Source organism: Pituophis catenifer, unplaced genomic scaffold (assembly GCF_029215685.1).
Source record: "Pituophis catenifer annectens isolate HBS135680 unplaced genomic scaffold, rPitCat1.0.hap2 SCAF_1, whole genome shotgun sequence".
NCBI lineage: Eukaryota > Metazoa > Chordata > Lepidosauria > Squamata > Colubridae > Pituophis > Pituophis catenifer.
This window is the reverse complement of record NW_027256881.1, coordinates 269,611,944-269,756,122: the sequence shown is the minus strand read 5'-3', so window position 1 is coordinate 269,756,122 and position 144,179 is coordinate 269,611,944.

Here is a 144,179-nt window from a genome sequence, read left to right as displayed (position 1 = left end):
AATAATATGGCAAGCAACAAAAGAAGAATCAGTAAAGGTTCTAACCAAACTACGCTAACAAATCTGGAGAACGACACAATAACCAACACATCAGAAGAGGTTAATCTATATACCAATACCAAAGAAAGGAGATTGAACAGAGTACAGATAGTCCTTCAAAATAAAAGCCTCTGAAAGAAGCTTCAGAAAAAAAGCCTCCAAACAGAGCTTCAGAAAAAAAGCCTTTGTTTTCTGAAGCTCTGTTTCGGAGGCTTTCAGAGGCAAAAAAAAAAAAAAAAAAAAAACAAGGCAGAGAGCTCATAACCAATAAACCTGTTGTTAAAATTCACTTCTGGGAACAGCTGATTGGAGGTATTCTGGGAGGCCGATCCACCCACCAATCAGCTTTTTTCTTATTTTCCTCCCCAAAAACTAAGGTATGTCTTATACTCCAAAAAATATGGTATATATAATGTTACATTCTATGTTGCTTATATTGTTTCATGTCAATTCAGATTTCTACGTCTCTGACAAGTGTTGATTCCCAAAAAACCCTCCCTGCAGAAAACCATGCTTTAAAAAAAAAAAATTCTAGGGAGATTATTAAGACAGTAGGAAGCAAGTAGAAACCTAGCACAACTATCCTGAAGAGAGCCAGCATGTGATCTCCCTTTCCAGTTTCAAATTGACACTGTGAGCAGAACTCCACTGTTATATTCACTATAAATCACCCTGGCTCTAAAAGATGACAAAGAGTCAAAATTAGCAATAGATTGATATGCCTGAATCTGGAATATGTTAAGACCGAGTTGCATAAAATAGATTTTAAAAAGCAATAAACTTTTATAGTGACTATTAGATTACTCAGGGAAACATTTAGAATAGCAAGATTAAATTAAATTTAGAATAACTAAATTATTCTACAATTTGTAGTCTTCTAAGCCATTGTGCTCCAGGTTATTACCTCTCTGGATTTAACCCATAGACTTGAGTTTTAATTCCTTGTATCATAAGGGTTAATATATCTAGATTTAATGGATCATATCTGTTAAATCTCTAATGAACTTTGGCATATGTGTAAAAATTTTGTACCATGCACCAGACCTCATTCTTTCAAGCCATTGTGAATTTGTGCATTGTCATTGTCAGTAGAATCTAAGAAGAAAAAAAAAAGATGTGTGTGTGTGTGTGTGTGTGTGTGTGTGTGTGTGTGTGTGTGTGTGTGTGTAGTGAAGCAACAGGAAAAAACATCAAGAGTACCTTGTCCTATTACTAAACTGCTTCCACTACTTGTGAGAATGGTTAGATTCTCAGGGACTCCCTTTCCTGCAGCTATGCAAAGCAAAGGCACTAATACGATTTCTTTGCTGCTTCCTAGCCTTGTAATAAAAACTCAGTAAGTAGGAGTTATCAGTGGAGATGGCTACAGAAACCCTGCTTCTTTCCTTCTTCACTGAATCTCAGTTTTCTTGCCACTGCTATCAACAAGCTCATAGCACAGCATATCCTACCAGTCCATTCACTTTTGATCTTCCCAGTTGTTTTCTATTGAACTTCTTTTTGGTCAATCCACCCTCCATCTTTCTACACCTTCCTAGAAATATCAACAAAATTTTGTCCATAACTTGGGGTAAGATCAATTGGACTAGGAAATTTAAATATATAAGCACATGAAAAATCTTAATTTACTTTGTCCATTATTTGAGGGAAGATATCCAAGTCATTTACCCATTTCATGTGAAATCCCTTAAATTGTAACCATCTACAGCTCAATTTAACTTGAGATTTTTGCTCTTCTGAAACCTCTAGGATAAACGTAAGTGGTTAAGTAGTGTCACAATCACCTTCCCCTGATCAGGACTGAGAAAATAAATTGAAAATCTTCCTTCCTTCCTAATTTCCCAGTGGTTACTAAAAAAGCAACCTGATACTGCATCAGTCCATTAGCAGAACACAAGAAAGATGGAATTACTATTTCTGCTAAAAAATAAAAAGAAGAAGAATTGCTTCTAGCTTGTTGTATCACCCAAGTGGGAGAAAGAGGCACAAGAGTTTAAAGTTTAATCTCACTATTAATAGAATTTGCATTTGATACACAGCAACCCCTATAATTCACTTGCAATGGTTTCATTAACTTTGCCACAATAAACTCTGCTTAGAATTTCAGTATCATTGGTAATCAATTCTTGCAGATTCTTCCTTGCCAAGGAAAACCTTCTTCTCTTCTCTTCTCTTCTCTTCTCTTCTCTTCTCTTCTCTTCTCTTCTCTTCTCTTCTCTTCTCTTCTCTTCTCTTCTCTTCTCTTCTCTTCTCTTCTCTTCTCCTCTCCCCTACTCTACTCTACTCTACTCTACTCTACTCTACTCTACTCTACTCTACTCTTCTACCTCTTCATCTTCTTTTCCTGAAAAGAAAGATTAAGGGAGACATGATAACAGTTCATTTGTCAGGTTTCAATGTCATCTCAAATAAATTGCACTCCCAAACAATTAATCTTTGCTGAAATATTCTATTTATTGAGTATGACAGATCTGGCCCAGACTTTGTCGTAGCCGATACTAACCCTCTGACCCCAAAATCCTTCCCTTTCCATTCCCAAATTCTCATCTTCTCATTGGCCATCTTCCAAGACAGTCTCCCCAGCTTCTGACCTCAGCCCACAGGCATGTCCCCCCTCCCATCCCATCTCCTAGGGGATATTATCTACAGAGAGAATAAGCAGGTGAAAAGTCAAGCCTCGTCTCCTCCTTTTTATGGCAGCATCAGAATGCTGATATCATTTTCTTTTACTTCATCTTCTTTTACTGGAAAAGACTAGGAGAGACATGATAGCAATGTTCCAATATTTGAGGGATTCCAAAAAGATGAGGGGATCAAATGGTTTGTCAAAGCACCAAAAGGCAAGACAAGAAACAATGTATGGAAAATAACCAAGGAAAGAAGCAATATAGAACTAAGGAGAAAGCTTCTAATGGTGAGAGTAATCAACCAATGGAATAGCTTGCCTTCAGAAGTTGTGGGTCCTCTATCACTGGAGGGTTTCAAAAAGAGACTGGACAACCATTTGTCTGAAATGGTATAGGGTCTCCTGCTTGAGCAGGAAGTTGGATTAGAAGACCTCCAAGGTCCCTTCCAACTCTATTATTCTATGTTCCATGTTCTGTTTTCCCTTGAATGATGTGTGTATAAGAATTCCTGTGTGAGAGAATAGTTTGTATGTGTCAGACAAAATAGTCAATTTATGCAGTTAGGTTATCAATTAGTTCATAAACAGGGTATCACATTTTATAGGCAATATATTTTAATGAGTTAATTGAGTTGTTCCACCATTAGCTGTTTTACTTCTCTTCCTGGTTTTGTTATTTCATTGAGAATGACTTCTAATATGTGTTTGTGCTCTGTGTATCTTTGTACATGTACAAATACACTCATTCATATATATTGTTAGGATTGATTTCAGCTGAAAATTGACAAAACTAAAATGTGAGCAGTGCCTAGGATTTTTGTCTGTATTTATAATTTTGAGAGTGGCTCATCTTAAATTTAGGGGAATTTTATTTTCAAGTAAATACTGTAGTGGTTTTAGAACTGAAAAAATGTGAAATCAAAAACTGATATTTTAATAGCTCATAGGGCATTGCAAATTCAAAGTTACAAATTGATACTGATTAGGTTGAGAAAACAAATAATTCAACAGAGGAAATTTATTTGCTTGTTTGTTTGACTTCTTCTATGCCTGCCGATCTCAACATATGACTCTGGGCAGCTAATGCCTATATAAACACCTACAAGAACATTAAATAAAATAACCATAAGAACTATTAACCAAGTCCAAAAGCACCCAAAGGGACCCAAAGATAGAAATCATACACATCCAAGATCAAAGCTTGAAAAAGATTTGTAAGACTTTACAGAAGGCCAACAGATCATTATTTTGTGGATCCTGGGCAAAGATCTGAGATGGAATGAGTTACAGCAAGAAGTACCATTTAATCCAAAACAGGAAAGTCTCTGTCTCTGTCTGTCTGTCTATCTGTCTGTCTGTCTGTCTGTCTGTGTGTGTGTGTGTGTGTGTGTGTTCCATATCAGAGGGGAGCAGTAACGTTGAAGGTTCAAGGAAGTTCTGAGATACAGGAGCACAGCAGAAAAGCATAAAATCAGAAGAGGGTCATGTGCAACATTGTTGAATGGCCACATTGTGATTCTGAACTCATTCTATAATAATCTGATTGCTCGGTTCTCAAGATACTATCATAAAAGTTTAGAAACTCTAGACTCTATAAGAAAAAGCTCAAGCACCCTGTTCAGGGTGACCCGCTCCCTGCTCCATCAGGAAGCGCGGGAGGACCCCTTGGAGGGTAGAGCCGAGGATTTTGTTCAATATCTGTATGACAAAATCACTCAGATTCGGGAAGATCTGGACTCCGACTGGGTAGTCTCAGGAGGAGGGACAGGGGCAGGTCTTGAGAATGTTATCTGGGATGAGTTTGATCCTGTGACCCCTGAGGATGTGGACAGGATTCTGGGTAGACTGAACGCGACCACCTGTTTATTGGACCCGTGTCCCTCCTGGTTAGTGCTGGCTTCTCGGGAGGTGACACGAGGCTGGTTCCAGGGGATTATAAATGCTTCGTTGGGTGAGGGTGTCTTTCCTGCCGCCTTGAAAGAGGCGGTGGTGAGGCCTCTCCTCAAGAAGCCATCCCTGGACCCGGCAATGTTGGTAAATTATCGTCCGGTCTCCAACCTTCGTTTTGTGGCGAAGGTTGTTGAGAGTGTGGTCGCGAAACAGTTCCCCCAGCACCTGGATGAAACAACGTATCTGGATCCGTTCCAGTCGGGCTTCAGGCCCGGGTACAGCACGGAAACGGCATTGGTCGCGTTGGTTGATGATCTCTGGAGGGCTCGGGACAGGGGGTGCTCCTCTGTCCTGGTCCTGTTAGATCTCTCAGCGGCTTTTGATACCATCGACCATGGTATCATGCTGCACCGGTTGGAAGAGTTAGGAGTGGGAGGCACTGTGTTGCGGTGGTTCTCCTCCTTTCTCTCTGACCGGTTGCAGTCTGTGTTGACAGGGGGACAGAGGTCGACCCCGAGGCCCCTCATATGTGGGGTGCCGCAAGGGTCGGTCCTCTCGCCTCTCCTGTTCAACATTTATGTGAAGCCGCTGGGCGAGATCATCCGTGGTTTCGGGGTGGAATACCATCAGTACGCTGACGATACCCAGCTGTACATCTCCACCCCGGATCACCCCAACGATGCCCTTGAAGTGATGTCCCGGTGCCTGGAGGCCGTACGGATCTGGATGGGGAGGAACAGGCTCAGGCTCAACCCATCCAAGACCGAGTGGCTGTGGTTTCCGACGTCCCGATATAGTCAGTTGACGCCATCTCTGACTATTGGGGGCGAATCACTGGCCCCCACGGAGAGGGCTCGCAACTTGGGCGTTCTCCTGGATTCACGGCTGTCTTTAGAAGAGCACTTGACGGCCGTGACCGGGAGGATTTTCTATCAGGTTCGCCTGATTCGCCAGTTGCGTCCCTTTCTGGATCGGGACTCGTTACGCACAGTCACTCATGCCCTCGTCACCTCCCGCCTGGACTATTGTAATGCTCTCTACATGGGGCTCCCCTTGAGGAGCACCCGGAGGCTCCAACTGGCGCAGAGTGCGGCCGCGCGGGTGGTAATGGGAGCGTCATGGCGCTCCCATGTGACACCTCTCCTGCGCGAGCTGCACTGGCTCCCGGTGGTCTTCCGGGTGCGCTTCAAGGTTTTGGTTACCACCTTTAAAGCGCTCCATGGCTTAGGACCTGGTTATTTACGGGACCGCCTACTACCACCAATAGCCTCCCACCGGCCAGTACGCTCTCATAGAGAGGGACTCCTCCGGGTGCCGTCAGCCAAACAATGTCGGCTGGCGACCCCTAGGGGGAGAGCCTTCTCTGTGGGGGCACCTACCGTCTGGAATGAGCTCCCCCCAGAGATACGGAGGATCCCGGATCTGCGCACCTTCCGCCGCGCTGTGAAGACTCTTTTATTCCATCAAGCAGGCTTGGCCTAATCTCCTCCCTCTTTTAATATATAAATTTTAAATCTGTTCTTAAATTATTGGGGTGTTTTAATTTGTCTGGGCCAAAAAATGATTTAATTCGATTTTAACTGGTTTTTTAAATTTTTGTATTTATGTATCTTATTGCTTGGCTGTTCACCGCCCTGAGTCCTTCGGGAGTAGGGCGGTATACAAATCAAATAAATAAATAAATAAATAAATAAATAAGCACTGACCTCCTAGAAAAAATATATATGGAAATTTCTCTTAAATTATTGATGAAAGATATACAAGGAGAAGGATCATGTGAAAAGTAAATATGAGAGTCATTAACACTGAAAACAGTTGAGAAAAAAAATCTGAAGCTTATCTTTGTGCCTAGTAACACTATCTTCTCTTCCTTAAGAAATATGGCCTGTTGTTTAGATTATGCAGTACTTTGAGTGTGAAGAAGATGAAATATTTAAGGAAAAAGGGTATCTTATTTAAAGCAGACATCTGGAAGTTATTGTGGTGTTTTCAAGCCTAGGTAATCAAATGTTATGATTAGCAGAAACACAAATGAAGCCTCTAACAAATGAACCCACACTTCTTTCCTGAGTTAATTAAAACACACAAATTATATTTTGCTTGTGTAAACTTTTTTCAGATGAGTGTTGAACTGATTACTTCATTACAAAACATGGAACATAATATGAAGAATGACTGTACTCCTCGTTATTTATTATTGCAGAAAAGAGTATTTAAATCAGACAATATGAATTGTCTGAATATATATATATATATATATATATATATATATATATATATATATATATATATATATATATATATATATATATATATATATAAATTTTCTTACTTCTTCGTAGGGTCTATGTGTGTTTTTCTTCTAGCCAGGTTTTCCCTACGTAGCCAAGGTTTTTTTGTAGCTCCAGCTCAGTAGAATCTCATCTACTTGGTTCTGGGCTTTTTTCTTATTAGAAAAGAAAAAAGCCCAGAACCGAGTAGATGAGATTCTACTGAGCTGGAGCTACAAAAAAACCTTGGCTACGTAGGGAAAACCTGGCTAGAAGAAAAACATATATATATATATATATATATATATATATATATATATATATATATATATATATATGTGTGTGTGTGTGTGTGTGTGTGTGTGTGTGTGTGTGTGTGTGTGTGTGTGTGTCATATTTGCCTATACTTCTTATATCTTTATAACAGTTATCTTTCCAATAATTTCAAATGAGATCTTTACCCATGAATCCATGACTGAATTAATAGACACATTAAATATTACTTTAAAATATAGATAAAAAATACCCCTATCGCTTATTTTCATCCCAGGATCTTAAAATCAACAAAGTAAAATGGATTTCCAATGCCTTTGAAAGATTCTGGTGCCATGTCTTTCATAAATATGAACGTTATCCCAAAGCAGTATGCACTGAACATTAGAATCAATCTTAACAGTATCCCACTTATATTTCCTTATCTCCTGAGAACACGAATGCAATATTCCTTTACAGAATTAATGACAAAATGAGGCACCACCAGTCTCCAAAGGAATACAAGGTACTAGAAGGAGAAACAGTCCCTCTTTGGAATTCATGGACTGAAGCAATGACACGTTAAAGTAAATGTAGGTAGGTGATATGAAAGAGGTTAATATCTAGCAAGATTTATTATCAATTTTGTGATTAATAAAACTGGGAATGTTGAACGCTGACCTCTATGAATCGTAGCTCAAAGAACCCTGCAAATTCCCATTTCAATCTATCCTTAGTCAGTAGGCAATAAATACAATTTGTCCCTCAAAGAAATGCACTCCAACCATATTATCTTCTGCTGATAAGAAGCCAGTGGGTTTTAGCAGAGGGTTAAGCAATGTACTGGAAACTATTGAATTCCACCCAACCTGGGATTGCAAAGCCATTTTCAACAAAAGACTGAGTTTTGTACATTTGCCAGCTATGCACATGGGATAGTGTTTGACTTAATAAAAAAAATGGAGTTCCTGAAGTCATTTTAAATTCTATACTACATCAAAATAGGCACAGAAGTAAATGTTGTAACTTTCTACATGCTAGGTTTAATTTGTAAGTGCCTGGTGTTTGCACTTTGGTTGTCAGTTTTTAGTCTGTTAGGTCTACATTGCAGTCATAGGACAGACATAGGATTCTGAGAAAACTAAATAAGGTGTTCCTTTCCTCCATCCTACCATTTTTTAAAAAAACTTGTAAACATCTTTGTAAAATGTTCAGGGATTGAGTTCATATTTTCAGGTATATCCCTGTGTTTTTCCTTTGCTAATTCCTTTTTTCAAACACTTTGAGCAAGGAAAGTCAGGATTTATGTCATTAAACCACTGAACAGCCATGAAGGCTTGCCTCAGAAGATTAAAATCTGGTATTTGGTCAAAAAATATCTTCTACCTTTTTTTTTTAAACAATTCTGGTTCAATGCTATTGAAAATGGAAGGATTTACTGAACTTCTCATAATTGGATGATAATGTTTTTCCCCTGATTTACCTATGTGTTAGAAAACCACTATGAATGTATGTCCAATCTTTCATTATACAATTGTGTTAAGGTTATATTACACAATTTCCTCAGTGGTCAGCACTTTAATTAGATTCCAAGGAAAGCTATCAAGACAAACTCTTCTTCATGAGCATACCCTCATCAAGAAGATGTATATGGCCAGGGAGGTTGCAGAGTGATGGTTAGATCTGTAGGAGAAAGATCCCTGTCCCCCAAGAACAATAAATTAATCCTGGAAAGTAATTCAGTGGGCCTTTCTGGGCAATGCCTTTCTTGTGGAGGAGATTATGCAGATTTTTGAATGGGTTCTTCACTTAAAAAAAGTTTGTTCAATATACATCATTTAAAGCATCCCCAAGAAGCAGAGTAGTAGCCTATTTTCTGACTAGCGGAGTAGATCAGAGGCTTCTTTTCATTTGTTCAAAGTGGCTTCTATGACAGCAATCAATGTAAATTGCCCAAAGTCTATTTTTCTCCCCACTTCACTTCAACTATTTCCTTAATTTATTTATAGAAATAAAAATAATAGAAACTGGCTACATTAATTAAGTTCCATTGGGTTCACTGTATAATATTTGACCCATTGTTATTTCATTTTTTTAATATGTCTATGAGGAAAAAGCCTCATGAATCTGCCATTACATTATCAACAGGTGCTTAAAGTCTTGGTATAGCAACATTTATTGTCATCAAGCATATTCAGGGCCTGGGAAAGACTCTGCTAACCTCCTTTTTGTCTCTCTGAACCTTTAAATACATTTACATCATTAATGACACCTAAGGTCAGGTAATTCTCTGCAGGCTATTCCTTGACAGTCTTTCAAACAGTTCTGACAGCTGAGAGTACAGCAGAGAGACTCACACCTAGAAGCGTAATTTGAAATGTTAATTGAGAAACACCTCATTGACCTTGGCAGCTTTCATCTTCTACTAGTGACAGAAGAAACCTGAAGATGAGCCGATAGAAGAAGGCAAAGGATGAATGTGATGAACCTGGATGCATTTTTTTTGAAAGAAAATGTATTTAAATGGTCTGGAATCTGGATTTATCAATTTCTTAAAATATGAGGAAGCTAGATTAACATCAGAGGAACCAAGTGCTCCAAGATATCAAAACCTGGAATCTTAAAAGTAGTTATATAATAATTAATCAAAATTTATCTATTTTTAATTGCCTGATTCTTACTTATTTTTTTTAATATTTTATTGTTTTGTATGATATTTTAATTGCATCACAGTAAGCTACCTAGAGTTGTCTTGGTGAGAAGGGCAATATAGAAGTCTAATTACCAACCAACCAAACAAAATAAAAAATTTTCATCAATCAGAATTTGTTCATTCTGACTCTCCACAAAGTTCCATTACTATACTGTTTCTTCAGAGTTCAGGAAAATTATATTGGACAGTGCTTGGCAGAAGGATGAGAAGAAGAAATAAAACAGTATTTAGCAAGAGTAATACTAGAGACTTAATTTAGTCTAGTGGTTAAGGCACCAGGCTACCAACTAAGAGAGTGAGTTCTAATCCCACTTTAGCCATGAAATCCAGCTGGGTGACTTTAAGCAGTTATTCTTTCTCAACTCACTTCATAGGACTGTGGTGGGGAGAATAAGAGGAAAAATAGTATTAGACATTTCATCATCTTGAGTTGTTTACTAAAAAAAAATAACGTTGGGATATAAGTAAATAAAAATAAAGCTGGTAGCAATTGTTGTTTTGCATATTTGGTGAGAAATAGGAGGAAAATATTGTCTTGTGTGACTGACACATCTGCCCCAAATCATCAAGATCCTGGTGAAATATTGGTTACATCAGTCATAGCATCTTAGATCTTAGTGAGATCTGGAGGTTAAATGGCACTCTTACCTGATTAAGCAACAGATTTTTTTTAAAAGTTTTTTATTTTAAACAAACACATTAAAAACAAAACATAGACATACAACATTTATAGAAAAATAAAAAAGACAAAAAAAATAATAAAAGAAAAATAATAATAATAATAAAAAAGAGAGAGATCTGGAGGTTAAATGGCACTCTTACCTGATTAAGCAACAGAATTATTTTATGGAAAAAATAAGTGAATAATTCCTTTGAAATAATAGAAAATACTTGTAGCTCAGGTTTTAGATTTTGGCAGTGGTTTGCTCTCCAAGCTTGCTCTCCAAATGTCAAATCCTGACATTTAGCTCCGTGTCATCCAGATGTTATGATGATGATGATGATTCACTATCACTTCATGGCCATTCTGTAAGAAATTTCTTATGATTTTTTCCACATATGGATTTTACAATCAAACATTTCATTACATTTGGCCCAAATCAGTGCAATTATGAGCATATATAAACAATAAATAAAAGAGTATAATTCAAAATGCCCGGTATGGATTTGTATGGGTTTTTTTTCCCTGATGTACTTACTCAAAGGTCTAATCAGCACATTTTATAACTAATCCTCACTTACTGCCTGCTCATTCATGAATGTTTAGAGTTACAACAGGACTGGAAAAGAAGATTTAACCCTATCCTCAAAATTGTAGCTATTGTAGAATCCCCATGATCATTCAATCATAATTTGGGTGTTTGGCAACCTGTACATATTTACAACAGTCTCATCATCCTGCAGTCCCATGATTGCTATTTCTAATCCTCACAGCCAGTTTCTAACAAGCAAAGTCAATGGGCAAGTCAGCAGGAAATCACATATTGCAGTCAGATGATGTTGTACTTAATGATCTGCAATGATTTGTTCAATATGCACAGATAGAACTGACATTGTAATGTGATGCAGTTATATACTATTTCACTGTACAACTGCATCAGTTAGCAACAGTTTCCATCCCACCTGTAGCTGGTAAGCGAGAACTACTTGTATATATTTTATATAATTCTTGTATAAAAGAATTTTGTATTTTTCTATGCTTTATTATGGTATAAGAAAACCACGCTTTTCTGATTCTTACTCCAGATTAGAGAACCATCGTGATATGCAATTGATGTCTCTGTGCCATTAATTAATGCAGTTTTTCAACCTACGTGAGTTGCATGGGGCAAAGAGCAATCCCTAGCATACCTAACAGATTGACTCTTAATTTTTGTGCAGCAAAAATTGTAGCCTTATTTTATACTATTTCTGTCTCGGTAATGTTTTTCCCATGCACCATGATTTTCAATATATTTGTGTTGTTGATAGTCAGGATACATTTGAAGTTCCAGATTAGAAAAGATCAGATAATTTCTACACACACACACAAACACCTCCACCCCCACACACATCTGCATACATATTACTCTCATTCCCATACAAATCACAAAAAAAAACTTTTTTCATCATTCTCTCGCTTCAATGCCATGCCAAATCATTTTATCCCCTTTTATTCTTGTTTCTATTCCCTCTGCTAAAGGCCCCTTATTTAGCCTTCTTTATCCACTTCCATTTTTTTTTTGCCCAATCAAAATTGGTCTGCCATTTTCATTTTTGCAACAATCAATCTCTTAAATACATTTTACCTTACCCACAGCTCTTTTCATTTCCTAATTCCACCAACTATTTGTTTTCATACTGTCTATTAGCATAACTCCACATACTTCTGTGGCACTCTGTAACGTAATACTTTTCAGATTTTGCTCTAAGCAGTTTCCACATTCTCCTTCCTTATGCTCACTTTCCAGTCATTGGTTTGAGAGAGTAATCTATCTTTTAATACTTTTTTCATACAGGACTCATATTTTCTCTTTCTGCATTCAATCAGTTTTCATTCTGATTTCTTTCACTTCATGTTTTCCAATGTCCACACTGTGTAAGGTATACTCTTAACACAACCAAAAGTTTGGTTGGTCTCACATTCAGAACCTCATTTTCCTCTTGTATTCTTTACTAGTTGTCACAGTCTGACTGTGTGTAGTATGAATAAACCTATGTTTAAACTAATCTTTGAAACCAAGAGACCTTTTAAAGCAGATACTTACCAAACTATTATAGCTCTCGTTCATTATTTATTTATCCATATCTGTCTGTCTATCTGTCTGTCCATCCATCCATCCATCCATCCATCCATCCATCCATCCATCTAGCTATATAGCTATATAGCTAGCTAGCTGTCTAATCTCATTTATCTTTTTCCTGCATTCTTGCATCTCAATCTCATCTAGCCACTTATGTCACTTAGCGGAGCCTATATTTTTCCTTTGGGGTTCATTCATTCATAGTGCTGGGTATTTTTCTTCTAAATCTAGCACTGTTGTTACCATTCTCAAGAACATACAGTTATCATCAACCTATATGTTTCTGGTTCCTTATACACCCATAGCAATTTGTAATTTCTAGTGTACATTTTAGACTTTTCATTTATAATTAAATCTATAAATCAGTAATATTATTCAGTCAAAAAGCATCAAAGTTTAGATTGAATAAAAACAGAATAAATAATTAGATACAATAGTATAAATGTGTATAGAGATTCTCTCGAGATCATCTAGGTCATGGTTGTCCCAAAGATGCTTTTTCAAGAGGCAACTGGACTTTCTTTATTTTTCCTTGAAGAAATTTTGATTCTCATCCAAGAACTGAAGAAACTTTTTGAATGAGAAGTAAAACATCTTCAAGAAAAGCAAAGCCTAGTTGCCTCTTGAAAAAGCACATTTGGTCCAGTGGTGGATTGCCCCCAGATCGGACCGGTTCTACAGAACTGGTAGTAAAACTGGCAGGAGGCTCCGCCCACCAACTCCAATGTCATCAGGAAGCTTCTGCACATGTGCAGAAGTGTGCGCACGTGGCCCCATTGCGAACCAGTAGTAAAGATAAATAGAACCATACAATAGTATACTGAAAACTAGCAAAATCTTATCTCAAGTGTTAACTGGGCATTTGAGGCTCCATTTTGTGCAGCTAGAAATGATTGCAGGAATTTTCTTTAAATTCTCTAAAAGAGACTCTAAAAGAGTCTTTTTTATTACTCTTTTTTTTCCACATAAATCCCTGTCCATTTCTCATAAACAATTTGAGCCAATGTTTGGCTCAATCTTTGGTTTTAGACAAAAAGTCAAAAACTTTTTGAAGCCATTGTCGTCCAGTAATGTAAAAGAGCCATTGTCGTCCACCAATGTAAAAGAAACATTTGATAGCATTCATTGACCTAAGGGTTGATTGCACTACATAATTCTGGCATGTGTTCCTAGTACCGTTTGAGTAAAAACCCACCCTGAGGTATTGAAATGTGTTAGACTGCTCTAATTTATGCCTTTCTACTCTCCAGAAATATTGTTTAATTTTTCTTAGCAAAGTCCAAAATTTTTGATGTATAAATACAAAAGCTGAAAACAGGGTATAAAACTCTATCCACTGAAACTACTGTACCATCAGGGTTTCATAAAGCTTGATCAGATTTTGTTTCCTAAGGAGCAAAAAAAATAAAAGAAACAGAATATATTTAGGTTCATCAGGGAGTGGACCATAACTGAGGAAAATAAATCCAGTAATATCCAACAAGATATACATCATAATGCCTGAATAGAACTAAACACTGTGTTTGCATGGGCTTTTTTATGATGTAGAACAAGTACAAAATACTTGTCCTGAATTTGTTCTGCCTATCACAAATGATGTACACTCAAAAGAGATTTGCAAGCAGGCACTTCTTCTGCAAACGATCATAGAAGAGAGAAAAGGACATCTATCTATCTATCTATCTATCTATCTATCTATCTATCTATCTATCTATCTATCTATCTACCTATCTATTTAAAAGCAATTTCTGATAATAAATGAGATAGGATTATTTATGACATGTGCATCTACAAAATAAAAACCAACAAGGAACTAATTTGGAAAGTTAGACATCTGCAAACTAAAAACCAAGAAGGAATCAATTTGGAAATGTGGAGAGAGATGACATATTGAATGAGTAAATTAATTGAGTACTTTTTGCCATTTTTTCTAAAATTTGTATTGGAAAATCATTTTCTGGAAAATATTAGTAGAGTGATGGTGAGTATACAGTATGTTGCTTCCATTATAATGTTTAGTATTTTTATTTGATATGCACATAGTGGTTGGAATAATCTAGAATCCCCTTAAACTAGAACTTTGTTCTGCCTATGTCAAGCACAACTACTGATCCCTCAAAAATATCTATAAGGAAAGCTTCAGAGAGTTCATAGAAAGCATGGAGCTATGGGATAAGGGGAAAGCCCTATCTTCTCAATAACCAATCAAACTGCAGGAATTATCTAGAACAAAGCAAACTCAGCAGGAAGGCTGTACAGCAACACTTGAGCTGACACAAATGAGAAATCATTACTTGCAACTTGGAATAGGAAAATATGGGCAGGATTTCTTATTCCTGGTGGGCTGCAGTGAATAGAAGATAATGTCCTCTGTTACTGGCTCCATGAATTGTTCAGAGCAGAGTTCATGAGGAGAATAAATATATGAATAGAGGGGTGTGAATCTGCCCTAAGGCAGAATTTAAATAGAATTGTTACTTCTATATATTTGAAAAGTGTACTATTAGCTCTTCTATGTTCAGGCTAAACAGTGATGGTACTCAGAAGCTAATATTAGATATCTTATGAAACATATTATAACTGGCATATTCTACTTCTTCCAGTTACATAAGTCAGTTAAATGGAATGAATTTGAAAACAGATTCAGAACAAGATGTAGTTAATATTTCTTATAAGTTATTTTGACTACAATGGAACAATTACTCTTTCTGAAATAAGTTTATGCTTTTAGCATTCCCTAAGCTGTCAGAATGAAATGATGAGCATAGCAGAAGAATATAATGTTCAATAATACATTGTCCAGCCTGCAGATATTTAGTGGGCCTGGAGCAGCAGTCAGTGGCCTGAAACATAAATTAAGGTGTTACAAAGGGTGGTATACAGAAACTATATGACCACGGGAATATCTAAATTTTTAAAATCTTTTCCTCCCTCCCTCTCTTTCTTCATATCTTTGTGTTTTTGTATGTCTGTGTATGCACATTAACATACTGAGCTAAATGTCTATGGAGATTCTCAATTATCCAGGTCATGGCTGTCCTAAAGGTGCTTTTTCAAGAGGCAACTGGACTTTCTGGGGTTTTTTTTAAGACATTTTGTTTCTCATACAAGAAGCTTCTTCAGCTCTGAATGGATAGTGGGGAATGGAAGGATAAGAAACAAGAAAGTCCACTTGCCTCTTGAAAAAGTACTTTTGTGATATGAACATACTTGTTCCATTTTTCTGTTTACTTCTCAAACTTGGCAGAATTTGGTCTAACTGTGAGAAGTACAAAAAAATTTACAGCCGTACGCAAGAACCCAAATGTTTGTCCAACTCCAGTTGTATGCATTTTCATCTGATTTGTTTTAAATTGTGCAACAAGCAAATGATTTGGTTTAGCACAGCTGGTGACTTTGCTGCTTATCGTTACACTTCAAGTTAAAGACTTCATTTTTTTCTGTGCTAAGCTGTTGAAAGCTGGAGTTTATAAAACAAATTAAGTAAATTTTGCAGACAGAAGAGGTTTTCAAACACCCATTACCATTCAGCAAAAATGAATCTCAGGTTTGGTAAAATCCCTCCCAGACCAATCATGGTTTACATTCTCTTTCTTTCTTTCTTTCTCTCTCCTATCCACTCCCATCCCATAACTTTTTAGTACATGTTTGCATTTAAATTATTGAAGTTGCACCCACAACTTCATCCTCTGTTTTTTTATAAATAGTTGTACAAAATTGATTATTCTATTTCTTTTGTAGTTAAGAACTGTGATTTATGTCCCAGTTGAGGAGTTGAGGAGTAGGTCTCCTCCTCCTCCTCCTCCTCCTCCTTTTCATTATGGAAAATGATGAAGTCCTTCCAAGCATCTTCTGCAGTAAAGCAGCAGAGAGAACGTAAACTTGACTTTCTTTCCAAATTTCTTCTAAAAATGAAAGTATGTGGTGTTGAGAGTTTTATTTATCTCTACTTCCAACCATCTTTTTTATTCTGTTTTTATTTTTAATTGCTGTGGCAGTTTGTTCACTCTATCACTTATCATCCTTTATTTTATATTTTACATTAAAACTGCAATTTTGGGCATCCCTTTGCTCTATGTTTAATGTTTTGTTTTCTATTTCCTCTATTTTACTGCATTTGAATAAAAATATGGTTGCATTTTTGAATAGGTTCTTCCTTTTTTATCTTATAAATTGCCCAAATAATTTATCTTAAAGAACTTAAGAGAAATAGTATATTTATTAATACATATATTACATGTTGCACAAAAAATGAAACACTGTTTTCAGAAGAGAATACAAAGGCATCAAGAAGTATTTTCCATTAGGAAAATGTTAGAGAAACAGGAGGGTTACAGCTATGGCTACTTTAAAATGTAGATGTCTATTTGACTTGTAAGATGGAACTGAAGAGGTGATTGCGCGCAAAGTGCACGCACAAAGAGAACCGGTAGTAAAGCCGGTTAGAATCCACCCCTGAATGGAATGGAGAAAGAGTTGGAAAGTGATGATTCATATGGTCTTTCATTGTCCACTATAGTCACTGATGCCATTCCACTTAGAATGTTGAGGACTCTCTTCTTCTGGGGCAGTAAGTATGCACAGCTGCCAAAATAACAATCACATCTTCACCAAAGGTGGGCTTCACATATTTAGCAACCAGTTCACACAGCACCGGAAATGTGAGAGCGCGTGCATGTGTGTGGCATCACAAAACATGGCAATTTGCTCGCACACACCGTCCATGCATACATGTGATGTCAAACAACATGGCAATTCGCTTGTGCACGCCGTCCACAAATGCATGTGGCATCAAAACACAGTGATACGCCCAGGTGGGTGGGCGGGCCACTACCAGTTCACCCAAACCAGTCTGAACTGGCTAAAGACCACCTTTGACTTTCACAAATGAACAGGCTCTTTCATTATCAATAACTGCATTGCTGACAACACAACTTCTTCTCCTTTAATAATCCAGCCAAACTCTTTCCTGTTCCAAGCTCAATGCTAAGTCTTTCCGCATTTTGTCTGACTGACCCTTAAGGAACCTCAACATTCTAAATAGGAAGTATTTATAGACTTGCAAAATTTTATTACTATAGCTGTTCTAATAAAAGTAAGATTAAGTCTGCCTTGATCTACCTGATAGGGCTGATATCAGTCTTAAATAGTCTCATTGTCTCATTCTTTTATCTTCAGGAAAATGGGAGTTGGGCATCATTTGACTCATTTTTGCAAGTTACTTTCTTGGCTTTGACTCAAGTCAAATTCATTTATTTGATTGTTGCCTTATAGGCTGACCTTTAAGGACAGAAAAAAGATCCACTATTTATTCTGTTTAGAGAAAGTGATAAACTATGGTGTTAAAACTGAAGGAAAGTGTTAAAGTTGAGAAGAAGTTTCTAAGAAGAGATAAAGAAAATATAAGTAATTAATTTGTGGAATATTATTTGAGGGGATTAAATTTCAGTATGGAAATGGAATCTTTTGTGATTAACTTTGAATTGATGCTGTCACGAGTGTTTCCAGGTTTGCTGTGGCTATCTGCCTACTCACAAACAGTATGGTTTTAATCAAGCCATCTGCTGTTGGCAATTACCTGCAAGCCTTCCCCGCCCTGGATAATTGCAGGTTAACTCCCTATATAAGCAAGGACCTTTTGCTTGCTACTCGGGCCTAGTCTACTAGGCCTAAAAGCACAGCTCCTGCAGGAAGCTTGGTGCCATGCCGCAGATGGGAGAAGAATGCAGATAAGGACTCCAGATGTTACAGAGAGACTCCCACGGATGCTTGCCTTTTGCTGTTTTATAGCATGCAAGCTATCATCGGGACTGCTGTTGCTGGATCTTCTTCCTCCCACAAGCTTCAAGCAATGTTTGCTGTTTGAACTGATTTTATTTCAGGTGACTTTCAGCTGTGAAGCTCGTGCTGCTCCCACCATGATGGCCTTGATGATGTATCAACGCCGAAACTGCTTACCTTCATGCTAGCTTTATTCTTTTGTGAACTGTTTCAGTATTGTGGAGAGGGATCTAGGGAGATAGCCTTGCTTCACATACCCAGATAAGACTTTGTTTTTAATGTGTTTTCTTAAAGACATAGTGCTTTTTAAATGTTTTAAAGTAAATTATATTTTTACACAAGACGCCTCTGTCAGAATTATTTCAGTCTCAGTATGTTTACTCATGAGCTGGTTCACGGTCCGGGGTACCCCTCAACCCCATTTCGTCACAGATGCATGATTTGTTTATAGATATGAAATAAGATAAGGAAAAAATATTTTATTTTGTATATTTAGAGAAATTGATGTCACTGTGTACAGTAAACGAAAGAATGTGAAATTGACTTGTTCAAGATATATAAGTGCACCTATATATCTCTATCTATATATATCTCTATAGCTTTTAATTGACTTTGCTGATTAAGATTAAATGATGATGTTTTGTTATTTACTAATAGATAAAAGATGAGATATGAGATTATGAGATTTTAACATGAAATGTTAGAGAAAGTGGTACTGTAAGTCACTGAAATTGTTTGTACTTGTCTTGATGAAGGGGAAGTCTCTCTCTCTCTCTCTCTCTCTCTCTCTCTCTCTCTCTCTCTCTCTCTCCTTTTTTCCTTTTGTTTTTCTTCTTTTTCCCCTTTTCTCTTCTAATTTACTTTTTGTAGTTTTTTGTGGTTTATATTAGTTCTCTCTCTATATCTATCTATCTATCTATCTATCTATCTATCTATCTATCTATCTATAATGTTTTTCTTTCTTTTTCATAGGTTTTATGTGTATTTCTCTCTAGCCAGGTTCCACCTACGTAAACCAAGATATTATGCAGCCCTAGTTCAGTGAAATCACAATTCACTGGTGTATATATATACGTATGTGTGTGTGTATATATATGTAAATATATATATATATATATATATATATATATATATATATATATATATATATATATATGTCTTTTTCTTTTTCGTAGGCTTTTATGTGCATATTCTTTCTAGCCAGGTTTTACCAACTTAGTTTACGTAGGTAAAACCTGGCTAGAAAGAATATGCATATATATATATATATGATCAATAAAATCATTAGTATTGTTTAAAACACAACCCAACTACGGTAGAACTTCTGGTCATGACCATAATTCGTTCCAGGTTGGTTACAACCTGATTTGGTCATGACCCAAAATTTGGCGCTTGCCCAAAAAATGGGGTAGAAGGGGAAAATGGTCGTGGCTGTGTTTGCTCACCACCCGAGTATGTGTTCATGACCAGATTCAAAAATTTTGTGAATTTTTTGGTCAGAACCCGATTTGGTCATGGTCAGAAGAGTTTGTGACCAGAGGTTCTACTGTATTATCTTAGTTTTAATTGTAAGAGTTGTAGACCCTCCTTAGTAAGCAGCCATGCTTTACTTACATTTCCCCATGATAATGCTGGCTTTTTTTTTAAAAAAAAAATCTTTCTATCCATCACTAAAACTAAATTTTAAGCCATCATTGTTGTCGTCAGTCATTCAGTCACACAAAAAAGGAAAAACCTCTTCAAAAACATATAAAGTGATCTTTACTTGGTATCCTGGAGATTGCAAATTACTATTTTAAAGTACATGATGATGTTTTCAAACAAAGATTATATTATATAAAAATGCTGGTGGGATTTAGCTGAGGACCAAAGAGCTTTAGATAAATCTTTGGATAATTAATGCAAAGGACTGCAATGTACCATTACACACAGTTACATATTCATTATTCTGAAAATAAACATAGTTTAATATCACTAAAATAGACTCCTTCGTCTTGGATTTGTTATTCATTTAATAAACTTGAACCCATCAACTCAATTCAATTGGAATGTTACTGGAAAGTAGTTTTTTTTTTTTTTTAATTTGATTTATATGCCGCCCTTCTCCGGAGACTCAGTGCGGCTCACAATGTGCTCAGCAATAGCCTTCATCCTTTTGTATATTTATACAAAGTCAGCTTATTGCCCCCACAACTGGGTCCTCAATTTACCTACCTTAGAAAGGATGGAGGGCTGAGTCAACCTTGAGCCTTGGCAAGATTCGAACCTGCAGTAATTGCAGGCAGCTGGTCTTAATAACCAGCTTAATAACAGGGTGCCTTAGACCACTGTACTACCAAGGCTTTTGGTAGGAGTTTGTTCATATTATAGACCCCTTTCAAGGGGTCTAAATAAATAAGTTGCTAATAGAATTCAGCCAAATATCTGGATCTATGTCCATTGAAGAGAAAACAAAACCAAAAGCCATAATGATTTTATTAGCATTCTGACATAGAATTGAAGACAACCAGCTTGAAATCTTTATTCATTTGTTGGTTGTTGCCTTCCAATAATCTTGATTCATGCCATAATACTCAGATAAAGCTGGCTTTTATAAGTCTGCCTAGTGTCACTGTGGAATGTTCTTCTCAGGAAGTTTATTTATTTATTTATTTATTTATTTAATTATTTATTTATTTATTCATTTATTGTTTCGATTTATATGCCGCCCTTCTCCGGAGACTCAGGGCGGCTTACAATGCTTTAAGCAATAGCCTTCATACTTTTGTATATACCTGCTTAGTAGAGCTTTCGCCCCCCCCTAAGCGGTGTTCTCTTTTATACAAAGTCACCTTATTGCCCCCACAATCCAGGTCCTCATTTTACCTACCTTGGAAGGATGGAAGGCTGAGTCAACCTTGAGCCTGGTGAGAATTGAACTCACAGTAATTGCAGACAGCTGGCAGCTAAGTGCTACTTAACAGCACTTTAATCCGCTGCACCACCAAGGCTCATGAGATCTCTTCCCTCATCTTCTACCAAAAAAAAAAAAAAAAAACCCAAAGCAAGTGACTGTAGAAAGAGGATGGGCAGAACTGCAGGTAAAGTCAAGAGAGGAATCAGCCTGGAGTCATTATGTTCTCACAAATGATCTAGGTCCAGTCTCTTTTGAATAAATCCATTAATGCTTATCATATTTAGTTCTGACTGTTAGTTGGCTAGATTCTTGTGTATAGGTATAAACCAGGGGTGGGTTCTAATTTTTTTTTACTACCGGTTCTGTGGGCGTGGCTTATTTTGTGGGCATGGCTTGGTAGGGGGTAATGTGACTGGGTGGGCGTGGCCAACTTTATTATTTTTTTTACTTTTAAAAGCATTTTTTCTACAACCTTAAGAGGTTGGAGGAAAAAATGCTTTTAGAAGCCTCTGATGATCAGGAAACTCAGCTGGGATCGCCAGAGGCTTTTAAAGGCATTTTTTTTCCTACAGCCTCTTTGGCCAAAGAGGTTGCAGAAAAAAATGCTTTTAGAAACCTCTGATGATCAGGCAACTAAGCTGGGATCGCCAGAGGGTTTTAAAGGCATTTTTTTTTCCTACAGCCTCTTAGGTCGAAGAGGTTATAGAAAAAAATTCTTTTAGAAGCCTCTGACGATTAGGCAACTCAGCTGCGATTGCCAGAGGCTTTTAAAGGCTGAAGAGGTTGTAGAAAAAAATGTCTTTAAAAGCCTATGACAATCCCAGCTGAGCCACACAATCATCAGAGGCTTTTTTTTTTTTTTTTACTTTTAAAAGCATTTTTTCGGCTGAAGAGGTTGTAGAAAAAATGCTTTTAAAAGTAAAAAAAAAAAGGCTCTGATGAGGTAGGCGGGGTAAGCGAGCAGCAACCGGCCGAGGGACAGGTTCAGGGGCATGGCCAGCCAATGTTATTACTGGTTGTCCGAACTACTACAAATTTTTACTACCGATTCTTGCAAACTGGTACGAATCGGGAGCAACCCACCACTGGTATAAGCAATAACTCTTCTTGACTAGAACTGAATCTGTACTCCTGATTATTTGTGCCGTACAGTGACTGGATGTCATGCTATCTGTTCTAGGTTTATTTCTCATTGTTGGGTTCCACTGTATAGTTTATTACCCTTCAAATTATTTGTTGATTTTAAATTATTTTATCATGATATGACCCATTTTGTTCATTGTTAATATCTGATATGTGGGTGTAACTCCTCCTTATGGAAGGTAAATACAGAGTCACTGGAACAAATTGGATTGCCTTGATTATAAATAGTGTAATAGTTGAAGTAGCATAAACAGCAGAGAATGGGGTAGACCTAGCAAAAGCCTCCCGAGAAATCAGGGGCACCTTCCATCAGCAAGACTTTTTCAAACCAGTGAAGCTTTTCTGTTGACTGAAAAGAAGGAGGAACATTTTTTTTTTCCTTTCATATGCCCACGAAGTATGATCTCTAAAACATAGGGGAAAGTAGAAACAGGACTTCCCAGCACAGACTGAACATGTCATGTCCCTGCTGGAGTTGTCTTCTGATGATGAGGAGGATAAAGAACAGCCAGGGGCTTCTAGGGATAATTGTCCTGGAGACAGTGATTCCATCCATACTAAAACCAGTAAGCCCACTCTGGCTGAGGGATACAGCAAACTCTGAAATTCACTCAGTCAGTTCCTAGTAGAAGTATGCAGTAAAGACAAAACTACAGAGGCCAGACAGATCAGCCAAAAAGTCAACTGAAAGAAGGGAAGATTCCAATGAGTAATGAGCTTCAGTTCTACATTTGGTAGAAGCTCAGCATGGCTTTAGTTCCTGAAAGGAAACTGTGAGAACAATTTTTCATGCCTTAACTCTCTACCTTGTTTAACTTGCTGTGCTGTGCTTTGAATTCCGCCTCACTTTATCTTAGCTTATGCCAAGCCTGTGACTACACTTAGATTTACCACCTAAAGATACTGGTAAAAAGACTTTTTTTTTTTGCTTCTAAAAAATCTGCCAGGGTGTACATATCTCTGGACTATAGCTGGCATCCAGCTTGCTAGCTCGTTGACTGGCAACCAGCAGTGCCAACATAGAACAGAAGAGACCCACCTATCCCTCTCAGCCTGAGAAAGCATTCAGAATGGAATTTCACTTGAAGAACATATATCCATCATCTGAAGCACAGCAGATGTTCTTTTGGAAAAATCATGGGAAATTATATTGGTAAACTCCTTGCCAAACTTTCTGCTGTTAAGGCATGTTAAAAGCTTATATATCTGAACATATGGCAGCAAATAGAACAATATTTATATTTATGGAATAGTATATGGCACTGTGTTTTGCAATCAACGGGCTCATGATCCAGTAGGTAAGGTAATAAAGTAAAAAAAAAAAAGTTTAAGTTGAACAGGGAGAAAGAAGATAGAAAACAAAAGAATATTCAGAATAGATTAGATCAGCTGGCTCTATTCAGAGCTAAAATTACAAAGAGAAAGAAAGAAAAGTTAAATTCTTTTCAATAATTGTTATTGGCAATTTTTTTACCTTAATGACCAAATAAGACAAAATGACTTTTTCTTTAAAAGGTGTTCAAGTTCTTTTTTTTCCTCAAACAATTAACTAGTTACTATAAAGGTAATTGCATTGAGAATCTTTTCTTTCTCTTTAGTGACAACCAGAAAAAAAAAAACTCAACTAACTTGTCAGAAACTTGTTCCTATCATTTGGATCAGTAAAAATAGGAAATGGCAATGATAGATCAATAAAAATAGGAAATGGCAATGAAAAGGAAAATGTTAAGAGCATAAAATGACTGTGTGTGTATTTAGCTAATCTGAGCTAATGGCATTTGTTGTAAAAGAAGACATTTCATGGATGTTACAAAGTAACATAACTAGGTAACATTATTGTAAGTAATTAAAGATATTCAGCATAAGGATGTTTCATTCTTCAGCAACAAAAATGGTCATACCTAAACTTACCTGATCATAAATTTATGACAAACTTAACTAACTAAGCAAGTTGATTAAAACATTATAAAAGGAAAATGAAAAATAATATCTCAGCTTCTGAAAAGGAAAGCTCAGGTTCCTACTGTGCCTCATATAGCTTTGCAAGCAATCTGTTCATGATTCTTGATATAAAAAATGCCTATGAACATGGGCAGAAGTCAAAATCTGGTATCACAAGCAAATGTCTTTTCCTTTTGTGTGATGTCAATGTATATACAACAGGAGTTTGGCTTCAATTACTGTATGCTATGCCTGTCATGTTGCAGATTTTGACAAACAAATCTTTCAAATGCCATTATCTCGGTGTGAACACAATGTCAGTCAATAGTTGCATATCACTTATTACCTTTTTGGCCTTTTTAAAATCTAAAATAGGTATTTATTTTGAGAGAAAAAAAGAAAAAATGCATTTCAACAGAAGAAATAAATCTCAAGATTTGCCATTAGTATAATGACTTAATTGAAACAAAGACTTATGAAGAAATTCTTTGAATGTAGGGCAATCTTTTATTGTTCCTTGTTCCTTGCTTCTTTTCAGGAATGCTTTGAAGCTGTTCTTGAAGGAAAAACAACTGGAAGTTTTATACTGTAAATGTCCAAATATATTTCCAGAGGGAGAGTTGCACAACTTTTATTTTAATTCCAGTGTCATCTCCTGCAAGTAGTCATATTATAATGCTGTGGTAGTTTTTTTTGGTTTTATTATATACCACCCAGAGTCACCATGATTGAGATGGGTGGCCATGTAAATTTGATAGATAAATAAATAAAATTTGGTTCCATCACTCCTTAGTAAAAAGAACTCAAAATGCCATCCAGAATTGCCTTGAACAATGAGATGGGTGGTATATATATTCAAGGAAGGAAGGAAGGAAGGAAGGAAGAAAGGAAGGAAGGAAGGAAGGAAGGAAGGAAGGAAGGAAGGAAGGAAGGAAGGAAGGAAGGAAGGGACAAATGAATGAACGAACGAACTGCATTGTCCAAAGATGTAGATTCATAGGTTGGATAAAGAAAGCAGATGGCAGAGTCTACCTAAAATTGAAATAACTTAAGCAGAGCCAGGCTGAGTTAATAATAGCAGAATTTCATAGGCAGCTGAACATCCACTTATCTTCAATTTGGAAAAGATGAAGGGAGAGAGTGAAATCAAATGAGCCCTCCATCAAGAAAATAGCAAGCTGGATTCAGTACTGTATCAAATCCTTTTAATGCAGAACTGTTACAAAGTTATGTCATTCTAATCCCTACCCACCAAAAAAAGACCCCTACAATGTAGGAAAGATCTAGAAGTTGTTGTTGCTGTTGTTTTAAAAAAGGTTAATATAATAACTGTCATTTTTCCTTCACTAACTGATACCTCACTTCTGTATTCTTTGCAATTTACAAAATTGCCTCCACAAAGGATATGCAATGTAATATGGACTGTGCAGAGAGTTGGATTCAAAGGGGAAAATGTGATTTGGAGGACCCACGGGCTGAGACCATCTTAAAGTATCTGCCTCCTTTCCTGGAATCATGATGCTGTCCTTCCAATTCCCCAAAATGATGTTTGGTTTCAGTGATGAATACACATTTATTCATGCTTCAATCTCTTTGTACTCTTCAGAGCTTTGTGTAGCCAATAAATTAGGCACTTCACATATCTTCCCAACACTCAGATGATTATTTATTTTTAAAAAAATACTTTTCTTGTCCTCTCTCTATATGTATTAACTCAAATAAATAAATAATCTCATGTGTTCAGCACTTATTGAGCTGAGCTGACCTGATTAGTAATTGTTGTTCGAGTAAACTATAGTGGAAGGCAGGGAAACATTTCAGAAGGTAGAATATAACAGAATAACAGAGTTGGAAGTTGGGACCTTAGAGGTTTTCTAGTCCAATTCCCTATTCTGGCAAGAAACCCTATACTATTTCAGAGAGAGCCGAGGTGGCACAGTGGTTAGAGTGCAGCACTGCAGGCTACTGACTGCTAGCTTCAGCTCGACAGTTCAAATCACTAGCTCAAGGTTGACTCAGCCTTCCATCCCTCCAAGGTCAGTAAAATGAGGACCCAGATTGTTGGGGGCAATATGTTTACTCTGTAAACCATGTAGAGAGGGCTGTAAAAGCATTATGAAGCAGTATATAAGTCTAAGTGCTATTGCTATTGCTAAGTGGCTGTTAGTCTCTTCTTAAAAACATGCCATTCTATTTCATTTCATTCCATTCCACTATTTTATTATTTAAATTTATTATAGCCTTCCATTCTCATAGACTCTGGGAGGCTTGTAAATGCAAATTTACATTTCTGGCTAGGGAAACTCTAAAAATATGTCCATAAAATAATCAGGAATCAAGCTGGACTTGAAAAAGGCTATTTCTTCACCCAGCTCTCATTTGGGGATTTTGAGCTTCTTCTAGAAAATCTGTATTATGTCTAATGTTTACTGCATCTGGCAGAAGAAAAATAGTTCATCAGCTCCTTATGTAACAGTGCATTAATCTGAATTTGCTGTAGTAAGTAACAAGGAAAGCAATTGAGGAATGGTATTTCACAGTTAATCTCTGATAGATTTTAACATCTAGAATGTTGAAAGTAACAGTACCGCCGATGCTTATACAGTGTACAAAAATGTCTAGACTGAAGTACGACTGATTAGACTGATTGCTCCAGACCCACATAATTATTTATTTATGATTTATGTACTTATGATTATATAATTATACTTTATATAATTATGATTAACTCATGCATATTCAAACCATAAATTGGCTGAAGGGGAAATGAGGATTTGGGAAAAGAGGAGGTAAACAGGATTAATTACTGTCAAGTCACTGACTGAAGCCTTTGTGCAAATAAATGAAACCAGCACATTTTGCCTCTAAAATGCTTTGAGAGAGAGAGCATAGGATGAATAAATTCTACTCTGGCCAAGCACTCAGTGTCAGCATTCTGATGCTGCCATAAAAAGATGAGGCTTGACTTTTCATCTACTTATTTTCTCTGTAGATAATATCCCCTAGGAGATGGGATGGGGGGGGAACATTCCTGTGGGGTGAGGTCAGAAGCTGGGGAGACTGACTTGGAAGATGGTCAATGAGAAGATGAGAATTGGGGAATGGAAAGGGAAGGGTTTGGGGGTCAGAGGGTTAGTATCGGCTACGACAAAGTCGGGGCCAGATCTGTCGTACTCAATAAATGGAATATTTCAGCAAGGATTAATTGTTTGGGAGTGCAATTTATTTGAGATGACATCAAAACCTGACACTCAGTTGGATTGTACATTTGAATGTGTACTGTTATGTCACTCAGGAAATTTTTGAAGATCTGATTGTTCTCTCAGCCTTTTGGAAAAAGTGATTGTAGAACACACTCTCTCCAATATTTATTTATTTATTGGTTTGTTTGTTTTATGTTTTTGATCTTAAAATGGTTTGATTTGTTTTGATTTTGGTTTGTTTGTTTGTTTGCTTTGCAATTTGCTCTTCCAGTCTATTGTACTTATCTTTTAATAATAGATTTTTTAGTTGTAAGCTTCCCAGAACAGCTTGGGAATTGGAGAGGCTATAAGTAAAATAACATAAATAAATAATGCTTAAACCACTTGCTTTTAGGCTCATTAGGGTAAATATGAGTCAGGCTCTTGATAGGCTGATTATCGTTCTATTATTAGGGCAGATCTAAAACAGTTTGGACCCTATTTTTGCCTTTATCATATAAATGAGATTAGGGAGGATTTTTTGGATATACTGTGTGTTTTATTATGCACAGTTTTTCATATTTATATACGTTGGTAAGCAGGGTTTTAATATCTTTTTAAAGAGGCATAACTGCATATGCAAACATGCATATTAAGCACTCTGAACACAAAATGTCAAGATTAGAACAAATATAGTGGACTTGTGCATTGTAGCTGCAATTATTAGAGGAATGAATGAACTATATTCTTCAGACCAAGCTTGTTTTAAGCGAAATAATGACACTATGGTTAAATAACTCTGATGCTTGTTCTTTGACTTCAGTGCTTTTGCTATCCATCTGTGAGAAGGTTTTGCAAAGCAATTCTAAGAAAATTGACATAATAGGACTTTTGTCCTCTGTACATTCAATTGACCTTGCACATAGAGGTGAATTTTAAAATTGCTTGAAAGTTTCTTATGATCGGAGTATGGACTTAGGGCCAGTCTATGTTGATTAATGTATTGTTATAGAGAACAAATCATATCACTGAAAGAAAAACTTTCAACAGTTCTCAAAGAGGCAAAAGTAAATGTATTATGTATCATTGTGTTGTTTCTAATAGAGTTTATGTTACAACCTATGCTTGCTTTGTTGTATAGATAAAAGGAGGCAATAAATAAAAGTATAAACTGCACTTCTTGCTACCGTGTTTCCCTGAAAATAAGCCCTCCCCTGAAAATAAGTCCTCCCTGAACACCTTCCCCCCGAAAATAAGCCCTCCCCTGAAAATAAGCCCTCCCTGAAAATAAGCCCTCCCCGAAAATAAGCCCTGCCCGAAAATATTTAAATGCATGCGTAGCTGGTCCCCACCATTTCCTCTGCTTAGGGTTAGGGAGAAAGAGCTGGAAATCAGGTAAGACAGCAAGAGGATCTCCGTCTTACTCCACGCACTCCCCTCAAAATAAGACAGGGTCTTATTTTCAGGGAAACACGGTATGTCAATTGAATATCAGCCAATATATTAATAACTTTTAATATACTTTTAGTATTTGAAATACCGTGGGACAGTGACACATGAATTCAGTTTCTGTTACTGTACAGTTTGATGATTTCTGCAGCAATTTTCATTGACTATATATTTATGATTCAGAGGTACTGTGAAAAAATAATAATAGTTGCCAATCAGGAAAAATGCAACAATCATAGTTCACATGCACATTAAATACAATATGTCTGCAGGTGGAGTTACCTGTTCCTGAAGCCATTCAGGGATCTTTCATTTTATCAAGCTTCCTTCCCAATAAAGAGAAGATGCTACGAAAAAAAGAAAAAGAAAGAAAGGTTATATTCTGTTTATCACCATAAGTGTCAGGTTTCGTTGCTATGTTAAAATAAACTTCATTCTCAAACGCAAGGTCTCTAATGAATCTTTTTTTATTTAAGAATAGGAGAATGACATCCCTGAACTCTTTGTGCAGCCAAAACTGGCCCCTCCTTCCAAACCCCTCCCTTTCCGTTCTTCAACCCCAATGTCTCATTGGCCATCGTGCAGATCCATCTCTTCGTCCCAAGCACTTTCTTTTCACAGGAATTTCCGCCCTCCCTCTGTCACCCAGGTAACGCTATCTACTGAAGAGCAGGGAACTAGGTAAAAGTTCATCTCAGCATTAAAGCAAAGCTTCTCCCTCTTTCATTCATGTCAGCGCTGGAGGAGAACATAATTTGGAACGCTGACAATAAGAATATAAAAAAATTATTTCAGACTTTATTTCTTTTACATAGAAATGATTAGCAAAAACTAAATTAGTAGGTTTCTTTCCTCCAAAAACTGAAGATTAATTTGTGAATTTGGGCTTCCCTGATTTCATGGAGGAAATCCAATAGTAACATAATTTATCAGTGCCATTCAAATCCTAATCACGTCAGCATGTCTGTTTATTTAGTCTTCTCAATTTTGGTTTCCTGTCTGGTATTCTGTGTCTCCTTTGTTGACTAAAATTGCATGAAAGGGAAATAAAGAGCATGTGTTGAAATTTGGATTGGAGTTTGTGTTCACGACTCTTCTAATAAGTACTTTCTTCACATAGGATTTCATGCAACATGGATGTTATAAGGCAGTGTTTCTCAAAGTGTAATTTAAGGATCCCTGGGGTTCCCCAAAACTTATTCAGGAGTTCACGAAATCACAATTATTTTCCAGATATTGAAAATATTTCCAAAAATTTAAAATATTATTCTCATTATTTTTTATTTGTTTAAAAAGGGGAGATTTTCATGAAAAATGTTTTATCTTAATATCTAAAGAGCTTAGCACTGTAGTTATATGAATTCATCAATTTTAAATTTTAATATGGTAAATATTGATGATTCAGACAGACAAAAGCTTTTGTGGAGTTTTCCATAATTTTTAAAAATGGGAAGAGACCCTATGAGCACACAGTTTAAGAAACATGGTTCTAAGCAATATAGGAAGTGTACATTTATTAAGTAAGATTTCCAGTTGATATGATTAATTTCCCATATAATTGGAGAATATTTTTACTAACTTTACATAAGGGCTAGAAAACATGAACAGCTATTAATGTCTAACTGAATATTTGCTGATTTTTTTTTACTGCATCTTTTGGCTGGATCTGCTCATTTCTACCACAAACTTTCTTTTTCTGTGTCAGTTTTCAGAAAGTTATTTTGCTGGTGGGCAAAAGTTCCCAAATCCTTTCCATGATTTCATTTCAACTTCTTGTTGGATGGTACAAAATAAAAAGTCATCATGAGAACAACAATTTTCTCCTTGCCTTGATTCTGTCAAACTTGTCAACATTTTCTTTTGATTAATAGACTGTGACAGCCTTGGTTTAATGATAACTGAATCCTTTAACAACCCATTTATGGATGTTGGTAGTTTCATAGTATGCTTTTTTATATTGCATTACAAATAAATATGGATAAAGAGCAGCCCAGTATTGCTGAAAGCTAGGCTAATGTTCAAGAAATTAACATTCTGTCCTCATTTTAAGGGTCCTATAAAATAGTTTTATTTTATGCAAACTGGATCCAGGAAACCCTAATAATGGAATGTAACATCTGAGAGATTGGTAAAGGAGTAGCTGCAATCTCAAATTAACTGTTTTAAATTCTACTTATTTCTGAGTTAATCTAATCTTTAAAACTGTTCCTAAAATGACAGCAGCTCCAGTTCTGTTGATGTTAGTTTAATATCCCCCCTGACAGTTATGAATGGATTTGGGCAATGGGCTATGTCACTTGCCTGTGAATTAGATAAATCTTAGATTTTATTTCACCTCTCTGTACTTAGCTTTTGCAGTTACCCCTTAGCCATTAATCTATCAAAAAGGAGAAGATATCATCTTTCAGGAGGAATGTGTCATAAATATTTTGATAAAATATTTTTAATCCTTGGAAACAGATGGCTGTTCCATAAAGGTTGTCAGCTGAGCACGTTTTGGTGACAAAAACATACTAAACAACTGTAGTTGAAGGAGGTTTTCCCCCCATCATTATTAGATGGATTCCACTATTAATCAATCACAGCTGGTTAGCTTTTGACAGCTAGAATGTCCTGAGCCTAATTTGATTGTCTTGCACTATTTCTAACTAAAAAATCTTGTATAAGGTATGATTTGATCAAAAAGAAATCGGTTCACTAAGCAGGAAATAGGGAGAGATAATCTGAGTATTTCTTGCTCACATACGAATGTGCACAACACCATTTGTGTGGTATTCCGCTTACCAGTTTTTTTCAGTAGAGCAATACTATCAAAGGATTTACAAATCCATTTACAAGAGAGAATTGATGCCTCAGCTTATATTGCTCCCTTTTTGTCCAGATGGTCAATGGGGGCAAGTATGGGCTATGTAATGATAACCTAGAGATTTCTAATTATGTATGAAAGTTGCAAGCCATTCTGAGAGAAGCTGCCATCTGGAAAGACCTAACTTTTAATGTCAACATTTCATTACCTTGGAACAGATAAAAGAGTAGGAAAAATTGACTTTGATAATGTCATTCAAAATAAGAGAAAACTAACTTCCCCAACAGCTGGGAAATTCCAGAGTACTTATTAATAGATCACATTTTCTTTAGTAACTATGGAAACTATATAATGTATTTATTATATATTATATCTATTTCTGGTTGAAGCATCTATTCTAGCTTGCTTAATCTCAAAAGAAACTTGGCAGGCACTGACTTGGCTAGTATTTGGGTGGAAGACTATTAAGATGTTTCAGAGCTGAAAACTAGTTCAGAAAATAATTCAGAAGACAAAGCTCCTCTATAGTGCTACCGAGAAAAATAATATGGTTTCATCCATGCAGTCACCAGAAGTTAAGCTTGAATAATGGATGACTTTATTCTTTCAATGGGGTAGACCAGGGGTGAAATCCAGCAGGTTCTGACAGGTTCTCAACAGGAGAACCAGTAGTGGAAATTTTGAGTAGTTTGGTGAACTGGTAGCGGAAATTTTGAGTAGTTCGGAGAACCAGCAAATGCCACCTCTGGCTGGCCCCAGAGTGGGGTGGGAATGAAGATTTTGCAATATCCTTCCCCCAGAGTAGGGAGGGAATGGCAATTTTGCAGTATCCTTTCCCTGCCATGCCTACCAAGCCACGTCCACAGAACCAGTAGTAAAAAATTTTGAATTTCACCACTGGGGTAGACCACACATGTTTAGAAAGCTGAGGTGTGATGGAAATTTGCTTACATTTTATAAGAAATGGTTGCAAAAGCTTCAATGTCTTATTATTCTCCTTTTACAGGCAAAGAGTGTCTTTCTTCCTATTTTTTAGTAAAGCACAAGTTTGTTAGTGGCTTTAACAGGTTGCAATGGCATCAGATAATAACAAAAACTTAATTAAATCACTAACATAGTTCTACATCAAAGTTTAAGTCATTGCTTACTAAATCTGTCACAGTCACAAACAAGAGACAATAAATCCCAAAGGTGTTTTTTCAAGAGGCAACTGGACTTTCTGGTTTTTCTTTGAAGATGTCTCGCTTCTCAGAGCTCAAGAAGCTTCTTGGATGAGAAGTGAAACGTCTTCAAAGAAAAACCAGAAAGTCCAGTTGCCTCTTGAAAAAGTATGTTTGGGACCTGGATGACTAAGAATCTCTATAGACAAGAGATGATGAGGTTTCTTTTCTAGACTTTCTAGACTCCAGAATTTGGGGGTAAAAAACTCAAGTTTTTAAAAATTGTCTGAACAATTTGCAGGATCAAGTCCAAAGTTCCAGAAGTATTTTATTCCAAGGGTAGGTACCCTAATAGAGAAGTCTTCCTAAGTCCCTTTGCATGATCTTGATATTGCTTTAAATTATGGAGAAAAAAACCCTCCCCATTGTGAACCAGCTCAGAATGGGGAAACACATTTCAATTCAGAACCAAAGATGGAAGATCATCATATCAAAAGAAGATGCCAGAGTTAAATTTCAGTTGATTCTTTCCCATCCAAACTCAACCAACTTTCAGTTTCTGAGACATGACCTTGACAGCATCACAAGATCAATTGGAGATAACCAGTCAACTGTACAGAATATGCTAATCATACTTAACTGGATACAGGTGAGTATCCTTTGCATACTGACTCTGTATTGCTTGATGATCTTAGCCTATAGATATTAAAAAGGAGTGGTCATAAGATTTATCCAGAGGCAGTCTAAGAGCTTTGGGATGAATCCTTCCCCATCTACCAACGCTAACTGGAACTGGCCACAGAAAAACCACTGTAACACCATACCTCTCACACCCAGAGTCCCATAGCCAATCTAGAAGGATATCATGATCAATAGGATAAAAAACCTTGGAATAGAATAGAATAGAATAGAATAGAATAGAATAGAATAGAATAGAATAGAATAGAATAGAATTCTTTATTGACCAAGTGTGATTGGACACACAAGGAATTTGTCTTTGGTGCATATGCTCTCAGTGTACATAAAGAAAAATAAAATGCATTCATCAAGAATCATAAAATACAATACAGTGATAGTCATAGGTTACTAATAAGCAATCAAATAATACTAGGAAACAAATAAAACAATATAAATTGTAAAGATACAAGCAACATGGTTATAGTCATAAGTGGGAAGAGATAGGTACTAGGAAAGATGAGAAGAATAATAGTAATACAGTCTTAGTAAATAATTTGACAGTATTGTGGGAATTACTTGTTTAGCTGAGTGATGGCATTCAGGAAAAACCTGTCCTTGTGTCTAGTTGTTCTGGTGAGGATCCTACCATCCCAGCTCTGCTAGTAATTACCAGCAAGAACATTGTAACAACTGCACTAGATCCCAGCATGTAACTGATTATAACACAATCCACTTTGTCCAGGGCCCTTTGAAGCTCTAGTTCATTTACTTTCTCAACAATTTAACCTAAAACAGGAAGGGTGGAAATTGTCCAGAGCAGTTGAGTTCAACAATGGCTTCCTGAGAAAAAAATGCACATCAATTCCTTCTTCAAAACTCCCTCTCTCAAATATGAATTTACTACTGCATGGATGATAAGGTCACAAGAGACCTTAACCAGCTAGGAGGAACATAGATTTGAAACCCATATGGCTGGACTAACAGACCCAAAGATCCTGTCCACTTCCCAGATAAAAAGCTCAGACTATGCCTTCAATATAAGCCTTCCATTTATTTATTTATTTATTTATTTATTTATTTATTTATTTATTTATTTATTTAAATACGTATTAGATAATATATATATAGTTATAAGCATGAATTGAATACATAAAATGAATACAATTAAAGAAAACATTAGGACAGGGACGGTAGGCAGGCTGGTGCTCTTATGCATGTCCCTTACAGACCTCTTAGGAAAGGGGTGAGATCAACAGTAGCCAGTCTAAAGTTAAAATTTGGGGGGGGGGGGGTTGGGGATGAAACCACAGAGTCAGGTAGTGCATTCGAGACATTGACCACTCTGTTGCTGATGTCATATTTTCTGCAATCGAGTTTGGAGCAGTTCACTTTAAGTTTGTATCTATTGTGTGTATTGTTGTGGTTGAAGCTGAAGTAGTCATTGACAGGTAGGACATTATAGCAGATGATTTTATGAGCTATGCTTAAGTCATACTGAAGGCAGCGTATTTTCTAAGCCCAAATTTTCAAGTCTGGTGGCATAAGGTATTTTGTTGTGAGCAGAGGAATGGAGGACTCTTCTTGTGAAATATTTCTGGACACGTTCAATTGTATTAATGTCTGATATGCAGTGCAGGTTCCAGACAGATAAGATGTATTTGAGAATGGGTCTAGCAAATGTTTTGTATGCTCTGGTTAGTAGTATAAGACTACCAGAGAAGAAGTTATGCAAGATTAGGTTTACAACCCTTAATGCCTTTTTGGCAATGTTGTTACAGTGGGTTTGGCACTTAGATCATTTGATATGAGTACTCCAAGGTCCTTGACAGAGTGAAGGTCATCTACAAGATCATATCCACTCAGCTTGTATTTTGTGTTCTGATTCTTTTTGCCAATACTGAAATTCTTTTTTCTATACTGAAAGCTGTAAGTTTTTTTCCCTATCTACTAGTTTTCTGGATTCTTGTAGCTTGGATCTTAAAGCCTTACATATTCAAAAATAGAGACTTGACTGCATAGATTGGACTGCATGTAGGCATAGCAAGTAAGTTGCATTTCAAATTCTTTTGAGTTTATGCATCTAAGACTAGAACATCATTTTGAGCATTTCCCAAACCAAGTTGCACAAAATTACTTAGTGCAGAAAGTAGGCAATTTAGGAACAATCTTTCACCTTTTAAAATGAAACATCCCTAAATAGAAATGTTAAGAGAACATTTACATTTCTAAGTAGAAATGTAAACTCATCCCTAAAGGAAAAATCTTGGTCTACCATCTTTGGTTCTTATCATGATGGTTCTTTCAATTCTTGGAAAGAAAAAAATAATTGCAAGCCCAGGTTCAAAAAGTTATTGTTCTCTGCTTTAGGGGAGTCATTTGTATATAGAATTATTTCATTTCATATATCTTATTTTTCAGACCATCCTGCTGGGATATTTACCCCAAACATATGCGTGTTAGTTTAATGTTAATAATTCTGTTTCTTTAGCATTCAGCTCAGGATAGCATTGTGCGTGTACCACCCATGGGATATATTAATAAGATTGAGTCTACTTACTGCTGTTAGTTCACTTGGTGATATGCTTTCTTAATTTAATTTCCAACTATGTTAATTTGTGTCTCATATGGTGGTGTTGCACCGATATCCAAATGAAGGAGGATGCTTCATAAAAATATGTTTTATCAGTCTCTCAACTGAAACCAACTCCCTACTATACAAGCAGTGGATAGCCCAATCATTTGCAGTTTGTAATACAACATGAATGTGAATAACAAAATTATATGGAATGTTTTTCAGAATGGTAAAAGCAGCTGTACTACAAGCTGATTAGGAAAGAAATAGAACCCTATTTATTTACTACTTTTTAATCCTGCCTTCATTGTTTTATAAATCATCAAGATGACATGCATACATAATACTTTTTCCAGGAGGCAATTGGACTTTCTTGTTTTTCCTTTTGAAGATGTTTTGCTTCTCATCCAAGAAGCTTCTTCAGCTCTGACAGGATAGTGGGAAATGGAAGGATTTTTATTCCTTGCAGTCAGCTGGTCATTTGCATCCTTTTAGAGGATCGTTGAATAATACTTTTTCCTTCTATTTTACTCACAACAGCAATCCTGTGAAGTGGATTGGACTGACAGAGGATGACTGGCCAAGGTTACCCACTTGGCTTTCATGCCTAAGGCAGGACTAGAACTCACAGTCCCCTGGTTTTTAGCCTAACACTAGACAAAACTATACTTCAGATAAATTTATTGTGTAATAAATCTTCCTATACTTTTGCAGAAATACAAGAAATTTGCAATTTTTGTACTAGTTGACTCTTAATTATAATTTAGCTTAACCAGGAACTTTCAAGTGTTTTATTAGTTAGTTAGTTTAGTTAGTTAGTTTATTGAATTTATATACCGCCCTACTCCCGAAGGATTCAGGCCGGTGAACAGCCAAAAGATAAAATACATGTAATACAAATGTTAAAAAACCATTAAAATACGATTAAATAATTAAACATCTGAATTCAGCATACACAATTCAGTGAGCTGTGCAACCTTTGCCACATCAGTCTGTGCTCTACTCTTTGTCTTACCATGAATTTTATGTGAGCCCTATGCAGCTAGGGATAATATAAGGGCTATACCCATACATGTAAATTGCTATCTGCTCATCCCTAAATCGGTCAAAAACCGCAGTGGTATGAAATTTGTGATCTTGCAGCTGATCCCAATCTTGTTTATGTTACCCTGTCCCAGGGGTGAAATTCAGCAGGTTCTGACAGGTTCTGGAGAACTGGTAGCAGAAATTTTGAGTAGTTCAGAGAACTGGCAAATACCACCTCTGGCTGGCCCCAGAGTGGGGTAGGAATGGAGATTTTGCAATATCCTTCCCCCAGGAGTAGGGAGGGAATGGAGATTTTGCAGTATCCTTCCCCAGGAGTGGGGAGGGAATGGGGATTTCATGGTATCCTTCCCCTGGAGTGGGGTGGGAATGGAGATTTTGCAGTATCTTTCCTCTGCCACGCCCACCAAGCCATGCCCACAGAACCGGTAGGGAAAAATTTTGAATTTCACCCCTGCCCTGTCCTGAATCACTGTCAAATGGTGAAGTACCTATAAAATATTAAAGCTTAAATAAAATGTTTCTCTCTCCTTCCTTTTCCTTATTTACATTAACACCAAAGGTCAGCTTTCAAATTTACCAATACCCTTTTGGGAGGCAACAGACCAAGATCCCAGGCTAGAGCTGGAAGTGTAACCATTTTCATCTGAGATACTTGGTGGTGGTGGTGGGTGGGCTTCAGAAGCATAGCTCCAGAGATCAACATGTATAAAACCTTATTTGTTAAATTGAGGTCTAAGGTTCAGTTGGATACTATACCTTTCAGTGCTTGAAATAGTATACTACGTAGTCAAGTGGTAAAAGTGTGGAACAGAGCAATCTCAAAATGACATGCTATCCCCAGCCAAAATAACATCATACTAGTCTGATGGGAGCAACCTATGGAACTAGATGCTAAATTTATAGCCTTTCTCACATACCTCAAGTTGGATTCCAGAAAATATATTTTCCTCTTTTGAATCCCCTTATAAACTATAACATAAATTTGAAACTGTCTGTCTTATCTCTTTATGGCAGAGACAAGCACTATATTGTAGAATGTCTGGAGCATATATTTTTCTCCTTTGTTTATCTAAGTTACTGACTGGTAAGTGTAAATATGTGTGTTCGCCCCCCCCCCCCCCCGCCATGCACTGAGAATGAGAATCACTAGTAAGACCACAAAGAAGGTGAGACCCCTTTTTTCTTCCTGGAGTGGGAGCCAAGCACCTGCCTAGTAGTTAGGTTGAAGCAGTAACCCTGAAACAGAAGGCAGGGTAGGATGTGAAGATCCAGAAGGCTCATGGAAGGTTTAAAGGAAGGTTTAAAAATCCAGCTTTGTATATTGAGTTTAGCCATGTTCCATGGCAGTGTTTTTCAGCCATGGCAACTTTAAGATGTACAGGCTTTAATTCTCAGAATTCCCCAGCCATCCTTTCTACCTGGGGAATTCTGGGAATTGAAGTCCACATTTCTTACAATTGCCAAGGTTGAGCATACTGTTCTGTAGGGAGGGAGGGAAAACTAATGCTCTAAAGATGTTCCACATGCTCCTTTAATATATGGGAGAAGGTTTCAAAGTATTTCTAGCAGGACTACCAGATGCTGTAAGATTTGTTTTTCTCCCCATGTACATGTATACATCCAAAATAAACTATGTTGTTTCTCTGTGTCATATAATAAATACGGGTATAGGCATAGTTTTGTCTCTTTCTTTCTTTCTTTCTTTCTTTCTTTCTTTCTTTCTTTCTTTCTCTTTCTTTCTTTCTTTCTTTCTTTTTCTTTCTTTCTTTCTTTCTTTCTTTCTTTCTTTCTTTTCTCTTTCTCACTCTCTATTTATTTATTTGTTTATTTTATCATGTTTATGTAGTGTATATTGGAGGTGGTGACCCTTTGAGAGCTGTATGCAACAAATTTTCATTTTAATGTATGCCGATTAGTATACATTCAAAGTGACAATAAAGTTATTCTAAGTCTAAATTCTAAACATATGCTAGTTGTTCATGTAAAAAAGAGGTTTTACTTTAATTTAGTGCAAATATGATAAATTTCTCTAGTTCCTGAGGTAAAGATGAGTAGTCTCCAGTGGTGGGATTCAAATAAATTAACAACCGGTTCTCTGCCTTAATGATTTCCTCCAACAACCAGTTCACCAAACTGTTCAGAGAGTTAACAACCGGTTCTCCCAAAGTGGTGCGACCTGGCTGAATCCCACCACTGGTAGTCTCCAATTGAGAGTTATAGAAGGGCATTTGTCATTTTATTGGGCAATAAAATGTTTTAGTAAATTAGAAGTAGATATATTGTTTTGCATTAGTTGATTATGGTCATTCTTTTGTGTGTTCCCTAGTCACATGGGCAGCTATAAGCAGCCACTCTTCATTTAGCAGTCTCATTTCCTGAGTGTTTGCAAATATGATGGTAATAAATACAAAGAAACATTCTTTTTTCTTACCAATGATCCATTTTGTTGTCTGACCTGACAACAAAAGTCTTCAATATGAAACTGATTTAAGGTCAGGCCAGTTTCCAGCAGCAGCAATGAGGTTTCTAATCAACTAATTAAACTGAAGGAGTTGAGCTTGTTAACTTGCAGTTAGCACTTGGCACTTGTGGCAAGTACTGCATTGTGGAGAACAAGGAGATAACTTATTCAAGCAATCCCTTTGCCCTGGAAGCAGGCAAAGGGGGTGGGGATGGGTCAGGCACAGGACACTGTACAAAAGATGTTTGAGAGGCAGTAACCAGTGATTTTTGCAGCATTTCTTCCCTCTGCTTATCATATGTTCACTTAGCAATCATTTTGCTCAATGACAATGATTTTAGTTCTGATTTAAGGAATGGATTGCAGTCAGTAAATAAGAAGAGGGTGTAAATGCTTACTGCTTAAGTAGATAAATAATCCATAGGTTAGTTCATAAAGTAAGGATAAAATTGGTTCTTATGGGCACTTAAGGAGTACATGAATAGTCAGCATCAGCCTTTTCCATGTGCACCCCTATTTTGAGGACACCGCTTTCAAGACAGATGAAGTGAGTTTCAGATAGTGCTGAAGGACTACTTCAGTTCAGTGAAACTTCATTCAAATTGATTTAAGATTCAAAGTGGGGAATCTGCTTTGAAGAACAAATTGGATCAGATAGCTTCAAAGTGTTTCATATCTTTTCAAAATGCTTCTCAGTTTGAAGCCTTTTCTACTGCTTTTGGGGTTGTTACTGATGATATAAAATGTTGTGACTTCAATTCAATATGCAGAAAATGCTGTTGGGCTTTAATGGTGTGATGGGGTCTCTAATATTGACATAAGTAGGTATCCAATAATTTCAGTATGGGATTAAACTCTTTGCCTGTCATATTTTTGAGCTAGGAAGTCTGTTTTTGTTCATTCACTTCCTTAGTTCACATGTTCTCCAACATAGGCAATCTCAAACTTTAATTTTTATTTCACTTGTGCTAATTGATAGTTCACTTCTGTGCTGGTTCTGCCAGACTGACTTGGAGAAAAACCTAGTTCTTGCCAACCATTTATGACAATCTTCCTGGCACTCCAAAAATCTCAGTAATTGGCAGCAGCAAAACTACTCAACCTTAGAGTGGAAGTCAGCAGGCTGTGGTTTTTTTTTTTTTTTTCTATCCCAGAACATTTTATCCAGATTTACCATATGTTTCGGACTATAAGACACACTTCCCCCCAAAAAATAAAAAAAGTGGTTGGAACTGTCAGTGCATCTTATAGACAGAATATGACCCAGTTTTTGGCCTCCTGAAACCCTCCCCCTGTGTGTCCCGTTTTTGCCAAAAACTGGACACACAGAGGGGTTGGGAGGCCTGCAGAGTGCTCCTGGGGACTGGGGAGGCCAAAAACTAATTTTTTATTTGTTGCATCTTCGAAATCTAGGTGCATCTTATACTCCAGTGTGTCTTATAGTCTGAAAAATATGGTACTTCTCATACATGACCAGGCCATCAACAGCTCTATCTATCTCATTTCCAACCTGGCGACTAGTCTGAGACTTGTCATTAGATTACATTTTCTTCATATGCTATATTTTAGTCTTTCTGTGACTTCCACCTTCCAAATCTTGTCTTCCTTTCCATTTCTCTTCTCTCTTCCAACTTCCATGTTGTTCCAGCTTCTATTATCACTCCATTCCTGCTCATACTTACCTTCTCTACCCCCATTATCTATTTCCACCTGTCTTCTCTTTCTTCTCATAACACTTATAAAGCTTTCCATTTCACCTCTTCCTAATTCCACTTCTTCTTTTATCTATTCTGTTCCATGCTCTCCACTACAGAAACAAAATACACTATTTCACAGCTGTCCTTCCTGGACCACTTTCTGTTTTGTTTTGTGAGCTTACTATTCCTTTATTTTTTTCTGTAATAGGATCCAAGTGTCCATACACTACAAGCTTTTCTTTAATCTTGCAGAAAAACAAAGGATACTAAACTGTCAAGTCCAAAAAGAGCTTAAAGATGGCTATTTATTTCACCAACATGATAGAGAAAAAAATCCAGTGAACATAGCAAGGTAAATTTGGCTTTTTTCTCTCATTATTGAGGGTCTCTATTTTTGAAACTTCATTTCCTGGGAATTCTTTGTGAGGCAAACTTGTCCATTGACTAATATGAAAATTGCAGCCATTTTGTGTGGTTACTTTGTATAGTCTCTTAAGTTTGGGAGGGACATTTTGTGATTAAAATAACATGCAATGTGGGGGGGGATCATTATATTACTATCAAATAAAATTGTCATGTAACCATATAGGGCAAATTCAATATATAAAAAAAGCTAGGCACAGCATGATGAGAACTGCATTGTAACTGCCCAAAGAAAATGAAATTTACTATTATATACTAACACAAACTTGATCAAATAGCCCACAGATTTAAATCCTGATACTTGAAAGCTTCTGTGTGAATATTAAACATGTTCATATTGTTTCTCTTGCCATCAAATTATTTCAGTTTTAAATATTTTTCTTCTTTAAGAATCAATTTTGCATATACTGGAAACTTCTTATTAAAATATGATCTGAAGGGCATTATTTTCCCTAGCCTCTATAGTATCCTTACAGAAGAAACACAAATTAGCTTATATTTTCTTCTTGGGTACTTAACTGACCATTTTTGGGGGAAAGCGTCATTGTACTGTTCTACAACTCATTTTCAAAATCTAAATGTATGTTCTGTATGTTTTTCCCAAACATAAACAATCATTTATATTAAACATTTAGATATTTAAAGGTATAAAGTTAGGCATTTATTTTTAATAAACAGCTATTGTTGGCACCATATGCAAATAATGTTGTTGGAATTTAAAGAGCAAGGGAATGTTTAAAAAGGAAAGAACACCAGAAGACAACTGCACATATATATATAAAGATAGATCTGACTTTTCTATCTGAAATATGCATAATTCATATCCTAAACACACATTCAGATGTACTGTATACTTTGTGCTGTTCCGGTCTACTGCAGGCTATAATTAACATACAATTTCTTTGCTGAATGACTTTTAGTGCCTTCAGAGGATAATGGAAAAAAAACTCTCTAACTCTGTAACCTTAACCCAAATTTTTGACACAACTCTTTTAGCTAAATGATTGGTCCTAAGATGACAATGAAAGATCCAGTGCAACAACAGATGAAGCCTTTTTTCAATCTTTGGACTCTGGATGATGTTCCTCTACAAGCCCTGTTGTTATCATTATTAACTAATTGGTAATTCTGCCAGTTTTGTTTTCCCTGTATTTTTATTCTCGCCTATTTATAAATTTTCAAGTATGAATTTACTTAAATATTTTAAATATACATTTTTTGAATATTTATCATAATGAGTGCATGGTTATGTATACTTTTCTCTGGACACACATTTGCAATTTTTCATAAATAGAGACTTTTGCATATTTTACAACATACTTTAAAACTTTCCTATTGTGTACATAGTGGTGTATTTTTCTTTATTAGGAGAAAACCATATCACACAATTCTCAAAATAGATATTTTTGCCAAAATTTGTATACCCTGGGATTATATAGGATCATTTCAAGGTTAGTAAATATTCAGATGAAAGGTATTTTTCATCCATCCCTAATAACTACCCGATATAGCTAGAGATCAGAGATCATAAGAGCTATAATCCAAAAAGTGACATCTTGGGATAACTATCTTAAAAATGGATTTCAGGTTTTGCATTTTTCATTTTGACTCTTTCTAGATTATAAGTAAATCATTCTGGAAATTTCCTGACCCCCCAAATAATCCTAGGTATTCTATCCCTCTGCCTCTCATTCATCTATAAATGAATGTAAATCTTACTGTGCATCTGATGAATTGAATATGATCCACGAAGTCTTATGTAAAAAGCAATTTGTTAAGTTCTAGGGTGCCAGAAGCACTACTGTTTTTAATATAAACTGACATAGCAACTCCTTTTAGGACACATTCTTGTTGCTTTCTTCATCTCAAACAATACTGAGTAATGATTCTCTCTTTCTCTCTCCCTCCCTCCCTCCCTCCCTCTCTCCCTCCCTCCCTCTCTGTCTCTCATTGAAGTTGGATTCTGAATATTTGTTGGGAAAGAAAGTCTGCCAAGCATGATCCTTAGAATTTCCTATGAAACTTTGCCCCTCAGGAGATTGAGGAAGGCACCAGAAAGAACAACTATCCTTGACTTGATATCAAGTATAATAATGTAGGAAAGGAAGAAAAAATAACAGAAAAAATGGTGAAAATCATGTTGCTATATTAAAATTTCTAAACTTAAGGAAACTAGAATCCAATACATTTTATGTTTCAATAAATAAATAAAAGATAAAGGAATAGGAATTCAAGACGTGTGGGAGTTCCTGGAAAAGAAAATATTAAAAACTAAGAGAAGAGTACAAGAAGACCATATTATTGCACAAGTGACAAGACAAAACAATTATGCCTATCCAATCAGATCACCCCCCCAAAAAAATGTGTATGTTGTGTGGAATCCTACAGAAAGGATTAGAAAGGCTAAACATCAGGCTACATAGAGGTTGGGATAGGTGGTTCCTAACAGCTAAAAAAAAAAAACTACTTTGGTTTCTTCAAAAAAGAGAAAAGAACACCTCCTCACTACCATCACACCATTACAGATAGTCCTCGATTTATGACCATAATTGAGCCCAAACTTTAGATTGCTAACTGAGAAATTTGTTAAGTGAGTTTTGCTCCATTTTAGGGCTGTTATTGCCACATTTGTAAAGTGAATCACTGCAGTTGTTAAGATAATACGATTGTCAAGTGAATCTGGCTTCCCCATTGACTTTGCTTGTCAGAAAGTTGCAAAAGGGGATTTTATGACCCTGGGACACTGCAACTGTCATAAATATGAACCAGTTGTCAAGCACCCGAATGTAAATCATATGACCATGGGTATGCTGCAATGGTCGTAAGTGTGAAAAATGGTTTTAAGTCACTTTTTCCAGTGCTGTTGTAACTTCAAACGGTCAGTAAACAAACTGTTGTAAGTCATGATTACCTATATGATCAATGAAAAAAACGAAAGATCAATTTCTTTTGCTTCTCTCATTTATCTGGAATTCTGAAGCATTGGGGTGCTATGGCAATAGAGGGGATATCTAGAAAAAATGTCTAAAAATATTGGAGAGAACCTGGATAGTTTTAAGGCCAGTGAATTTTCTTTGGAAATGTCCAGATTTCAAATGAGGATAGGCAAATATTCAATTAGCAGACTTAATTTTAAGATTCAACTGATCTTCAAACTAGGTCAGTTCGAGGGATCAAAATATTGAAATATGATACAGTTACACATACATACTATAATTATTGTTGTTTGCAATTGTCATTCAATTTTTATATATAGTAAGTGCGTAGTAACATAAATTCTCTGGCTACTCCAAAAGACATATCTTGAAGCTGTTGAAATAAGTGCTTCAATGGGATGTGGAAAATTAACTAGTTTGAGGGAACAGGGAAAAATGCCTCAAAGATGGCTTCAAGGAAAACCAAACAGATTATTCCCATGTTGCGGGGGAGGTCATTATCAAAAAGACTATCTTCTTCGTAGTTATCTGATTCACTTTATTTAGAAGATTTACTGTTTTGCAGCACATAAGAGGATATGCCTTAGATTTCTTGAGAACATTTGAAAAGTCCAGCAGGTAATATGTGGAAAATCCTCTGGGCTGTGACTTGCAAGATGAGTGAAGATGATATTTGAGGTTATAAAGATATCATCAAGCTCAGATAGCAATTCCTCTACAAAAAGCAGTTTCGTGACTTCACCCTTTGATTCACTCTAGAGAGAATTTTGTATACTTTTACTGCATACCACAACTGGGGCTGTTGAAATATCACAAGCTGAAACTTTGATGCAAGATCTCAGCGTGTCAAAGAAAAATAATTTGTGGCAGAAACATATTGAAAGAGACCATTTGTTTGTTTCTTCAAACAGGAAGAGGCAAAATTCACCTACTTGGAGTACTTCTGGAACCGAATCTTATGTACATTTGTTTGACAATCCTTTTATCTCCTGCATAGACCATAATTGCAGAATTTAAGAGTTTCAACCAGATTGGCCTGTGGCTGTATTCATCAAAAATTATAGCTTTCTGTGTGATGAAAAAATAGTCACTGAATAATGTCTCCCCATGCTGAACTACTAATTAAAGCAAGGGCTCTATACCCCCTGGCGAATTCAAAAAGATTTATGTTCATTATATTCCTCGTGACTCTTTAACATCAAAATTCATTTCAAACTGTTTAGAACATTAGAATGCCAGCATGGACTCTGTTTTTTCAATCTTATACATTTAAAAACATCAACCTCCTGTTTGCAATACTGTAACACACTCCATATGGGGCTGGCATGGAAGAACATTCAGGAGTTATACTGGTGCAGAACGGGGCAGCCCAGATAGTGATGGGCATATCCCAATATACTTAGGTATATGACATTTTAGGAGTTGCTTCAGTTACCAGCTGAATCATTATCTGGGTATAATTATTTGGGTATAATTCAAGATGCTGTTTTTCACCTTTCACCTTTTTCACCTGTATATGGCTCTGGATCGGTTTATATGAAGGACCAACTCCTCTTACCTGAATCTGCCTCTCCAACTGGATCAAATACAATTAACCTCCTCCATTCCTCCCTTATAGGGGGCAAGAGTTAGACATTTTTGGCAATTGCCCCTACCCTTTGGAACTCCCTCCCAGCAAAAATTTATTTATTTATTTATTTATTGGTTCAATTTATATGCCGCCCTTCTCCGGAGACTCAGGGCGGCTTACAATGCGCTAAGCAATAGCCTTCATACTTTTGTACATACCTGCTTAGTAGGGCTTTCGCCCCCCCACCCCCCAAGCAGTGTTCTTTTTTATACAAAGTCAGCTTATTGCCCCCACAAACTGGGTCCTCATTTTACCTACCTCAAAAGGATGGAAGGCTGAGTCAACCTTGAGCCTGGTGAGATTTGAACTTGCAGTAATTGCAGGCAGCTGGTGTTACTTAACAGCACTTTAGACTGCTGTGCCACCAAGGCTCTTAAATACCGTATTTCCCCAAAAATAAGACCCTGTCTTATTTTATTTTATTTTTTTTGAACCCTGAAATAAGTGCCTAGCCTTATTGCCATGCGCTCAAAAGCCCGATTGGGCTTATTATCAGGGGATGTCTTATTTTGGGGAAAACCTCTCCATCCTATACTTCAGGAAAATCATGTAGACCTGTTCCCCCTTGAATAGGAGAAGAGGGTTTTGTGATTTGAAGGTGGGTTTGTGGACACGTATACTTGTTGATGAGTTTTTTTTTTTTTAATGATGCTTATACAAATTTGGGGCTTTCTGAAACATTGTAATGCTTTCATTGTTTGTGCTTAAAGCCTGGGAGAATGGATGGCTAAATCAATCAATAAACTGTGGAGCCCCTGAGAAATGATATTATATATGGCTATTCAGAGGTAAGCCTCATTATGTCAACCTTTCACTTATCCAGTTCAATATATTTTATTCCCAGTGAGGATATAGATTATAGCAGGCAGACCTTACTATCACATGCTAATAAATCCTACATCAAGTAGGAAAGAAAAGTGTACCCTTTCTCCATGTGTCCCTACCTTTATTTTCCTTACCCCTTCTGTTATCTCACCACTCAAGAATTCTGAAAATTCTCAGGGCAGAAATGCTTCTGCACTGCAAAACTGCTGTGCACCCTCAACAATTTGTTATTACCATTAATCTTTGTTGCCTCAATGAAAACCTCTGTCATGTAAGAACAAGTTGAAAAGATATTAGTGAAAATAGAGTAGAGTTCCCTGAGGGAATCTATTATTTATATTTTCCATTGCTAGAATTGTGCATTTATTCTTCATCTTTGGAAAAACAAATGGGTCACTGAATGCCCATTTATAGGAATACACTTAAATGACTCCACAAAAAAGATGCTAGGCTTTGCACCATGTCAGCAATGGCAATCCTGAATAGGATTTGCACCTCACATGGCATCTGCTAGGACTCTCTGTATAATGAGGCATAGTATCCTCCCCTCAGTGTGGCTGCAGGGTCCCATGTCAAACTGTAGATCATGGCATGACCAGCTGTAAGATGAGGACATATACTGGTCCAGTATCTGATTTTTTAAAAAAATATAAACAATGCTTTGCTTTAGATAGCCTAGAGTCTAGACAATGATATTTGAACATAGTTCTTTTTGACATTTATATTTTGTTGTGTTCTATTAATCTAGTTGAAATGTTAACTTATATTGCTAGCCCATATATGATGATAAATCTTCATCTCTAATTTTCAGGGTTTTTTGGGGGGGAGGATTTGTCTTCTTATTCTATGATCAATTTGTTCAACTTTCAATTTTAGGCAATGGGCAGAAATTTTAAGATGAATATTAAGATATTAATATCTACATACCGTAGATATTTCCCCAAAAATAAGACTGGGTCTTATATTAATTTTTGTTACAAAGATGCATTAGGGCTTATTTTCTGGTTAGGTCTCATTTTTGGGGAAATACGATACTAAATTCATTCATCTGTCTGACAATCTTAACTGGGACTTATTTGGGGGTAGGGCTTATATTACAAGCATCCTGAAAAATCCTACTAGGACTTATTTTCCAGTTGGATCTTATTTTCGGGAAAACAGGGTAGACTCTAGAGGTTGTTTCTAAGGAACATCTATAGTGCAGTTTTATTCCATATACAGAGATTTGTTCTTTTTACATGTTAGAAATTCAAGTTCCTTTGAGTGAATGCAGACAACAAATTATCATCTTTAGTACAGAATCTTTAGAAAGCTTTCATATTAATTTCCTTATTTATATAACTTTTTTTCTCATATGAGTGGCTCACAGAATTGTCCACAATATCATGTTCTGATTCCTTAAGGCAAGTGAAGCAGAAAAGCATGAGAAAGAAATATGTTCTGCCTGTCAAATGGCAAATGACTGCCTGCCCCTTGTACTGTAAATGTTCTCTGATTGTAACCAAACTTTAAATGGTTCGTTCAGAGGAATATTTCATCTGAATGGCATGCAAATTATATTTGGGATGTTACTCAGTCACTTACATTGTCACTTTTAGATGCTAGAATTAAGTAGCAATTGCAATTTCAGATGCCACATATCTACAACACAGATGGTGTGGATTTGTGATGATTAATCTTATTTTTATTTCTATGATTTTTTTCCAGTCTAGCCCATCTTGAGAGGGCTGTACAAGCATTTACAGATGGCACAGAGATATGTAAAATAGCTAAATAAATAACATACTATTAGAAAGACTATCAACAATGATTGAGTTTGACGGTTGTTATTGCTGTTATTGTTGCTGCTGTTGTTATATATCTTCTTTTTATGATGATACTGAAGTTAAAAACAGTCAATCTGCATGCCTTAATTCCTACACATTAGCCACAAAGCCTGCTGGGTAAGACCTAATAATAGAAGATGAGATTATGGTTTTGTTCAATGTCACAGCATTCTTTATATCCATAGACCCAGAACTAATGAAAGAATCCATGACAACAATACTAAACAACACAACCAACCAACCAAGCCAAATACATTAAGATCAAAACACCCAGAATCATGGACCTTATCAACCTCTGCCTCACCACCTACTTTCAGTTTGATGGACAAATATAACAAACCCTAACCCTAATTTATTCTTCAGTCTCAAGTGAAATGGCAGCATATAGCTTTGAAATATATTTAACATGTTTTTCCCTATTTTTCTGCCTGCATCCCGATTGGCAGATGGGGTTGAAACCATCCATTCTCCATTCTTAAAATAGTTTCTTTTTTCCCCTCTTTATCTTCTCCTTTCCTCTTCTCTCTCTCTCTCTCTCTGATAATTTCTTCTTCTTCTTTATTTTTTTGCTTTCTCTTCTAGTACAACAAACATGGAAAGACATATCAATTTTGTTTAAAATCTACACACACACACACACACACACACACACACACATACACGCACACATAAATATATTCATTTGAAATTAAATACCACAACATCCTTTGAGAATATAATGGAAGAGGGCACCCCCAGAGATGTTGTTCAAATTTACTGGGTAAATAAGTTTTCATGTGCTACTGCTACATCTATCCCCTGATAATTTCCTTGACATGTATTCCTTTCATGTGTCTAAAAAAAGAAAAGGATATGCCAGTCTCCTATACAAATACTTCTCCCCTGACAGTTGCCTATTTCTTATCTCTAATGAAAGATAAGATTTGGAGAAAGTATTTATTATATAACTCATTAGCTTTTATATTGGTTTAACAATATTACTAACAATATGTTTGGAGAGCAGAAACAATATGGGTGGAGAGCAGAAAGAATTTACTGAAATTGCTAGTCTCTTCTATATGTGCACCTTGTCAGTTTCACTGTAATTCATTGAAAAAGCTGGTAGGAATAAAGAGATTTGCTACACTGTAGGTGACAATGGCTATGAAAAATTCAAAGAAAGGTGATAAAGATCTACATTGCATAAAATGATATAGAAAATATAAGATACTTCAGAAGGAGCACAATATATAGGATTTCTTTCACACTTGGTCAGGCTTGAAACTGGCTTATGAGTGTCCAATAAAAATGTATACTTTGTCACACTACGTTCCATAGCTGTAATAAAGCATAGGAACTGAGTAGTTATTTGTAAGATTCTTAGTTGTACTTCATTGATGTTCTTTGATGTCATTTTCTAGGCTCTATTTCATTTGATATCTTCATTTGACCAAGAAAAAAAAAAGGCAGGATATTATAATCTAAATAATTATGCAGATGAAAATCATGTGTGTTTATCAGCAGTGTTCTGAAGTTCTACTCACAAAATAATTCTCTTTGCTTTCTTTTAGTATATTTTTTTAAAAAAATAAACTTCTATTTATTTTAATTAAATTCAGCCGACTCTTCCTAAATTATGAAGTGTGCTGTTAAAGACATGCATCTTTCTCCTTTCAGTCCTGAAAAAAGCAGTGTATAACGTTTTGTTCAACTATATGTCCAACTTATTAAGGCTTCAGCCTTGGCTGCTACTATCTTCTAACAACACAAATCATTTGGTTAGTGAAAGAAAGAATAGCTTTAATATCAATCAGCCTTGCTGTCTGGTGATTAGATAATCTCCAAGGAGTTACTATTTTATGTATAGCTCCCTTTGAGAATTGTATGCAACAAATTTTCATTTTAATGTATGCCGATTAGTGTACATTCAAAGTGACAATAATGTTATTCTATTCTATTCTATTCTATTCTATTCTATTCTATTCTATTCTATTCTATTCTATTCTATTCTATTCTATTCAATTCTACTCTACTCTACTCTACTCTACTCTACTCTACTCTACTCTACTCTACTCTAGTCCACTCCACTCCACTCCACTCCACTCCACTCCACTCCACTCATTATTTTATAAGGAAATCCTATGTGCAAATATGTTTTTATAAACTTCTGAGCATTTTCTTAAATAGTAGAAAATATCCTCTTAGCTTTCCAGAGGTAATTGGCACCATCCTACGACATATTAGCGAGAAAAGAAATATATTCTCCTTATACAGCTCCAACAAAAATGTGTAGGTACTGAATTCAATTGCTCATCATAATTATATCATGCTTTACAAGATAGATAAAAGGAAAAGTACACAATAGAATCCCTCACAAGTAAATGAAATTGCTGCATGCAACATCACACAAGTTGACTTTTACTAATGTTAAGAAGGCAATTCTTTGTACACTTGTTCAATTTGCTCTAGTGCATCTCTCACCTATCTAAGGGAAACCAGCAAGGTGCATAGTCAAAGCCTGAGAAAAAATGCCAATGATGTCCATTTTGCTGACCAATACCGGAACAATATTGATTGTACTATCAAAAGCTAGCATTATGAAAAATCAGTAGATGACCAAAAAAAAAAAAAAACAAACCAATAAACCTTTGCATTTTTACTTTAATAAAACATCAATTAAGAATAACATCTATAAATAATATATTAAGCAAGGCAATAACAAAAAGTTGCTAGCTTTTTGGCACTTCAGCTCATTTCTACATTTATGCTGAAATAACAAAAAAAGCAATTAATTTACAGATGAATATGTGTTTATTCATACTGAATAAATGCAATTCAAGGCAAACATTTATATTACAACTCTGTTTTTAAAAATGCAGATCAGTTCAATGTTTTTGAATTGAACACAGGCAAAACTCTGTATACTTAAATTAAGTATGTGTTTCCCAGATAGACTTCCAAATTTTTGTTAACTCAATATATTTAGCAATGTTTATTTCCAGTTCGAAAACCTGGTACAGTAAGAATATCTGCAACCTTAATCAGATATAATTTGCATGCATTCATAGTTTTTATTTAGATTTTTATTTTTTTATGTTTTGGAGTGGGTACCAGGAGAGAGACAGAGAGGTTGGGGGGTAAGGGAGAGAGAGACACAGAGAGAGAGAGATCATGACCCTCAAGTTATCAGAAAGTTGGCCCAGTAGTCTTGTTTAGTTCTTCTTACAAAATTCAAATTAAATTTGTCTTTTAATATAGCAAGCTCCATGCAACTTCAAATACCTGAAAGCATTCTCCATTAACTATCTTGTCCTAATTTTTTTCAAATTCTATTTAAATCTCTATTGTATGTTGTTGCAGGGCCACAATGATCAAACAGCAGGAGCAGCAGCAGCAACAATTACAAATCACTGAAACTAAACTCTCTGCAAAGTGATTTCATTTTATTGGGGGAAGGATGTTCTAAAGACATTTGTTATGGCACTGAAGGCAATAGAAACATATTCAGGATTAATTATAATAAAATACCATCTGGTTTCTGATTAACTATGGCAGCCAATGGAAACATATTTATTTCTTAGTGTGGTATCACAGCTGGGTGTTGTTGACTTATAGTTGCTAACTGGGAAAAGCAGGTCCAAAGAAAAAGCTTCTAACAAAACAATACTGGTACTGCTACTGGTCATACAGTTATCTATGTAAGGGAATGGAATGCTATAACTTTGAATCACAATAACATTCAATTTCATATAGCTCAGTACAGAATCTATATGGCTGAATGCAAGTGGAGAATAACAGATTATGGCTAATGAAAGAGAGTATACCTCCTCCCAAAACAGTTGTTCCTTTCTTAATGATAATGAAAATCTGCTTCTCTAAATATCTATGACTGGTGCTAGACCTCCTTTATGGAGCAATAATCTTGTCTAAATATCACTTTAGGTAATTAATGACTGCCACTAAAACTTTCATTTATTTATTTATTTTTGCTTCTTTGGGTTGAATATACATAGCTATTTCAACCAATCCTCATAGGACTTGCTATACTATCTGTTGTTTCTCTTTTAGCACACTCAATTCACTGATCTTTGGAACTTGATGCAGAACTCCAGATGTACGTAGTTTGAGTAGCAGTATCTGTGCGGTTGTAGAAAGGAGGAGAAAATAGTGACAACATCCCTGCACTGATACAACACAAGTCTATTCCCTTTTGTACAAGCCCCATGATTACATATGTACCAAATAGGCAAAGCTTGCTTCACAATGGTAAGATGTTCAGCTTCATCCTCTTGGTTAGATTATAACAGTTGATAACACTTTAGATCCTGATTCTGTTTTTTATGCTAATTTGTCTTTTCAGCTTCATTCCCTCTGCAATTTTAAAAGCAGCCACTGGATAATCACATTGCAGCATTTCACTATAGCTGTGTAACCCTGGTCTCTTTACTTCCCAGCAATTAGGCAATGCAATCCAATGTAATACAGTTAGTTTTCAGCGACATACTACCTCCTTCCACCAAAATAATATGTACATAACATTGATTTACACTGACAAAATAATGTTAGAATAATGTTCACAGCCTTGTAATTTCTGCTTCAGTGCTGGGGATTCAGTGTAATACTAATTCTTAAGCGCTGTTATCCCCCCACCCCACCCCCACTGTGTGACTCTGGTTTGGGAGAATAAACCAAAACTTGGGTGCAAAATAACTCTGGAAGCACTTCTGTGGGTTAAATACAGTACTTTACATTTAGTTTAGTTTAGTTTAGTTTAGTTTAGTTTAGTTTAGTTTAGTTTAGTTTAGTTTAGTTTAGTTTAGTTTAGTTTAGTTTAGTTTAGTTTAGTTTAGTTTATTAAACTTCTATACTGCCCTTCTCCCAAAGGACTCAAGGCAGTGTACAGCCATATTAAAACAAACACATACTCACAAAATTTAAAAAACAATTTAAAATAAATATATAAATTTGGCCCTTATGTTAAAAGCTACAAATACCCAATTTAAAATTCATTTTCTAAACCAGCCTGGCCTGTTGGAACAAAATGGTCTTAAGGGCACGGCGAAAGGTACATAGGTCGGGGATCATGCGAACCTCCAGGGGCAGTTCATTCCAGAGGGCAGGTGCCCCCACAGAGAAGGCTCTCCCCCAGGTGTCGCCAGTCTACATTGTTTGGCCAACGGCACCCTGAGGAGTCCCTCTCTATGGGAGCGTATTGGCCGGTGGGAGGCATCAGTGGCAGAAGGCGATCTCGTATATACCCAGGTCTTAAGCCATGGAGCGCTTTAAAGGTGGTGACCAGCACCTTGAATCACACCCGGAAGACCACCGGGAGCCAGGAGAGGTGTTACATTTATCACTCTAGTTAATACTGCATGACTGCATGCCTAGAAATTGGCAAGCACAAAGAAACTAAATGCTCTAAAGGTAGAACTCAAGATCTTGTTTCCAAAATGGTTCTGTTCAGCATCTTGGGTACCACAAGTCAAGAATGGATCCCATAAGAAGGTAGTTACAAGATGTCAGTGAAGTAAACACCATTTACCTATTGGGTAATCCAGGACTAAACTTGATACAATGCACCTTTTTTTTTTAATTCAGGAAAAAGAAAAAGGGAAAGAAGTGCTTAAGCAACTTTTTCTTTCAAGTTCAACTTTTAAGAGTGCTCTGTCCAATATACATAGCAAGAGTTGTTGTTTCTTAAAAAAATATGAGTAAAAAGGTAATTGTACTTGAGCCTTGAGATCTATTTTGAATCTTGAGATGATTTATTTAAATGTAGACTTCTTTCCAAAGTAGTGCCAATTGCTTGTGGCTGTATTTCATTCTCCCTCATTCTCCCTTACCTGTATATACCTATAGCTATTCTTATACCTATACCATCTATAATTCATCACATACAAGGAGACATTCTTGTGTTTTCAGGAAAGCCCCAATTTCTTCTCTGAATCTCATTGACCTAATCTAGAAGTGGGAATTATCTTAATGTGAACTGTCCTTCTCTTTTCTCTCATTTACCTTAAGCAGGTTTATCTGTCCATGAACCTGGAGAGGTAATTGTAATTGAAATGTGCATTACTCCCAAAGCAGCTGCATCATTTTCTTGGACAAAGCTGGCTCCAATATGAGAATTCTAATTTAATAAAGAGATTCTTGTCCTAGGCGCTATCTCTCCAATCAGCATTTCCAAATATATGTACTGCAACAGTGCAAATGTGTGTCTGTGTAAGAAAACATCTCATTCTAAACAGAAGACAGAAATACCAATGGAAGAGTAATGAAATAAGATGTGCATGTTTCTAATATCTTGCCAAGCATAACATATCAGGGAAACCAATTTTATTTTTTTGTCTGTGCTTTTCTGCACAATTTCCTCAGAATCCCAAGAAGGCGATCTCTGTAGCAGAGGCAGATGGAGCTTGAAAATTAGTCTTCAGCACATGGCTCACAGCACAGACCAAGGGACTAGAGTCACTTTTTGTTAAACTACTCAGTCCCATGAGCCACTATCACTTGGGTCTTATTTTGCATCATACTAAAGAGTTCAAATATTCAGATATTGATGGCTTTAAGAAATCAGATGAAAGAAAAGATGGATGACATACCTTCATTTCTCTTCATATAAGAGGTAAATAAAGCTTCAAAATTTATCTAATTGTTAGGGAGGAAAGGGGGAAAGAAGGAAGGAAGGAAGGAAGGAAGGAAGGAAGGAAGGAAGGAAGGAAGGAAGGAAGGAAGGAAGAAAGGATTTTACTGTCTTTTACTTTAGTAAAGTAAACATCCAGATATTAATAATATTTAAGTGGACAACTATTTTAACTAAGACTTAGTTACTGTCTTCTGATAACCAGCTTCTGACTGACAGAGTATTCTTAAGGATTTGGATGTTCATGACCTCTATGACAATCCTGGGCTAGTCTTAGCTGATATCATTCAACATACTTGATCTGACTTTTACCATGCAACAGATGGCTTGTGATACAAAGCTAGAGAACCATTATTTGATGATCAGTATTTTTTCATGGCCAAAATACTCTCTGGTCAACTTGTGGCTTATCAATACCATTGATCTTTTTAATGCTGGGAGATCAATTAAGATGTTTCACATCAGATGCTTAATGGACCAACTTGGTTCTCAACAGCTGTTTCAAGATTTTTCAAGCAATATGTTGGGCAGATGTGTCATAAGACTGTTTCTTTGGAATATGGAGACAATAAGAGAATTGGACACAATTGCCACTAAGCAATTTTTCTCCAGTCATTTGTAGGTTCCACAGTATAATGAAGGGCTTCAGTACATATGCATCAGCATAGATACCTTGAGTGATAGTGACAGAAATTAGGAGTCCTCATCACCATTTTAGCCATTGTCTATCCACTGCAGAATGAAAGTCTCTTCTGCATGTTTCCAACCAATACAGTCCTGAGCTTTCTGTTGCTAACTCGGACCACAATATTTGCTGATGTCATAAATCCATCTTGTTTTAGGTCTCTTTCATGACAATTTTTATCAAGTGGAAGCCATTCTATGACTGCCTTGATCCACCTGCCATCAGTTTTTCTTGCTATGCGACCAGCCTATTTCCATTTCAATTCTTTTACTCTCTTAATGATATTATATTCTTTTGTTTATTTTCTAATCAATGTGCAATTTTCAGGTTTATTTTTAAGCCAAAGGGTTTTCCTGTTTTGTGCAGTTCTTGTATGTGTCTTTGTAGCTCTTCTGGGTCTTGTGAAAAGAGAGCAACATCACCTGCAAATCTTAAGTAATTGAAATATGTGCCACTGATTTTAATTCCATATTTTGCCCAGTCTAGTTTGTGAAATACTTTTTCGAGGCAGGCTGAGAAAAGAATAGGTGACATTGTATCACCTTGTCATACACCTTGTTCTATGTTGATTTCCACTTGAAGATTATTAAGGCAATTTGTTGCCATTGTTTTTATGACAATATATGAAATATATTATATTTTCATATAATATATGAATTGTTTTTTCATATATTGATTGTAGTAAGTTTATGTAAGCAATGTCTATGCCTTGGTTGAGTAAAGCCTTAATTATTATTTTTTTAATTTTATTATATTACGTTACAGTACAATGCAAGTAAAATCGGTTAGACTGTGGTATTTTCTATATAGATTAGCTTCATTCTTTTGTTATAGTGCCTCCTAATTTACCTATTCGTTCTGATATTTATACTATCTCTTATCTCTCCCTTATTCGATTATCTATCCATCTATACCAAAGTTCCCACACCGTATAGTATTCCGACTCCTCTTTCTCATTTAGCTCTAATGTTAGTTTACTCATCTCGGCACACTCTAAAACTTTCTGGATTGTGTGTTCCTCCAACAGAATCGAGTAAAGCCTTAATTATTGCTTACAGGAATACTGAGTCAAATGCCTTTTCATAGGCAATGAAAGCCATGCACAGAGGCATGGTATACTCATTGTGCCTTTCAATGACTTGCTAAACAATCTGGGTTTAGCAATTGTGTTGTAGACACTTCTGAACCCTCCCTGCTCCTTTGAATATTCATTTAATATTGTCAATATTCTTTTTGTTATTATCTTTGTGAAAACCTTATAGATGACTGAAAGTAGACTTCTTGGTTGATAGTTCTTTAAATCATCTTGGGCCCCTTTCACTTCAGCATTTTTCCCTAAATCTGGTATTTTTCTTTCTTTTTTTAATTAAAGTTTTTTTTATTTTTTAGACAAACAAACATTTAATACATCAGTTTTCTCTTCCCTGTAACATCTCGGTGTTATCTTCCAAAGTTCTTTCTTTTTCTGTATAGTTATCATTACTTCTATCTTGATCCTTATCCAGTTTTATCCAGTATTTTATCTTTCTAAGGTATCCCAAGTATAGTTTTACTAGTATCTTGTGTAAACTGTGAGCATCAACTTTTAGCATTTCAACTGTAACATAGTCATTTCTTGAAACTTTGCCATTTTTCATTGTTTTTATGACATTTTATTTCGTCCACTAGGATATCTGGCATATCCTCTTTTGTGGGTGTTGTTACTTTTGAGTGATCTTGAGCTTTGTTTAGCTCTGAATAGAATTTTCCAATTATTTCTAACATTTCCTGTCTTGTTCTACACACAGAGCCATCTTCACATTTTAATGCAAAAGCAGTCTTTCTTCTATTTATAAGTTTACATTTTGATCTATTAATCCCTTTCCTTTCTCCAATTACCTTTTTCACAAGCTTCATGTTAAACTGATGTGTTTTTTCTTGAATACATTTTCTTATGGTCTTGCAAAGTTCAATGTACTCCAGTTTATTAGTGAAACTTCCAGTATTCTTCATTGTCCATCATTTTTTCATTAAATCAATAGTTTCATCAGAGATTTTTGACTATACAAAGTGTTTTTCTAGTGGTGCTCTAGTTGTAGCAGATTCAAGGAAGTTTTTGACTATTTGTTCATTTTGATCCGTAACATTCATCTCTTCCAAATCTTGGCAATAGAGTAAAGCGACTTCACAGATTAATCTCAAAATCACTGTTCTCCTCTAGCAGTTTATCAATCTTTATTTTTGGTTTTCATGACATCTTTATCATTTTCATATGCTCTTTTCAACAGTCTATCTTCACTTTAGCTCGTACCATTCTATGCTCACTTCCAATGTTAAAATGACTGATGACAGTACAATTGTAGAATATGATTTTATCTCTTGACGTGATGTAATCAGTTTTGCTTGTGTACCCAGATGGACACTTCCACTTTCATTTTCTGCTAGCTTTTTTCTTGTAAAATGAGTTCATGATGTAAAGTTCCTGTCCTTCAGCAAAATCTACTAGCCTTTCACCTCTATTATCTCATTCACCACTTCCATTCAGGCTAGTTGCTTTTTCTCCAGGTATTGTTCTTCCTATTCTTGCATTAAAAACCCTCATTAGCATTTTGTACCTTTGTCTTGAAGGTGGGTCACATCATTATAAAACTCTTTGACCTCAGCATTACTCTAGCTTATTGTTGGCACATAAACTTGGATGATTTGAAGCTTGTATTGTTTCTTCAATTGAATGATGCATTGGGCTACTCTGTCTGACATACTTTCAAATTTTATTACAAGTCTTTCAGCTTTTGGTTGATTAGAAAACCAACACCACCACATTGTCCATCTTTGGTACCCCTAGTTAGAGTAAATGCCCAATCCTATCAAGTTCAACTAAATTTTTGCCTTTTCATCATGTTTCACATAACTCAATGATATTCCAATGCATACTGTTGAATTCAATCAGCAGTTCTTCTAGTCGAGCATTCATTTTCATTGTTTGAAAGTTGGCCATTCTTATGCCTTTTATAGACAATATATATATTTCATAAAGCATAGATCCATTCTATTTTATGACTGCTTTGGTCCACTTGCCATAAGTTCTTCTTGCTTTGTGACCAGCCCATTTCCATTTCTTATCACCTTCTGCCCTTGGGCAGGTTTCCTGCTGCCCTAGGGCCTCCAGGAAATGAAGGCCATTTTTGAGGTTGTATTGGCATGTAGAAGGAATAGACTATAATCTGCCATGCTGGTCCAATGCAGGTTGGCAGATGTTATTGTTGTTAGTCTATGTTAGCCATCATGGCCTGTTCACCTTAGGAGACTCTTCTGGACATATACATGTCTGACAACATAGCCCACAATTTCATTTACCCACAAAGCTCCTTTGCCTCGTTAAAGCCCCAATCATAAAAGGAAATTAGGAGTAAATGACAATATAGGTAGAAACTCAGTTTTGGGCCTACATTGTGATGATGTTCTAGGGTCAAGCACAATGCAATGAAATCTGGACTCACTGACTAAATTGTAAGGGGATAGGCATCTTTAATAGTACCTCTTAGTATTGACTTGACTATAATAAATGTTTCCAAATTGTAAAAACTTTTCATGAGCAATTTGAAACATCTGTCTGAACATCAATGACAATAGCAGCTTATAGGAACTTTTAAGACACCATTAATCAAAGTTATACTTACAGGTGTTTTGTGTGTATTCTCATAGGTGTAACTGTGATTGGTAATGATCATGATGATCTTTCTTCCTCCCAAGAGCAACATTATTATACTGGATGATTTAGGTGTTTCACTTGTTATAAGACTCCTTAGGACACAGTTCACAATGGACAAATAGTGGCTTTCCAGAATTCCAGCACAACTCATCTATTTCCCCCAAAACTGACAATGACTGGACCTGGTTAAAAAGAAATCTAGAAACATCTGCAGAACTAAAGATTATATATCAAAAAGTATTTAAGTATTTAAGAGAGAATCAAGCCATCCATGAAGACTTCTGAATGAAAGTTATGAAAGTTATTGAAATGTTCATGGAACCTTCATTTAAAATAACAATAACAGCAGTAATCTTGTAATTAAAATTATCACTCTCTTTTATGATCATATCTCCAGGACTTGAGGGAACACAGGCTGTGCTCATATAAAGTTATAGTGATTGGATAGTGAAAAGCTTCAGACAAATGGTAATCCTTAAGAAAAGAATGTAAGAGATATTTTAATGCTTATCAGTTAAGGTAGAATAGAAAATTTGATTAGAGAACTCCTACAATGTTATATGAAGAATTCTGGACTCATAATTAATTTGAGGCTGAGGCCGAGTTGGTAAAAAGACAAGCAATATAAGTTTTTTTTTAAAGCTTTTTGGGTGTATTTTGTGGATGGCACTGGCACAATTGCAGAACAGTGGAAATATAATAAAAAGGAAAGAACACATGAATGAAAATATTATCAGCCTGACCTTCACAACATTCAGTTTCCAAACTTTTCTTTCTATCTGTATGCAGTGAATGCTAGTAGATTATCACAGACAAGTTAAGATCTTTTATAAAATATACTAGGGCTGTGCAGATCTTTGAAAGGATGTTTTGCTTCACTGGGGCTTTGAAACGCTTCTTCAAAGGAAAGTAGTGAGGTGAAGCAGTATCTTGCTACCAACATTAAAGTAGATTGGCCATACTGCTTTGATCTAATCAATAGCAGGGGTTTTGGACATGTGCAGAATCCCCTGTTATCAAAGCAAAATGGCCACATAAATTCAGTTGGTCTCATCTCGGTGCTTCATCAAAAGGCTTTGATGCATTGATACATCAAGAAGGAAAAACTCACTTTCCCAAAGCAAAAAGTTTCTAAGAGGTAGATTGTGAACAATCATTATTGACATAGTGACATCCATACACATGTGTCTCTGTCCAAGGTACTCAAAAACTGAACTACAGAAACAAAGGAGCTATTACAAAAAGCGCATGTGTGACTGCTTCAGTCGGAAAATATTTATTTAGAAAAATGGTGTAATTTCAAATTCTGTTTTTGATTTGAGTATTTCTTCTTTTTTTTGGGTGGGGGATAGGACTATTAATGTGCTGACTGCCATTACTTGGAAATGTTGCCGCTTGCTCTGAGAGTTTGACACTTTGAAGCCTAAGTATTCCTACAGAAGTCCAGCAGGGAACAATTGATGAAAATAATTTTAATTATCTTTGCATATCTCCTCCACTCCAAATTATTGAGCAATGACATTTGAGCCAAAATGCTTGCAAACATTAACTAATCCTCTCACTAATACTTTTAGCTGAATAAAAGTGTGCATAATGAAGAAATGGCTGATTACATTTTCAGTCAGATTGTTGACTAAGGATCATCTTCAAGTAGACTAGAGTTTTTCCATGTTTTGGTATAAATTGAAATAAATTTTACTGAGTTTCATAAAACCATTAAACTTGATTTTCTATGCACACTAATAATCTTTCATACTGCACAAAATCTACTTGTATTGGCATTGTTAGCTAATTCGTAGTTCATAGATTCTGCAAATTCAAAGACAATGCATTCCAGCTTGAATGCCAAAAATGGTTTTATTAAATATAGATTAAGAGAGTTACAGAGGAAAAACATAAAATATGTCTCTTCAGCTTGTCAGGAATCCCTCAAATGTCAGCAGGTCAACAGCCTGAAGCCAGTGAGCTGCTGCATTTCTTCTCAGGTCATCAGGTCTACATCAAGGTGGGAAAAGTCTGAGATTTTTGCCATCTTGTTATACTTTTTTCAAAGGATAGGGAGTATAAATAATTCAACATCTGGAGATGGCTTGGTGGTACATCTAATCAGTAATTTGATCATAACTCAAGCTGTTGATCTCTGACTAAAGATACTTTAAGTAAGACATCATTTCTAGCATGCTGCTACTCATTGTCCTTTCTGCAGGTATCAGATTAGGGAGTTCACCTTGTTCTCTTTCTCATAATTGTTACAAACGATAATACAGATAATACAGATTATATTTTTCAGACTATAAAATGCACAATAAAAAAGAATCTGCCTCTGCCTCCCAGCAATTTGGCTCCTTGCAGCAAACAGCAAACAGCAAACAGCCTGGTCAGCTTCAGCACAGCCTGATTTAGCATGAGCAGCTGATTGGTGGTTGGATTTGTCTCCCAGAATACTGCCTATCAGTTGTTCCAGGCTGCGGGGATCACCATCGCCCATCGCTGCCGTGACCACTCATCACTGCTTCTGCCTATCACTACCACCGTGCACCCCATTTTCGGCCTCTGCATGCCCCATTTTTGGCCTGTTCCAGGTGGTGAGGATAGGTGGCTGCAGCGGCAATCACCGCTGCCTGGAATGGGTCAAAAATGGGGTACACCAGGCTGTTTGCTGTTTGCTGCAAGGAGGCAAATTGCAGGGAGGGAGAAGCCAAAGGGTGGGGGCTGGGAGGTAGGTGGGGCTTTGGCAACATTCACTCTATAAGATGCACAGACATTCCCACCCACTTTTTTTTGGGGGGGGGTATGTCTTATACACCAAAATATACAGTAATTTATATTTATTTATATATTTATTTATTTTAATTTATTGAATTTATATTGCCATCTATTCACCTATGGTGACTCAAGGTGGCTTACAGAATATAAATCACATTTAAAACAATAAAACTAATAAAAAGAATCAAATAAATTAATATAGTACAATATAATAAAATCATCCCCATCCCCCACCTCCTGCCCTGATGACAGCAGATCACACAAGCCATTTAATGGGCTCCATCCCACCCTGGGTTTCCCAGGCCTGCTGCCAGAACCAGGTCTTTAGGGCTTTCTGGAAGAGTATTAGAGTGGGGGCCATTCATATCATCCAGATAACAATGATGCTGGATCCCAAACTGACAGATGAGACATTCAGTGGTTTCATGTAGATGTTAAACAGAAAGGGAGATAGAGTCAAGCCTTGTGACCCCCCAGAAGTAAAAGGGAACAGACATGACCTCTCTCACACACACCCATTATTATCAATTTAAACCAGACACAAAGAAGAGAGGAGCATCACCTCAAAACAATGCTCCCCACTCCTAGCTACTAAAGCCAGCCCAAAAGAATACTTGATATCAAAGACTGCTGAGATATCAAAGCACATCATCCCCATATCAGCTGTGTCACATAATTGACAAACACAAAACACAACTAATGTTGTGTCCATACTGAACCCTGATCTGAAGTTGACTGGAAATAGTTTGATTAATTAACTTTCTTTAAAATATTCTGGAGCTAAAGACTAAAGGGACCATCCCTTCCTACAAAGAAGCAGACATCATTTCATGGGCCCAGTCACAAGTCATCTACTGAACATCTTTCATTGTCTTGGAGAGACCTGGATCTAAGAAATAGGTGGCTAAGATCACAGATTGGAGCATCCAGACTAGTTCCTCAAGAGTCAAGCTTGCCTCCCTCCCCATAATGCAGAGTGATATAAGCAAGCCAAAAAGGAACCAAAAGTCATCTTATTATGGCAATGAACCACTGAATGTCTTCTAAACCTAGGTTACCCAGAGACAAATAAATTTATTGTCAGCAAGTATGTTTGAGGCCTATGATGATTTGAGGCAGATCCATAGTTGACATGGTAGCTATAACCTCCTGAGCTGTCCCACAAGCAATGCGATCAGGTGGCAACAAAAAACACCTGAGAACCAATAACCTTCATTGTCTCTATTACCAGTCCAGCAATGAAATCCAGTAGTTTAGGCAGTGGGGCTTTTTTAAAACATAATTTTATTATAGATTTTTTAAAAAGTGAGATTAAAAACTAATAAAAACCAGCATAACGTAAGAAAAAGAAAAAAGAAAGAGAAAGAAATCAATTAGAAAGCTGAAAGTGCAACGAAGTAAAATGAAATACAAAGAAAAGAAAAAAGATATAAAGAAGTGGCTCTGATCTACTTTATGTCAGTTTTAAGTAAAATTATGCATCTGCCTCTATGGTTAAAACATAAACCTCACATTCTATAATCGATCCTATCTAATCATCAAAACTGGAAATCATAAGTTTGTTTATGTTTCATGCAAAAAGTTCATAAGGAGTTACCAGTCAGCAATAAACATATATATATATATCGTCTTTTCTCTAATCAAAGAAATCAATTTAGCCATCTCAGCAAATTTCACCATCTTCACCAGCCATTCCTCCATTATGGGTAATGCTGCATCTTTCAATCCTTATGCATACAATAATCTCACTACAGTTTTCATATACAAAAACAAAATTCTATGACTTTTCCCCAAATATTTATCCATCCTAAAGAAAAACCTCTGGCTTCAATTGTACAGGCAGTCCTTGATTTAGGACCATTCATTAAGGGACCATTTGAAATTACAACAGCACTGAAAAAAATGGATTTACAACCTAAGCCCAAGGTTATGGCTGTTGCATCATGAATGCATTAATGACCACATAAGCACTGCAACTCCCTCCATCCACTAATTTTTCTCTTATCTATGTTCTCTTGGCCACCCTGCACAGTACTAGGGCTGGGGTTGAAGTAGAGCTCTGGGGCCTTCAGCAGTCTCAGCAAATCCAGATTCTACTTCAGCTCTAGTTGCCCCCATAGAAATGCCCCCATGTTGTATCTAGCCATGCCAGTACCATTGTACAAAGCCCCAGTTGTCCCTGTTGCCCTGTGCTTCACATCCTCTGCCATGCCCCACTGACCTCTCCAAGCCATGCATTCCATACCTTCTCCAAGGCACAGGTCTCATTCTCACAATCCTTCTGAAAATTAGTCTTCTCCAGGATTCATGAGAATGGATGCACTATTTGAAGAATGGCAGGGACCTCGTTCTCATAGTGTTTTGGAAGACCTCAGTCCAATTCACACTATTTGGAAAAGGAATGGTATACATGATTTTGAGAATAACGGTTCTGAAGCACTGTAAGAATGGAGCTCCTGACTTTCTCCCAATAGTGCACCCATTCCCATGAGACTTTGGGAAGACCAGAAGATTTTCATGTTAAAAAAAATCTATCAGGTTCGCCTGATGCATCAGTTGAGTCCCTTTCTGGGGGCTCCCCTTGACGAGCACTCAGAGGCTCCAACTGGTCCAGAATGCAGCCGCATGGGTGGGTATGGGGGCGACTCGGCGCACCCACATAACACCCCTCCTGCACGAGCTGCACTGCTCCCGGTGGTCTTCCGGGTGCGATTCAAGGTGTTGGTCACTACCTTTAAAGCGCTCCATGGCTTAGGACCGGGGTATTTACAAGACCGCTTTCTGCCACCAAGAGCCTCCCACCAGCCAATGCGCTCCCACAGAGAGGGGCTCCTCAGGGTGCCGTCGGCCAAACAGTGCCGACTGACAACACCCAGGGGGAGAGCCTTCTCTGTGGGGGCACCAGCCCTCTGGAATGAGCTGTCCCTAGAAGTCCATCTTAGCCCCGACCTGCGTACCTTTCGCTGTGCCTTGAAGACCCTTTTGTTCCAGCAAGCCGGGCTGGCCTAATACAAATTTTATAATGGGTGTATGTGTGTTTTAATTTTTTATATATTCAATTTTAATTGGTTTTAAATTTTGTAAATCTATGTGTTTTAATATGGCTGTACACCGCCCTGACTCCTCCGGGAGAAGGGCAGTATAGAAATCTAATAAACTCAAACTCAAACTATCCTTGTAAATGAGTTACATCCTAAGGTGTTTAAGAAATGAGGCTCTTGAGATCTTTATGCATTGCACATATAGGCTGCATTACATCTTTGAGCTTAATTGAAATCCCTTGACTACCAGCTGCTCAACTTAACCCCAGTTCCTGCCGTCTATGACAAGGACAAGCTACCTAGAATACAAATGGATGATCTCATGTCTCCCCTTTATCCAGAAAGATTGCACCAGCTAGATTTTCCATCTGACTGTCAATCTCTGCCCCAGTGCTGTCTCTGCTCCTTCTGGGACGTTTGGTTCACCATGAATCCTTACCAGAAGCTCTGGAATTCAGTTGCTCAGGCAGTATTCACGCTCGACAGTAGAGAGGATGGTACACCAGCAATACTCCCAAATATTCCCTAGAGAGATAGGGTATTAAGACCTTGCAAGATGTTTTATGCACTATGGATTCCACACACCCACTAAGATATTTGTTCTTTTAAAAGTTCCAACTTTAAAAGTTGGAAACTATCAAGACTCTAGGATGTAGTGTGCCCTCTAAATTGTGAATTAAATTATATTAAGTTGGAGAAGATCCTTATCACCCTGTTCCCCATTTATCTACTCTTATCCACTGATCAGGACTGAGAAACAGACATGAGTAACTCCTTCAACAATGCTCATTGTCTTCTCATGTCCTACTCTAAGAAAATATGTGCTACAAAATAGCTGCAAAGTATTTACCTTATATTTGTGCTAGTCTCAGAACTGTGAGTACATATCTCCATGCCTAGTTTGCTCTGAATCACAGCTTGAAATAGTGTCAGTATTAGTATATAGTCTTTCAAGAAAGATGTTTTGCTAATTTGGTAAGATGCAATGAAGCAGAAAATTGTAACTTCATTTTCATTGTTAAGAAGATGTTTTATTTTTTTTCAAAATAATGAAACCAAATCTGTGAGTCTCGTCCTTGTATCTTGTATCAAATCGTTAGGCATGCCATCCACACTTGGTAGAATTACTTTGCTGACTGAATGGTACTAGAGTATAAAAAGTTTTCAGTATCACATTGTGTTGTAAAGAAAGAATCATAATATTACTGCTATTTATATATTTTTGCCAAGAGATCATTCTTACTTCTACACAGGGTTTCTATTACTAAATAGGTTTGAACAGATATAATATGGAATATCAGAGAATCTCAAATGTGCTTTAATTGAAGTTTTTGGTTGAAATTATATATCTATCATTGATTCAACAACATGTAATGAAAGTGCCATACTATTTCTCTCTGAAAACTGAAAGCATTTTTTTTTTTGTGAATGGAAAGATAGCAAGAGGAAAAAGCTTCTTATGATCCCTTGTTAATAATGCTTTCTATCATATTTGACCAGAAGACCTTATACTACTTCTAAACCATTTTCTCAGATAACAGAGTAATAAATATGGATTATAGTACTTATCTAAATCAAATTGTTTTTTTTATAAATTGAGAAACTCTTACTTTATTGATATGCTTGTTTCAATAGAAAAGAAATATGATTGTTTGCCTCTTGAAATCACTTGTTTAAGATGGGCAGCCATGTGGATGGATGGATGGATGGATGGATGGATGGATGGATGGATGGGTGGGTGGACGGACAGACAGACGGACGGACAGATGATAGGTAACATTATTTAGGCCAGTGTTTCTCAATCTCTTTTTTTAAAACTTGTGGCCCCTCTCAACATTGCTTTCTCCTATTCAGATCCCATTACCAGATGGTGCATTTTCTGGCTTCAACAAGATCATATTTGCATTATAATACATTTTGCTTTTCTGAAGTCCTCTTAGCATGTGCCATGGCCCCTCATTAATGTTTTCACCCATGAACCCCTAAAAATACACTAGAACCCTCAGGAGAATCACTGATTCAGACAATAAACCTCAAAAAATGCTTCATAGTTGTAGGGGCTGCCTCAAAAGGCTGGGTCATATGATCATGTGTATCTGTGATTAATGCTAAAAATTATCCAATCTTGTGGCTTGACCAAGTTAGTTTGTCACAAAGACTTTCTTCATCCATCTGTGTGCTTCAAAATTTTAATAAGCCTGCAAATGTGTCACGCAACATGCAATTTTCCACCCCATTCTTTAGGACAGTGTGCTCATATGAAGATTAAACAAGATGCTATTTTACTTTTTATAGAATGTATCAAACATGTTCTACTTATGCATTCCCATTACTGTAATGGGAAGGAGAGGAAAGAGGGCACCCTTTTCTTTTAACCTGGGTATGAATTGGGAACTTCAGAATGAAGTAGCTGAGAAGGAAAAAGTTAAGCCATCCCAACTTAAATGATCTCAGTAAGAATCAACTCAGTCGGAATCATTTTGCTGTGTTTCCTTCCAGTTTTCCTCTAACTAAATCAACATCATCCTTGTTTATATAATGCAACTATGTTCAAGGGAATTCTGTACTACAGCAACATCCAAGAACTTAACACACCAAAGATGTACATACAGCTATTTGTTTTATGCAGCAAATTAGAATCAGGATCTGCATTTCTACACTGCAGAGCAATGAGCTGCAGATATATACTGTATATATTCTACATAATTGGCTTATGATTTATACTTAGATATCTATGTTTAAAAATGAAATATTTTGTGAAAGCTACCCTTGGAAAACTTAGAAAATAACTGAATATGAAGCAGTTCTAGGCAATACATGCTGAAGTTCTAAATTAACAATATATTGTAGAGTAGATTAATATTAATAACAGAATCCAGATGTAATACAAATGCAAGAGTTTGAGTCTTGTATACCCAAAATAATCTAGAATATAAAAAGAGGTAATGAATTAAATTATTTTTTAAGAAGAAAACCCACTGGAAGCAGTGCAAATCTTCAAAGCATTGGTTCAAACTTAACTTGAATTACCTCAGTCTACAAAATTGAAATGAGTATCTATTTTAAAACAGCTGATCAAATCAGGTGGCTTTGAAGCACTTTGCAAGAGGCACTGAAGGTAGTCACATGCCCTTGTCTTTTCTCATTCAGACGACTTTAAGTTCCTTTACATGGGGCTGTCCCAAAGAACAATTTGAAAGCTTTAATTTGTGCAAAATGCTGTAACCTATTGACCTTCTCTATGAGTGGTTCCCTACTCTTGAATCTCATCTCTACCCTGAAGATGGGTGTGATTCCTACTGTCATAGCTTTCTAGAGGCTTGTTAAAATTTGTTTTTTCTAGAAAGCCTTTGGAAATTGAGCAATATAGAGTTCCTGGTTTCCAAGAGGCAAATGCAACAATTTTTTTTTCTGATTATGGTTTAATACTGCACTGTATTATACTTCATTTGGTTTTGCATTGTCGTTGTGCTTGGAGTCTCTTCAAATTAAAGCAGTACGTGTCCAATAATTGATGAATTAACTCTATAATATATGCAGTTTCTGAAGTTGTTACTGACAATGTACGCTATCCTATATGCCAGGAAAGGGTTAAGTACGATGATGAGGTCTATAATATTGACAGGAGAAGCCAACCAATGAAGTTTACCATTTTATTAAACACTGCACCTTTTCAAGCAGTTTTGGTTGATTAAGCTAGCAGTGCTTTTTGCTTTATTCATTTTCTCGCTTTCAGGTCCTTGAATGTCCCCAGTCACAAGCCTTGACTTTTCTCTCTTGCATGGTAATGGAATGTTATCCTTCTATGCTGACTTTACCAATGAAGCTGAGAGAAAAATTCAGCACTCTGAATATGGGCTCAAGGATGATTAGCCCAATACATACTCTGGGTCAAACTTTATTTTTATTTCTATAAAATGGGCCGAATGAGTATCAGATTAAATGTACAGGTACTGGCATAAACTTTTGTATGCGGGACAAAATTCTTTAGGGGGACAAATTAACAATGCCTCTTTTTCTGTTAGACTGTCTCCTCCTCCTCTCTTCTTCTTCTTCTGATTGCTGTTTGCAATGAGTTTGCCAACAAACTCACCAAGTGAGTTTTGAGAATTTGTAGAGCGGGGTGTGTGGAGAGAAAGAATAAGCACAATGTATATCAATATATCAATGCATATTGAATTTGTGGATGTAATATAGGTTTATTAAATACATGCATAGTTGTTTAGGAAGTAAAATACTGCATACTTGATATATAATGAAATAGGATATGAGATATGTAAATTTGTATATAGATCAAGGAATAGATTACTTATTAACTTGATTTAGACGCAAGTGTTAGAAACCAGAGACGTTGAGCAATGTCCATTGTTTTACTTTTAAAACTAATAAAATATTTTTTAAAAAAAAAGAATAAGCTCTAAGTAAATTGGGCAAAAACACTTTTTGGGCAAAAATACCAATTGTTAAACACCAAAAATTTTTGCCTGATTTCAGAGCTAGGCCTTCCTGCCAAACCATGATGCATTATTTCACTGTATTCAGAAAGTCTTCTAAATTAGCGGAATATTTTGGGAGTTTTATGAGGAAAGGATCAGTTTCCATGAGCTTGTTTTATACATATTTTGGATCCAAGTGTGTATCTTTCAAGCTTCCTTCAACCCAGTTTAATCTCTCTCTCCCTCTCTCCCTGTCTCCCTTTCTCTTTTTTCTCTCTCCCTCTCTCCCTCCCTCCCTCCCTCTTCCCTCTCTCTCTCTCTCCTCAATCCAGATATTTTGAAGTGTGAATTATAGTTTTGCAGAATAGAAGAATTGGCAATAAATTGGCTAAATCAGGAATATATAAAAATTCCTGAAAGCAATTTGAACTGCAAAAATCAAGAGCTCTAACAAGAATTCAAAACAGTGAGCTCTGTGGCTGCACGCACTGGTTACAGCATTGTTCAAATCTGAAACAAACCAAAAGAGAATAAAGTCTGGGCTCTCGCATTCTTTCATTGAAATCCCCCAGCAGTAATTAAAAGCTTGACTTGCTTTAATATGTCTCTGATACGAGTTGCATGTTTTGCCACCCCTGTCTTCCCGTAAATGTGACATTTGGGTCCTTGAGCTCTCAACTGGGCATTCAAGATAAGTGAATCTAAAGTGATAGGAACAATTAAAAAGTAGTTTTTTGTTATTCTAATTTGGGTAATTTCTATATATCCATCTCTCTTCCTCTCTCTCGCCATCTGGAAAAGAGACTCTGAAGCAGAACTATCTACCCCATTTGCTTTAATTTGTTGTTTTAACAGTGTAATGTTATTGACTAAGGCTGCAGTCCTAAACCTGCTTACAGGCAGTAAGTACTGCTGAGCTCAATTAAACTTATTCCCAAGTAGAATGTATTGTATAGATTGTGTTGCTTATTATGTTGTTAATAAATAATGTAATACTATTTATCATGGTTGTGTTGATTAACCTTGTATTACAAACTGCCTTAGGCTGGCATAGATATTATGAAAGATGCTATAGAAGTATTGCAAACAATTTGGGGGGAACCATCTAATTTCCTATTTAATTGGGAAGCTACAGTATATGGGCCTCTCTGGAATGTGCCAGAAAATGGTTAAGCCTGAAAGAAAAGGAAAAGTATTAAATGGATAGGAAACAATCATATGAATGTTGTAATTATTGATAAAGGTTACATTTGGGGAAATATGTGAAATAGAAGAGGGGAGAGGGGGAGGAGAACATTGGAAGAGCTGATATTTTCTTCTAAAAATACCCTTTGGTCTTTTTCCTACTGGTAGATAAGGAAATCCCTTTCCCCTTGCCCTAGTCAAGAATGTTTTCATTTATTTTAGCTATAAATAAGGATAGAATAGAGATTTATTCCAGTTTTCTTAACCCATTATTGGCTACAACATACAGAGTCCATACCACTATCTTTTCATATTATGTTTGCTTGTCAAAATTTTGAAGTAATGTTAGAAGGACGGCAGAATTACTTCAATGGATGGTCAAGGTGAAGCTCAAGTTGCGGAGGAAAACCTACCTCTAATGTATTCATACATTCCAATCAGTAGTGGGTTCCTCTTACCTTCGTTACTAGTTTGAAACCGGGAGCACATCCACAGCACTTCTGCACACATGCAGAACCTTCTGCACATGCGCAGAGTATCCATGATGATGTCCAGGTGGGTGGGTGGAACCTTCTGCCGCCACCACTACCAGTTCGCTTGAACCGGGACGAACCAGTAGAAACCCACCACTGGTTCCAACCTATTACCTATTTACAGTATATTACAGTGGAACACTTATTTAGAGTTAATTTAAGAAACATACAGTATGCATGAACACTGAGAAAATAATTCTGGCATTATGTTTTTGCTGTGCTGTTGGGAAGTAGAACAAGAGGTAAAAAGGTTAGCATTTCTGCTCAAGGACATAGGTCCATTTTACCATATCAGCGAGGCATTTACATAACAAATAATAGAGTGTCAAAAAGAGAGATCTTACTGCAAATAATTTAAAGTCCTGAATTATTCGATAATGGATGGTAGAAAAAAAAACATTAGAAACAGCATTCAAGGTCCCCATTAATACAGTTTTGATAGTATCAGAAAAGAAGTGAATTTAGGTCAGAACTGTGGGCCACTTGGCAAGGTTAGAAGGTGTATTATGCTGTAGGAAGAATGATCATATTTTGAAATAATTTATAAATAGTCATCTAAGTCTAAGCCCTTGGCCTAAATAGTATTGTTAAATTCAGGTACCAAAATCATTGAGCTACAGCATGATATCATTTATCACACAATTCCATATTCCTAAAAATGTGTGAATTCCTTAAAACCCTTTTTAAATGCTGTATATGGGCTGAAATATAATGGGACCCAAACACAGTGCCTTCCATAGCTAAAGAATGATCTTGAACATGGGTGTCTCTGTTCCTACTATAGTCTAATATCTTAATCATACTAGACTGAACAAATTCCTGTTTCTGGTATTTAAAAAAGAGACTACCAACATAAATTGTTGCCTAAGTTTAGAATCATCTTAGCAATTATGAGCTTTTCACAAATGTTCAAAGGGAAACATTATTTATCTTCTTATAATAAAGTCCCAACATGCATAATTTTAATTTATGATTTCTTGTCAAGCCTCACAGAGCTGGGAATGGTTGTAATGGAATGTGTAGATGGCTTTGAGGGATGAAGGGAAGAGATGCTGCCTAAGAAACAACCAGACAAGAGAAGGAGGAGCCCCCAGTGGCTTAATGGTCAGAGAAGGAATTTAGGAAGGACCCATCTGAATGGATCAAGCAGCTATAAGTGGTGGCAGGATTTGTACTATTAGAAAATTCTGTTAATGTAGCCTTACAATAAAGTAGAATTAGTTCATTTTGTCCTGTTTTCTGTTTGGCTTACCTGGTAAGGCAGACAATATCAAGGAAGCAAGGTCTATACACATTTCAAGACGATATCTTTCATGTTAATCTGGGTAAATATGGAATCTATAAGAAGAATATTCCAGCCTCATTTATATTTAGTGAGTTAAGGTGGATACCTCTTGGAATGATTTGAACAAATATCTCTTCCCCTGGGCAAAATTGCTGTTTATCAGATATCAGATAAACCATGGGTATCAAACTTGATCACATTACATGATATATTGCAATGTTTTTTGCCTTTGTGGAGCCGGGGTAGGCATGGCCTGCACATGATGCATCTGGCCTGCAGGCCACCAGTTTGACACCCCTGAGATAAACCAACAACTGATTAGTGTGCTACCACTTGATTGCTTATGTCTTCCCTGCCTGCTTCCCCACAGTCTCTCACATTTTCTTATGAATTTTGCAATGTCTTTTTATTAAAGTCCCTCAGAACCAACTCCGAGGGAGAAAAATTACACTCAGTCATCACCCACAGTCCCAAAACAAGCATATCTGAGAACAGAAGAGGGTTTTAAATCTACGATAAAGAAGCATGTTAAAACAATATGGGAGAAGTGGAAAAGCACTCACTGAAGGATTTTCAAGCAATCAGTGGAATTACATGACTAACGTGTGTGCAAATGCATCTGTCACAACTGGTTTGCTAAATAGTGGCAACAGATGCACAGTCATTTAAAATTTTGAACTGAACCAACAATAACTACAAAAAAAAATCCTGTTGGTGAACAGAGAAGGAGGCAGAGAATATACTCTTATGCTGAATGAGAGTTGTTGGTTGTTTTTGCCAACATGCTTATCCTCATAATAAAACATGATTGACAGATTTCTGTATACTATGAAAAGCTAGATTTATTGAATCTGGTTGACATATTTTTTTTATTCAGTTTCTCCTGGATAAAAGGTTACTAAAATTTATTAACTTTTTAATAATCAAGATGAGAAGCCCCATAAAAACTCAAAGTGCCAATTCATCCATCTCTACCCTGGATCATAAAACCCAAACTTTGGTCTAAAGTGATGCAGAAAATCAAGGAAATATTTCTTATATTAAAACCAGTACTTTACTTTAATCCATTTGACCAAGGTTTATGGGAAATTATGCCATAACTTATACTTGTTCCCGAAAGAGATGTGTATTAAATTCAGACAAACAACATAGCCGAGGTGAAATGGGATTGCTTAAACAGATATTTCTCTACTCTGGAACAAAGCATTAGCAGCCAAAACTTGCTTCACTTGTAATTTACCCTCCACAATGCTCTGTTACTGATCAGTTTCTGAAAATTATGCTGACACAACAACAGCAGAAGGGAAGGTAAAAAAGAAAAAAAGGGGGAGGATGACTCTTTTTGCTATTTGCATTACTTAACATATGATGAGAACTTTTTTTTTTTAATTTGATTTATATGCTGCCCTTCTCCGGAGACTCAGGGCAGTTTACAATGCGCTAAGCAATAGCCTTCATTCTTTTGTATATTTATACAAAGTCAGCTTATTGCCCCCACAGCTGGGTCCTCAATTTACCTACCTTAGAAAGGATGGAAGGCTGAGTCAACCTTGAGCCTTGGCGAGATTCGAACCTGCAGTAATTGCAGGCAGCTGGTCTTAATAACCAGCTTAATAACAGGGTGCCTTAGACCACTGTACTATCAAGGCTCTTGACAGAAGAGAAGTAAACATATGCACACAATCCACATAATTATATACAAAAACTTCTATGGGAGTATGGCAGTGGCCTCATAACTGGATGTCCAATTCAACTGTTCAGGTAATCACCTCTGGTGTTGCTTTGGGCAGATCTTCTAGGGAAGCTGAGAACTGTTGCACAGTTATCAGAGCACAGTATTGCAAGCTAATTTTGCCCATAGCCTGGAGTTCAATCCTGGCCAGCTCAGCCTTCCATCTTTCTGAGGTCAGTAAAATGAGGACCCAGATTGTTGAGGGTAATAGGTTGGCATTGTAAACCACCCAGAGAATGCTGTAAAGCATTGTGGGACAGTATACAAGTCTAGGTAATGGAACCATTTTGGAAATCTTCAGAGCTGCCAATATTGTTATCTCATGACTGAGGCAAAATAGTGTGAGCAATGAAGGCAGCACACAATATTCTGTTCCCCTTCATGGTTTGGATGGAAATCTATTCACATAGCGGTGAGGAAGAACCTGGAGTGTGAAAGGAATTGCTTCAATTCAAAGTACATTGTGTGATCTGGCAAACAAGGTGCAGCCAATCTAACACTGCAGAGATGTGATGTGATCCCTTTTCTTATGATTTGCTCCCAATGTCTCTGTTAATTCTCAGCAGATTCATGCAAGGAAGTCCTGCTGCCTGGGACTGGCTGTTAGCTGTTTTAGATAACTGAATTTAGTTACTTGTTTTGCTTCTGAATAATATATAATGCTCAAATTATTTCATATGATTTCATGGTGCATGAATATATATTTTTTTCTGTTTTTTGGGGGGGGTTTCTATTTTCTATTTGAAATAGTATATTTTGTGCTTTGCTATTAAACAAATATTCTGATACTTATGTATTTATTTGTGCATTCAGATCTGACACTATTAGAAAGGAGCATAATCACTCTTTCCAAATATCCCTTTTTATTGCCCAAAATCCCTTCACACAAATAAGGGATTTTTATCATTGCAAACATGATATTCTAGGGAGAAAGAGAAGCAGGTGAAGGAGAAGGAGAATCCAGTGAACAATTTCTATGAAAGTCCCCTTTGTAGAATTCTGACATTAAGTACATATTTTTTTATACTTGTAAATTTCACTCCTTTGTGCTGAAACAAAACATTAAAGCATTCATATTTCTCTTTGTTGGTTAATAAGATAAAGAAAACTGCATTTTAAGACTCTGTTGGATATCTGGACAATTTCAAGGCAAAAAGCTATTGTATGGTTGACAGCCAATCTTGGCATTCAGGTTTAGGATCTAGTCTCGGAAAAAAAATTTAAGGTTAGTGAACAGTGTAATTTTCATTCCCATGCATTGGCATCACATGTTCAAAATACTTAACTGAAATATCAAATTTGTTCTTTCGGGAATGCACTTTGAGTCACTGCTGAATTTCTCATGCAGTACAATACAAGAGGAGAATGTTTATAGAACAGTTTTGCAGTGCAATCACTGTTTGGGGAACCTTAAACTTGCGCTGGGATTTATTCACAACTTTTTAGACATATCTACCACAGAGACTATGTTTTCTTTTTATTTCTGAAGTGGGAAAATACATATATTTATGGTTTCTTTACTCTGAAGGGAGCTGTGCAATAGCTTTTGCATTCTGTACTGTTTAATACACATATATATTCTCTGCAGCATCAGGAAAAAAATGCCAACAGACATTGTTTGCAATAATTGTGTGGCAACCATCTCTACTTGCATCATTAGCCCCCATTTTCCATCATAAAACAAAAACTAAATAAAAAAAGAACCAACTGTTCTAGCAAATTGCAAGTTTTGTTTTTATTATATGAACATGATGAAAAATTATAAAAATTAAGGAGATGATGTACAAGGAAATTATATTGTGAAGTAAAGATTATTGGAGTAAATGATTCAATTTTGTCAAATTCAGTAACTATAGAAGCATACATTAATATGAAAAACGTTGAGTGTTGAACATATGTACACACCATATAATGAATTACATTGTAATTGCTCCGAGGCTGTAATATTTATACATTTTACATAATAAATTAATCCTCAGTGATAAGAAGAAGATTTTAATATTTTGTATCTCAGTTCAGTCAATGGGATGGTGACTTGGCACATGAAATGAGACAACTAAAAAATGGGATTTTGGAATGTATTTATTGATTACAAGTGATACAGATTTACTGACCTGCGTCAGTAAATTAGTGTTAGTTTAATGAAGATTTTTTTGGATGATAAAATGTGCCATGCATTTCCTTCCTTAAAATGTTCTAGAAAAAAAAAATAAGTTAAAAGTGAAAGTATTCTTGGATTCCTGTAACTTCTTGACTATTTTTTCCAAGTTCTGTTAGACTTTACCATATTAACTGGGGAACTCAGTTATATGACAGCTCAAGATTAAGAAACCTGAAAGGCTGTTTGATTCAATAATTATATACATAAATCTGCTTGTCCCTAAAGCTAGTTATAATCCTCTTCCATTGAAATAACTGGCATTACAGGATATCACTGAATGTATAAATCTGTTAATGTCAGTTTCACAAACAAGTTTTTTCCCCTGGCCCTTTCCCCCACCACCAAGCCAATACAGTTCCACGTATGGTCTCACACAGTGATAAATATGCATACTTCCAGTTCAAGAGAATCTAAGTTAATTCTTGTTGATTTGATATTCAATGCTAGTTTGTTATTGTAAAGATAATTATGATGAGGATAAACATACTCTACACATTTCCCCCTTGGAGTAGAAAGTACCTTGGGATATATTTTTTTAAAAGGCACTTAATCTTTAGATTTTTTTAATAAAACTTGCTGCATAGTAGCCAGTTAATAAGCCTAAAATGAGCAGCTTCAGCTCAATATCTAGAAGTAGATTCTTTATCATTGCAGAAAGGGAAATATAGACCTGTAGGAAATCTTGATAGGTGATCTGTTGATATTGAAGAGAATGTTATTTTATAGGAAAGATCAGAGAGGAAATTTCCTGGCTTGGATTGAGGGAAAAGTAGATGTGGCACTGCTCATAGGAGAAGATAAAGATATCAAGGGAAAGGGGAAAGTTGCAAATGTAGATAGCTTGTAAGATACTATGGAGGCTTGGGACTAAAGATAGACATCAAAATTGGATGTAGGATGTCACCAAACCAGTGGTGAAACCCAATTTTTTTTCCACCAGTTCTGTGGACGTGGCTTGATGGACGTGGTGTCGCTTGATAGGCATGGCAGGGGAAGAATACTGTAAAATCTCCATTCCCTACCCACTCTTGGGGGAAGGATATTGCAAAATCTCCATTCCCACCCCACTCTGGGGCCAGCCAGAGGTGGTATTTGCCAGTTCTCCGAACTACTCAAAATTTCCGCCACCACTTCTCCGAACTGCTCAACATTTCCGCTACCGGTTCTCCAGAACCTGTCAGAACCTGCTGGATTTCACCCCTGAACCAAACTAAGAAATTTCTGAAAAGGGAGTCCTCCTTAATAAACAAAAATGAAAGTGGTGAGAGTATGCCAACAATATTTTGATTGCATATCAGCTCAGTAAGTCTATCTTATTTGTATTTATAAATAAAGCAATTTATAAGAAATGGGGATTTTCAGTTCCATAGCAATTTCCCATAACACCAATTGATCAGACAACTAAACAGTATGTACATTCCAGTGTGTGTGTGTGCTTGTGTGTGTGTTTAGTAAGCCAAGTAATGATTTTCTCATTGTCCCTCTATTTTTTTTTTTAAGCTTTTTACTCCAGGACATTTTTCAAACATTCATGTGTAAAATAAGATGAGCTTCTCTTACAACTTGTTATTTTCAAAGCAATTACTAAACTTTGCAGCATTTATCTGTTGGTTCTAGGTTTAAGAACACAAATTAAGAAATGGAGGTGAATAATTTGTCACTGTGACAACATGAAGTTTAAAAGTTATTTCTTTCTTTAAAAAATTCCCTTTTTCTACTTAAGATTTGATTCTTTCTGCTTCAGTCATATTTACAGTGTTAGTAGAAACTTGAACAAAACTAAGGAAGTTGTTCAAATCAAGGTGTTCTTTGATACTGTAATTTAGTTCAGAAGTGATCCCAATGAAAAAGTACAAGGCAAATAACAAGGTGTAGGCTTGCAATTCAAGGAGAAGTATGAAAAAGGGTCATCTTATCATAAAATAAAAATAAATGTTTGTCCTTTGGATTAAGAAATGTGGATTAGAATTGACAGCACACTTGCGGTGCCAGCCTCAAGGCTAAGTATGAATTATTGCTTTATTGCCTCTAGAGTTGGGATGTTTCCTTGTCTATGCAATGTACCGTATTTTTCACACTATAAAATGCACTTTTCTTCCCAAAAAAGTGGCTGGAAATGTATGTGCATCTTAAAGAGTGAATATTGCGATGGAGGGGAAGGTTGGTGGGGTGATCAGTGAATGGCAGTGGTGGGGGCGATCAGTGGCGATAAGCAGTGGTGATCCCCGCTGACTAGAACAGCTGATCCGTGGTATTCCGGGAGAACAATCCAACTGCCAATCAGTTTCTCAGCAGCAAAGGCTCCAGCGTTCCTCGCCAGCGGCAGCAGCTCAGTTCAGTTGACCGATGGTGGGTGCAATAGAGCAAAGCCCTGACGAGCCACATGCTGGGGCTGCGACAACGTGCTGAAGCTGACCAGGCTGTTTGCTGCAAGGACGCTAGCCAGATGAATACCTGGGAGGCAGAGGCAGATTTTTTTTTCTTGTTTTACTCCTCTAATGTGCATCTTATAGTGCAAAAAAAATTAATTCTTAATACCTGATGATGATGATAGCTTTTCTCCTATATAATATTTTGCCAATGTATTGTTGGGGGTCCTCTGTACTGCTTCTTGGTTGGAAATCCAGTGATCACTGTCCTTGGCTATTTCAATAAAGAAATTGTGTTTGAGATCTCCATTGCTTTGGGACATGTTTCAATTGATTGCTAGTTTTCTGCAACACCACTATCATGTCATCAGATAGAGGGATACATGCTAAAATGCCTGTAGTACAATGGCTATAAGAGATCAACCAAACATTTTAGTGACAGAATTTGAGCTTTGTAAAGACTCACCTTGTGTGCTTCTTGCATCTTTTGCTTGATTGGTTTTTCAGATGGTAATTTACCGGTATGTTCTAGTATCCTCATGATTGGACTATTACAATGTGCTTTATGTGGAGCTGCCCTTGAATAATATGTAAAAGCTACAACTGGTTCAAAATGCAATAGCATGAACAGTAATAGATACTTCTTACCGCTTTGTGAACTATTTTGGTTACCAGTTGGTTTCTGGGTACAACTGAAAGTGCCAATTATCACCTATAATGCTTTTATGCTTCACAGGCTTAGGATCGGATTATCTGATAATATTCCTGTTCCAATTGTTTCTTCCTTTCTGGTATGAACAGGTTGCAGAGAGTGAGGTAGATAACCTTGACAGAGATATGCAGAAGCTGTTGCCTAGTCAAAAGGAGCTAAATTCCCAAACATCCAGATAAAATTAGGAAGTGATTCAGATAAACAACCCACTTAATTCACTGAGTAAGAAAGAGGGAGGTACCTTCCTGTGGAGTTGATTTCTTGGTTTGGTACTGATATAGGTATATATTTGAATCCCTTCAGTTAAATATCGTCTGCTTGCAAGGTCAAATAAATATTTTGTCTTTGTTGCAGTATTACAACCACTGCAACAACTACCTCTGGAACAGCATCCCTTTGGAGATGCACACATATATGCGACTCTCTTTTAAATACATAACTGTAGCATTTGTTAAGATGCAGAATTGTATAGGTATATATGTATGTATTTCTTTTGAAAATTTCAAACATGGTTGTTGAGTTGATATATTTTTTTTCAGCATTTGTAAATAATCTCATTCCCCATGGAGTCTGAGGGAAGAGCAAAGATGAGGTGCTGCAACAAATGAAAATATTTTGTGCAGTATCAAATTGCAACCCTGGGTTCCATGACAGTTACCTTTGCTTTTACCTTTAAGGAAGGTAGAGATGATAGAGTCTTTTTATGTTTCTTTTGCTTTATGCAATTGTTTACAGCAATTAGAGACAGTCTATTTACAAGACTGTGTTCTACATTTGCCAGGTGACTAAAACATATATGCCATATGAACATATTTTGCATGGACAGCGTTGAAAAACAAAGTAATTTGCAGTGCTGTGTCAAGTATAAACCCAGACCTTAACTGTTCACATTTATATAGATTGTTCTAGTTAATAACTGCATCCTAATATTGCTTTTCTTCATATAAGGTCTTTTTAAAAAAAATCTGCATCACATTTTGTTTGCCTACAGAGCTATCATACACAACTTCCCTTAATGTTTAACTTACATTTCCTGGGAGATAGTTTTTAAAAATCCAAAATGTTCCCTGATGTAATTTTTTTATGTACATTTCTCTTGACTGAGACTTTTTAAATTTCTCAAATGTAAGCAGATTATGTACTTTACTCTTAATTCAGCCTTCTTAAATTTCTCAGATGTACACAGTTTATTTTATTGCTACACTTTTGTGTATTTAATGTAAAAATATTTTTTTCAGCTGAACCTTTTAGCCATATCTTCAAATGTACCTTTTTTTCCCTTTGTTTGCTTTTTGTTTCAACTTAAATGCTGCTATTCACATTAAAACATTTGCAACTCTGCTCCCACAGAATTTCATAAAGATTTCTTTTACATCTCTACTATTAGACCAAGAGCCAAACCAGCCTCCCATTCTTCAAAATGCCCAACCAGACACCAAGGAAAATCTCCCAATTTTTTTTCTCAGTAAATTGTGCAAAGAAGCATACAGTCCTGAAACAAAAATCCAGAGAAACCATGAATATTATTGGCTATTGATAATTTATTTTTGTTGTCTTCCTTTATTTTATATGATTGCAATGTTAAACAAAAAAAAATGAGATATTGAAGAATTGCCAACCAATAAATGCATTTCTAATTAAGGAATTAAAAAGAAAACAATAAATATCATACGTTGAAGTTTGAGAATTACATACTATTTTCTACTCTAGGTAAAAGTTAGTAGGAATAGTTGCAGTTTAAAAGCCTATGATTTTACATTGTGTGGTGCCAACATTTAGGCAAATGGATAAATGCAATCTATATCATAAATTTGGCAATCTTGACCTAAGAGTTAATTTTGTATTCATTATCTTTCATATGTTGAAAAGTTGGTGATCATGTAGAATTTTTTTATTATTTAAATTTAATTTTAGATACATATATCTAGTTTAAGATCGGGGGGGAGAAAGAAATCATACAGCAGAAAAAAGAACAATGAAAGGAAAGGAATGAAGACATTCACAAACTGTAAAAAATAGTTAAGCATTTACAAACTATTAAGAAAGAAGTGAAACATTCCTCTAGTATTCTACTAGCAGTATTAAATTGGTGTAATTTACAAAGGTAACCATATAGGGTTACCTTTACAATAAGACAAAATAATAAGGGTTAGCAAGAGTTTTTAATCTATGAGCATTTATCGTTAACGCTATGACTAATCAGAAAAAAAAAATCTAGTGCTTTAAACCCATAAATTTCAAATGCTATTTCAGCTTTAGCCACCAGATTTTGAAATGGTGAGAGATCAGTATGATGCTCATACTTAGCCATCAGTATGTAAAGAGAAGGGTATGTGTTGTCTGTCTCACAGAGTAAATTAGATATGTCAGAACTGCCATCCCATGCCTGCACTTCAGATTTGCTAGCTGCCAGTCTGCCATGAACCATGGGGAAAGGGAACCAGATGGGAAGGGAGGAAAGCTGACAATTCACTGTGCCTTCTACTAACATGTCTTCAAGGTCAGGCAGTTGGGAAAGGCATGCACTTCCACACTACTCTACAGTTGAAGAGACCATTTCCAAAACATTTTATCTGAATATGATTGGACAATGAGGGATCAACAATGGGAAGGGACAAACAGGGAAAATTAGTTTGGCGCACAAGCCTCAGTTCCGGCTTTGTTATACTGTAATCCACTTGGCCTTTAGTAAAGTAAACCTTTCAGACCAAATGGAGTCAAAGGTCATTCTTGCTTATGGGACCAAGTTGGAGCAGGACTGACAAGATAGGAATAACAACCGGATGCACTAATTTTACTTTATTGTAATGCTACTCTGACAAAATCTTGCAAATGTAAAAGTACAATTTTCTTCCCCTCCACCTCATCTTTACTACCTGAGAAATTAGTGAGGGTTTCTTCTGAGCCCCCAGTCCCTCCTTCTGTCTAACTGTAGGCTCTACTGTCTCTGATTGTTCCCTTGACAGCATATCATTACTCTGTCTACCAAGGTCTTTCTCACATTAATTTACATGTGTAAAGGGAAGGACTTAATGGTATGATGCATCAGTTCCTGTACCCACAATTTATCCACTTACTTGGAGATCTGTACAACCACATCCTTCCAATGAATACTCTTTCTTATGTAGGTGTGGATATATACTACTAAAATGAAGGATTGCTGACCTGCTGGCAATCCATTAATTATAGCATTACTATCTCCTAGCAGTGTATCTATAATTAAATATAATTATAGCATATTAACATAACAGAAAACACTCAATTACAGTTCTGAATTTAATTAAAAACTCCCAGTTCTCTAGATAAATATTTGAGTTGACAACTATGTTTTCATAAATTTGAATCCTAACTGGGCTCATTTTGCTTGTTATTTACCCCACCTTGATACTGGACATTTGATTATGTGATATAATATGAATAAAAATGAATGGAATATTCTTTTTAGAGATGCGGTTGTGTTTAAAGTAGCTGTAGCTTACTTATACTGTCAGTATTTGAAAAAGACACTTTTTTATGTTTACTTTTTTCCCTCCCCACAGTTTTATTGACAACACCAAGTCTGTGTACATCTTTCTCTCTGTGTGTCTCTGTGCATTTTTTCCAGCCCAGTCTAGCTCAAGCCAGCTCCTGCTGATAGGAAGATTGGCATTTTAAGAATGGTTCAAAAGAATAGGTAGAGTTGGTGCTTTGAACTTTGAATTTTGAACCTCTAGGGCAAAGCCTACTTAGCCTCAGTGTAAAGCCACCCCAGAACCAATGAACAATTGCCTTCATTTAATTAGAAATACATTCAGTTTTTATGGATTTTTTTTTTCATTTTACACACGAGTACATGCACAAATACATATACAGAGAAAAATATTCCAATTCTTAGTTAAGACAACTAACTCAGATTTCTCTTACCCAGTTTTTTTTTAATCTTACTATCTTCTCCATTTATGGCTGCTGAGATTCCTGGGATGGAAGCAGAGCCATTTCATTCTATCTATTCCAATGATTTACTAGACTAGATTATGTCCATTCTAGAGAAGAATATTCCTTTCCATAAATGTATTGTCTTAAATAAGAGTAAGAGGGCTGCCATTTCTATCCTACATTTATTGGTAGTAATTTAATAAATCACCACCACACAAAATATATAAAAATATCGACAGACATATACTGTAGATATAACTTTTTCTGACCAACTTCTTTCTTTATGAAATGTATTTTGTAACATTTAATGGAATGCTGTCATTAATTCCAAAGAAAAAAATCAGTATAAATGCCTTTTGGAAATTGTCTGTCCCATTTTCAGGCAGAAAAATTAGTTTATTTGTTTCCAGATGTGTTTGTCAACAATGAAGAGTGAAATATTTCACAAAATTTCACCAGGCAGAAGTACACATGCAGAAATATTTCACCAGGAAATAACTTTGAATGTTTCACTCCTCTCTGGGGCTGGACAAATGTCTCTAAATCAATGAAGCCTTCCTAGCATTTGTTGTCCCTTTAAAAATGTAGAGTGAAATACAGGGAAGGTTTACATATCCTGTTCAGTGTGTAAGGTTCTAAAAAAATGTTCAGTTTAATCTCAAAATATCTTGTGCATTTGTATCAGTGTCATCCTCTTTGCACAAGAAGCTTTCTATTTTAAATACTTCATGTATCGTTCATAAGGCTGTATGTGGTTGATGGCCCCATAAATACGTAGATTATATAGGAAGAGCATCTGTATAGCTAAAAGTATGCAGGACATTTCTATGGTTAGATTAAAAGAGATAACCATAATAACAACAGTAACAACAGAAGACCCTTTCTACCTTATGCACAACACACAATAATTATGATTTTTTTGTCATTCTTTCTGTTTTTAATTTTAAATTTCTTTTAAAATTAGTCAGCATTGAAAATCTGCCCTACAAACTGCACATGAACACAGACTGATTTTTCTCTGAACTTTACATTCCTTGAGAAATTCACAAGGAAGGGACTAACATCCTTGTGTTAGCAAAGCTGCTTGTTTGGATGGGCTCTGTAGATACCATTTAAATATCATGGATCTGGCATCTCCACAATTCACTTAAAAGCTTTATTTTTCTGAAGAAGCTTGAGAAAGTAATGGAAATAAGATATGTTTTATTTTCAAAAGAAAAAGAGTTTTTTTGGACAAACGTCAAATCAGTTGAAGTACGAATCCTAGTGAGCCACCAGAAAGAACGGAGATCCGTCTAAGATAAAATGGATTTAACTTCTGCTGGCCGAATTCAGGGGCAGAAGGGAGTGTTTTATACTGGCAGCTATTACTTTTGACTTAAAAACTTGTGATTGGCAATATTGCCAGTAATACATTAGAGTAGCATCACTGCCAACCTGAAGTTAATCAGAGTTCAAGCCTTAGGTGATTTGGCATGCAAAGATATTACTAAAGGAGGCAAAAGTCACACTCAAAAGCTTTTGAGAAGACAACATGCTGCAGTGTGGTGCTATTTACATTGCAAGCAGCACTGATTTGGGGTTTTGGGTAATTAGAATGCATGGTCCATAATGGTGTGGTAGCAGTTTTATCAGGAGAAGACATTACAGAGATAAACATTTTAAAGGCAAAAAATCGTCGCTGTCTCCTGACACTTTTCTCTGGCTTTCTTTTCTAGTATTTCTGGGCCTGCAAAACTGTAAAAGTTATACGAAAAGCAGAGATGACTGTTATTTTGGTCACTGTGGGAATTGAGATGTGCTCAGGCTAAATGGAAGCCATCAAGTCCTGAAGGTTCCAAATCCCTTTTTAAAAAACCTTCTCTACTGTCATGATATGTTATTCCCTCTAGATATCAATCCATTGCACAGAGTTCTGCGTTTTGCTTGCCAATGCCCACTGCAGGGATTTGTAGTGTGGGCAATTGGGACTCTCTGCATCATATTCCTGTTTTGTTCATGGCTCTGATGAGAAGAGGGAAGCTAAATGAAGCATGCCAGTGGTTTAAATGGTTCCCTAACAATAGGAGGGTTGAGAAAGCAGCAAATATACAGACAGGGGGAGATGCTTACTCCATCCTGAGTAAGTAATGAAATCAAGTCATTTCCTGTCAGCAGGGCAAAGAAGTCAAAGTCATGGTTAGTCATTTAAAGGCAAGACAGGCAGGAAGAGTAATGACTCCCTACACCTTTAGTTCAGGGGTGGGTTTTACTTACCTTTACTATCGGTTCGCAGCAGGGCTCTCTGGAACCAGTTACCTCCTGAGGTCCGGACCACCCCCACCCTATTGGCCTTCCGAAAAGCGGTGAAGACCTGGCTTTTCCGGCAGGCCTGGGGCCGTTGATCTTGCTGTTGCAATCTTGTGAGATCCGGCCATGAATGGTGTGAATGGGTTTTAATGTTTTAATTTTTAAATGTTCTTATAATGGTTTTTTTAAATGCATTGTAAGCTGCCCTGAGTCTTCGGAGAAAGGCGGCATATAAATTGAACTAATAAATAAATAAATAAATAAATAATAAATAAATAAATAAATAAGTAAAGTGGGAGCAACAGTTGTAGTTAAGGTGGATTGCTTGTCTGTCTTTGGGGACTTTTGATTATTATTTGAAGTATTTTGGCTTCAGAGGTTTTGTACTTCAATCGATCAGAACAGAGTGGGAAGGGACCTTGGAGGTCTTCTAGTCCAACCCCTGCTGAAATCTAACGAGATTGAATTGGATGCAGTGAAATATGAATCTGAATAACTTTTTTTTTCTGAGATTGTATTCACAATTGCGTAATTTCCCTAAAAACTCACCACCACTTCTGTCACGATCATCTTTCATTGAAGCATAATATATACACTATGGATCATATTATTCCTAAATGTATAAACCATATAAATGGTACTGATTCATATGCTCTGGCATATTTTATCCTTTTCATTTATAATTAAATCTACATTTTCAATTCAATGCATGCATTCATCTACTATATTCCATAAGATCAGATCACCTTCATTCAGATATGTTACATCCTTCCTTTTCTTTTAGTTTCATAATTATACAATAATTTATTTTTATTTAATTAACCTCATTGGTTAATTCATACTATTTTTCAAGAGTCCTGGTGGCATAGTGGTTAAAATTCAGTATTGCAAGCAAATTCTGTCCACAGCCTGGAGTTTGATTCTGACAGGTCTCAAGATTGAACTCAGCTTTCCATCCTTCCAAGATCGGTAAAATGAGGATCCAGATTGTTGCAATATTTAAATGATACTTACATTGTAAACTGCACAGAGAGTGCTGTAAAGCACTATGGGGTAATATATAAGCCTAAATGCTATTGCTATTTCTATTTATCATACATACCTTTTATATTTCAAGTTGTTATGTTATATACCCTAGATTGACCATGAACCTGGACCTCAATCATTTACTGTGGTTTAACTTAGACATTTACAGAACACTTAGTAAAATGATGTCTCCCTTAGTATACTGTTCAGGTGCTCAGTTTGCTGGAATATGCCAATTCTAGAAGCCAAAAATTATATATATTTTAAAGAGAATTTTTGTGCTCATGTTATATTTTGTTAGTTTAATCCATATCTATGTATAGAGAGAGTCATCTTGGCTTAGGCAGAAACATAAATAGATTTCTTCAATGGGAAGAAATGTTATAAATCTGGGAACAATATGTATTTTGTTAGTCCTTAACAATTTGATTTAAAGGTGCTGTACTTGAAGCGAAAGTTGTTTGTCAAAGATGGAAAGAGAAAAAAAAATCCAATCCATCTGATGAAAAAAGTATTTCTGTGGCTGTCAAAAAAGAAGACACTAATGAAGAATTTCTTGACTAGGTGGAAACTGAGAAATTTCTTTTCATGTCTGTTGCATGCAATAGTATTGCTCTCTAATATTAACATCTAGAGCAGGAGTCCCAAATCCCCAGGCCACAGCCCACTACCGGGGGTGTGTCCCATTTGAAACTGGGCCACAGAAGCAGCAGATGGTGAGTGTGCATACAAGCTCCAAGAAATCTTGCATATGCCTGACATTCCATTTACATGAGTGGCAGATGCGTGTGCCTGCTGCTCATGCAAATGGAGTGTGCACAGGTGCTTACTGCTCGCACAGAACCATTCCCTCTCCCCCTCCTGCCAATCTGCAAAATCCGAGCGGTTGAGGACTGCTGATCCAGAGAAAATCTGGGTAAAAGTTAACAATTGCAAGATCAAATCCGGATCTTGCTGGCCTTAGAATGTGTGATGTTTTACTTCCTTTTAGTGATACACTGGTGAGGAGAGAAAAGAGATTTAAGTGGAATATTTATACTTATAAACACATATCAATCATCAAATAGTGCATTGATGCAACTTGGTAATTCCTCCTCTGAGTGCTATGAAAGTTCATATGTATCATCTTTTTATAGTGGTCTAGTTTTGCTGTAAAAATGTCATGAGAATTTAAACAAACTATGATTTAAAAAGAAATAGTTTTATTTTTTAAAAAAGAAAACTTTTGATTTCTATGAAATTTAGCTTCCTTCCTTTTTCCTTGTTGTGTTATCTTGGGGATGGGGAGAGAAATGTTAGGGAGCTGTTGTGTGTGTGTATAAAACTGTGAGAATGTGAAACTTTGTATTTTTCTGAATAATGCTTTAAAGTTAGGAATAAGACTACTGTAACTATTTCTTTCTTAGACTGGGGAGGTTAAAGATCCAGTTTTAAGGAAGGAGGTAATGAAATCGGATGTAATTCCTTTTATGCTTCATTTAACGATCTATACTGGGTAGAAACCTGCAAGATTCCATCTTTTCCTCTACACTTTTTTTTAATGTCTCCTTCAAGTTGTTGTGTCAGGTTAGTAGAGATTTGGAAACAAATTCTGAAAAAAAAAGTCTATTTGTCACCATTTGCTTCTGAGCCCAATTTCAGATGTTGCACATATAAGAGACGAAATGGCTTGGAACACAAATATATAAAAGTCCATTTTCCCTTCCTGTTATATAGGAACAATAAAAAAAATGACTTCTCAACTGAACCTTGACTGGCATCAGTCCTGTCAGTTAGAAATTTCCTGACAGTTAGAACAATTAATGAGTGGAACAACTTGCCTGCAGAAGTTGTGAATGCTCCAACACTGGAGGTGTTTAAGAAGAGATTGAACAATCATTTGCATGAAATGGTATAGGGTTTCCTGCCTGAGCAGGGGGTTGGACTAGAAGACCTCCAAGGTCCCTTCCCACTGTTATTCTGTTCTGTTCTGTTCTGTTCTGTTCTGTTCTGTTCTGTTCTGTTCTGTTCTACTCTACTCTACTCTACTCTACTCTACTCTACTCTACTCTACTCTATTCTGCTATCTTTTTGGTGCCAAGTTAAGAGTATATGGTACTAAAGAGCAGGGGTGGGTTCTACTTACCTTTACTACTGTATTGCAATGGGAGCGCATGCGTGCGTGCTATTGCGCATGCACAGAAGCTTCTACCCATGCACAGATCATCCATTATGATGTGTGGGTGGGTGGGCGGAGCCTCCTGCCACTTTTACTACCGGTTCGCAAGAACCGGACAAAACCGGGAGGAACTCACCACTGCTGAAGAGGCATTTTGAACCATTATGTTAATATTTGTTTAGCTATCTCTGGTGGCTTCATGATTCTTAATTGTTTAGAATTGTGATTCTTTATTATTTTATTCTGTGGCATTGTGGCAGATTAGATCTTGTCTTAGAAAAAAGACTTCTCAAAGGAATGTTAATAATAAGTAACATATTCTGAAAAGTATTTTAAAGAATTAAAAAAAGAATTCTCCCAATTCTTATATGTAGTCTGTGAATTTTTTGCTCATGATAACATTTTCCAATATTTAGTACAGAAAAATTAAAACTGTAGTCAATTATCTTAAAAGAAAAGAAGCCTGAGTAACATTCACTCTTTAGGAGTACTTTTCCCTGTGGGCAGAATAGAAACAAAACACACAACTACAACATTCGCCATATGGGCAGGGAAGTGATCCAAATTCTGATACACTAAATGCTTTGACTTTGCCTTGAGGCTTATTTATTACCATATAAACAATGATGGCATTTATAGCTTGTGAGAAGATATTTAACCCAATACAACTAAACATATAGGGAACACATAATTTCTGCCTGCAACTGCTATAGAATCCTATCTATCATCTGAGCACATTGTCACTTACAGCACTGGAGGGATTTCAGTAATGTGCATTGCAGGATATTTCAACCCAGTGAATGGTAAAGAAATATTAATAATACAACTCAAGAATACACACACAGACACAGACACTATTTTGTGTGCCTTCAAGTCAGGGTTAACTGCCTGAGTAGTCCCTGTAGTTTTCTTGGCAAAGTTTTTTCAGAAGTGGCTTACCATTGCCTCCTTTCTAGAATGACTGAATGTCCCAAAGGTCACCCAGCAAGCTTCTTGCTTAAGATGGGACTAGACCTCATGGTTTCTTTAGTTTATGGCCCTTCCTACTTTAATGAGTAAATCTGATACCTACCAAAATTTCCAGACCAGGGCTTTTCAATCTTGGCCATTTTAAGATGGATGGACTTCAACTCCCAGAATTTTCATGGCTGGCTGGGGAATTCTATGAGTTAAATTCCACATATCAACCAGTAGCCAAGGTTGAGAAACTTTGTCTTAGGCAGGGAAATCAATATCCATGCTCTCTGTATATTCTAGGAGCTGCAATTTCACAGCACATGGATTCCTGTAATTTCTACAACCACTTAAATGAAGAAGAGTGAAATAAACAATGTATTAATGCCTGATTGGGTTATGATTATCTGTTTTTTTATCAACATTGAAAATTTTACAGTAAAACTGAATTTTTTTTTTCATCTTTTGCTTCAATTTATTATCTAAAATGCTAAAATGGATATAAATGTCAGGTTGTATTTGCTAGCATTACCCCTGCCTATAGGACTACAATGAATAGTTAAACTGCCTGTGTCAGTTGGTTATATTTGCGTATTCAAATAAGAGGGCTTATCTGTGATGGGGAACAGGTGGAAAGAAAAAACGTACAATGTTCAATGTTCTCCAACAACAACAGCAGCAGCAGCAGCAGTAATAAACATTGTACTATTTTCATTCTAAGAATTTATTCAGATGTTATTCATGGTGTTCTGGAAAGCACTATTAAAATGTTTTCTTTCTTTTTTGACTATAACTTTTTCTACTGTTCTTTAATTGTTCTTCCTACAATATGCACTTATCCTTGCATCTAAATATGATAACCATTCAGTGGACCTAGTGGCATGCATCCCACTGCCAAGAAGACCTACAGATGGGATGAAAAAGCAAGTGCGATAGAAAAGCAGCAGGAATCACTTAATGAGGATAGATAGCAGAAGGTCAGGACTCTTTAATGAAAAAAAAGTTTTTCACCACAAAGAAATCTAAAGGAGAAAGAGGAACCAAACTGGCATGAAATCTCTTCAAAAGAAACCACCTGTGATTGTAATTAAACTTAGTTTTCACTCACATGAAATATTCAACCTTTATTAAAAAATAAATTTCCAAGCATATTTAATATATCAGTGTAAACACGCTTCCATGCTGAAAGTAGCAAAAATGCCCCACATTTATAAACTAAAATGTAACTGCAATAAATCAACTCTGATTCATGAAAACAAGCATTAAAATGCTTATAATATCTGCTTTGGGGAGATTCATAGTAATTTGCTTGAGATTAAAATCTAATGAGCCAAAAAAGAGTTCCAGGTCATTATGTTAGAACAGTTATGATTAGAACATTTTCTTTTCTTTTTGGATCCAGGGCTTTGAGAAAGGGGAGGGGGGAGCAAAGAGAGCAATACCCACAATCCTAAAATACCAGAATTTAAACGGAAAACTCAAGCTGTTGTGAATATAAAACCACTCTCCCCTTTTTGAAAATAAACTTAACAGGGAAAAAAGCTGCTTTAGTTTTAATCCTAGAAAATTAAGTGGTTCTCCCATAGGCATCTGCGAAGGCAGCAGGGGCAAGTCTCTTCATCATTGGTGCAGAATTTGTGACATTTGTGTAATTAAATCATGACCCATCTGACACCATCACTGAAATCAAGACATGTGCAGTGATATTTTGAAAACTATCAAATCAAATGGATATATGCACAGTAGACTGAAAGCTATTAAACTGATCCATTTAAATTAAAATTCATTAAAAAAATAAGTTAATCATGTTATTTGAAGTTAGAGAGCAAAAAATACTTTTGGATTCATGAGAAACAAAGTAATGAGTGAGCTTCCTTTTTTCCCCATGTTTATGAGGCCCCATTGGCTGTAACTCAAAAGTGAGCATTGATCCAGGCTCCCATTCAGTAGCATTGACTAGATAAAAAAGATTTTCAATTAACAGGCACAGAGCAGAAAGATGTTGAATTCTCTTCATTTTAGAGAATTTTTCTCTCTGGAAAGCTTCGGTTCCCATCCTTCTCTCCAAAGATCTGCTGCACAATACATATTTTCTATCTACATATCTCTAACATATACTTCTTGTATTTATGTATCATGCCTCCTGTATTATTTACAAGAATGTGTGAAAGGTGTCTAAACTTTCAACATTCTAACGTAGAGCAAATACCTACGTTTCCTACAAAATCTTGACATATAAAAAGTTATTTGTCTAGCATAATCATCATTATGGCATCTTGCCTTTGAAGAATCTTGTAATTATAAATATATAATCTGGTGTCAGGAAATGCTTTAACATTACAGGTACCTGAACATGTTTTCATAATGCAGCTCCACTTGGCACAGCTGGATTCAAATGCAGCTCACCCATATATATTCTGGAGCAAGCAAGCATCACCATTAGAATTCTGCACTGCTATCAGCAATTCAACCTTGTGAGTATTTTTTTTTAAGTTGGAAAGAGTGGAAAATTCTCACTTTGAAGGATCTTCTCAATGCTATATGGATGTCTGGATATATTAAATACCAAGCTGTTCTCCTCAATGCACTGAATATCTCCTTAACTGTTAAGGTCAGTTGCTATGGAAAGGCTCTCAAACAGAAGCAAGGTAAAATGACTGTGGATAATATTGTGTCTTGGCACGCTACCCTTCTGAGTCCTGAAAGAAAACCCAGTTCTTCTAAACAGAAAAACAAAACCAGTAGTTTTGATTCAAGTTATATTTTTAGATGCCAGGGAATAGGACTATGGTGATTTTCAAGCATCCTTTGAAGTGCTTATTTTCTTTTCTTCTCTTGCTTCAGCCTCTGCATGCTTTGTTGTCTGAAAATGAGCCATTCATATGAATGACTTAAAGACTGGAAGAAATAGCACACTGGCTCATGCTGATATTGGCAAAACTTATGAGCAACTCTTGAGATACGCCTGTAATCTTTGCCTATTAGCTTTACTTCTGTGAAAGAAAAACCAAGATGTACATTTGGACATACTTTCATAACCTCTTCATTAAATGAACATTGGCATTGAAACAGAAGTATTTTTACATTTTTGCAGAAGCAGGCTCTGTAAATTCTGGAAGGGCCTTACTTCCACTTTAAATATGCACTGATTGGTTTCAGTTTAATATGCATGCTACTTTTCCATAATAAACTCACAGTGTCTGCAATGAAGATTAATTGATCAAAATACACAGCTTTATGGAAGAAAAAAAGTATATACAACATAAAAATAAATTCAAGTGAACAACCATTAAAAAGATTGGCTAACTGAAAAAAAGATCCTATGAAACAGAAATCAAATATATTGATCCTTAAAAATTGACAGTCAAGGGTGTTTGGACATCATTGGCCTCATGTAAGTTATAAATGGACAATAACATTGGTCTGGGCCAATCTTAGGCTACCTAATGAGAAGGCAGGACTTACTGGAGAAGAACCTAATGCTGGGAAAGATTGAGGGCAAAAGAAGAAGGAGACGACAGAGAATGAGGTGGCTGGATGGAGTCACTGAAGCAGTAGGTGTGAGCTTAAATGGACTCCAGAGGATGGTAGAGGACAGGAACGCCCGGAGGAACATTGTCCATGGAGTCACAATGGGTCGGACATGACTTCACAACTAACAACAACAACCTTAGATATAATTATCTTTTTTTTATTTTTATTTATTTAATTTATATTTAAATTTCTATACCGCCCTTCTCCCGAAGGACTCAGGGCGATGTACAGCCAAGATAAAACCCACAAATATAAAAGTTAAAAGCAAATTAAAAGTATTAAATAATTTGGCCGAAACTAAAATCACATAAAACAACCCATTAAAATAACATTTAGGCCAGTCTTGCCTGCTGAAACAAAAGCATTTTGAGGGCACAGCGGAAGGTGCGAAGGTCGGGACAGTGACTAATTCTTCCCACAGTGACTAATTCAATGACTAAGGAACCTCAAAGATGTCTCATAAAACAATGCATTCCTGGTAATGTTCTGCACCAAACGGAACTAGACTTTGTTTCTGATGCTTTTGAAGTAGTTGTAATAGGAGATATAAATCTGATACAGAATTTCAGCATGCTCTCCAATCCTCTTTTGAATCATCCAAGATGGTGGCACAATTCCATAAGTGAAATTTGAGTTAAATGAAACAATGTTTCTTTTAATCCATTTTGAATTTCCCAGATTTCAACTCCAAAGATGAATATATGTTTTTTTTTCTAATATTTTCAAAACAGAAAGAAATAAATTTCCCACCCATACATATCCACAGAAAACCCAATGGCTTCTTAATTTAGACGTTTGGCACAGCATTAAAATTGCCCAAAGCCAGACAAATGCCTCTATTGTATTCCCTCAATCTACTCTTATTTTAGATGTACTGTATGTACCCTGTTTTCCCGAAAATAAGACATCCTCTGATAATAAGCCCAATTGTGCTAAAATAAGCCCCCCCCAAAAAAAATATTTAAACACAGAGCTGGAAACAGGTAAGACAGCAAGAGGAGCGCCATCTTGTTCCACGCGTCCCAAAATAATAAGACCTCCCCGAAAATAAGGCCAAGCGCTTATTTCAGGGTTCAAAAAATATAAAACAGGGTCTTATTTTCAAGAAAACACAGTATGTGTATTATATATTATTTTCTTCTTTCTGGGTTATCCAGGGGAAAAGAGAAGAACATAATAAAAGAGATTCATTAATGGAAGGCATGCTGGATTAATGCCAAATGAATTAATAGAGAATTGAACTGCTGGAGAATAGGCATTAATGAGATTCTTTATGTCTTTGGTACTGATTCATGCTTTCCTCCACCTGCTCACTTGTTTTTCTGTTACTGAGTATATATGTACAAGGAAAAAAACACTCTTCTTTATGGCCACGTTAACTCCTGATTCTTTATCTCTAGATCTGGTGAGAATCTTTTCTACTCTAACATCATGAATGGAATCAAGTGTTGTATATAAGGTATATATCCTGAAATAAAAGTGGGCAAGAGAAACATGGAAAAACATGTATTCTGAGTATAATTTTCCCAGAAAGGGAATAAAACAGTGGAGATTATCTATCAAGACGCTCAGCATTCAGGTCATGGTTGTCCTAAAGGTGCTTTTTTCAAAAGGCAACTGACTTTCTTTGTTTTTTCTTGAAGACATTTTGCTTCTCATCCAGGAAGTTCTTCTGAAGAAGCTTCTTGGATGAAAAGTGAAACATCTTCAAGAAAACAAAGAAAGTCCAGTTCCTTTTGAAACAACACCTTTAGGAAAATAGCAGAGATTATTGAAATTTATCCGGGGATAGCATTTTAATTTCTAGCTTTTGACCAGTGGTGAAATCTAAAATTTGTTACTACTGGTTCTGTGGGCGTGGCTTGGTGGTGGTGGGATAATGTGACTGGATGGGCATGGCCAATTTTTTTTTTAACTTTTAAAACCATTTTTTCTACTACCTCTTTGGTGAAGAGGTTGTAAAAAAATGCTTTCAAAAGGCTCTAACGATCCAAGTTGAGTTGCCTGATCATCAGAGGCTTTTTAAAAAACTCAGCTTGGATCTTCAGAGACATTTAAAAGAAAAATAGGGTTTTTTTCTTTTAAATGCCTCTGACGATCCAAGCTGAGTTTTTTAAAAAGCCTCTGACGATCAGGCAACTCAGCTTGGATCGTCAGAGGCATTTAAAAGAAAAAAACCCTATTTTTCTTTTAAAAGCCTCTGATGATTGTGCGGCTCAGCTGGGCATGGGGGGGGGGCAGGGATTTTTGCTACCTGTTCTCCAAACCACCCGCCTCCATTGCTACTGGATCGGGCGATCAGGTCCAAACCAGGAGCATTTCACCCCTGCTTTTGACTGTTGTTTCAGTTACCTAAAAAATATGAGGTATCAAGTTCAAGCCACCAGCTTTTCCAGATAGGGCTGAAAAATATTGTATATTATATTGTCAATCAATATAAAAATATTGATGTTAAATGGATCAATAATGTGTTATTCCAGGTACTTTGTGCCTATAAGGTAAACTATAAATGGCACATGCCATTACTATAAACTAGACATGCCACCATCACACATAAATCATGTAAGAGGGAAGGAGTAAGACAGCTGCATTGCATGGCAGCTATGAATTTAGCATGGACTTTTGTCACATAAGCCTTCACCTAGAGGCACATACAGCCTTCCCAAAAGTCAGAAATTTGCAGGAGGTGTGGTGAATGTCCTTCTGGCTAACCTTCAGGTAAGAATATGAGTTTGGGGAAGAGTAGAATTGGCAGTCCTTTTGCTAGAGCAAAACCATCATTCTTTGTACACATAGAAGACTCACCAGTGAGGCATCCAACTGCCTAGCAGCAGGAAAGACAATAAGCCAGATGCTTGCCTCACATGGCAAGCATCTGCATCTGATATTATCATGCATTCATTGTCTGTATATTCAGCAGTGTGATTAACACTGAACCTACCTCATCAAGCCAAGTCTTAGGTTAATGGGATGATTCTGCTCTAAAGAGACATTCAGAAGCACAATACAGTAGTCCAGTCAATTACAGCTCCATGAGAATCTCTGCCATCTCATAATGTTTTTCTTTGCTTTTTAACAAATAACTTTGTTAAGTCACAGCACGGAAACGGCATTGGTCGCCCTAGTAAATGATCTACATGAAACCGCTGGGTGACATAATTCGTGGTTTTGGGATGAGGTATCATCAATATGCTGATGATACCCAGCTTTACATCTCCACCCCTGACCACCCTAGGGATGCCCTTTCCATGATGTCCCACTGCCTGGAAGTGGTGCAGGTTTGGATGGGGAGGAACAGACTCAGACTCAACCCTTCCAAGACTGAGTGGAATGCCGGCATCCCAGGATCTGGAGGTTCCATCTTTAGTGATAGAGGAGAGACCCTTACTCCCTCCGATAGCGTTCACAACTTGGGTGTCCTCCTGGATTCTCAGCTGTCTTTGGATGACCATTTGATGGCCGTAACCAGGGGGGCCTTTGCACAGGTGCGTCTTGTGCACCAGTTGCGCCCTTTTCTAGACCAGGATGCCCTCACCATGGTCACTCACGCCCTCGTTACCTCTAGGTTGGACTACTGTTACACCCTCTACAGGGGCTGCCCTTGGGATGTGTCCGGAGGCTCCAGCTAGTCAAGAATGCAGCCACCTGGGTAATTACGGGGGCTTCTCGATACTCCCGTGTAACACCTCTCCTGCGTGAGCTGCACTGGCTGCCAGTGGCGTTCCAGATTTGTTTCAAGATGCTGGTGCTTACCTATAAAACCCTTCATGGCTTAGGCCTAGGGTACTTGCAGGACCATCTCCTGCCACTCTCCCATCGTCCCATGCGCTCTCACAGAGTGGGCCTCCTCAGGGTGCCGTCGGCCAAACAATGTATAGTTTTTTGTGAACATTTCTTAAGCTAATATGATTCAAGTACAAAATATTTCCACGTAAATTATTCAAGGGAATGCACCCAGAATGCACAGTCCATATTTCACAGACTTTTCATTTACATGTTGAGGGCTATGTCATAGTTCTGAGTTAAGATAGTTGGACTGAAGCAAAGACAAAATAGGAACATCTTCACCAAGATTAACAAAATTATTCCACTGTTCTTAATTTCCCAAATTTCTGCTGATTTTAAATCTTGTCAGATAATCTAGTCAGAAAATTCTAGTTTATTTGTTATTCCCATTTCTTATTTATTGATTACTTTAATTACATTTTAATTATATTAAGATTTTTCATACAATCAAAGACAAATAAAAAGAAAAAAGTAAAGAAAGAGAAAATAAGAAATAACTAGTGCAGGAAAATAAAAAGGAAGAAAAGACTAGAGTGAACAAATATGTGAATGACTTCCAATCTTCTTTTCAACATATAATTCCTATTGTATTATACCTCACCTAACAACTTTCTTAATCTTCAAATCCATACATCATCAATTGGTTGCTTTCTCCTTTTAGGAAAAACATGTCTTTATAAGGTTTCTAATGTTTCAGAAAAGTTGTTGTTTTCTATAACCAAATTTCAATTTCTAAAACTACCCTTTCACCAATGAAAATTTTCATTTCTTCATCTCTCATTTCCTCTAAAGCAGTGTTTCTCAACCTTGGAAGCTTGAAGATGGGTGGACTTCAACTCCCAGAAACCCCCAGCCAGCTGGCTGGGGGATTCTGGGAGTTGAAGTCCACCCATCTTCAAGCTACCAAGGTTGAGAAACACTGCTCTAAAGTGTCTGTTTTAAAATTTTGCATGAATTTGGGAATACATGTGCCGAATTAGTTATGCTCCTTTATGCTGGATTGCCAGCAAAACCTGTGCATATATAGTATCTTTTTATTCAATTAACCCAATGTTTGGGGCTTTCATAACAACGCATTGTAAGTCACAGGCTAGTTTTGCATAATAATCTGGCAGAATTCTGGTTGTTTAATTTATGGCCCAGTGTGCTGTGTGAGCACATCCTTTGTGTCAGAAGCTGAAAAACTGTATCTTGAATTTCACTGATGTGGAACTTTGAACAGTGGATTGTAATTGAACATTTAGATATCCATCAACGTTCTTGATCTGGCTTACCGAGAGACTGATAACATAAAATTCCATTAAATATATAATGGTCTGAAGATCTCACTTCAGTAGTTGAAAGAAGGTTCTACCATTCAGGATCTTGCATTGAGGATGTCATAGTGCACATGTTTAATTTTATTTATTATCATGTGAATTGACTTAAGAATTGTTAATTTGATTGTATTAAAGTATAGGAATATATACCTGTTATGGGAAACAAGTGCTTGCTTTACAAAGCACTTCAAATCTCCTAGTCTAAACCTTGGGTTATGGATCAGATAATCATGAGGACTACATGGAATCTATGTTAAAGTTTCAATTAGTAAATTCATTCTATAAATAATTAAAATAAATACAACCTTTTGAAGATTTACAAAATGCCAGAGGCACAGAAAAGAGCTTAATGTTTTGAAGATCTAATTTTGTTTCTTACAAATGACAATTAAAAATCAAGGGGGAAGGAAGGATGGACAGAGGAGAGAAGATGGAAAGGAGGGAGGGAGGGAGGGAGGGAGGGAGGGAGGGAGGGAGGAAGGAAGGAAGGAAGGAAGGAAGGAAGGAAGGAAGGAAGGAAGGAAGGAAGGAAGGAAGGGAAAAATCCCAAGATCTTACAAATTATCCTGTATAGGGGACTATTATGTACATATAGTAATTTATAGAAATATTCTTGATATTTCAGTTTCTTTCAGGACTGTCTGTAACCATTTTGAAAACTTTTAGAGTACCTCTTTGTTTCATAATAGTAGCAGGAGAAAGTATAAATTTTAAAGTCCTAAATCCGCCTTTAATACTAACTCAACAAATGGGTAATACCTTTTGTAGATGAAAAAAGGACTCCATTTGATGGAATATAAATCTCTCCAGACAAGACGGAAAATAGTCAAGGTAAAAAGCATTTTATTCTGTAGCATTTTTGTGCTGCCTTTCAGACAGCTAAGTAACACTTGAATAAAGATGTTTGCAAAACCGCACTCTGCTGTATCTCTCAGAAGAGCTTTGCCGAGGTGGAAAAGCACTTCATATAATCAAAAGCAGTAAAACTACAGGACTGAAAATGACTGTTGGAGTTTTACTTCTTCCTTTCTTGCTTTTTTTTCATTTTGAAAGCATCCTAGAACACATCTACAATGTCTGATTCTTAGCAAAAGTATGGTCCAGTTGTTTCCATATTTTCCAATCTTGTATGGCTTTCTTCAGTTGTTTTATGCGTGAGCAGGTGTAGGCTTTGATGTTGTCTAGTCAATGTGTTATTGTTGTTTTTTGGTGGCCTCATTTTCATATACCGTTGACCATTCTGTTCATAAGTGTATTTTAAGTGCATTCTGGTCATAAGTGTATTTTTCAATGAGTTTTGAACACACACAACATGACTGAAATAAATAAGGTAGATTTTTGTGATTTTTGCCTTTCAGCAATTTGTCTATCTGGCAATTTTGTATGCTCCAGTGCTTTCTTGTTTCTCATCTCTGCTATCCAAGGAATGTGCAGGAAACTTCTCCAACCTCACACAACTCAAACAATTTGCAATTTTGCTTTTGCCTATTTCATGGTTCAACTTTACAACTGTACATAGCTTTGGGAAACATGATCATGTGAACTACTCCTTGCATTTCCATATGTGATTCATGCTTATCATTGGTCTGCAATCCAGTGTAATTCAGTGCTTTATTTCTGCCCCATATTCATTGCTTTGTTCAACCTACAATCCAAAAAGTGAATTCTTGCACACATTTGATCTCTTTACTGTCAATTCTCCTTTTGATATTTCCATTCCTTGCAGTGGTTATGAGTTTAGTCTTTTTGATGTTCAGGAAGAGGCCAAATTTTTTGCTTTTTTCTTTAGTCCTTTTGATCAGATATTTCAGTTCTTCTTGGGTTTCTGGGAGGAGAGTTGTATTGTCAGCATATGGAAGTTTGTTTATATTCTTTTCTTCAGTCTTTACTCTGATTTTTTTATTCTTCAAGTTCTAGTTTCTTCATGGTCATTTCAACATGCAGGTTGAATAAGATAATTGAAAGAATGCAACATTCCCACATTCCTTTCTCTATCTTGAACAAATTGTGTCTCCATATGGTATTCACACAGTAGTTTCATGATCTGTATACATCAACTGCACCCACTTGACTTGATATGTTGGCACCCCCATGTTTTCTAGGGCTCTCCACATGATTGACAAAATCAAAGACTTTCTTGTAGTCAATAAAGCAAATATTGATGTACTTTTGACATTCTTGGGATTTTTCCATGATTTGGCATATGTTGTAATATTAACACAAGTTCCATTACTCTATGAAGCCAGCTTGAACAACAAGTGATTCCTTTTCAACGGCCAACACCAGATGTTGTTGTATGATCTTAAGCAGAGTCTTCCTAACATAAGGGATGAAGGTAAATGTACAGTAATTAGAAGACTCCTTAGAGTCACATATTTTTTCCCAATGGAATTAATGCTGTTTTTCTTCATTTAGCTATTCTGATGGTTTCATCTGGGAGCGACTTGTCCTTTTTCTCTTGCTTCCTATATGGCATGTGTTTGACTGCTGTTTCAATGAAGGTCAAATGAATTGCTTGCCACAGTACATTGGGCATCTTCTTAGCAATGTCCAGAAGATTTTGCTAATATCAAACATCTGTTTGATGCTTTATTTTTTATGTTGCATAATTTGATTCTGATCTTAGTCACCAACAATTCATGATCTGAATTGTATTTGGTACCTGGATATGTCTTGACAAGGTGGACTGAACTGGATCAGTGATGGCTTCATAGGACAGTGCAGTTTATTTAATGGGATGCAAGAATGTAAGCGACACTTATGCTATTTGAACCAGGTATTTGTGATTCTAAATAAATTTTCATGGCATAATTGAGCCAAACAATTTTCTCTCTCTTTCCCTCTCTCCCCCCTCCCTCTCTCTATCACTTGTTAGATTTATGTACCACCCAGCTTCCCTAAAGTGACTCAGGGAGGTTACAAACATTAAAAACTAGGCATTAAAATGATTAAACAATAAATAACAATAACAATAAGTACAGTTAAAATATGGGGAGGAGGGCAGCATGAAATAATCAGGGAGAGATGGAATATTTTCTTAATTCAAGAAGCACTTCCACAATGGAGCTTTCCCATTGGTGCCCCAAGCCAACTGTCACAAATAGGTCTTCAGGCCCTTATGGAAAAACTGTTGGGTGGTTGTGAATCTCACCATGGAGGTACAATGTTCCAAAGGACAGGAGTCTTCTTCCTTCCAAATACTTTTGACCAATGGGGTCCACAACATGCTTGTGGGTGGAGTGAGGGAGACAATTCTTCAGATAACCTCAACCTATGCCATGAAAGACTTTAGAGGTGATAACCAACACCTTGAATTGCACTCAGAAGCAAACCGGCAGCTAATGCAGCTCATGGAACAGTGGTGTAACATGAGCCACTCTGTGGGTCCCAAGAACTCTCATATTACAATATTCTGCACCAGTTGTAGCTTCTGAATACTCTTCAAGGGTAGCCACATGTAGAGCACAATGCAATAGTCCAGGTGTTAGATGAACAGGATTTGAATGACTCAGAACAGGAACTCCAAACTCACAACTGGCACACAACATGGAGTTGTGCAGAGACTCTTCTAGCCATGACTGCCATCTGCTCTTCAAGCAGGAATTGTGAGACCAGGAGAACCTTCAACTTGCATACCAGGTCTGTTTAGGGCAGTACAACCCCATCCAGAACTAAAGATGTTAAAGTCTTGAATCTTGACATTTCATGAATCCAAAGCTATTTGGTCTTGATCAGTTGAAGCATGGTGTGTGTGTGTGTGTGTGTGTGTGTGTGTGTTACCTGAAAAAAATAGAAAAGAAAAAAATATATAATTATAAATATAAAAATATAAAAGCTTCTGATATTCTTCACTGAAATTATAAATATATTAATAAACCTCTCTCTAATGTTACATCATAATATTCTTCTATATGTTATCCTATCTAATCATCACAGCCATAAATCACAAGTTCATTTTTTTTCATTTTTTTACACAAAAAGTCCATAAGAGGCTTCCAGTCACCAATAAATGTATTGTGTCTTTTTCTAATTAAAGAATCCATCTCAGCAAGAACTTTAAATTTCACCAATCATTCTTCCATAGTGGGAAGTGTAGATACATTCTCCATGATGATCTGTCCCTATCTGAGTCCTTCAGGTCTCCAAATGATATACCCATTGCTACTGTAACTGAGTCCACACATTCTACAGCCTTGTCCAAAGAGTTAGGTCTTTGTAGTTAGGTCCAAAGTAGGATAATTTGAGCCTTGTCATTTGTGCCTCAAGTGAGAACTCTGGGTTGATTTGTTTAATTTTCCATTTGTTTATTTTTTGACTATCCACAGTATTCTCAAGAATTTTTCACCAATATTTAATCACAATTAAGAAGTACTATAAAGTTATCAATTAGCTAACAAGAACATGAAATATGGAGATGCTGCAAAAGTTGCTTACACTGCTGAAATGCCTCTTAAGGGATATTAACTTCTCTGACTTTCTAATTCTTGTTCCTTCACCTGTGAAGGATACTAGAACTTCTAGGACATTTGATGAATGGTTTCAAAGCTGGACTTCTTCAGGTTCTTCATAGTTCTCTGTCAAGATGGCAGATTCTTCCTCTGAGAAATGTTCCTATACTGAACCAAGGCAGCTGATCCTCCAACTGATCAGTGGCAGAAATATTAATGTTGTGACCAGTAGTGGGTTTCAAATCCCAGTGCTACTGGTTCATTATTGGTAGCGTGTGGGTGCGTGTGCTCGCTTTGTGAGCAAACGCTGCTTCTGCGCATCCACAGAGCATTTTTTTTTTAATTTGATTTATATGCCGCCCTTCTCCGAAGACTCAGGGCGGCTTACAATGTGCTCAGCAATTGATGATGTCTGGGTGGGTGGAGCCTCCTGGCACCGCCGCTACCAGTTTGCCTGAACCAGGGCGAACCGGGAGCAACCCACCACTGGTCGTGGCCTATAGAAAGGCCAAAATGTGGAAAAATTCTTTAAGAATGTGAACTATGAAATGAAAAAGTTCCCATAGAAAGGAATCCATTGATTATATTTAGTATAATTAAGCCTGAACATGCAGAGCATTTTGTATTTAACTTAATTGAACACTTGTCCCTGAGAACTGAGTCAGCTTGTGAAAAAGAAAAAAAATATAGAGAAAACAATTTATGTCCAAATCAGAGTGTGTTTCCATTGTTCAGAATATACTTGCAGGTCAAACAACAAATACTTTGTGTATGTTCCTGTATATGCTTGTCTGTTCATAAAGAGTGAAAATTGCTGTAGATAGATAGATAGATAGATAGATAGATAGATAGATAGATAGATAGATAACCTTTTCATAATATATATACCACATTTTTCTTTCCCTTTCACACCAATTTTTAGAGTGTGTGTGTTTGTATGTGTATGTGTGTATGTGTTAGCCAAGAGAGCCAGCATTGTCCAAAGACATTTCCATAGTCATTTTACCAGCATGTGTATGTGTATACATATAGGTATACACACAAACACATACACACACATACAGATACACACACACAAATACGTACACACATAAATACATATATGTATACACACACAGAAATTCTAAAATGTGGTATACGGCAACAATGGTTCATAGGGGCTTGGTGGCTCGGTGACTAAGATGCTGAGCTTGTCAATCGAAAGTTTGGCAGTTCAGTGGTTCGAATCCCTAGTGCCGCATAATGAGGTGAGCTCCCATTACTTGTCCCAGTTTCTGCCAACCTAGCAGTTCAAAAGCACATAAAAAATGCAAGTAGAAAAATAGGGACCACCTTTGGTGGGAAGGCAACTGTATTCTGTGCACCTTTGGTGTTTAATCATGCCGGCCACATGACCATGGAGATGTCTTCCGACAGCTCTTTGGAAATGAGCACCACCCCCAGGAATGACTAGCACATATGTGTGAGGGGAACCTTTACCTTTAATAATGGTCCATTTGCTTAAAATTATGTATAATTTTAAGCAAATTAATCATTATTGCCATACCCCAATTTTTAGTGTATATGTGTACGTTAGCTGAGGGAGCCAGCATTGTCCGAAAACATTTCCATATTCGTGTGGCTAGCATGACTATACCCTGAAGTATATGGAACACTGTTACTGTCCCACCAAAATGGTACCTGCTTCCCTTTACTCACCATGTTCAAATGTACTCGCATCTACATGCTTTTGAACTGCTAGATGGGGAATTACTGGGGCAAGTAATGGGAGGTCGCCCCATTGAGTGGCATTTGGGTCTCAATGTGTGAGTTGCTCAGTGATAAAGCAACTCCCATATTCACTGACACAAGGACTTTGGAGGAAAAGGCAAATATAGATGCAAGGAATGAATAAAATGTTACCTATCTCCCCAGCTCAAAGTTCTCCCACATCCAGTTCCAACAGTTCTTTTATATCTTTTGATTTAAAAACGGAGAAGTACAGGGGTGAATATTGATGCCTGGCCCAAGCTTAGCTAGCAAAACAAGGACAGACGTAGTAACAGAAGCAAAGAGTTTGGCATTCTAATCTTCAACTCGGCACTGAGCAATAAATCACCAACCAGGTAGAATAGAAGACAGAAAGCAAAGCCTATTATTGCCTGTCTTGCACACACTTTACTGAGCATTGCATTTTAAAGGGCAGGCATGTCGAACTCCACAGCCTTTTCCAAGCCTAAAATGTTTCCTTTGTTCTTGCACATTTGGCACCTGAATTTCTTGATAGGGAATTGTAACAAGCCCAGAAAATAGCAGCATGCTGCTCCATTTGTGTCACAAAGCAAGTGATACTCAATCCATACCGGTTTCTCTTGTAATCTTCAAAGCATGTAATTTTACCTACCTTTTCCAAAGACACTGCCCACACTGGTTATTTCACCTCTGAACCAGGAACAGAGAATGAATGATATCTAATTTTCCAAGGAATAGAGAAAAAAAAATGTCAATTTCTTTCCAGGCCTATTGAGAGGTTCTAGTGAGTAGTTATGAAAGTAAGTATTTCTCTTCTTTCTTTGAAAACCTATTCATTCATTCATTTATTTGTGCATTGCTAGCCCTGCTCCTCATTTATAAATTCTCTTTATAAAACAGAAATGGGATTTTGTTTCACTAAGGAGAACAGATAAGAAAATATGCATCTAAAGCCTCAAAGAAAACTCTGCTCTGAGTTTTACGTTGTCTGGTGGCACAAAAGCTGGTCCAGAATTTGAGAGCCAATTGCTCAACCTGGATCTCCAGCAGCTCCTTTTAAAAAGCCTGCTCTGCTGCCAAATTTTCCACCAGTAACAGGACTCTGCAGAGTGATTTACTTCCTTTCCAGGACATCCAATAAGGGTGGAAGGGAATCCTACCTCTGCTGTTGAATTTTTGCTTATATCATTAAGAAACAGCAGGCAGACATATAAACTACTGTACATAAACTAAAATAGGCATTTTAAATAGCACTAAGCTATTGAATTTACTGGGTGAATCTCCCAGTCCATTGATTTATCTTCTTCACACAGTAGTCCTTGAGAATGCAATACCTTTCTAAAACACAACACATACTTTAACAGCCTTTAACTTTAACTCACTGCTGCTTTGGCAAATATGCTCCCTGTAAGTAGTTTTGCACAGAGATTCATGTAACATTTTCCCTTACTCTCTTTTCCTGTCTTCATGGCTCTTCATGGCTATGTCTCCTATTTGTTCTTCTTGGTTCTTAGCTTCTGTAGATCTTCAGCCCCTCACCCCTTAGCAGATCCACTGGGTGCTTTCCTTCTGTCAACTAATCCTTATGAATTTGTTGCACCCTCCACTCTGGAGAATGGTAAGATGGTAACTTGGTAAGATGTTCAACATAATCTCTGAGGAAATTCTATTCCAGAGAAGGAGAGCAATGTCAGAGTAGACTTGATTCTGTAGTACCTACAAGTGACACTCCTTAGGGGTAGAAATGCGAATGGTGGAGCTGCTTTTCTGGTCATTAATGCATTGGCAAGAGCAAGTGTGAAAAGGAAGTTCCAAAAGTTACCAAGTCCTGTAGGTCTTTAAAGAAGTCAATAAGCATTTTGATTTATACCTGAAATCAAACTGGCAACCAGTAGTGTTATATAGATAATCTAATTTGTTCTCCTAACTGTTTAAACTACCACATTATAGATGTCTCAACTTCATAGTCTCAATAGGTTTTTTTTTTTTTTTTTGCTAGATTCAAATCCAAATTTCTGGCAATGTTTCCAATGAATAATTTTGGCAATTCAGTTATGATGCTTTAGTCAGTTTGCGACATTTTGCTGCAGTCACCAATCAATTGATTAATTGATTTTTTTTCATTTTTTTTATCCTTCACTACAAATGGGACACTTGCTGCTGTTACATATATATTGAATTTTCATCTTCAGGCAACCTTCTTCTTGAGCCACTAAAATAAAGCCTTCAGTTTCTTTTTTTTAATGCTCCTGATTTTAACCAACTCCATGTGGATTCTCTATCAGCTTTTCCTTTGGTCTTTCAGGTATTGACCATATATCGGCTTATGTTTTCAATTAATAAATTGGTTTTCAATTGTTTCTTTTCAATATTCTACTTTTTTTGTTAAGAGTTTTCCTTGATTGACTCCTTGGCTTTTCTTAATGTAATCATTCAGGAGATACTGTTCTTCCTCCATAGTTTGTTTCATCTGTAAAAGTCCTTCAACTCTTGGCAAATACAGCCAGTAAATATAACTTTTTGGATACATAATATAGTTCATTGTCATTAGTTTTCTTGTCATACAATCCCAATTATCAAGTTCCACTTCAGATATGACAAATTATATAAGGTAAGAATGTATGAGGATTTATGCACTGATTTACTTCATTTATATACTCCAGAATTGTATGGCTTTATTCTATTCTGTTAAAGATCACTAGCACTGTAAAAGAAAACAAACAAAAATGAAGAGTGACTTTATAGATGTTTAAATAGTTCCTAGCTCTATGAATTTCCTTAAATTGGATGAACAGTGAATAAAAATATGTTGAAACTTTAGTATAATAAAACTGTGCAAAGTTTTGCCTTTTACACTCCTTACTGGTATTGTTCGAAACAAAGATAAATGGTAAAAGAGCCATTAAGTAGTTTTTTTTTCAATATGCTTTTTAAAAATGAACATAAAACATAGAATCATTCCCCAATTGGTTTAATGCAAGAAAATAAAAGATAACCTTGTTATAGAGGCTTTAAATTATAATGTTTATTTACCACCACAATTCTCTCTTCTTTTCAAGTTTCGTTCAGTCTTCATTCTAAGAAGCATCAGTAAAAAATCTGAAAGACTACATTGCTATCAGCAGTGTTCAGTTATGAATGTATGGTTAAAAGTTTAGCAACAGAAAGACTATAAGAATGATACAGAAATGATATATTTCCTTTAAGTCCCATTTCCCTAAGCTCAGTGGATCACATCATCTGCTAATATCTTTATATGCTTGGTCTCTTTTTTTAATAAGTAACTGTCTAGATATCAAACTTTGATAAGGTGCTTAATGATTGCATTGAGATGAACCTTTGAAGGGTTTCATTACATGAAAATTTGCCAGTAGAAATCCACATTCTGTTCCAGCAATGTAATGTAAACATAAGCACAAGAGGTGTAATGCTACATTCATTAAAAAATGAGTAGACTAAAAATGTACGATGGCAACATACTTCACCCAGTGGAACCAAAAGAAAATGTCATAAACCAAGCAACTCTTGCATCTAATACTCTGATGGTCAGACTTTGAGGAAGTATGACACAAGTGAAGTTCGAGATGATCATCTCCTGCAATGTGCAGCTGCTCAAAGACATGATAATCATGGCCATTGAGATGCTTCTAGCCTGGAAATGAGATGCTTCAGGCTATGACAGAAGAAATAATCTCCCCCTGCTGTGCATGACCCTCTGCAAAGAGTTTTTACTCTTTGTTGTACTTTTATTGATTGATTGATTGAGTGAGTGATTGGCCATTCATCTTACCATATTCCTGTAATTTTAACTGTTTTTATATTTAGAATTGGGTTTTATAGTCTTATTTATTGCATTGTAAACTGCCCAGAGTCACTTTTAATAATGAGATGGGTGGCATATAAATGGAATAAATAAATAAATAAATAAATAAAAAATATTGAAAAGCTTGCTTTGAAATCCAAATTGACACCATTCTATTAATTTAGCACTCTTTTCTTCACAATGGCATCTAGTCCATTTATTGCATGGTTTTCTTCTCCACAGTAGACCTGGTGTCCTAATGTGAAGTGAGCCATTCTAGTCCATGTCACTTGTCGATTCTGGGAATGTCCATGTTCTTTTATTTTGAACATACTTTTTTTTTTAAAGTCATTTTCTTAACATAAAATACAAACGGAAATAAACAAAATGGGAAAAAAGGAAGGGGATAAAGTGAGGGAAGAGGGAAAAAGGAATTTAAAAAGAAACAAAAGCAGTAACTTTTGACATTTTTCACTGCAGTAAGATATGTAATGAAGTTCTGGTATCAAGTTTTTAATTATACCTAATAATAACTATCACTTACAGTATTTCTATAGCAGCAACCCACTTAATTGCCAAAACCCAGAGTCAAAATTTCATTTTTTTCCCCCTCTTTCATGCAGAAAGCACAGAAGCAGTTGTCCAAGTAACCACAAAACTATCTACATTCTTATCCCTAATTAGTGCAGCCAACTTTGCCATCTTCACCAATTCCATCATCTTTTCAATTAATTCCTGAATGTCCATGTTCTAGGCAATTCTGTTTTGAAAACGTAAAGTATTAATTGACTCATGGTTCTGATATTCCACATACTAATAGTACCTTTGCAGATCACACTTCACTTTTTTTGCAAAGTGTGATCTGATGACTCATCACCTGGACATTTTTTGGCTTTAATCATAAATATGTGCAGGGTTACTCATATTTTCCCACTGCTTTTTCCTAGTAACCCACTGGATGCCTTCCAATTAGAGGGGTTAATCTTTGTGTATTATATATAAATATTGCCCTGGATGTAAATATCCATTTGGTTTTCTTGGCAGAATAATGGAATAGATTGCCATTTCCTTTCCCAATGAATTATATTGAGTTTGATTCTTCTTCTATGACATGTCTATTATTGCTGGCCTTTCTGGAAGTGTGTACTCTTTGTAGTGTAGTTAAGAGCATCGCTGGATACACAAGTCTCTTTATCACTGCAAAATAATGATCCATGAGGAGGAATTTAAAGTATACCATACTGCAAAACTCTTGAAACTCTTTGCACTTGATAGAATCATCTTTCCTACCAACTAGCTATATTCAATATAACTCACCATCAATGTTCTCTTTCATAGTTGGCCAATGATAAATATTTGCTGCCCAAAAGAAATGACTTTTTTTTTTACCATTCTGAATGTTTTATTGAAAGAAAGTAGAATATGAACACTACATCTAAAAATATTTTGATATCCTCTGTGTTGGGAACACCATGATTAAAGGACTTTTCTCAGAAACCGTAAGAAAGAATTGAATAAATGAGTCCAAAAATCATATTTCATCATCAATTAAAAGGAAGAAAATGAAAGGTAACCAAAGAAACAAATGGTTTTGTACACCATTTAAAAGTGTATCTGCATAGAACAAGTACTAAAAGCGATTAAAAGGAATGACAGCTGACTCAACGGGAGATGAGCCTTTCTGAAGTGCAGAAAACCCTGAGAAACTTATGTCTGATCTCCTTAATGCTTGGCATCTATTTTATTTTTCACTGATATCCACCCCAGGGAGAAAACTCATATCAAAGCACCCTCCTCAGAGTTAAATTTGGAACTGCTAGCACAGACCATCTTAGAATTCTAATTGATGTGAGTTGCCACAGAGTTAGTGTAAAGAGCCAAGCATAAAGGAAAAGAGATGAAATGTGGATAGCAGCTCATTAATCTATGCAGTGTCCAGGACTTTATTCTGATCCTTTTCAACCAATAAATTTCTACTTCCATTGCCTTTATTCAAAAACAAAAAAACAAGGGTATAGGAGAAGTGAGGATGGGTTTGAACTATTGTTAGAGCAACCTTGTTGTTTCTGCCTCTAACTTATGGATTCCTTCTAACTTGGGAGGGGGTGGGAAGTGGGCTCAAGGAGCCTAGTGAACTCTTACTATGGCGGTGCATTTTATCTTTCTTTGTCTCCAAATTAAACCTCACAGTGAGACAACTATGCTTTTATCCTGTCCTGGCTGGTATATTTATTTCACTAGACTTCAATCTTCCAAGCAAAAGGCAGCTTTATTATATAACCCTTTTGATATATAAGAAGTTTCAAAACAATCAGGCTAGTAGCCAGTCTCTTTCATATATATTCTCTAAATTTTAGACAGATCCTTCCTCAAGATCTGAGAAAACCTACTAATAGTTGGTACCAAAGGAGGTATGGAATAACTCTGCTTTGCTACAAACCTGTACCTGCTTTAGTAAGTTGGTATTTTTTTTTTACCTGTCCCAATTAACTGCTGTCATGAATCAAGTATATGAATGTATTAAATCAAATTTATAAAATCAGATGTAAGGATTCATCTTTTTAAACAATGTTTTCCCTACTGGAATATATATTATGAGTGGCAGATTTTTAAAATACCACAAAGATGTCAGTTTTCTATATTGAGAATACTATATTCAAATGGGAACATTTGTACACATAATAGGAAAGCTACTTCAATGAAGATCAACATTAAACCTACACAATCTGACCCAGAGAGGATTGCATGAGTACTTTCCTCTAAAAAAGGATGAGAACCTAGAAAACAGCATCACTTCAAGGTGGAACACTTTATCTTCTAGTATTAAATTGGCCGTGTGTGTGTGTATATATACTGCTGTGAGGAAGACAGGCAGTTTCTAAATTTTAGGGGGTGGGGGATTGAATCTTCCAGTCTTCCACACAGAGTGATTGTGAGCAGTAACCTTCTTTTAACCTCTGGATGAAGACCACTTTTAACCTCTGGGATAGCATTTCACCTGCACAGCTTTCCTCCTGGTCCTAGTTAGATAATCTCTAAAACCTGGTTTTGTCCATGGTCTGATTCAGAGTGGGTGATTTATTCCTTGAAATGATTTAGTCTTTTGAATGGTTGCTGGGTTTTGTTGTTGTTGTTGTTTTGTTGTTGTTGCTGTTGTTGTTGTTGTTTGAGTGGTTATTGATTTTTTCAGATGTTCTTTTCTGATTATTTAATTTTATGCTTTATTTTTGTTGTTGTTGTTGTTGTTGTTGTTGTTGTTGTTGATTTGTAAGCCACCTAGATTTAAAGACTGGTAAATTCTATAAATAAACCTTTTAAAAAGTAATCAAAACCTTCTTCTTTTTCAGGGCTTTTGTGTAGTGAATTGGAAAACAGTACTTTAAAAAAAATATTCTAATATTAGGATTTTAATGAAATACAGTAAGCCTAACAAAGGAATGTTTTGATGCAACTACTTCCTGACACTTTTATTAATAGTAAAAGTGACATTTATATACACCTAAATTAACATGACACAACCTTTTAAAGAATGTGTGAATGGATTTTTTTTTAGAAATTTCAGCTGCATGGGCAATAATTCTATGCAGAACACATGGTTTAAATGCCGTCTGTCTGTCTGTCTGTCTGTCTGTCTGTCTGTCTATATCTATCTATCTATCTATCTATCTATCTATCTATCTATCTATCTATCTATCTATAATCTCACATGCTACAGAAAGCCTAATATAAAAGGTACTTGTGTGATTAACTACAATTCAAACAGTGACTCGTCTATCAATTTTATCCTAAGCAATTGATGGTGCATCATTGAGATAAGGCCCACACACTGATACATCACACATAGTAGTTTGGCACTACCACATATGTAAATAATAACCTATCACTCTGTTATCTGATCAATCAAGGAAGACTGCCAGAGTACTTTACAGACAGATTTCAGTAGAAGTAATTAATAATTAATTTAGAATTAATAATCCACGATTATTGTATTTGCAGAAACAAATGAAAGGAAGGTATGAAAGCGAAATTGACTGATTATATGAACTTTATTCACATTTTTTTTCCAGTTTCTATTTTTATTCAGATCATCCTTTGAGAATCCTCAGGGAAAAAGGCTGCATATATAAAAGCAAGCTACTTCCTGGTAGCCAAAGATCAAAGTGGTATTGGTAACAGAAACCTTCTGTTAGGCTTTGATTCATCATTAAGAATTCATCCATTGATTGTAAATGATGTTGTTTTAACATGGTCAGGTTCTTTACCCAATAGTACATTTAACACTGTACAGATTAATCTAAATCTCCCCATTCCCTAGTGAAAGATCCCCTTCTGTTCTGGTTGACGCGATTCTCTTGGAGGAAAAAAAAGCACCACCTTAATCTTCTGAAACCACAAAATCAGAAGAGACAGAAAAAAAATCATTTTGGTCCACAAAGAAGTACCAGACAGACAGTCTTTGAAAATCCAGTGGTCTAGACAGATAGTTTATCCAAACTAGAATCCTTTTCAACAGAGTCTGCTAGATGGGCAGATGGAAGAGATTTCATGCCAACTATAAAATTAGGGGAAGGGACAGGAGCATCCTAGTCAAGTCACCCACACCCTATTTCTCTGTTTTAAGAATTCTGGTTGGAAAAGGCCATGGTTTATAAAAGCAGTCAATTGCCAAAGTTTCAAATTGTAGCACTCCCTGTCAGAATACAAAGAGTTCATGGACACCTGGGATTAACTTGTTCTAATGTAGCATTCTCTTTGTCTTCCTTAAAGCAAATTAAGTTTCATATCCAAAAGAAGAAAAAAACACCTTTAACTATTAACTTGGAGCTCTACAATATGAGTTGAAATGCTGAGACATGTTTCTCTACATGAATACATGGTTGAAGAATGTCTGATCCTGTTCTGATGAAAGAGAAGATCCTTGATCCTGATAGATTCATAATAAACTCCAGCAAAACCTTTTTATGAGGTATTTTGTGATAAGGGAAGAATGACTGGTTTAGTCATAAAAATCTTACCTCTAATGATAGCTAGTATGAGAAGACATATTTGCCATGATTCAGGATCATGAAATGTCCTCCACCTAAGTATAATATGGCAATTTTTACCTCCCCCCCCCCATGTTTCCTGAAGGTTTGCTATCATGGAAAAGTTTAAGTACTTCTCCCTGAGAGAAAGTGAGACATATAACCAGCCACTGTGAAACATTTTTTCCCATTTCCAGGCAAAAGGGAATGAAACATTAAAATGGTATCTGTAATGCTATGTGGGAATGATTTTAAGAGACAATAGGGAGAGATACTAAGGAAATGATGAGATAAGAGAGGGCAGAGCCCACAACTGCATAATGGGGAGAGAAAGAAACTCAGAAAGGCAGTAAAAGAGATGGTGGGATATTTGTATTTTCAGACTTGCAAGATTCTGTTAATGTTGCCTTACAATTAAGTATAATTAGCTTAACTGGTTAGGTTTCTTGTGTGGACTATCTGGGAAAGCTGACAGAATCCCTAACGGTTCTCAATTTAAACCCACACATGAATCTCTTTGCTTTTGTCTGTGCACTTGCTCCATTAAGTCCACAATTTCTCCCTCACCTGGCTGTGCGTGCTCTGAATGTGAATCACATGTGTTGAGGGATAAATATTTCTGATTTTAAAATGGTGGCAGGAAGCAGAACATAAAGAAAAAAAACTTTCTCAGGCTTCAGTTTTTATTTTTCTGACAACTAGGAGGTATGGGGAAAACAATGATTCCTTTATTCAAAGAGTACCAACAAGTCAAGAGAAAGTTTTCTTAGTAGCTTTTTAAAACAATGATTCCTGGAAAAATCCCATAGGAACATTCTCACTGAGCAGAATCTTTAATCAACTTTAACACATACGCAATACAAGCAAACATGTGGTACATGCTGATTAGCTAAGATTTTCACATTACATGGAGTGTGAGCATTACCTAAAAAGTGAAAAAATGCTGGTATACTGATATATTGTATCTCCTGTTTATTCTTTGTTTTGTACACAACCCATTTCTTTGTTCTTCATGACTGTATGGCTGTAATTTTATTGCTTGTATCCTTATATTTTATATTGATATTGTTTCCTGATTGCTTATTTGTACCCTATGACTATCATTAAGTGTTGTACCCTATGATTCTTGGTGAACATATCTTTTCTTTTATGTACACTGAGAGCATATGCACCAAGACAAATTCCTTGTATGTCCAATCACACTTGGCCAATAAAAAATTATATTCTATGTGACTGGTTCATTTACTGTAATGGTACTGGGTCTATTTTCTAATAGCACTGACATTTTATACAACATAGCAATGTGTTGATGCTGTCTGAATATCTGCAAAGTCTGAAGATATTCCAGGTTCTTTTGATCAGTTTAAACTTGCTGCCCCTTCTAATAGGTGTCTCCAAAGTTGAAACACTTCAATTACACATAAGAATGTCTTGCTAAAAAAAACATACCTTTTGAATAAAAGGAACAAGGCAAAAGAACTTGCCTGAAATCATCAGCTGCCTAGAGGACAATAGCTCTGCAAAATTAAAAGCATTCGTTTGAACAACAAAGGGACAAAAGGGGCTGAATGACAAAGGAGGGGCTGAATGGTGAATCTTGACTTTAATGCCACTAATATCTGCTATATATCAAAACACCATTTTAATGGGACTATCATTTGGGGGCGGTAAATTAAAAATTGCAAGTGATAAAAAAAATAGTCCCAATAAAGTTACAAAATCTCCCAAATATCAGATTTGTTTGACATTTTTTGAAGGGTGTTAGAATAGTATTTTAGCATGGCTCATCTACTATAGATGCCAGCAGAAGAAATATGATATTCCACCAAATCTAATACAGGGGGATCAAAGGTATTACTCTCCAGTTTAACATACAACTTGCACAGACGAAGGCATTCAAGGACAATCCTGACATGTTTAATGAGTGTAGGTGTAGTTTCAGCATAAATAAAACATGTCACCGAAAGAAAGAACTACAAAAGAGTCTGAACTGTCATACAGAACCTTATACATAAATCTCATGAAGGATAGAAGGGGCTGTGAACCAAGCCAAAACACATCTCGCTACATTCACTTTCCATAATGTGTGTCAAAAATAGCTAAATATTCATGGCCCTCTTTCAAATTGTATGCCCCTTTTTGAATTCAGTTAAATAAAAATACCTCACCCACTTGCTTGTTGCAACCATTCCCAAAATTCAGAGATTAGTAGGAGGAAGTAGAGTTTGAAAGTCTGAAGTCATGACTCACTCTGACAGAGATAGAGAAAATAAGATGGGCTGAAACTGAAATGGAGGGGATCAAATCAACCCTGTAAATTGCGATCAATACATCCCTTTAAATAAGCCAACTGTTAAGCAAGCACAAGGTACTGTTGTGTAACAGGATCTAACCTTCTGGAATCAAGTCACAGTCACAAAAACAATATGGAGAAGAACAACATCTGTACTTCTTTTACAAAAATGTCAGCAAAATCAGAATACTGAGAGAAGCATTTTGGTAATCAAATAGGAAAGAGCAGATGGGTGTCTTGTGTTCTGCAGCTACTGTTTTTAGCAATTCTGGGAATTAAACATATTGTTCCTTAATCCCAGTAAATCTCTGAATTATGGATTTGGAGCCAATTCATTGCCAAACTATGGGAAATACAAGGAAAGAGTTTAAATAGAATTGTAAAGTTGCTTGGAGATTGAAGATTTTAAGGTGAAGGAGAACAAATGTGTTCATAACAGCACTAGACAGCAAGATGCTTTCATCAATCTTTTCATATCAGTGGATCAAATATCTATGTGGGCGAGACATATTTCCATGGAAAAATCATGCAAATGAAATTTAGCCTTGGATCCAGAATTCAGAAGCAGAACAATGCATGTTTGAGCCGAATTGAGATCAAAGTATAAAATGTTATTAGCCTCTCTTGCACATTTGAGTTCACCTAAATTATTGAGGTTCCCTTTTCTGAGTTCTTGAAAGAATACCTAGCTTGTTTCTTGAGAAATCCAATTTGAGAGAATCAGGTCACTTACTTCCAACATGACCCAGAAGCAGGAGATTTACCCAAGCAACTTACAATTTCCCCTGCTGACTTTCCATTGACTTTTTCTTGCAAGCTTTTCACAAGCAAAGTCTGTGCAGAAACCAGCAGGAATCTGCAAGTCCAAGGCTAGCAGGCATGTAAGTATCTGTTGCCAGGTGAGGAGTGAATGAGTAGGGCATGAAAAATGCAGCAAAGTTTGGGGAGAGTGCACAGGGCTACCAGGGGGTACCCAAGAAGTCCAGCAAGGATCAGGGATGATGCATGAGGGTGTAGTGCTAGTTGGGACAGTTGAATGAGGATGCTGGTTGGTGATACATGGAGGCACAGCATGGGTTGGGGAACATGCTTTAGGGCATTGCATGGGTCAGGGTGAGTGTGCTCAGGTACATGAGTGGTTCATGCAGCATGAGCCCAGGACAACTGGAAGAGGGAATGGGGAGGGTATAATGTGGAGGTACTTACCTGAACAGTTTGCTAACAGTCCTGCTGGCTTACCCATTAACTTTCTCCTTGCAAGTTTCCCACAAGCAAAGTCAGTGGGGAAGCCAATAGGAAGTTCAAAATCTGACTCATTCCAGCTGCTCTTTTGCCCACCCATAGTCTTTCTATTGATCTGTTTAGGTGAGTAAATAACTCTAAATAACAACACAACTGAAACAATGACCCAACAGGTCATTTATAGATATAAATAGTATTTGTTCCAACTGATTCCTTCTGTTATTATAATCATTTATTCACACCATTTGTCTGCTGCCTATATTTGTTGAAATGTTAGATAGAGAGCATATAAGCAGTATGTGAAAACTGTATATTATTTTCACTGCTACAAAACATTAACACTGCTATGAAAACATTAGCATTTCACAAGACACAGAAAGATAATTGTCAGCTAAAGCCTTTAAGGAAGCAAAAACACTGCTGAGGTGATTTTTAATTTACATAACATTTCCTCTTTCTCTTGTGAATAAGATAAAGAAATATTAAAAATGAATATGTCTGCTTCATACTGCACTATTATGTTCACTATTCTGCAAATGTTCATTAATATGAGTGGTTCATTATTCCATTTAGAATAATGTAGATACAGAGAATTTATATGATCTTGTCCATGTTTTCATATGCTTTCTGGTTAGGTTAATCTAGCAGGTATGTTGGATGAAGATCATGCAAATGTATATTTGTTTCATTTTTGACCAGGTTGGACAGGCATTTATAGAAAAAAATATATTAAAAAGATTCTATGATGCGCCTGCAGTTGCCATGGCTTTTTGCCTGTCTATCACATATCTATATTTTCATGCATATTTTCATAATAAATAAACGTTTCTTCTAGATGGTGAAGGAAAGAAGAGAATAAAAATAATTTGTTCTCACCTAAAAGGTTCTCATAGGACAGAAAGGAATGGCCAGAAATGGGGTGGTTTTAAACATGGACACTTAAGAAGCCATTATAGAAATCTCAAGCAAGAAGAGTAAAAGAAAACTAGAATGGAAGTAAAAGCTGGTAAGTAAGATGGACTAACAGCTTCCGATGTTAAAAGAACTATGAGTTTAATAAAGAAGAATGTGGACTGATAAATATAGACTTATTGAGCCCCAGTGGTGCAGTGGCTAGAATGTAGTACTGCAGGCTACTTCTACTGATCACTGGCTGCCAGAGTTTGACAGGTCAGGTCTCACCAGCTCAAGGTTGACTCAGCCTTCCATCCTTCCAAGGTCAGTAAAATGAGGACCCAGATTGCTGGGAGCAATATGCTGACTGTAAACTGATTAGAGAGGGCTTTGAAGCACTGTGAAGCAGTATATAAGTCTAAGTGCTATTGCTATTGGCAGTAGTGGGATTCAAATAATTTAACAATCAGTTTGCCCAGAGTCAGGTTGGCTGCTGTAGGAGGCATGGCCCATCCCTGCCCTCTAGCTCCACCACATGCAGGAGAGCCTCCTGAAATGGCCAACCTGACCCTGGGCAAACCAGTTGTTCAATTTCCAGAATACGTCTAACTAGTTCGCCGAACTCCACAAAAAATTAGCTACCAGTTCTCCCAAACCAGTTTGAACTGGCTGAATCCCACCACTGCATTTACAGCAGCAATGGATATACCATTGGAAGACCTTTTGATAGAACTATGCATATGATGAAGTATACATCTTCATCAGCAGACATGGACACATGGAGGATTTTGACAACTCAAAATCCTCAGCTTTCCCAAAAACACCTAAATCAAGGATTTGTACAGTTCTAAGTTGGATAGAGGAATGGGGAAGAATTTCAGGATATATCTAAGTTTAGATAGCTACAGCTTTAGTTTGGCAAGATTCTGTCTATTAGATGTAAGTAAATAAAGGATTGTACCCTCATCACTCTGGGTTTGGGCCTGACAGTGTGGTTGCTAAAAGTTAATACCAACCTGATGGTGCATAATCATTAATGGGTAGAGGGAAAAATGCATATATAACATTGCAAAAGGATTTAGAAGGTTACAGCCAAGATTGTTGGGCTTACATGTCAAATAAATGATGGAAGAAAGAGTAAAACAATTATTGCAAGTACTCCCCAGTTTTATATTCATGAATACAAGGAGTGAAATCCAGCTGGTTCTGACAAGTTCTGGAGAACCGGTAGCAGAAATTTTGAGCAGTTCAGAAAACTGGTAGCGGAAATACCACCTCTGGCTGGCCCCAGAGTGGAGTGGGAATGGGGATTTTGCAATATCCTTCCCCCTGGAGTGGGGTGGGAATGGAGATTTTTCAGTATCCTTCCCCTGGAGTGGGTGGGAATGGAGATTTTGCAGTATGATTTTGCAGTATTCTTCTCCTGCCATGCCCACCAAGCCACGCCCACCAAGCCACACCACACCCACTAAGCCATGCCCACAGAACCGGCAGTAAAAAATTGGATTTCATCACTTATGAATACCCTCACTGTGGGGAGCAGTTTAATTGATTAAAACATTATCTGCTTAAGAGACCAAAGATGCCAACAAACATGTTGCTGAGTTTGGCAAAAAGCCCATCGCAGGGGATGAAAATCCCAAGGAGAAAGCCAAACTTCAAAAAGTGAATTCTCTTAAAGTAAAGACACAACAAAGGGTCAAGAATGAAGAAACACCAAGAACAAAAAGCAAAGGGGAATAGTAAAGTAAAGTAAAGAGAATAGAAAAGAAAAGTAACAGGGGAGAAAATTATGACAAAATTGGATGTTAAACAAAAGCCTGTCCCAGAAAATGTCTACTATCTTATCTCTCCAGCAAAATTTTCAGTAGTCTATAAGAATGGTATCTAGAGTGGCCAGGAAGCAGAATGACACCTGGATATTGGCAGTGGGAGAATTTAAGTGAAGCCATGTTTGGTTAAAAAAAAAGAGCTGGATTAGGTAAAACGAAAGAGTCTAACAAAAGATTTACACACTGATACATTATCTACAAATGGTTTGTGCAGAATCACCTTAGGTGAGATATGCGGCATACAAGTTTGATAAATAACTAAATAAATAATTAAAAATTATTATTCATGATAATAAATAAGTAAATAAATACTCTCTAAGTTCTGACTCAAAGATTGCTCACTGTAACGCAGATGACAAACATACTTGTATAAGGCATGAAGCAGTTGAATCTTTTCCAGCTTTTTTCCCCTAAAAGGGGGAAGGATAGGATAACATGCCTGAGATAACCATGCTTTTTTGCCAGCACATCATATATTGCCTCTCAAATTTTGGGAACTCATAAACTCCCCCAGTTACTAGAACATCTGGTAAACTGGAATACCAAGCTATCTCTTCCTGGAATAGTGGTATACTATCTAGGTAGCAGAAGGATAAACTGGCTTTCATAATTCAGTTTATGAGAAATCCCTGTACTTATCCTAAGCATCACAGAGTGTATCCATTACTACAATTCTTATATGCTGTAACCAGTATGTCTCTGACAGAGATGGGTGGTTCAGAAATGTGAAAGTAATAAAGCAAAGCAAAGCAAAGTGAAGTGAGAAGCAAAGCGAAGAAGCCAAGCCAAGCCAAGCCAAGCCAAGCCAAGCCAAGCCAAGCCAAGCCAAGCCAAGCCAAGCCAAGCCAAGCCAAGCCAAGCCAAGCCAAGCAAAGCAAAGCAAAGCAAAGCAAAGCAAAGCAAAGCAAAGCAAAGCAAAGCAAAGCAAAGCAAAGCAAAGCAAAGCATCTATGATAGTCACTCATAAACATTCCAGCCAGGCACTTTGTGTTATAGAAGCCACACTATTAGCTTTATTGAAGCTGTATCATGATGCAATTCACCTTGCCATGTTGCTTTGCATCACTCTGACAGTCCCCTCAGAACTTCCAGTAGCTTGAACAGACTTCTGTGCTTGTTTTACATGAGCATCAAAGTCTCTTCTGGGGCAGCAGCTATGCTTTGCCTCTGCTTTGTGTAGCCTCCAAGTGGTGCTTTGCTCAAAGCAGTGTTCAAAGACTTGAATAGCTTATTGGTCATTTTATATGTAGACAGCTACATTTTCCTTGACAGATGACAAAAACTGCAGTGACACCATACTTATTATTTGATTGGAAAGAAAACCAAATGTTAAATTAGACATTCAGTATCATTTTACTCTTGATTAAAGCAAAGTGCCATAATAAGGGTAACACTGATAACATAAACTACGCAAAAGGCTCAAAGCTCTTTAACTGAAAAAGAATTGGATTAGTAATGTCACATATCACTGGAGTTAAAAGCACTTTATACTACCTTAACTGTTTCCCCCTCTGCCACTCAGAAGTAGTTCTTCTAGATCTGTCTCAGTTTTAATTTTGCTTCCCCAACATATTTTAAATTAATATTGCATGGCCTTGAAATACCTTTAGGCCATTTCAGTACAAATGCACACCTACACGCTTGTTAAAATCAGTGGGATTTGGTCTCTGTGTTTGAATTTTATCAGAGTGAGCATTAGATGGAATTACAACTAGAAAGTAATGCTGCTGGCAAGAGGTAAAAGGTTTGATGATTTAGATACTTCTAGATTAGAATAGCTAGATGTTTTATTTTAAAATTTATTCCTGTTTTTTTTCTCTATTAGTTTTTGATTTTATTTTTAGATTTTATGCAAGGTGCCTAGAGTCTCTAAAATGGATTGGGTATAAATGTTGCTACCTAGATAGATTAGATAGATAGATAGATAGATAGATAGATAGATAGATAGATAGATAGATAATCAAACCATAAATAAATGTGCCTATGGGTTGAGGGAAGGGAATTTGAATGAATAGCTATAAATATTATCATCACATTTTTGCCACTAAAAGCTGATATGTGAATTGAGTATTTAAGAGAGTTGGATGAACCTTCATAATAACCTAGAAGGTGGTATAGAATTTGCGGCAAAAACAGAATCATAACAATTTTTTTCCATGCTCATTATGAGTGATCAAAGTCCCTGCTAGACTGCAGTACATTGAATCAGCAGAAGGACACCTGTTGTGTATAACCATAAAACATTATCACTATATTTTGAATTACTCTCCCTTACTAGTTCTGCTTTGATAATGTTTCTATAATTTCCAAATGTTAAAAAAAAAAAATCAAAGGAAATCCCTAGGTAGGAGAAATTTAGAATGTTAAAATGAATATACGGGTGGTGCTAGACTGACTATCACAATTGGGACCAGAATTTTATCACTGAGCAAAACAATCATTAAGCGAGATGCCCATGTGAACTCTTTGTTCAATGACAACAATCACAGCTCTCCCAGTTGCAGTGGTTAAGTGACTGCATAGTTCATTAACTGGATAGAGTGAAAGGGGTCTATGATGACTCAATGCTGCTAGCTCGATGTGGCCAGCAGGCGGTGGCCTTCTCACCACCACCGACTCCTTGCTGCCAACTCACTGCTGCCATCTCTTTGCAGGACATCTCAACACTGTAAATTCACTGGTGGGAGAACTCGCTGTGGGCATTGGATGGAGAGTCAGGTGGGCGGGCAAACGGGCTGTCAGAGGAAGATGGTGATGAGCAGAGCTGCACCAGAGAGGAAGCGAGTGGGGGGGGGGTTCAAAATGGGAAACCCCTGCTGCCCTGCAAATAAGGACAGTGAATTATCCCCACAGCAAATTTACAGTACTGAGATATCCTGCAAGAGATGGCAGCAGCAAGTTGGCAGCAAGGACTCGGTGGTGGCAAGAAGGCTTATCTCCTACTGGGCATATTGAGCTAGCAACATCGAGTCTTCCCATTCCATTCTAAAAGAACTGCCTTTCAAAGGTGAGCAGGCAGTTTCCCTCTGTGTGCAGAAGGGAACACATTTATGAAAAGATTCCCTTTGCTGTGTCCTAAGCAATAGTAACAGAACTTAGGCTTATATACCACCCCAAAGTGCTTTACAGCACTCTGTGGCCAGTTTACAATATCAGAATATTGCCCCCAACAATCTGGGTCCTCAATTTACTGACCTCAGAAAGATGGAAGGCTGAGTCAACCTTGAACCCCATCAGGATCGAACTCCAGGCTGTGGGAAGAGATTTGTCTGCAATACTGCATTTTAACCACTGCACACCCACCCAATGCTCCTATACCCTGATACCCTGTTTTCCCCAAAATAAGACATCCCCTGATAATAAGCCCAATCGGGCTTTTGAGCGCATGGCAATAAGGCCAAGCGCTTATTTCAGGGTTCCAAAAAATATAAGACAGGATCTTATTTTCAGGTAGTACTTCAGCATCACAATGACATATTTATTTGTTGTAATTCTTTTAAATATTGTATTAACATATACTATGATTGGAAAGCAAGATGCAAATAAAGCTTAATCCTGCTAGAATTCTTCTAAAGGTAGTCAGACAAAGAGTAAAAAGTTTTCCAAGGACCCAGCTTCCACCCTGGCCATTTTCTTCACATGTCATGCTCTAGCAGGCTGAACTTTTTGTGCTGAATTTTTTCTTCAGCATTTCAACACAAGCTGCAGAAAGACTTTCTTTGCTTGTTTGCTTCCTTTCCTCTACTCTTCAGCCTCTACTTACCATCAAGATAAGTAATTTACAGATTTTGTCAATTTAGCATGTGAGGTGGTTAAAAAAGATTGGAGGGCAGAGGCAGATACTTTAGTTTTAGTACCTGATTGGGGAGAGGTGAGAAAGATTGACAACTCTGCCCTCCCCCAAGCTGCCGAAGGGATATTGTTTTGCTGGACTATTTACAATGCGTATGTAATTTTATGTTATCTGTTGCAGTAAAGCTCTTGGCAGACGGTGCTTATATTGTTGCCAAGTTTGAGATAACGACCTGTGTGCATGCCAAGTACTTTCTTTTCCCTCGGCTGGCTGTGTTTGTGTGTGTGTGTAGATGGGGACAGATCAGGTTGGGAAGGAAAATCAGTAAATAATAATAATAATAATAATAATAATAATAATAATAAGAGGAGGAGGAGGAGGAGGAGGAGGAGGAGGAGGAGGAGGAGGAGGAGGAGGAGGAATACATCAGGAGGGTCCACAAAATATTAAAATCAAAGCTGAATGCTGAATAATTAAAGCCATTAATATGTGGGCAGTTCCAGTGATATGCTACTCAACTGGAATCCTCAACTGGACTTTGGCTGAACTGGAAACCTGGACCGGAAAATGTGCAAACTTTTGAATATGTACCATGCTTTACATCCACGAAGTGACATACCAGCCAAGAAAAATAGGGGCCATGAAAACAAAGATACAAAAATCTATTGACAATCCAAACTGCTGACTTTGCAACAACAAACATTTAAATATGTGAATGCAAAAAAAATTTAATATGTGAATGTAGCAAAATTGCACAAACTGATTACAAAGCTAGACATGACCAAGTTGCTAAATTAATCCACTGGTCATTATGTAAAAAATACGACTTTCCTGTATCGAAAAAGTCATGGGAACATAAAGTGGAAAAAGTTATAGAAAATGAGAAGGTGAAGGTCTTGTGGGACTTTCAGATACAGACAGATAGTCACTTGGAACACAGCACACCAGATATCACAGTTGTCGAAAATCAAAACATACAATTTATTGACATCGCGGTACCAGGAGATGCCAGAGTCGAAGAAAAAGAACTGGAAAAAAATCATGAAATATCACAACCTGGCCATCGAAGCTACACGGCTATGGATGAAACATGTAACCATGATACCCATTGTCATCGGGGCCCTTGGTTCCATGTCCAAGAATTTTATAAAATACATCAAGAAACTGCAGCTTCCTGCAATAACACCAGCAGAACTGCAAAAAAACTGTGCTACTTGGAACATCATACATCTTAAGAAGGTACTTGGTTGATACCTAGGACGCTGGCAGCAACCCGTATCAACCATTAGCACCAGTCAATGGTATTTGTGATGCATTTTTGAATGTTCAGTTGACTGAGTTTCATGTTTAATGAATAAAGTAAATAATAATAATAATATCATGTGCTTTGCTCCATCATGCCGAAGGCATATTATCTTCCTAGGGTAAACAAAAAAATTACTGAAAATCTTAGCAGCTCTCTTATTTTGCATCTGAACAGGTTACATTAATTTTTAAATGCAGCACCCTCTCCTTGATGAGTATTCGAGTGAAAAGTTTTCTGATAAGATTTTAAATCACTCTTGTTTGAATTTTTAAAATATACTATATTTGCTGTTTCGTGAAATAAAAAAAAATCAATCTATGGCTATGATATAGATCTGCAGATGCAAAAGAATGCAAGTTTGTAACATTAATAATCAGCTAGCAATAAAATGCCAAGATATTATTCTCAATTTCCAATTGTGCTAAATTTATCTCTGAACAGAGAATGGAAGTCAGGAGGAAAGAAGAATGTGAACATTCTGATGCAGATGGAAACATCATCCAACTCTTAAAATTCTTATCTAAACCTGAACAAAAAGAAATACTATACAAACTGAGATATTAAAATGTATGTAAACAATAACTTTTTGTCTTCTTTGCTTGTCAGTGGCAAGCTGGCAGCGAAGATCATAAATGGTGATTGAATGACCACAGGATGCTGCAATGTCATAGTTCTGAGCCAATTGCCCAAATTGTGATTGTGTGACCGCAAGGACACTGCAGTGGCCATAACTACAAAGCAGCATCACATCATCATGACATAAGCACCATCACTTCCATTTGTACAAAATACATCACGATGAGTAGCTGTTTCATTATTTTGAAAAGCACTGGATCCTGAGACTCCCTTGCAACCTTGCAAAATACATTGGGCTGAGAGTTTATGAACATGCTAAATTTATCCAGTGAGCCACCATCACCTCTTCCTGCTGCTGCTCCTAGTACATTTGTTATGACTGCCCACTCCAGCAGACTCTAGGTGGCTTACAAAAACAAACACACAATGTCTACATGGCAGACACATAAAATAACACTGACAGTGCAAACTAAAACGACCATTGCTTCCATGGCTTAATCCCTCTGATCCTAATCCAACAAACAGTACTGTTTGACTTCTTATGGTTTCCCTGTTACTGGAATAAAGGATTTAAATAATGCAACAATAGGATACCTTAATACATTATCTTTCATTAGGCAATGAAATATGACTAGTGCACTTTTTTTAAAAAAAGGAAATTCATAATACCTCATAGGTAGTTTTCAAATGCATTTAAATGATGCAACAATAGGATACCTTAATACATTGTCTTTCATTAGGCAATGAAATACTGATTAGTGCACTTGTTTTGTTTTGTTTTTAGGAAATTTATAATAACTCACAGGTAGTTTTCAAATGCATTTAAAAATCCACAAATTAAAAAAAATACGCCCATCAACAAAAATGAAATACTAATAGAGATAATGCCACAGAGCAACGTAATTAAAAGAAGCACTAAAATTCTCACTACTAAGCAAGCCATCCTTAACAAGATTTTTAACTAGCTGGATTAGGCTACTTTCAAATACAGTTGTTCTAAAATGTCCTCCTTCTGTAACATTGAAGAGGCTCTCTGCACTGGAGCACCTATGGAGCAAGTGGGATAAACTTCCCCAGCTTCATTTTCTGTTTGGAGCAGTCAATCCTATAAAAGTTATCATGTGATTTAATACTGCTGACAGGGAACAATATGATGCTTTGGCAATAAGGCACTAAATTGTTTTGAGTTCTTAGAATGTTAATGTAGGGATATAAGCAAGCCTTCTTTTTCTGAACTCATTGTTCATATTAATTACTTCCTACATTGTTCTGGAGAATTTATGGGTACAAATGCTTAGAAAGACATGTTCTTATTAGAAAACAGGAGAATTAATATATCTGTAGACATATTCTTCCAATGCAGCTCAAAGAAGAACTTTTTTAAAACCCCTGTATTTCATTTTTATTAAATAAAATTTGTATTGAAAAAAGTATATAATAAAATGTTGTTTTATAAACCAAATAAAACCCTTCAAATGTTTCTAAATTATTACTGATTTAACAGTGCATGCCTAAACCTACTTGACTGGGAGTAATTCTTGTTGAACTTGGTGGATCATTTTTTGAATGGACATGATCAGATAGCAGTGCCCGTCTCCATCTTACATTGAAACAAATATTTTACTGCTTTTCAGTCTCTATATCTGCTAGTCCTTTCTTTTGAAGAAAAAAAAAAAAACCTATTGGAAGATCATCTACTTTGCATTCTGAAGCACCAGAGACTGGTGTAGCTGCAGCCTAGAGGAGAAAATAGCACAGATAAGGCACTTACTGTATCCATCCTTGGATCTATTCAATAATGTGCTCATGTGTAATTATAGCATTTCACCAAGGATTTTGTCTTCATTTTTTCCCCAAATATCCATTTATTTTAATCTCAACATTACCAAGAACATCTGCAAAAATGCAGAAAACATATTTGTCTGAGGACTGGAAATAAAACTTATATCAGCCTAACTAGAACTTCCATCATTTTCAAGAAATATAATTAAAGGGGTTCCATGTTGGGGAAAAGAAGTTTTAAATAATACAGTGCTGTAAAATAATATTCCTGATGATTTTTTTAAACTAAACATTCCAGAAATCAACATTTATGGAATGGTTCAAATCCTTTTTGGGAAGATCCTGAATAAATAATATATAAATGGAGATATCTAATATCTCAAGAGTTCTATACAGGCTTTTAGTTTGTTAGTTTTAGCATGTTTAATAAATCTGTTTAGCCTTTATAAGTAACATTATCATAAATCTGCCCATGCTTGGTTTGATGAATACAAGAGAAATTACTTCTGAATAAATATGCACAAGCCTTTGTTTATACATAGCTATTTGTTAGGGCTCTTCAGAGGGGCTCTTTCCAAAGAGAACCGTCATGCTGCCACCTCTTCTTAGTCTGAACTGTCAGAGACCTCACTCAACTGAAGTGCCTTACTTCACAATATTGTGCTTAAGTAAATACCCCCATTCTCTAATGTTGAGAAGCTTCGTTGAGCACTAATGTCAGATTTGCAGATACTGGAGAACAGTGCCAGAATATATGTTCTGATGGAAGGTGCACGTGAGCAACAAGTACGTTCCAAGCAGTCCCTCGTACATTTTTTAAATGTGTAGGTATTGTAGCAAGGTGAAGAAAATATAAATGTATTAGCTTGCAGAAAGTTTATTGTGTGGCATATATGTGGTATATACTTATTCAGAAACAATACCAAATATGGATAAAAAGTTATTCCCTCCCTCCAAAATAGCCTTCCTTACGGTGCTTAGATTTATGGTAGTTATAAAATTAGATAAAAGAGATAAAGATGAATGCAGGGTATTTTTTTCTGAGTATATTTGTACGTACAAAAATATGCATACACTTTGCATAAATGCCATTAAACTGAGGTTCCCATAGACTCTGATAGTTTTGTCAAAACAACAAAACCAGCATCACAGTATCACACTAAGCTCTTCCACTTATGTATGTGACATTGAGATCCTCGTACAAAATGAGCAGAGTTTGCCCCATTATGATACAACACTTGTTTCATCATTTGTTTTTCTTGTCCGTTCCTGTGGTTGCCTCTGCCGGTAAGAATTTTTCTTGCACAAAAGAATGGCAGAAATATTTCCCACTTGTATCAAGAGTTAATGTTGCACTATACATCTTCCTCATGTATTATCCCATAATTCTCATTACTGGTGAGACTGATCTCAATAATCCCATGTTTTCAAGATAAGCCAGATGATTCAAGCACACCTAGAGGTGTTCTTGCTTTTAGGGATCATACATTTATACAATATCATTTGTAATGGCTTTATTTTTCATACCTTCAGTTCATGAAGGCAAAACTGCTGGTAAATTATATGGTTAGGCAGAAGTAACTTCATAAGGGAAGTTACTTACAATCTCTGTGTTAGTATCACAGAACATAAATAGATGATAGATAGCTAGACAGACAGAAAAACAGACATAGAGACATATTCTTACAAAATGAAAGCTGGGCTTCTAAGATTGCATAACCAAACAATTTTAATTTTAATTACAAACAGATGGCAGGTATGTTATCAAAGCCCTGTCCTTCTCTGCATGAATCCACACCATATGCACATATAAAAGACCAGGGCTTTCATTCATAAAAGCCCAAATCATGAGGTCCTTCCACAATATACATAGATACATATACAGTACATGCCTAAGATATTTATGTTGAAAAGCAATCACACATGGAAGAAAAAGAAAAATGGAAATATAATGTGCTATTGTGAGATCCATTAAATCTATGTAAATTTATTGAGCTTGTCAAGTTGTTCTTTTAAATGATAATTTGTTTTTCATACATTTCTCCTGGATAAATACTTTGAATAATTAATATAGTATCAGGTACAAATTTCCTAGCTATTTAATGCCATCCTTACTCACAAATTGTTCTGTAATATAAAGTGACAAGTTCATTTTTTCCCCTGTAAATTAGGAAAATAAAGCTTCTCACATAGAAGCTTTCTTTTTTAATGTTTATGTTCACTATCAACAGTTCTTCAAAAATCAAAAAATGTTAAGAAGGGAAGGGCAGCTAGAGTTCAAATCTAATTAAGACAGACGAGCTAGTGATTTGCTGTGTGTGGGAGGGTGACTTTTTTTTTTTTATTTAGTGATTAAGCAAGTTTCTTGAAGAACAACATACCATTTTAACTATTGGAGTGTGGAAATAATAGAATAATTGCTGATAGATTATGAAATTTCTGTCTTCTGATACAGAAGAGCAGTGGTGAAATCTAAAAATTTTTGCCACTGGTTCTGTGGGAGTGGCCTGGCGGTCATGTGATCAGGTGGGCATGGTCAACATGATGTCACTCATATCTTTCTTTCTTTCTTTCTTTCTTTCTTTCTTTCTTTCTTTCTTTCTTTCTTTCTTTCTTTCTTTCTTCTCTCTCTCTCTCTCTCCCTTCCTCTTTCTTCCTCTTTCTTCTCTCTCTCTCTCTCTCTCTCTCTCTCTCTCTCTCTCTCTCACACACACACACACACACACACACACACACACACACACACACACACCTGGTCTGAGCAGCAGCTGCTGTGGGAGAAGGAAGAAAGTGGTCCGGGAGGGCAGGCGGCCAGGCCTGGAAGCGGCACATCCCCCGTCATGGGCTGCATGCAGGCAGTGGGACCCGAGTGGAGAGAAAGGCAAGCAGGCAGTAGTCACCCAAAGGCCCCACAGAAGCTGAGCATACCAAAACTTGGTTCTCCGAGGAGCTTAGGGAGATGAAGCGCCTGAAAAGATGCCTGGAGAGTAGTTGGAGGACCAGCCGCTCCGAATCCGACCGAACACTGGTGAGGTCTCATATTAAGACCTACATAGTGGCGATAAAAGCGGCGAAATCTAGCTATTTTGCCTCTCTTATCGCATCATCAGATAATCGCCTGGCCGCCCTGTTTAGGGTGACCCGCTCCCTCCTCTATCTGGAGGTGCGGGATGACCCCTTGCAGGGCCGAGCTGAGGACTTTGTGCAGTATCTGTATGACAAAATTGCTCAGATTCGGGAAGAGCTGGCCTCTGACTGGGTATGTCCGGACGGGATGACTGAGGCAGGTCTTGAGAGTGTTATCTGGGGGGAGTTCGATCCTGTGACTCCCGAGGACATGGACAGGGTCCTGGGATGGCTGAACGCGACCACATGTTTATTGGACCCGTGTCCCTCCTGGTTGCTACTGGCTTCCCGGGAGGTGACACGAGGCTGGCTCCAGAAGATTGTTAACGCTTCTTTGAGTGAGGGGGTCCTGCCGGCTGCTTTGAAAGAAGTGGCTGTGAGGCCCCTCCTCAAGAAGCCCTCTCTGGATCCGGCTGTTTTGGCTAACTATCGTCCAGTCTCCAACCTTCGCTTCGTTGTGAAGGTTGTTGAGAGTGTGGTAGCGCAACAGCTTCCCCGGTACCTGGATGAATCTGTCTATCTAGACCCGCTCCAGTCCGGCTTCCGGCCTGGGCACAGCACGGAAACAGCAATGGTCGCGTTGGTGGATGATCTCTGGAGGGCTCGGGATAGGGGTTGCTCTTCTATCCTGGTCCTGTTAGACCTCTCAGTGGCTTTTGATACCATCGACCATGGTATCATGTTGCACCAGTTGGCGGGGTTGGGGGTGGGGGGCACCGTTCTGCGGTGGTTCTCCTCCTACCTCTCTGACCGGTCGCAATCTCTGTTGACAGGGGGGCAGCGGTCGACCCCGAGGCACCTTGCTTGTGGGGTGCCACAAGGGTCGGTCCTCTTGCCCCTTCTGTTCAACATTTATGTAAAGCCGCTGGGTGAGATCATCCATGGCTTCGGGGTGGAGTTCCATCAGTACACTGATGACACCCAGCTGTACATCTCCACCCCAGGCCACCCCAACAATGCCCTTGAAGTGATGTCCCAGTGCCTGGAGGCCGTGCGGGCCTGGATGGGGAGAAACAGGCTGAGCGAGCCTCGCCATGTTCCCCAGAGGTGGCTCTTCAGCCAAGAGCAGCAGGTCTCCTTTCACCACCACCAGTGTCAGCTTTACATCTGCCCGCCCTTCCGGGGCTGCCCATGAACACCCTAGCAAAGCAGCAGTCTCAGCTCCAGTGGCAGAAGTGGGAGAAGGAAGAAAGTGAGTGGCCCCTCTCAGCGCCGGTGCAATGGTTGCATCTCCCTCAAGACCCAGCAGGCCAGCGGGAAGCAACTCTCTCACACAAAGGCTGGATTCCCACCGTGAGCAATAAAAAAATCTCATCGGTACTAGGGTGGGATGGGGAGGGTTTCTCTTCCTTCCTCATGAATTAAAAACCCACATTAGAGCTGCGGAGGAGGAGGAGGAAGAGAGGGGCTTGCTGCACAAAAGCCCCAAAGGCCGTGCAAAGTTGCAAACCTCGGGCAAGCTTGCAAAACGAACTCAATGAACCCCGCATGGAGGAGGAAGAGAAAGTTATGGTTGCCTTGCCTTCCATCTTGCCGTCTGAGCCCTCCCCCCCACCCCCACCCCCAATCACTTCCAAAAGATGCGAGAAGCATTTCAGGCAATGGTAGCAGCAGCTGCATCTCCCCCAAGAGTGTGGGGGTTAGGGTTAGCTGGACCGACCTTGGAAAGCAAATGGGCATGGGGGCCCGCCAGGAAGGCAGTGTGGAAGGTAGCCTGCTAGCTCCCTTCCCTGCAGCCCTGCCATGCTTGCCTGCCTTCCACACTGTCTTCTGCTTGCCTGCCTTCACAAGGTGGCCACAGGGATGCCAGGAAGGCCATGTGAAAGGCAGGGAAGCATGGCAGAACTGCGGGCCATGGACCGGTTCAGGGGCATGGCAGCCAGCGGTTGCTACTGGTTCGACAAACCAGCCCCAATCTCCACTACTGGTTCACCCGAACTGGTCTGAACCGGTAGCATTTCATCCCTGCAGAAAAGGAAAGATTCAGTTTTGAATATACTTTAGGATTATCAAATAACTCATCATAAGATCATTTCTTATTTATGCCTTTTAAAAGGCTCTCGTTATATTGATCAATTATCCCAGAAAAGAAAGTTTGTAAGAAAATTCACCTTTATGACCCTCTTATCCCTGCATAATTTTAGCAACAGAAACATGATGAATGATTTGTGGGGGCCTGAACATCAAAAGAGGTCTCCAAGGAAGGCATGCAGTCTGCATATTTTCCACATGAAAATAAGTTAAGAACATTTAACCTTTGCCCTATCTAGTTTCTTATTAAGACAGCTCATGGCATGGTGAAATATTAAATATCAGCCTAAATTATTCATACTTTAAGGAAAAGTGGTTTTGGCACGTCCTTGAGACACATGTGCTCATTAAACTGTTTATCATTACAGAGCCGAGGTGGCACAGTGGTTAGGGTGCAGTACTGCAGCTACTTCAGCTGACTGCTAGTTCAGCATATCAGCGGATGAAATCTCACCGGTTCAAGGTTGACTCAGCCTTCCATCCTTCCGAGCTGGGTAAAATGAGGACCCAGATTGTTGGGGGCAATATGCTATTTAGTATATTGGAAAGAATATTGAATACCGGTTAGTAGGAACAGAAATGGAATAGTGCTTGTGCTGCTTGGCAATTTTGGGGGGAACCAAATATTAGCATAGCATTAGCATTTGTATGAACCACTATACCCCTTCTGATGTTCATCCTTACTATTGGAAAGGCAACTTTACTTGTAACAAGTACTATTATTTATTAACAAATAGAAGGTGAAAAGGGCCATAATGCCACATTCCCTCCTTCCCAAGAAACCTAGCATAGAAATGTAATTAGAATCTGGAATATGATTGCAATCAGCTCAATTTAAAGGCTCCCATAGAATATAAAAATGTGGGTAAAGGTTCATTCTCCAAGCTTGTGGATTGGTTTCCAAACACTTCATTATCACACTAGGTAACATCTTCAGCAGAGTTTAGCGGATGTCAGTGTAAATGTTCTTCTGTTTATCAGAGCTTCAAGTGTGGGTTTGTCAAGTGAGGGTCTTGTGATGGGTCTTGTGATAAGGAGATTACGTCAAATCAGTCATTGTGATGTAATCTCCTTATCACAAGATCCATCACAACACTCACTGATAACTCACAGCTGACCCATCACAAGACCCTCATGTCACACACCTGAAGCTCTTATAAACAGAAGAACACTTACACTGACAATCCCCCTAAATTCTGCTGAAGATGTTACCTAGCCTGGTAATGAAATGTTCAGAAACCAACCCACAAGCTTGGAGAATGAACTTTCACACACACATCATCCTACACCTGAGCTACAGATATCTGCCACTTCTGCAAATATAAAAATGTTTTCAATGGGGAAGAGATAAAAATATAAGAGAGAAGACTGGGAAAAACGTTAAGTAGTTGAGATGTATATGATTCTGTTAATCCAACAAATAAATGTTCAAAGGTTTTAGACTAAATGAATATTTGTGGAAAATTAAGTGGGGAGGAGTCTTGATAAATCTATTAGTATTCTTCAGGAGTTTTCTGTTCAATCCAGAAAACCAATTTATACAATCAAAATCACTGTTAGCATAGGAGAACTATTAATTTAAATAATATGTTGTTGTTTTTTTTAAAAAAAGTATGTTCTCATTAACAGAAGCATGTGTTGCTTTGTATATTGTAAAATTAATGAAATTCTAAGGGAAACAAAAAGAATCATGATTAAAAACTTTTTTCAATTCCTTGAGAGTATTCAACAGTTTTGTAGAACTGGAAAATACTATTATCCTATGAGATTAGCTAATTTAAGCAGCTTGATGTTGTGCTGCTGCCAGCTTTTTAAACTTAGTAGTTAAATGAGAGAAAACACTATGTTTAATAGAGTGTCCTTAAGTAAAATAACACTAGTTTGTCTTTGAAAGCAAAGAATTCCATCAGCTTTCCTTTGCTCTTTCTAAAGCTGGTTGTAGCAATCTGATGCATTAATCAGACAAAAAGAAGTTAACAGCATAGGATGCATGAAATATATGTGTATGTATGTGTATCCTATGCTATTCACTTCTATTAATAAATAATACTTCTATATATAAATTCTATATGCACCTCTCTCCCTTTTATATATATGTGTGTGTGTGTGTGTGTGTGTGTCTGTGTATATACATGTGTGTGTATGTGAATGTATATGTATATGTATGTATGTGTGTGTGTGTGTGTGTGTGTGTGTATACACAGTACATACACATACAGTACATACACATACAGTACATACTTTTACTTTACTTTACTTTTATTTGATTTATATACCACCCTACTCCCGAAGGACTCAGGGCGGTGAATAGCTAACAATAAAATACATACATACAAAATTTAAAAAGCAGAAATAAAATCGAATTAAATAGTTTGGCCCAGACAGATTAAAAAAACCCCAATCAATTTAAAACTTATTATTAAAATTAAACTTTGAATATTAAAAATATTAAAAATTATTAAAAATTATTTAAAAAGAGGGAGAAAGTTAGGCCAGGCCCGCCTGGTGGAATAAAAAGGTCTTAAGAGCGCGGTGGAAGGTGCGCAGATCCGGGATCCTCCATATCTCCGGAGGGAGCTCGTTCCAGATAGTAGGTGCCCCCCACAGAGAAGGCTCTCCCCCTAGGGGCTGCCAGTCGATATTGTTTGGCCAATGGCACCCGAAGGAGCCCCTCTCTATGAGAGCGTACCGGCCGGTGGGAGGCTATTGGTGGTAGTAGGTGGTCCCGCAAGTACCCAGGTCCTAAGCCATGGAGCGCTTTAAAGGTAGTGACCAAAACCTTGAAGCGCACCCAGAAGACCACCGGGAGCCAGTGCAGCTTGCGCAGGAGGGGTGTTACATGGGAACGCCATGTCGCTCCCATTACCACCTGCGCTGCCACACTCTGCGCCAGTTGGAGCCTCCGGGTGCTCCTCAAGGGGAGCCCCATGTAGAGAGTGTTACAATAGTCCAGGCGGGAGGTGACGAGGGCATGAGTGACCGTGCATAAGGAGTCCCGATCCAGAAAGGGACGCAACTGGAGGATCAGGCGAACCTGATGAAAAATCCTCCCGGTCACGGCCATCAAGTGCTCTTCTAAAGACAGCCGTGAATCCAGGAGGATGCCCAAGTTGCGCGCCCTCTCCATGGGGGCCAGTGATTTGCCCCCAATAGTCAGTGATGGCACCAACTGACTATATCGGGACATCGGAAACCACAGCCACTTGGTCACATATAGATACCGTAGTGTGCATAAGTGTTATGCAGTTAAGCAGTTGTGTAAAAATGTAAATTAAGAATGCTTTCAGAAATAGAAGTATTAATAGTTTATTTTTATTAATTAACAAAATGGAAAGTAAATGAAGAGAAGAGAAATCCAAATCAAATCAAATCAATATTTAGTGTGACCACCCTTTGCCTTCAAACCAGCATCAATTCTTGCATTTGTACACTTGCACAAAGTCAGGGATTTTGTAGAATTAGAGTCAGGTGTATAATTAACCAATTATACCAAGCAGGTGGTAAAGATAATCAATTTCATATGTATGTTGAAACACAGTCATAAACTGAAATGGGAATAATTGTGTAGTAGGCTTAAAACTGGATGAGGCACAGCCAAACCCCGATACTAAGGTAAGATTTTGGAAGACAATTTCATGTCACAGGTCATACACCATGGCAAAACTGAGCAAGGAACAAGACACAAGACAGTTATATTGCATCAGCAAGGTCTTTCCCAGGCAAAGATTTCAAAGCAGACTGAAGTTTCAAGATATGCTGTTCAAGGGAGCCCTCATAGAAGCCCTGGTAGCGCAGCAGACTAAAGCACTGTTATTAACATTAGCTGCCTGCAATTACTGCAAGTTCAAATCTCACCAGGCTCAAGGTTGACTCAGCCTTCCATCCTTTCTAAGGTACAGTGAGTAAAATGAGGACCCAGATTGTGGGGGCAATGAGCTGACTTTGTATAAAATATACAAAAGTATGAAGGCTATTGATTAATGCATTGTAAGCTGCCCTGAGTCTCCGGAGAAGGGCGGCATATAAATCAATTAAAAAAAAAAAAAAAGCATGTTTGAAGAAGACAAAGAAACAGGCAACACTGAGGCCCATAGATGTCAAGGGAATTTAATGCAGCAGATGAAAGACACATCGTGTTCATTTCTTTTTGACATGTCCACCAGTGCAGAACTGATAGGAACCAGTGGGACCCAGGTACACCCATCTACTGCCCAACGAGGTCTAGCCAGAAGTAGTCTTCATGGAAGAATGGCAGCCAAAAAGCTATACCTCTGATGTGTTAAATGATACAACTATGCATGGAAACATAGGAACTGGGGTGCAGAAAAATGGGAACAGGTTCTCTGGACTGATGAGTCAAAATTTGAAATATTTGGCTGTAGCAGGAGGCAGTTTGTTCACCAAAGGTCTGGAGAGCGGTACAATAATGAATGTCTGCAGACAACAATGAAGCATGGTGTAGGTTCCTTGAAAGTTTAGGGCTGCATTTCTGCAAATGGAGTTGGAGATTTGATTAGGATCAATGGTGTCCTCAATGCTGACAAATACAGATATATACCTATCCAACATGCCATAGCCTCAGGGAGGCGTTTGATTGGCCCCAAATTTATTCTGCAACAGGACAATGCCCCCATAACATACATCCAATGTCATTAAGAACTATCTTCAGTGTAAAGAAGAACAAGAAGTCTTGGAAGTGACAGTTTGGTCCAGTGGTGGGATTCAAAAATTTTTAATACCAGTTTTGTGGGCGTGGCTTGCTGGGCATGGCAGGGGAAGGATACTGTAAAATCTCCATTCCCTCCCCACTCCAGGGGAAGGTTACTGCAAAATCCCCATTTCCTCCTGATCAGCTGGGACTCGGTAGGCAGAGATAGATGGGGACAGGGCCAGTCAGAGGTGTTATTTACCGGTTCTCTGAACTACTCAAAATTTCCACTACCAGTTCTCCAGAACTGGTCAGAACCTGCTGAATACCATCTTTGGTTTGGTCCCCAAAGGGCCCTGAACTCAAAATCACCTGCTTGTTGGGCCTGCTTGGGATTACATGAAGAGATAGAAGGATTTAAGGTAACCACAGAAGATCTGTGGTTAGTTCTCCAAGAGGATTGGAATATCCTTGAGGGAACCTTCCCAAGTTCCTTCAAAATTGTGCAAGTGAACCTAGAAGAATTGATCCTGTTTTGAAGGCGATCACACCAAATATTGATTTGATTTAGATTTCTCTTCTGTTCATTTACTTTCCATTTTGTTAAGTGATAAAAAATAAACTATTAATACCTGTATTTCTGAAAGCATTCTCTATTTACAGCATTTTTGCACAACTGCCTAAAACTTTTGCATAGTACTATGTGTGTGTGTGTAATCATAATGAGGCTTTATTAAAAAAAAGTTAAACATAATTAAAAATTAACAATATCATCAAGTTATTTTCAGAGTCATAAAAACCAAACTGCTTTGATGGATAAACATTTTTACCAACATAAAGGATGCCATTCAAGTACTTCTATGACTTAAGCTTACATGGCATTCCATGTTATATGCTGGACTTTCTGGGTTCTATAGTGTCTGCCCATTCTATGCACTCCAACAGAATCATCTTGTTTTGGATCCCATTGATTATGAAACGTCATTTAAAAGGACCGAAGAGGCCATCTTCTTTATCACCGCCCCTCTCCCTTGAAACAGCATCTCAGCAGAAATTTGTATGTCCTTCAGCTTGCCCGAAACTAACTACATGAAGACATGAGAGCATTGGGTAAGGTGGGTTAAATTACAAATTTTAGCAGTTCAAGGATTCCATGTTAGGAAAAATCATTCTATGATTTTAAAATTTACAAAAAAATTCATAGACCTGAGCAATAATTTTTCATCGTCTGCTACCATTTGTCAGATATATATTGATGGTCGTGCTCATTTTGGTTCTATGAGGAAGTTATTTGGTCAATACAGCTTCAGGTTCAAAAAGTTGTTTTATTATTTACAAAATATATACATGCATACAATAATGAACAGGGTGTCCTGTTGCACCTTTTACCCTAACTGTATGACTCAGATGTTGAGACGAGAGATAAGTTCATGTGTTGTCTTGCTAAAAGAACGATGAGAGAGAGAGAAAAAACAGGGAAGATGTCCAAGTGGTTTCTGGGTAAAAGTCCAATAAAAGAGTTCATTGGCTGATATAGTCACATGTGATGTCTGTAAAGACTTAACCCCTTAGTCTCTGATACATCATATGCAGGCAATATTCTGACAAGGACGAAGAAAAAAAATCATACTGTATCTTGGATCTATTTCAATTAAATCAGATTCCCCTTTCCCCTTGTTCCTGGCACCAATCTTTTCTTTGTTCTAGTCCTCTTTTAGGGAAGGGATGCAATTAAATGCAATTCATCTCCTGAAAATAATAGTGAGTTCAATGAACAAATACTGTGACAGGGTATAAAGTAGTACAGGTAGTCCTGAGCTTTTGACCACAATTGAACACAAAATTTCTGTTGCTGAGAAATTTGTTAAGTGAGTGTTGCCCCATTTTATGACCTTTCTTGTCACTGTTGTTAAGTGAATCACTGAAGTAGTAACCTGGTTATTAAGTGAATCTTAATGGCTTCCCCATTGACTTTGCTTGTCAGAAAGTTGCAAAAGGTGATCACATGACCTTGGGACACAGCAATAGTCATAAGCAGTGGTGGGATTCAACCAGTTCGCACCACTTCAGGAGAACCGGTTGTTAACTTTCTGAGCAGTTTGGCAAACTGGTTGTTGGAAGAAATCATTAGGGCAGAGAACCAGTTGTTAAATTACTTGAATCCCACCACTGGTCATAAGTATGCCAAGCATCTGAATTTTATTCAGTTGCCAAGCATCTGCATTTTGATCACACAATCATGGGGATGCTGCAAAGATCGTAACTGTGAAAAGCAGTCATAAATGACTTTTTTCATTGCCACTGAAACTAAGTGAACTGTTGTAAGTCAAGGACTACCTGTATTTATAAGAGAGCATTTTTACAAACAAACCAGGTAACTCAAATTCTCCAGCTCCAATTTGCTTGAATAATTTCACTCAATAAGCATGCTCATTTCAAGAGGCAATATTTCTAACTTTTTATTAGGAGTGGGAATTAACAAGTCAGGAACCCATAAGAAGAAGAAGAAGTAGATTTGTTAAATGTCAACTGATTTATGTTTTTTGCCTTGTTCAAATACAAGCCAAAGTTTATTAAGTAAAACAAATAGTACAGACAAATTCTCAACAATACATGAGTCATTAACCTTTACAACCTGCCTAGAGATAATATTTTATGGCTGATTTTAAAGTATTCAAGTACTTGAACAAACAATCTCTCCTGTTTATTTAGCATAAGTTTGAATTACAGTGATCTGTTGAGATAGTTGGAGATGAGACTTTGGAAGACAAGGAAAATTGAATTCTTGTCATATCTACTCTAATCTTTTCTCCGAAGCTCTAAAGGATAACAGCAAAAGTTATTCATTGTAATGCTGCCAACGTTTACAAATCCAACACTGATTTCTAGCTACCTTGTAAATCGCATATTGGCATTCTTCCTAGTTAGCTGTGCTAAGCTGGCATTTACAGCAGTCAAGATATATAGACGTAAGAAATGCAAGTAAAAATAAAATGTATATTCTTAAAATCAACTTTCCAATCATAGCAACACAGACATTGCTATTTATTTGTTTAGAAATATCTGGCCCTTTTTAAAGAATGTTTCTTTGCAGGAAGGGAATTTTCAGTCTTTGATATCACTTCTATAATGAATTCCTTGTTGTGTGAATAAAATCATCATAAAGTAATTAAAGAAATGTCACATCCATATGATAAATAGTCAGAAATACCAGAATATCAAATAAGGATTTAAGATAACATGTCAGGCTAAGGAATATTTATATATTATATAATTTTTATGCATGCATTTGCATAAGACCTAGTATTAGTGGAGAAGACAGTAAAATATTTATCTAGATTCCGTTTTGTGAATATGTGAACACTTTTTATGGTTACCGTACCAATTCAGCAAAACTGGATTTCATAAAGTACATTTAATGTATTTTGATTTTACTGCTACTTTGATATATTGATTAAAAACCCCTTGGTTTATTTGTTATTTTTGCTTCTAAATGCATTGTTCCTGCATTGATTATTCGTTAGCTGTAACATTTATGTATATAATCTTCTTTAGATCCAAGATGATATATATCTTTTAGTCCAAGAACTGTGCCCAAACTTTCAAGAAGTATGAACCTAAATGAATAACTATATCCAGTATACATTAGTCTGGGAAATACACATCAGATCAGTACATATTTAAACTAATCATGATTTAACTTGTGAAATAGCCATAGATTGTACTACACAGATATAGCTTATATGCTGAAAAGCTGAATTGGGATACAGGACAGATGTGTACCATATAAAGTTCCCCTGGTGATACTGATTTCTGTCTTTGGTGGTCTGAATTTTCTAGAATTGATTTAGTAAATCACCTTTTTTATTAATAGTTTCTAATGAATCAAGCTATTCTTTCTTATCTTCTTGGATATAGAATTGTATTTGGGTAGGTTAGCAGAGTCATTTGATTCTGATTTTGCAATCATTAGGATATATATTTGTATGTGAATTAGTAGAAACATTTAAGTCTGGTTTTGAATTTATTAGTAGAATGGATCTTAACAGATTGGCTAAGAAAAATATAGAATAAAGGGTAGTAGCAACAATGAGTTATATTATTTATATGTTACATAATGTTATATGAAATCATTAAACTGCCAACGATGGTTTATATATTCATCTACTACAAGGGTAATAAGAAATGGAGAAAAATACTTCCTTTTATCAAGCAATTATCTTTCCCACCTGGAAATGCTGTTGATAAAAGTGATGACAAATTCTTCCAATTTGTACTGTCAAACTAATCACAAATATTATTATCCATTATTTTCCTCTTTCCTGTACATTTGGTATGGAATGTTAAAAATATGAGAGAAAAGTACTTTCCAAAGCAGTCTTACAACCACTTGAAGAAATGGGAGGAAAGAGATTTAAGGTCAGGTGAGAGAAAAACAATGTAAAACCAGCTTATATATTTGTTCATTCCCCACTAGAGTATTTGACACTTTGTATTCAGAAAAAGAGACAATACAAAGAGATTAATGCAGTTAGGAACATTTGAAGAAACTGCATAAATGAATTGGCAACTGTCAATATATAAAGGATGATTACTCAGAAGGTTTTGATAGATTGTCTAAAAGCTCATTCCAACGCCTATCCAGATTCAGTTTACACATTGTAAACTGCCTAGAATCAAAATGGATTGAAAAAGTATTTATAACTTAAATAATCAAATAAATGCATCAGGCTTCATCATGACAAATTGTTGGCTGATTTTTCTAGGCCAAAAAGAATGACAAAGTAGACATTGCTAGATATTATCATAGTCCTTGGTGTAAATTCATTTTCACTTTTGCTTGCATAATCTAGAAGAGTTCCAATTTAGATAGGCACTGATGTGTAATCAACCTCCGAATTATTTTTCAAAAATCTATTTGCTGAAATAGATTTAAAATGAATTCAGTGACAGAAAGAATTCCAGGAGATACATCATATTGTGTCATCAGGTCTGGGAATTCTAGGGGAATGGTGACTTATTCAGGTTGCTCTATTATAATAATAATAAATTTATTTACGGTCACAGACCAAAATGCAAGCATAGCTACAGAAAAACATAGGAAAAAGAACATCACGAACAGCCGGCCACCGGAAGCCCCGGCTGAGAGGGACCACAGCGCTCTCCTCTAATGGTTACGGCTCTAAGAAAAAATTTTGAGACCTGAGAGGTAGTGTATGAGGAGCCATCCCCTAAACAATACAAGGCCAAATCACTATCATTGGGCCCACAGAAATCTGTCTCTAAGAGAGACATCAAATTAGTCCTGGCTACGTTGTACATGGGGCAGTGTAAAAGGACATGCTCCACAGTCTCAACCTCCGCTCTACCACAGGGACATAGCCGCTCGCCCCTTGGAAGCCTCTTGAATCGACCGTCCAGCAATGCTGAAGGCAAGACGTTAAAACGAGCAAGGGAGAAGACTCTTCTATACTTAGGGATGGTTAGAGTATAGAAATATGAGGCCATCCTCAGTCCAAAATTATTAAGTTGGCTGAAGACCAGAGGGGAGCAGGTTTTATTGGCTCTAGCTCTCAGATATTGTAAGTCTATGTCCACAAGCCGTTGGACTACCCTACATTGGGCGTCTTTAAGGCCATAGTCTCCCATGGCATCCCCCGAAAAACCTAACAGGTGGAGTTTCTTCATCAGATCCCTCTCCCATCGAGACGTATAGGGGTCAGCTAACACCAGGGAGAGGTAGCTGCCAGGGGCTGCCAAAAAGAGTGCCCGAAACCACCATTTAAAGGTGTTGATCCACGCCATGCATTCGACTGATCGAATGCCCAGTTCCAGATACATCGGAGCAAAGCCAACACAGGGAGGGAGACCCAAAAGTTTCCTTAAAAAAGCAGCCTGGGTTCTTTCAATACATTCCTTGAAGCCCTGTATCCATATTGGAATTCCATAAAGAGTTTGGGCCAAGGTTTTGGCTTTGTAAATACGCAGAGCAGAAGGAATAAATTGGCCACCTTGGGTATAGAAAAATCTTAAAATCTGCTGATGGCTACAAAAGGCTGAATTCAGCACCTGGGTTCGGTGTCTAGTCCAAGCACCAGTGTTCTGAAAATGTATACCTAAATACTTAAAATGGGAAACCTGCTTAACAGCATTACCCTTAATAGCCCAGTTGTATAACTTCCGGGCACTAGAGAACACCAAGACTTTTGATTTGTCGTAGTTAATGGACAAGTGATTCTCAGCACAGTAGGACCCAAATGCAGAGAGAAGCCTTTTCAGGCCAAGCCTCGTCAGTGATAGGAGGACCGCGTCATCAGCATAAAGGAGAAGCGGGATCTTCGTTGTTGACAGCTTTGGGGCGTGAGACTCAATACATCCAATATAAGAGGCCAAATCAGATAAAAATAGGTTAAACAAAAGAGGAGC